At 43.8% G+C, this 144,179-nt stretch overlaps 1 protein-coding gene across 1 annotated transcript; it reads left to right on the forward strand.

Annotated features, from left to right (window-relative positions):
• Window positions 1–23,944: 23,944 nt before the first annotated feature.
• CFI (complement factor I) lies at window positions 23,945–103,634 on the forward strand. Its single transcript, XM_088456387.1, has 14 exons — window positions 23,945–23,971; window positions 39,543–39,789; window positions 41,649–41,811; window positions 50,401–50,573; window positions 54,524–54,634; window positions 62,491–62,598; window positions 67,875–67,898; window positions 70,633–70,674; window positions 81,686–81,721; window positions 85,790–85,899; window positions 87,458–87,561; window positions 94,112–94,395; window positions 98,523–98,624; window positions 103,371–103,634. Exons 1-14 carry the CDS (start codon window positions 23,945–23,947, stop codon window positions 103,586–103,588), a joined length of 1,749 nt encoding a protein of 582 aa, XP_088312513.1. The 3' UTR covers window positions 103,589–103,634.
• Window positions 103,635–144,179: the final 40,545 nt, after the last annotated feature.

A 144,179-nucleotide genomic window follows, 5' to 3' on the forward strand; every position in this document is an offset into this window, starting at 1 on the left:
CAGAAGTGCCCTCCTTCCAACAAATTCTGCATCACACAATACATGAGACTATACACCAGTTTAGCTTCCTACCAAAGTAAGAGGACTGACCTTGAACTGATTAACCCTGCCAGGACTACTCCACCACTCATCGTCTACATAAAAACCTACACACAGTATGTTGGGGTAAATCCGTCCAGCCTTCATAGTGCTTAGTAATGTGTAGGTAATCATTGTAACCAGTAGAAACAGACCGAGAGTCTCATTCAGTAGGGATCGTAATTGTGATCGCAGCTGCGCAAATAGGGATACGTTCTGTATCCCGGCACTTAGAATATCTGTTAGAATCCTGGCGCCCCGAAGGTAAGTAGAGAGGTTGGGGGGAGGGATAGGGGTTAGGCACTAGGGGAGGGTTAGGGTTAGGCACTAAGGGGAGGGTTAGGTTTAGGCACTTGGGGGGAGGTTATGTTCAGATATGAGGGGGGGTTAGTATACCAACCAACAGATGTCGGTATCCTAACCCTGTCGATAGGTATCCCCTACCCATCCCGCGAAAATACGCTAATGCCTGCCACAGCTCAGGTAGCATAAAGACGCCCACTACTGCTTTCTCATATCCATCCAGCCTCGCACTTCTGCGTAAACATCGGTACCATCTACGCACATAGGCATTTACAGCAGCCACAGACACTGCAAGTCTCATCGCACACAGTGAGTACTCAAGCTGCGTATGCAATCGCAGTGGCTAATTTATGCACACCCATGAAACGACAATGAAACGGACAGGCACACCTGCGTTTTTCTGACCACTCGCCCATCACCACCCACAAACGCTGACAGCCTGTCACTCACTCTGCAATGGATTTCGTTGAGCGTCCATAATCGTAATATGATCGCTGCGCACACGCAATGCGGCTTGTACGCATGTGCAATGGCAAACAATCGCTCTACTGCATTTCATATCGCTATTATGTATGCTGCTGAATCAGGCCCTGAGATGCATGGATCCTCTGACCATAGTCCTGACAGGATCACATAAATCTAATGATGGTAGTCTCCAACAGGTGGAATCATGGAGGCGTGTTGATGGTAACCTGTATTAGAGGAAATACAGGCATGTTACTGTGCAGGGGCGTAACTAGGTATTTGAAGACCCCATAGCAAAAATTTGTAAGGGACCCTATGTACCACCCAATGGTAAAAAATGTATATAACACATGTAACTTGGACAAGGAAGATGGGCCCCCCTCAGCTCTGGGTCCCATAGCAACTGCACTTCCTGCACCTATGGTAGTTATGCCCATGTTACTGTGATGTACATAAGTGGCAACAGAATTTATACTTAACTCTATTTACATGTAAATAGAGTAAATGGCCCAGAGGGCCCTAGGGGCCCCGCACCCTGCCATCCATTTATTTCCCCCAAGAAAAAAAAAAAATTCCTGTTCCCTAGCCGCGTTTTAAGGGGCATGCAATTCCCCCGATTGGAACACCGATGGAGGGGCTGCCGGCTGTCAGTACACTGACACGGCATCCCGATGGGTTGAATCCTGACAGGGGAACGGTGAGTACTGTACCCCTGTCCTATTTACTCCCTAACCTTCCTTTTTTGTACCCTCATACTATCCCTCCCTACCCCGCACTGTAACCTAAACCTAACCCTCCGCCCGGAATCGATATGAAATACCGCCGGCAGCGGCAGCCCGACAGATGAACAGATCCCGGCAGCGGCAGCCCGACAGCGCTGGAAATCCCGATCGTCCTCAGGTAAGTAATAACTAACCTAACCTTCCTTAGGGTTGCCTAACCCTAACCTCCCCCGCAAGTGCCTAATCCTAATCCCCCCTGTAAGTGCCTAACCCTGAGCCGGGGAGTGGGTGAGGAGGCTGACTGGCAGATTAGGGGAGAGGAGGATGCCGGCATGGGGGGATGATGCTAGAACAGAGACTGGCATAAGGAGGGGGTTAGTGTGTGAGGAGGCTGTGGAATAAGGTGTGAAGGATGCTGCAGTAATAAGGGAAGTGGGTGAGGAGGCTGAGGCTGGCATAGGGGAGTGGGTGTGGAGGCTGGCATATTTTGAGTGTCAGTAAGTGTAATGAGGTGAGGGGGGTGTAGCCTGAAGTTCTGCCTAGGGTGCACCGGCCTAGTGCCTAACCCCCCCCCTTAGTGCCTAACCTCTCCCCGGTGGTGCACAAACCTAACCACCCTGTCCAGAGCCTAACCCTGACCCATACTTGCCTACTCTCCCGATTCGGCCAGGAGCCTCCCGAAAATCGGGTGCCCGTCAGAAAGGCAGGCAAGCCTCCCGGCTGCAGCCAGCCCCTCCGCACCCCCTGCGGGTTTTAAGAGAAACCCCCGCAGCGTGGGAGGCCGATGACGCAATTCGGCATTGTGTAGCAGGGCGGGGCCAAAATTATGTGTTCACATGGCCATGCCCCTTTTTGTCCACAAACCTGTCTGACCACGCCCCTGCAGTGCCGATCTGGCTGCTCCCTCCTGGAAGGGGCAGCCAAAATATCGGCAACCCTGACGTCAACTGCCCCCTCCTGCAGTTCCTGGGGTGCCTAAATCCTAGCTCCCCCCCCATGGCTGATGCTTACCTTGCCCCAGTCTCGACCGTGATGCCAGCTGCCGGGATTCCGAAGTCGGCATCCCCAGTCATTTCGGGATTTCGCCGCCGGGGTCTTCTCGGTGAATAGGATTCCTCCAGTCGGCATCTCGATCGAAGGGATATTAACTACATTCCCCTCAATTATGGGAGATTAGCATTAGGAAAGAGGTAATGATGGGGGATACGACTTCCAGTAGCTCCTTCTTGCTGCAGTACACTGCAGTTGTTGAGGCACCCAGGATCAGTGGAGCATGTGCTGAACCCTGATTGTTGGAGCCCATATACTCCTCTGACCCAAGCAGGGGGCGGGGGCTACACCAGCTCGTGGCTGCAGCAGTCAGACAGTCAGAGGAGGAAGAACAGCTGCCATGGAGCAAGGTAGGAGGGAAACACATTGCTGTGTGCCACAGTCTGCCTGGCTGTGGGCTCCCCCTTGTGTACAGCCATGGCCAAAAGTTTTGAGAATGACACAAGTATTGGTTTCCACAAAGTTTGCTGCTTCAGTGTTTTTAGACCTTTTTGTCAGATGTTACTATGGTATACTGAAGTAAAATTACAAGCATTTCATAAGTGTCAAAGGGCTCTATTTATTAACATTAAAATAAAGTGAAAAAGGGTGTTTTCACACCCTTTTCACATTATTTTAGTTTCACCTGTAGTTATTACAGGGCAATTGGAGTAGAATTAGTAAAATTCTACTCCAACCCCCAGTATCACTTATTTTTAGTAAAGCAGATCGCATTTCCCATAATTGTAATGGGAAATGTGATCTGTGTGCAAGTTACTAAAAATAAATTGTAAAAAAATACCGGGGGAAGCCCTGTGATAATAACGCCACCTGGAGGTGGCGTTATCCAGGGTCTCCCCCGGTTACCGGGCTCCCACTCTGCTTTAACGGGGAGAGCAGAGGCGGGAGCCGGTACCAGTAATCAGCTATGTGGTCTAAGCAGACCGCAAGCTGATTGCTGTAAAAAAAAGAAAAAAAAATTAAACATTTTTTTTTTTACTTACCTGAATCCAGGGACCGGTGATCGAGCCTCCGGTGATGGCTCCTCTCCGGTCAGCTGGTCTCCCACAGTGCACTGGGGCCCGGTCATCAGGTGATCGGGCCCCAGTGCAGTATGGGAGATCACCTGATCGGGAAGCCCGGAGAAGACAACCGGAGGCCAGGAGGATGCAGGTAAGTGCAATGGCGGGGGGGTCCACGATCGTGGGGGCGGGGCTTAGCACCAGGGGGCGGGGCTTAGCATCAGTGGGGGGTAGTAGCGGTGGTCGGTCGGCGCATGCGCGGGCTCTTAGTCGCGTTTTTTTTTTCCGAAAATACCGCGACTAGAGTGCGGATGGGATCCACAGAGACAGAGCTTTATCGCAAGCTCTGTCCCTGCAAGGGATTTATAGTAAATCCCTGTGATATTGCCTGAATTCGCAATGCGAATTCACTCGGTAATATCACACTACAATCCGCATTCAATATGCGGATTGTAGTAAATAGAGCCCAAAGGCTTTTATTAACAATTACATTAAGTTTATGCAAAGAGTCAATATTTGCAGTGGTGACCCTTTCTTTTCAAGACCTCTGAAGTGACGATCCAGTTCCTGAAAAGAAACCGAGAGACGTTTGGGTGATTAGCCGGATCACTCTGTTTCATACTTGTTATACCTGCGGAGGTTCATACCGCAAGTCTTGGTACGCATGCTAATTTGGATTCATTATTTGGATTGCAATAAAACTTTTATTATTTGATGCACGATGTGGCGCCCCCTTTTTTTGCTCTAATTTCTAGATCTATTTTCCCCACTGGAGTCGGGTAACAGTGTGGGGAAGACGCCGGCTATTAACTTAATTTTGGCCCGTGTATTGGATGTTCCTGTCTGGAACCAAAGGACTTCTCTTTTGCATTTAATAGCAATCATCAAATAGGGGCATGTCTCCTGAGACTTTGGTAAAAATTCTGAATAGCTCACTGACTGTTTTTCCTTTTTTTTATATATATTTATATGTATATGTGAGATACACCCATTTTTAGTCATGCTGAGGGTGAGCCCAGCACATGGAAAATACAAGCCAGATCCACATAAAATACACTGAAACAAGCCAGATCCACATAAAATACACTGAAAAAGCCACTTCAACATATAATACACTGCAACAAGCCACTTCCACATAAAATACATTGAAAAAGCCAGAACCACATAAAATACATTGAAAAAGCAAGATTCACATAATACTTCATGTGAATCATGTCATTGCAGCCCCCCATGCCACTGCAGTGACCCCTCATGTGTCACTCCTGCCACCACCCCCTCCTGAGTTACTGTATCTCAACAGCCCCACTCTGCCATCATAAACATAAAAGCAGGCATCATCTCCCCAGCTCTCAGGCAATAGTGCCCATAATGCTGTGCCCCCTGTAGTTGTCCCCATATGATGTGGCCCCTGTATTTGTGCCCCTAATGCAGTGCCCCCTGTATTTGTGCCCCTTATGCAGTGCCCCTGTATTTGTGACACTTATGCAGTGCCCCCTGTAGTTTTGCCCCATATGCAATGCCCCCTAAAGTAGTGCCCCTTATTCAGTGCCCCCTATAGTTTTGCCCCATATTCAGTACCCCATAAAGTAGTGCCCCCTATGCGGGGCCCCCTTAAGTAGTGCCTCATATGCAGAGCCCCCTAAAGGAGTGCCCCCCTAAAGTAGTGCCCCTTATGCAGTGCCCCCTAAAGTAGTGCCCCTTATACAGTGCCCCACAGCCCAGTACTTACCTCACCACACTAGCTCTCGGTCCCACAGCGCCGCTGTCTCTGTCTGGATCTGTCTAGAATCAGCAGACTCACAGGGCAGGCTCTGCACATCGCTGGTGATGTCATGATGTCCCCCGAGCAGTGCATCACTGGGAACGCTGATCTCTGACGCGATCGGAGGCTTCTTTAGCTAATCAATTCCTGACTCTATTTAGATAATTTGGGTTCAATGAAACATATCACACATGGGATCGGCTGTGAGCCCTAATAACAATCGATTAATCAGCCAGTGGGTATTTAGATTTCATCCTATATGTCATGTGTGGGATTCATAGTAATTCCTGAAGGGATGATATGATATAATAAGCCTGATTGTCAATTCATTAATGACAACATATATGTGGGGCCTTAATTTATGATAATTTGAGTCCTAACATTATTTAGTGTTAATCCCTAAAGTGCTCTTGATGTACTTGCATGTAACAAATCATGTATATCAAATAAATTATTGAGCAACTCAAGTTATTGAGAATGATGCACTAAAATTGTGGCAGTGACCAGATATTAGACCCTACATTATAGGGTATACACCTACCTTTATTAAACATATATTGTTTGTCCTTGTTTTGCAGACACCTACCGGTTTCAGATATACAGGATACTCAAATGTTATGATATAACTATTATGTTGATATAACCGGACCCAGTTTTCAGATATATGGAACACATAATGTTTTGAGACAAGTATTATATTGATATAACCGGAGATCACATTGGTAGTAACACAAGACTTGATTTTACTAAAATAAATAAACACAAAACAAAAAGAGAAAAATAATATTTTGCTGTAATAAATAACTTTAATTTATTTTATTAACAGGAGACAATAAAAGTTATATTTTAATGATATTCATTGTGAATAATGGAACACTAATTAACCATTTAATTTTTGACATTTAGTGAGGTATCAACCTGAGTCCGTGAGTGCCCCAATATAGGAATACTTTTTCTTTTTTCTTTTCAAGTGAATCATACATATAACATGCAAGCTGGTTATTGGTCGAGTGTCAGACCACATGCAACAAAACTGTGATAAAACAGGAATATGTGGACGTACATATTCATTCAGCAACTCACAAATATATATGCATGCTTATGTTACTTTATTTTTCCTGCACTGCAATTTAGCGCATATAGAAATGATTGAGAATATATATATTAGTTGTGTGAGTTGCAGAAGGCCGCACTTGTTGAATGGCTTCAGGCCTAGAGAGGATAAGATCTTCCCTTTCTTCTCTAAAGTAAGCAAGTGTGTGTCTGATGCAGCAGCCATTTTGTTTCATATTTTAGCGAAAAGCATGTTAAATGATGTATTAAAAAGTGTGTAGAGATTAGTGTTTTATTTCACTGCAGGTCTGATTAGGTGCGGAGCTATGTTTAGGTTAAACTGCTATATACATTGTTTTAGCAATAATAATTATAGGTTTAAAATGTATAAATTTAATATGCACAGAACAGCTGACAGCAAGTCTCAGTTTTTATATAAACAAATGAGGTAACCGAGATAGCATTTGTCTGCCATAAGCAGAAATGAATGCTAAATGGTTGACCGACCATGTCAGATTTCTAAAAAAAAAAAAAAAAAGATAACACGGAATTATGTCATTATTATGTCTAAGGCATAGATAGCCAATGAAGACTTACTACAGTACATACAAATATTAATTGGATTAATTGGACTAATTGGATTGATTTGATGTAAAAACAAAAATAAGGTTTAAATATGAGCTGAGAAAGAGGGAGGGGGGAGCAGCCAGAGAACAGAGGAGAGAGCACAGAACGAGAGTCGGGGGTGCCATTACATATGTATGAGTTGACTGACTGCTATCCTGCTATTCTGTACTGGGTGTCACAAATTTATTTTAAAAGTGTTCCCTACTGCTGTTGGTATAACCTATGTTTTTTTGTTGTAAGTCTGCTTTGGCAAAATATATGTATGATTAAGCTGTCTTTAAGTTAAAGCATTGTCATTTATTTTAGAATCTGTATTTGTGTGAATTATTTCAGTACTTTTTATAACAAGTAAGCTTTGTAAGTAATCCAGAACTATCACGTTATCAATTATGGAGGCCCCAGCAAGATACAACGCAGTTGACGCCCATTCTGCATCGGTGATTGAGGGAGAGAGAGAGTTAGAGTCTGCACAGGTGGTAAGCTGTTTTACTTATCAATTTATTTTTTCTTAAGTGCAGTATTGTTTTTTTTTTTCCTCCTCTCTTCTCCCCCGGTATCTGATGGAGCGGTAAGTCAAACTTCGCTTTTATTAATTGAGTGTTCTGGTTTTGTTTCTCTTATTTGAAGTTTAGTAAGTTTTTCCCCTTATTTTAATAATGTGGTTATAATAAGTGTAGTTTTGCAGCTTGTGCTGTGAGCTGTGTGTGTTTTTTTTTTTCTTCTTCTCTCCCCCTTCTCAGTCTAGGCAGTGTGCTGGTAGATAAGAAAAGTTATTCTGTTATGTGTTGTTTTTATTCCCTCCTTCCACTGGAATATGTTAAGTGCAAAATATTGATATTCTTTAAATTTGCTAATTTAGTGAATGTCTTTGCATTATTCTTTTGCATATACATTGATTTCTGAATTTATTAATGGATGGTTATTTTGTGGTTGAGGGATTGCATTATCTGTCAGATATTGGACAGACTTTTATTGCTATAATAATTTCTTGTGAGTAGAGTGTCTTGAACTTGTAAGTATCAAAGAATTGCATTGATATCTTCTGTTTCTTTTTCTGCTCATTCTGAAAAATTGTGCAAACCAGTTTTTCGTTATGTGTGAGAGGTGTGTGCATGTTTGTGACTGACCTTCACGGCAGTAGCTTCTGGTAAGAATCCTACCCGAGTATTGCTTCTGGCTGCCACTCTGAGTTAGGATTAGAATAGGTCCTGGGTCACCAGACAAAATAAGGCCATAAGATAGCAGTGTATGTAGCACGGAAGAAAGGTGTGTACGTGTGTGCATATATATAACTGGCCTTCACGGCAGTAGCTTCTGGTAAGAATCCTACCCAAGTATTGCTTCTGGCTGCTGCTCAGAGTTGGGATTAGAATAGGTCCTCTGTCACAAGTAAAAAAAACCACACACTACAAGGCCATAGATAGCAGTGTATGTATCACATGTGATCCATCAAAATAAGGTTGCACATACTTATTCTCATTTTTTCTTCTCCCAACTTTCTCTCTGTTGGTAGAAACCCCTGATTGGGTGGTCAAGGTAGATGTGTTTTAATTGTTTGTATTTTTCGGTGTTAGATTTAGCAGACAGTTTGATTAACATAGATCAGTGTCTGCTGATATTTTATGATATATGTAAACTTGAGGTGTTTATTCCAGAATTTGAAATATTGTTTAAGATCTGTTTTGTGTCAGATAAATGTTTAGAGTTTTTTGTTGTTATTAAGTAATTATTTAGGGGTTGGAGTGATAGCCATTGTCTTTTATGAAAGGTGTGTATAGAGATATGAATCTGTTTATAGGAGTTGCAAGGGTAATATTATAGACAAAAACATGAAGTCCATGGCCATGGCTATATAGTGTGGAAAGAATTTGCAGATATCTGATAACGAGATAATATTGGTGTGAAGGTGTTGATCTGATAATGACAGACAGATAGCACAGGGAAGGTGTTGATCTGATAACGAAGACCAATAGCACAGGGTAGGTTTTTTGGGGGTTTTCATTTTGAAAGACGAGTCACAATTTTAAAGTGAAAAAAAAAGTTAATACCATTTGTTGTTTGAAAGGGCTACACTGTCTAAATATTTGTATGGAATTGAAGAGAGTTTATGTAAGTGATATAGATGGTATGAGCAAGTGATTTGAATGTGCTGAGGTAGCTGACTGTAGCCTGCAATAAAGCTACAGAGTACAGGGGCAGGGCGTGTGAAGCACCTGGATGGTAAGGGTTGTTTGAATGAAGGTGAAGACATTGGTTTGGTGAAACGGTAAATGATACACGGGTAGGGTACCACAAATTGTATAGTATCCCACTAACAAACTTATACTTAGAAAGAATGTTATGTTTCTCATTGCAAGTGTAAAACTTCTTTGAGACTGGAGAGAGTGTTCCCATTTCAAGGTCAGGAGCTTAGCTGTTTGGGAAAAAAAAAAAGGAGTTTTATTTTGCATTATAAAAAAGAAATTTCTTGTCTATGGCATCGAGTGAGTTGCCACGAGTTAGGGGGTTAACCAAGTCATTTAAATAAAATAAAAAAAGTTTAGAGCTTGGCAACAGAGAATGGGGAATGAGGTTAATGCAATGCGGAATCTAGGGATAATAAATAAATGCATATGTGATTATGAATGACAAGTATGTAGGCTATTATGAAAGACTTGTATGATGATGAGAGTGTAAAATTTGTTTCTAAATGGTGTGAATATCCAAATGGTCACCAGAACTTTCCCAATGTCTGGCACATTTAATCTGTCTGTTTTAAGAAGTTTATAAAGCAAAAATTATTTTATCCAAACTGGCCAAGAAGAGAGTCAAACAATTGTAATTTTTACAGTGTGGCAACAAGAAGCTACACACAATGGACACATACAGTGCAGGATGGTACTCAGCCAATGGCACCCCCTGCCCTCACAGCTCTTTCCTCCTTCTTCTATGACAGTGGTTCCCAAACTGTGCGCCGTGGCACCCTGGGGTGCCTCAGGACACTTGCAGGGTGCCTCAGGATGGTGGTCCAGCATCAAATCAAATTATTTATGGTCAAAGTAATGTAAATATGTGGACAAACAGAAGTGCAAACCAGTCCACCACCACATAACTGAACCTAAGGATGACAGGGAAGCACAATATACTTCACCTTACTAATTTACAAAATTTTTCTGAATTTCTCAATAACAAACTTTTGGCTTAGGGGTGCCGTGAAAACTATGCTGATACTCTAGGGCGCCATGATTCAAAAAGTTTGGGAACCAGTGTTCTATGAGAAGTACAAGCACTTCTTTACACTGGGCCTGATTCGGACCCATTCGCTATCTGCGTACGCTCGCTGGATGCATATGCAAATTTGTCAAAGTGACGCCACGGGAAGTGAACGCTCGCCAAGGCATAAGCACGCCCACCATGTCTTAGCGAGCAGCCACTTTGTGTATGCGTATGCCCAATCACACAGGCAGTGCCGCCCACTAGCAACATGTCATCTTCAGGAAGTGTATTAAACATTGGTACATCAAGCACCATCGGATGTGAACGCAGTGCTTGAGGTAGCTTTACCCTACCACAAGCATTGCGAGGAAATCAGTGTAAAAATAAGGCAAGTGACGTGTACTATGACGCTGTCCCAAGGTTATAAGTTTGGTTTAGGATTTGGTAACATAATAACATTTGGTACATGGGGAATAACTGCAAATCAAACAATGATACAGGAATGAAGAGAATTAATAAACAATATCACGGACATATATGACAGTACTTTTAGATTTGTGGTAAGAGAGCTTCAAGCAAGAAAACACTGAATTAATGCAGCACAGCCTAACAACTGAAACTTCAGGATATTGTGTTACTTTGCAAACAGTATATGGGTTAAGGTGTTGTACATACATCACAAATTCTTCTGATGCAAAAGAAATAATAAAATAAAGGTTGAATTAAGTTACTCGGGTTAAAAATGAATTTGCTGAACAAATAAACGTGATGGTGTGATTCCCAACAGCTGGTTCACCAGGTTGATCCCCAGTACCTGGTTCGCTAGGGTGGGAAATTGGTCAATCATTATTATGCACACATTGGGAAGTTTAATATTTTTTGTTATAATAATGTTATTGATTTTTTATATATTTGTGAAATACTTCAAGAAGGTTTTCCAATGCATTAAGAAGAAATCAAACGATGCAATTTATGAGAGATATGAACTTTCTTCGGAGTTATGAAGATGTAACTGATAAAACAGGAAAATGTGGATGTACATATTCATTCAGCTACTCACAAATATATGCATGCTTATGTTACTTTATTTTTCCTGCACTGCAATTTAGAGCATATAGAAATGATTGAGAATATATATATTACTTGTGCGAGTTGCAGAAGGCCACACTTGTCGAATGGCCTCAGGTCTAGAGAGGATAAGGCCTTCCCTTTCCTCTCTAAAGTAGGCAAGTGTGTGTCTGATGCAGCAGCCATTTTGTTTTATATTTTAGCTAAAAACATGTTAAATGATGTATTAACAAGCGTGTAGAGATGATTGTTTTATTTCTCGGCAGGTGTGATTAACTGCGAAGATATGTATAGGTTAAGCTGCAATATACATTGTTTTAGCAATAATAATTATAGGTTTACAATGTATAAGTTTTAATATACACAGAACAGCTGACAGCAAGTCTCAGTTTTTATATAAACAAATGAGGTAACTGAGATAGCATTTTTTGTGCAATAAGCAGAAATGAAGGCTAAATGGGCGACCATGTCAGATTTCTACATGGGAACAAAAAGATAACACAGAATTATGTCATTATTATGTCTAAGGCATAGATAGCCAATGAAGACTTACTACAGTACATACAAATATTAATTGGATTGATTTGATGTATAAATAAAAATAAGGTTTAAATATGAGCTGAGAAAGAGGGAGAGGGGAGCAGTTGGAGAACAAAGGAGAGAGCACAGAAACGAGGGTCGGGGGTGCCGTTACGTATATATGAGGTATTGACTGACTGCTATCCTGCTATTCTGTACTGGGTGTCACAAATTTATTTTAAAAGTATTCCCTACTGCTGTTGGTATAACCTATTTTTTTGTTGTTGTTAGTCTGCTTTGGCAAAATATATTTATGATTAAGCTGTCTTTAAGTAAAAGCATTGTCATTTATTTTAGAATTTGTATTTGTGTGAATTATTTCAGTACTTTTTATAACAAGTAAGCTTTGTAAGTAATCCAGAACTATCGCGTTATCAACAGACACTATCTATCAACAATATTCATGTGTTCCTCCAAGGTTAAATATGCTGGTAGCTTATAACAGCCGCAAGGATTTGAAAGAATATGGCAACAGAACTTGCTTCTTGAAGCATGTGTGGGATTGCCTCCAAATGTTTCCCAGTGGTATAGTGTATAATAAGCTTATAAAATATATTTGTATAGTATGATAAAAAAAAAAAAAAACAGTATAATATCCTAGAAGTGAGTTGTTACGCAGAAGATGCAAAAGCCCCCAATGTTTGGGCGGCGGTGTGGCAACTTAGGGCCTGATTCAGTATGGAACGCAAATGCAATAGTGAATACGCTCGCAGTCTCACTGAGAAAGTATGCTAATCCATTGCGATCGCTATGCCATCGCAACACTACACAGGGACGCCCACCTTACCTTAGTACAATCGCAGCCTAATGTACACTTGCACAAGCTCTGACCTTACTCAGGAATTGCTAACTTCATCGCACGCTCGGAGTACACAAGCTGCGTATGGCACCGCAGTGGATAATTTATGCACGCCCATGCAACGGCGTTCAAGCGCACTGGCACGCCTGCGTTTCTCCGACCACCCCCCCATCACCCCCGACAAACGGCACTTCCTGTCAATCACTCTGCAATGGGTCTGTGTAGTCTAGTCTCTGGTTTGCGCACTAGCTGGTTTGCGCATTGCGATGCATCCGCATGCATAGATTGCAACAATTGGCCGATTGCGTGCGTAATCGCAGTTGCAATCCTTGCTGAATCAAGCTGTTAGACACAAGGAAAAGGTTTAAATTTGGCCCAAAACACACAAGATCGGAGATTTCCAAGGAAATAGTTTTGCCTTGTTACCAAGTCTTGACCAAAATTTGGTCCTGTCAGATTCTACTGAATCCAAACTGCTGAACTCTAGCTAACAAGAACCTTCATCTAAAAAGAATGCTAATCTTTTTTTAATATGTGGAAAAGAGGGGAGAGGAGGGAGTGTGGATGAGGAACCCTGTGGACTGAGGGCCTGATTCAGCAGTGCACTGCTATACGCAGATTCACGATGTGCAGAACGGGTCTGCGAGTCTGCTTGCAAACTGGCAGCAGACTGTCAGTGATTGACAGTCTGCTGGCATTTGGGGGAGGGGAGGGGGCGGCAACAGCCTCCGTTACCCGAAAACGGAAGTGTGTCGCCGCCGTTGGGGGGGAGGGAAGAGGCCAGGATCTCCGTCGAGTGACGGAGATTTACTGGCCTCTTCTTGTAAATGCCGGCGGCCGGCTGCGATGGTACGCAGATTGACCGATGCTGCATTGAACAACGCAGCTCAGTTAAGTAATGCACAGGGAGCGTGATACCTCCTGTGCATTGCCATATCTGCAAAGGATCGCAATTGCAAAGCTGCCTGAGTGCAATTACGATCCTTACAGAATCAGGCCCTGAGTGTAGATCAGAAATCCAGTTAGAAAATGGTAGACATATGATAAAGTACGAAGCCCAAAGCTCTCAGATCTTAATGAAAGATTTGAAGTTGAAGTATGCTCCTAATATAGTCCATATTATAAGTGTGCCAAAGTCTGTTAAGGACAAGACCAATTTTTCTATCTCACTGCTTAGTTTATAGATTCCTGCCATGACAATTCTTACACTGCCTTTCCATAAAAAATCCAATTCTCACCTTCATTTAAAAATCCACAGCTTATTCTCCTCCTCCCTACATATCTGACCTTATCTCTCTCACTTCCCATCCTCCATGCTGCCAGTAATGAATGCCTCAACTCCTCACTGACAATCACATCACACCCCCACTGACAATCAGACTCTCCGCTTTCTCCTATTGTTTTAACTGATCCTTTAAAACCCAGAAACCAACCTTTTAATCAAAGCCTGCCAGTCTTCAACCTTCGTTCACCATTGGTGACCCAGCCCATCTGTCACTTCATGTCATGATCTGTTGCCTCTGCCTGCCCCCCCTTGAATATTAGATTGTAAATTCTTATGAAAAGGTCTATCTCTCATGCTCTTTTCTTGTCTCCACCTACCTTGTCCATCTGTGTGCCCTTGTATAATGCCTCCCACATGTTCTTCGCAACATTTGATATATACCTTGCCTATAATATTTTATGAACTGCTTTATGTTTTTTAAATGCCCAGTACCTTTCCTTTTGGCCTTAGCAATATAGTCTACTTCCCAACTGCTTGGCGCTGTAGATTTTTGTGGTGCTTTATAAACATTAATACCGTGTTTCCCCGATAATTAGACCTACCCCGAAAATAAGACCTATCCTTACTTTTGATGAATGGCCCAAAATAAGCCCTACCCCGAAAGTAAGACCTAATAAAATCAAAATTTTTCCGTAGTAATATTACATTGGATACATTATGGGGTCTGTTTATTAAACCCTAAAAAGCCCTAACTCTAGTAAAAATAGATGTTTTTGCAGGAATTAGTGCTTTTTGTTATGTATCAAGGGCCACTGCTGGTGGCAGGGGATACGTTCAGTATCCCAACAAAGGGGATGCCGGCACTTAGATTACTGGGGTCAGAATCCCGGCGTTGGCATCCGAAGGTAAGTAGCAGGGTTAGGGGGAGGGTTAGGATTAGCGGTTAGGTTTAGGCACTAGGCGGAGGGTTAGGGTTAGGCAGTAATGGGGAGGGTTAGGTTTAGTCACTGGGGAGGGGGAGGTTAGGTTTAGGCACTATGGGGAGGTTAGGTTTAGGCACCGGGGAGGGAGAGGGGGAGAGTTAGGATACCGACCGACAGGTATCGGTATCCTAACCCTGTTGGGATGCCTGCGCCGGGATTTTGACTGCCCATCTCGGTGGCAGGTACCCCCAAGTATCACTGGCTGTAGCCTTCTTCAGCAATAGCTTACCCATTCTTGGCATGGGGAATCTAGATATTGCAATTTAACCAGGGCAGTGATAGTACCGTCACTGTCCTCCTATCACTATTTATTTACTCTATTTTTTTTTATTATTCAAATCTACACTAGAAATTCAAGTTTAGGCTTCCAGTGCAATGCCAGGTCACACATGTGCAGAAGGGGTACTGAGCGAAGATGCGGTATTAGCTGCCGAGACGAGAGCTGAGCTTTGCAGATAGCAATGATAGAAAATCATTATTTTAGGGATGATTTGATAAATTGGCCTCTTTGAGTGGAATTTAGAGAGCTCAGCATAAGTGAATTTTTCATTTCATTTTGCCAGTGAAAAATAACTATCTTCAAATCTTTATTGTTAGAGGCAATAGATTTCTCACCACTACAGACAAGTATATATTTTCTTTTCCCGTCTATCTGGTGTAAAGAAGCAGTAATGTAAAGGGATATAAAACAAAATCTTTGGGGTTTTTTTTTAGTTAACAGAGAGCTAATAGTTTACATATTAGTTTATTCCATGTGAAGGTATTTTTGGCACACATTAAAAAAAATAAGCATCCTTTATTTTGTAACATTTACCTACAGATTGTGAAACCCTGAATAGCCACTCCTTGGTAACATTCATTGTGATAAGGAAATGGCTATAATCACTTCTCAAGTAGAAATGTAAATAATGATTGTCTTGGTTTTGTCCCTTTGTTTATTGGATTATCATATGGTTGACTGGATTTGTGATGTTCATGTAAAGGGTTCAGATTCCATTCAGACTCTGTGGACACTCAGTGTTTCTACAAACAAACCTTTTCCAACTTGTTAGAACAGTGGTTAAAGATTAAACATTACAGATTTCTGCTTAAATTCTCTGGAAATTGAAGCCCTTGGTCTAAAAGGACACCAAATCTAGAAGAAAACATCAGGATGAGGATGTCAAGCTTAATATGGTTTCTTTTATGTATATTCTCTGTGTGCGTATTAACGGTAAGAGATTATAAATTAACTTATTATTTTACCTTAGATGAAGTGTGATGAATGTTGGTTTCAGTTCAGTACACAATTCATACTGTAATAGTATTGAATGGTTCATGATTTCATTACTAATACTCTATTCACGTACGTTTTGTACACCGCTCTATAACTGGTTTCAGAATGTTGACCAATAAATCTTAAATGTACTTTAATAATGTTATTTGATATAAAACAAGGGGCAGCTCACTATTAAGACTGTGAGCAACTGCACTTTTTTAGCATTTTTTTGCATTTTCTTATTTTATTTTCTATTCTGTGCAACATGTCTTATATTTTTCATGTGCTTGTAAAGTTATTGCTTGTATAATAGAATTTTAGTGCAATCGTAACATATAATTTTATATACCTACAACATACTACACACAATAACATTTACAGATTCACAACACATACGCATATCTGCAAACATTATGATTTTGCTACTGGACTGCAATGTTGCTTACTTTAATAATTCTGTTTATTTTTACTATATCCTATAGAGATAGGGAAATGACACATAAAAAACAAGGAACCTTAAATGAATAATATTTGCTCAGTTAAAAAGAAGATTCACATTTGAAAGTTAGCTCAGATCCAGTCATTGTCACAGCACTGCTTGAACGTCCCGTTCTCCTGGCTGTCAATGAATGGACAAGAAGCTTTGCAGACCTAGGGGTAAATTTACTAAAGGTCGATTTTGCATTTTGAGTGATTTGAGGTGCGATTTTCATTTGATTTGTATTCCACAAGGGTCTCGTCGCAAGCCGCGATGGTCGAGACCATCGCGACCATAATCTGGCCGCTCGCAATAGCTGTGGGTGGTCACCCACAGCTATGCGAGCGTCCAGAAAACCTCACAAAAAAAAAAACGCCCTGATTCAGAGCGAGCGCTTTTTCAGAGCGTCCGGCTTTGAATCAGGCCGTGAGTACAGGGAGACCCTTTAATTTTTTCCCTGTACTTAGTCAACCAGACCTGGGTTTGAACAGTCCAGGGCTGGTTCTGTTTTTTTGGGGGGGGAACCTCACCTAATTTTTTTTAAGTTTTAACTCTTTATTTACTTTTTACAGTCATATACATGCAGGTATCTCACTGATGTCTGCATGTATCTGTGTGAGAACGAACTGCTCATGTTGAAAGTGAAAGCACGAAGCAGTTCTATGCTGTTGGGGATTTGTAGTTCGGTTTGAAGCGCGATTTGCCGTTCGATTTGTACATGAACATGTCAAATCGAACAACAAATCACTTTCACAAATCGACCTAAATTGAATTCGATTTGCAAATCCAACACCAAATCGAATAATAGTAAATCTGGCAAAATCTCTGGCTTTGCAACATTCGATTTGAGTTGGTTTGAGAAGAGCTAAATCACTCTTCAAATTGAACTGCAAATCAAGCTTTGATAAATTTAAACCCTAGTGTGGGTGATTTCTGTTGTTCCAAGTCATAGAGTATTTGGCATAGGAGCATCACAGTTTTACTGGTTAGAGCAATTTGTATGTTGAGTAAAAACTATTTCAGAAGGACCCTTCTTGAAAGGTTTTTGTTAAAACAGTTTGATTTGACCTTCTACAATTGTTTAAAAAATGTTCAAATAGAAACTGTACATGAAAACTCATCTTTATTGTTAAATGCAAAGGAATAGTCTGGCGTCAGGGCAGGGGCGTATTAAGATGGGAGGGGGCCCGTGTGCATTCCCAGTCTCGGGCCCTTCCTCTCTGTGGCATCCGCCACTGCGCTGACAGCAGCAGTGGACTACCGGACCATTTTCCCCGCGATTTCCCTACTGTGCATGCGCAAAACGCAGAGGAATGGCTGTTGCAGCCTTTTTCCAGGCGTTTTGTGTAGCGCTGCTCCAGCCGACGTGGGACTTTGGAGACGTAAGTCTTAAAAAGTATGGGTGTAGGGTGTGCGGTGTGGGCCGCCCTGGACCCAGGAATCCCTATGTGCACCGCACACTCTGCAAACATTATAGATACACCTCTGCATCAGAGCCAGATTATATTGAGGGCAGACAGGGTATTATAGGCCCACACACTTCCCAAACTTTGCCCCCTGGCTGTGTCGTAATGTTCTACATTATGCCTCCTGCCGAGAGCCGGTTCTCAGCACTGTCGGCAGCAATGTGGATATGATGTAATACGCTGTCATGCTGGTAAAGGATATATCAGTGGACTCATATGCACACTTGCACAAGCCCTGACCTTACTCAGAAATTGCTAACGTCCACGCACGCTATCAGTGCTATGGCTGCTTATGGCCACGCACTGGATAATTTATGCACGCCCCTGCAACAGCGTTGAAATGCACTGGCATGCCTGCGTTCGGCCGACCAGCCCCCCGTCACCACCCACAAACGTTACTTCCTGTCAATCACTCTGCTCTGGGTCTGCAAACGCAGTTCCCATCACAATTGCTAGTCCGCAGACACGCGCTGCGATGCATACGCATGTGCAGAACTCAACAATCAACCGATTGTGTGCGTATTAGCAACTGCATTCTTTGCTGAATCAGGCCCATAGTCTGCACATTTAGGAATTTGTACCAGAGGTAGTAGTAACTGGCAGTACCTTTAGGACTCTAACTGAGGTTACTAAGCCTTGGATGGTGTTAAAGTACCAGCCAATCAGCTCCTAACTAGCATGTCACAGGCTGTATTTGAAAAATGACAATTAGCAGCTGGTTGGCTGGAACGTTATCTCCATCCATTTTATCTCCAGCCAAGGCTTAGTAAATAGATTCCAGAGTCTCTAGATGCAGTTGCAGTTACTCTAGTAAATCCGGGATAGATGTTGTTTAACACCAAGGGGTTTATTTACTAAGTGTTGGGCTGTAAATCCCGACACTTCTGTTTGTGTTTATACCCGATATTTAAAGGGGCAATACTTTACCAGCCGTGTCTTGCTAGTAAAAGCACTGCCCTTTTAAGGATCGGGTATTATACACAAACATGAAGTGTAAATAACCATCAAGCTTCCTTGAAATCCCAGGTGATAAGTGTTTTGCAAATACGGCCTTAGTCAGGTTGAATCGCAGGGCTGCGTTCGTACGCAGCTGGTCGATGTTTGTGCTCTGCGCATGCGTATGCATCGCAGTGAGCATGCTCGAAACGGCCACTGCGATCGGGAAGCGATCGCAGTGAGCACTCAGTCCAATCGCACAGTGATTAACATGAAGTGACCGTTTGGGGGTGGTTGAAGGAACGCAGGCGAGCCTGTGCGTTTGAATGCCGTTATAGAGTCATGCATAATTAAGCCCCTGCGATAGTATACCCTGGCAGTGGTCTAGATGGCGACAGGAAGTTTAGCAGATTGTAAGGTAGGGTCAGGTCAACCACAACTTTGCGGATGGTCCTGATGTAAGTCGATGTTACCGATGCAGATGCATGTCATGGGAAGTGGGCGGCTTTATACAGTGATGGGCGTCTTGGCATAGTGCTGCGATTGCCGTACGATTGCATTCATTCGCATATTTTCGCAGCTAGCGGTTGCGTGCGAATGCAGCCATGTGATCCGTGCTGAATTAAGCCCTTAGAAACAAACACAGTAATAATAACATAAAACTGGTATTAAATTATGTGCTAAAATAGTTTGATATTTGAGGTTGAACATTCCTCCCAACTGTCACTATTTTGGAGTTTCACAAAAAAAAGTGGGATTTTTGGGGAGGATCTGGATGGGGTTAGGGGTTGGGACTTATTTTGTCCCAATTTTGGATGTCTGGGCGATTTGGATTAAATGCCACATATTGCATATAAATCTAACCAGATTTCCATGGAAAAAAAAATCTTAGTGGGGCTATAGGATCCAGTCACAGAACACTGTTGTCTTAGGGGTGAGATAGTTGTTTAACACAAAAAAAGTGAGCTCAGTGTGTGAATTAGATAGTGTAACCTGGGAGAGTTAAGAGGTTGTTTCAGGAATTTCATAAGCTTGCCTAAACATAGGTGATTTCAAGGATATGTTGAAGGTTTGTAGGCTAGCGAATTCCACATATTGGATGGAGACCAAAAGAGTAACCGGGAATGGTTGTATGTAATGAGTGGGGATGACAGGCACTGATAACGGCAGAGTGGAGGGGCCAATTTAAGAGATCATTTTATTTATTGAATGTTTTATTAATGGCTTAGGGGTATATTTAAAAAAAAACAAAAAAAAGTATTCCAAAAACACCTATTTTGGACGGCTACCCGAAAATATTAGGCATCCCCAGGAGATATCTGTTGTGGTCCCCCATTTTTAATGGCAAAAGCAGCCAACATAGTTTTCTATGGAGAATGCTAAATTATCAAATTTATTAAGTTCTGGAATGTGAATAATTCCAGATCTTGGCCCCAGTAGATGACATCATCATCAGATGGCAATAACCATGAGCTACATACATTATGCACAATTTTCCAGGAGAGGGATCCATCGGACACCCTAATTCTCTCTGCTACCACATGTGCACATGTGCATTCAAGAAACCTCGCCGCATGTGCAGTAGTAAGGTCAAGGGTCCAAACCGAGACATAAAGTAATCACATTAGCAATCACTTTACTTCTTATAAATCACAGGGATGGGCTCCTATCACTATAATTATTGAATAAGCGTGAATAAGAAATTATAAGTATTATGACAAATTGATAAATATGCCCCACAGTATGTTACTAGGATTATTTTATATGGGTATATCAGTTTATGAAATAAGTTCCTGATGGCCATAATGGGGCATAATTACTTAACCACTTGCCTGGCATGGTCGCATCAGATGCATGCCGTGCAGCCGATTACTGTAAATCAAGCATCCCTCAGCCCCCCCCACCACCCCCCCATCAATGTATACCCTGTGGATGGAAAGAGTAGCAGCCGCCAGGCAACTGTAGAGTAGCGATGTTCCAATATACCTATCACCGGTGTTTTAAAAATTTAGATTAATGTTGTTTTTCACAAAAAAATCTTTTTACTAAAATCTTGTTGGATAAGTTTTAAACAGATGTTTTTGACTTAGGGCCTGATTCAGAGCCGGACGCTGTTTGCAAACGGTCATTCAGAAAAAGGGGCCGGCTATTTAAATAGAGCGCTCGCTCTTTGCGGTGTGTTGACGCCTCTATGTCTGAGCGAGCGAACGAAACATGAGCTCGCAAATTTATAAAGACGCCCATTGGCCGTTCGCATCATACGTCATCTCCGCTATTTATTAGATTAATTGAGTACATCGAAAGGCGTCTGAACTGCTCGCAGTGCTTGTGGTAGGTTTTACTTACCGCAATCACTGCGAGCAGTTCAGGCTAAAAGACAACCAAGTGACGTGGTCGATGACACTGCTTTGTTAATTATGCACATCCATTAAACGCCCGTTTTGACCGTTTGTCACGCCTGCGTTCGGATCTCCACTCCCCGTTTTCAAGTACCTTCCCCTGTTACCACCCACAAACGCCTCATTCTGTCACTCAAATTAGCAGGCCCTCGCTGTTTTGCGAGCGCACGATTTCCAACCGCAATGACTGGTTGGCGCATGCGCATTACAACCCATACGCATGCGCAGTTGTGCGAACATCGCTCAGAGCGAACGAGCGGCCGCTTACGAGCGGCTCTGAATCAGGCCCTTAATTCAATGATAAAAAATTACAATTTCTGAGCGGTTTTTGGAAAAAAAATGAGTGGTTAAGAAAACTATTCTGCACAATGAATACTAAATAAACCTGCATAACTTTTGTTATGTTTTAGTATTAAGGGGTCTATTTACTAAGCAGTATTAGGAGACAGAGTGGAAAGTGATAAGGTGCCAGCCAATCAGCTCCTAACTGCCATCTTACAGGCTGTGTTTTCACTTTTCACTCTGGGCCTGATTCAGACCCACTCGCGAGCGCTGAGCACTCGCAAGCGGGTCGATGGTGTCCTAGTGCGCATGCGCACGATGGAGGGAGCTCCGTCGTGCGCATGCGCGAGACCCGAATAGCGATGGCCAAGCCGTCGCTATGGGTCTCGCACCAAAGGGGGCGTGCTGTCGATGGTGAGTGACAGCACGCTCCCTTTGGTGGGCGTGCCAGGGGCGTGGCTGCCCAGACGGAGGCGTTCCCATGGGAACGCCTACCGTCTGGGGCCGGCCCCACTGACATCACTAGTGATGTCAGTCGGAGTGCTTTTGGCTGTGATAGAGCCAAAAGCACTCCTGGGCTTGCGGCAGCGAGACCCTACCGCAGGGTCTTGTTGCAAGCCCGATGGACGCGATGGTCTTGACCATCGCGACCATCTTTTTGGCCGCTCGCATAAGCTGTGGGTGGTCACCCACAGCTATGCGAGCGGCCAGGAGGCCGCTCCAATATTAGGTAGGAGGGCCCTGATTCAGAACGAGCGCTCTTGTCAGAGTGTCCGGCTCTGAATCAGGCCCTCTGTCTCTTAACACTGCTTAGTAAATAGACCCCTATATATTTACAACTAAATATTTGTGTAGCTAAATACACAAGTATCAGGATTGTGACATATCTTACTGCAATCTCAGGTAAATAGATGAGAACCCTGTGTTTCTTGTAAATGACTGTAAACTACTGTAGGCTATCTGAGTTCATGTTTGCCAACTGTAATTATTTAACAGAATTCATGAGTCAACAAGACAGAAGTCAACAAAATGTTCATCAAGTATATTGTACTCCTAAAATTACCCAAAAACATATTTCATATCTCAAACAAAATATTGTTCAATTTAATGTATAAGCAAATTTGTGGTGTCAGATATTTTTGATGCAAGTACGACCCGTGCAAAGCTTGTAGGAGACGCTCAGAACCTGCCTTTTCTCCCTATAGAGCACAGCATGTCTAAGTAAGGTATCTGGCAATATATAACAATTCTAACAAATTACTGATAATCATCATATTTCACTCACTCTTCATTTATCTAGCTGTAAAAATATAAAATCTGAAAGTGAAAATTGTAGCACTTAAGTGACAAATCTTGTCAGATGATACAATGGGGGAATTCAAATAGTCACGTGATATGCCCTGCAAATAACTGATTGCACCGAACAGGGAAATGCCATTTAATTAAATATCATTTTGCCCGTGTGGTGAACTAGGGGTTAACGCGAGCTACCCCATTAATTTCACGTAAAATGCGGAATCAAAGGGTTGTAAACCCCAATTGGGGCCTTTTCTCACTGACTTTTCCTTGCAGTTCCTGAAACTGAGAGGAAAAGTGCACTTCTGTGGTTTAACACGCGGGCTAAATATCGCTGATTGTATTGTCCGGCGCAGCTAATCGTATTTCTCCCAGTGAGTTCAATTCCCTGTATAGACCCAGAAGAACTAGTATAATGAATGTCATATAAAATATAGTAGTGTTAAAACAATGTAATCCAGTTGTTGATCATTATATATTCACATTGAGGTATCCGCAGGGCCGGTTTAAGAGAGGAGAGGGCCCAGGGGATATATTTATAATGGCTGTAGGGTGTACAGCACCAATATTTAGTTATACTTACCTTTGCTGAAGAGCAGCAATAAACCACAGGGAAAATGGTGGCATGCGCAGAAAAGATGTCTCCGGGTGAAAGGCGTCCCAGAGACGCGCACATGCGCAGTAGATTCTGGCCAACAAAGAGTAAGGGGCCCAAATGGAGGCTGCACACGGGCCCCCTCCTCTCTTAAAACGCCCCTGTGAGGGCCTGTGTGCAGACTCCGTGTGGGCCCCCTACTCTCTGGCAGCACTTGACTTGGTACTAGATTCTACTGCACATGCACAGGTCTCCCTGGGAAAATGGCACCCACTCCTTATTCCCGTGGACATCTCTACTGCACATGCATAAATCTCCAGGAAAATGACCTCTGCACCACTGGCAGAGCAGGTAAGTATAACTATATATGGGTGCAGGGTATGTGTATGTGTCCCCCTGGACCCAGGGGCCCATGTGCACCGCACGACCTGCACCCATTATTGATACACCATAGTGTATCTGGTCACAATGTCAAAATTTAGAATTTCCACATGTAAAATGTCGACATACACCATTTCTTGACTGAGGTACTATAATGTTAGGGTGCCTCGAGGAACGAGTTTGGGAACCTCTGATCTAAGCCTTTTGCAGAACTATCATTAGCATTGGTTCTATGTTCAGTGTGTTAGGGGTTACAACATGTGAGTCCTCTGGACAAACACTATGGCCCGTATTCAATTTGGAGTGAAAAGCCATTTTCGAGTGTTTTTGGCGAAAACTTTTTGCCGATGACGTTATTTTCACCTGTTTTGCTTTTACCTTGTATTCAATTTGAAAGACTTTCCGCCTAGGCGGAAAGTCAATGCAATGTACCAGGCAAAAAAGTTTCGCCTATGAATAGCAGGTGGAAAAAAGTACAGAATTGGGGTTTTGGGGTGCAACGTTGCAGGAACCCCCCTGCAGCCTTCAGACAGTCCCCCAAAGGTAAAGTTGGGGGACAAAGTTAAAATCTAGCAAACTTGACTCGCCATAAAAAAAAGTATTCACATAAAACATTCATAAAGTTAGGCAAGGTTTACCTCCGTACTGTCATCTGCAGCCATAATATGGTTCAGGGGCACCCACAGCTATGCGAACCGCCAGGAGGCCGCACAAAAAAAAAAACGCCCAGATTCAGAGTGTCCGTCTCTGAATCAGGGCCACTGTGCCAGTCATAAGGTATTGTGATTGTCGATAGTGCGCTGATGGTGCAGTGTTTACAACCACCGGCTGAGTTGTACTGTCCACGAGCATTGACAGTGGATGTCTCAGAGCCTGAACAATCCATTGCACGGTAATACACAAGGGGTTGGTTGAAACTAGCATTTGCATATTACCGCAGTTGTGAATACGGAAAAATTAGCAGTCATGCACATTAGCATCCTCTTCCTGAATTGTAATTGATACAATTTTCAACTCACTCTCTGAGGGCCTGATTCAGTGGTGGACACTAATGTTTCCACCACTGTGACTTTATGCACAGTTGCAGTGGTGAAAATGTGCAAATACAAGTCTCAGCCTTCCTCTGGTGTACTAGTATGCGCCAAACTCTGCTAAAACACTGATTCTGCCCATTTATGGTGCAGCTCTGCTGGTGGTTCCAAACACTCAAACATCGTGTTCACCATAAACACTTGCACCAGTCTATAGCTGGCGCAGTGTCTCCTTCTGAAATTGCTCTGAACATGGCCTCTGCGGCTGCGGCTCTGTGTTTGCATTTAGGTTTTCATTACTTTTTGCACGTGTCGTAGCAAAAAAATTGCTCAACTGCGCAAACATCAGTATTGCATCCACCTCTGAATCAGTCCCTCGTTGTGTGGACTGGTCAGTGTGTGATAACAGAGAGCAAACTGAACCGCAGAGGTGGTGTGTGTGGCCTGGCCAAAAGAGTCAGAGGACTGGAGAGGGAGACTGACTGTGGTGTTACAGAAGCATTACTTCTGTAAGTTTAAGTGGCTGGGAGTAAGTTAGTTTCTTAGAAAATGTAACTATTTTGCAAACACGTTTAATTTTGGTTCGGGGTCATTGTGCACACAAAAAACACGAACACTGATCAGCCATAACATTAAAGTCACCTGCCTAATAGGTGCCATCGCGCTGCCAAAACAGCTTTGAACCATTGAGGTATGGACTCCACAAGACCTCTGAAGGCGCCCTGTGGATTCTGGCACCAAGTTGTCAGGAGCAGATCCTTTATGTCCTGGTTGCGTGGTGGAGCCCTCATGGCTCACACTTGTTTTTCCAGCACATCCCACAGATACTCAATCGAATTGAGATCTGGGGAATTTGGAGGCAATGTCAACACCTTGAACTACTTTTCATGTTCCTCAAGCAGGGGTGTAACTAGAGGTATGGGGGCCCCATAGCAAAATTTCCCCCATAGGTCTACCTATACAGTGCCCCTGTAGCTGTGCTCATTATGCAATACCCCCTGTAGTTGTGCCCCTTATGCAGTGCCCATTATACAATGCCCTCTGTAGTTGTGCCCATTATGCAGTACCTCCTGTAGTTGTGCCCATTATGCAGTACCTCCTGTAGTTGTGCCCATTATGCAATGTCCCCTGTAGTTTTGCTCATTATGCAATGCCCCTATATTATAGCCCCTTATGCAGTGCCCCCTGTATTAAATCCCCTAATGCACTGCCCCCAGTAGTGCCCATTATGCAGTGCCCCCAGTAGTGCCCATTATGCAGTGCCCCCAGTAAAGCCCCTAGTAGTGCCCCTAATGCTGTGCCCTCAGTGAAGCTCCTTATGCTGTGACTCCCCACCCCTGTGCAGTACTTACATCTCTTCACGCTCCATTCCACGCTGTCAACTCCCCGTGTAGATGCCGCTGGCTGGATCTGACAAGATCCAGCAGCAGGCGCAGGCTCCTCTCATCCGCACACTGCTGCATTACTGGGAACGCTGGCCTCTGAAGAGATCAAAGGAGTCTTTAGTCTCTGATCGCTTCAGATACCAGCATTCCCAGTTGCACTAGCAACTTGGCTGGGCCGTGCTACAGAGGATGTAGGGGAACACTTGCTGGGCTGGCAAGACCCCTAAACCACTGGGCCCCATAGCATTCTTTATAGTTAAGCCACTGTCCTCAAGCTATTCCTGAACAATGTTTGCAGTGTGGCAGGGCGCATTATCCTGCCGAAAGAGGCCACTGCCATCAGTGAATACTGTTAACATGAAGGGGTATGAGGGAGTATTCTTGATCTGCAACAATGTTTAGGTACAGATTTGTCCTCACACATCTTTGCAGAGCACCAGGTCCCCTGAGACTATGCTAGCGCCGGTAGTATTTATTGCGTCTTTTTTATTGAAAATGTATCTAAGTCGCAATGCGATGCAACTAGGATGCACCAGGAGACAGTGCTGATTCATTTGGTATGTGACACTTGTATATCTGTGTGCAACTCAGTCACACACAGACATACAAGTGTTGCATATTAAATTAATCAGCACTGTCTCCTTGTGTGTCCTAGTCATATTTTCTTTAAAAAAAAGCCCCAACGCTTGCACAGTTGCACAGGATCTGGCGGCTCACTCACACCACACATGTCGCGCTGCGTATTGAGGATAGATGTTAGAGGACACATCTGTAGAAATCTGTCAAATTAAGATCCATATGAATGCCAGGACTACAGGTTTCCCAGCAGAACATTGCCCAGATCATCTCACTGCCTTCTACAGCTTGCTCTCTTCCCGTAGTGCATTCTAGTGCCCCAGGTAAATGATGCACATGCAGATCAGTGTATATTTATGATAAAGTTAATATTCTGCATTTATTAATATTTAGCATTTATTATTTGCTGCTAACAGGAAAGTTTGTTTTAAATCATTGAATTGATCTGAATGATCTGGGCTTATACATACATGTGTGAGCGTATGAACACAATGGGCCTGATTCACATGAGAATGCAAATACATTCTCATGTGAATGAAAATGTATTTGCATGGATAAGCAATTACGAAAATATGCTAATTAGCCATTTGTCATCCATTGCTTAGAGACACCCAATGAAAGTATCTCATATCCGCCGCTCGTGCAGAAAACCGGAGATATCAAATGCAAATCAGGTATCCATCAGCCTTCTGACTAAGTTTAAGCTGTCACAGACATAGCCCATCTCCAGACACAGAGAGAGCTCTCCTGCTGCGAGCAAGAACACAGTGGCTAATTTATGGACACCCAGAAAACTGTGTAAACAGTCCTGGCATGCCCGCGTTTCTCTAACCACCCCCTGTTACCTCCCCCAGCGCTGACTACCTGTCACTCACTTTGCGAGCTAATTCTCTGTGCGAGCGTAATCGCAAATCATTCACTACACATGCGCAGTGTGGCTTACACATATGCACAATGGTTAAAAATCCCTCAATCTGCGGAAATATCGGCATTGCGTCCATATCTGTTCGGTGGTGGGATTGGCTGCAATTTAAGGTGTTCCAGCTAAAATCTCACCCATCTCTTTCTTGGAGAGCACCAGCTAATCTTGCCTATGGCATCACATTGGTCAAGGCCGGCCCTGAGTACGCAGCACTGTTCAAAGAATCTACAGTCAGGTCCATAAATATTGGGACATTGACAGAATTTTCATATTTTGTCCTCTATTCACCACCACAATGGCTTTGAAATGAAACAAACAAGATGTGATTTAACTGCAGACTTTCAGATTTCATTTGAGGGTAATTACATCCAAATCAGGTGAACGGTGTAGGAATTACAACGGTTTCTATATGTGCCTCCCACTTTTTAAGGGGCCAAAAGTAATGGGACAAACTAAACAATCCTAAATCTAACTTTCACTTTTTAATACTTTGTTGCAAATCCTTTGCAGGCAATTACAGCCTGAAGTCTGGAATGCATAGACATTACCAGACGCTGGGTTTCATCCCTGGTGATGCTCTGCCAGGCCTCTACTGCAAATGTCTTCAGTTCTTGCTTGTTCTTGGGGCATTTTCCCTTCAGTTTTGTCTTCATCAAGTGAAATGCATGCTCAATCGGATTCAAGTCAGAGGATTGACTTGGCCATTGCATAACATTACACTTTTTAGCCTTAAAAAACTCTTTGTTTGTTTTTGCAGTATGCTTCGGGTCATTGTCCATCTGCACTGTGAAGCGCTGTCCAATGAGTTCTGAAGAATTTGACTGAATATGAGCATATAATATTGTCCGAAACACTTCAGAATTCATTCTGCTGCTTTTGTCATAGTCACATCATCAATAAATACAAGGGAACCAGTTCCATTGGCAGCCATACATGCCCATGCCATGACACTACCCCCACCATGCTTCACTAATGAGGTGGTATGTTTTGGATCAGTTCCTTTCCTTCTCTTCTCTTCCCATCACTCTGGTACAAGTTGATATTTGTCTCATCTGTCAATAGGATGTTGTTCCAGAACTGTAATGGCTTTTTTAGATGTTGTTTGGCAAACTCTAATCTTGTCTTCCTGTTTTTGTGGCTCACCAATGGTTTACATCTTTAGGTGAACCCTCTATATTCACTCTTGTGAAGTCTTCTCTTGATTGTTGACTTTGACACGTATACATCTACCTCCTGGAGAGTGTTCTTGATTTGGCCAACTGTTGTGAAGGGGTTTTTCTTCACCAGGGAAATAATTCTTCTGTCATCCACACAGTTGTTTTCCGTGGTCTTCCGGGTCTTTTGGTGTTGCTGAGCTCTCCGGTGCGTTCTTTATTTTTAAGAATGTTCCAAGCAGTTGATTTGGCCACACCTAATGTTTTTGCTATCTCTCTGATGGGTTTGTTTTGATTTTTCAGCCTAATGATGGCTTGCTTCACTGATAGTGACAGCTCTTTGGATCTCATATTGATTCCAAATGCAAATGTCACACCTAGAATCAACTCCAGACCTTTTACCTGCTTAATTGATAATGAAATAACGAGGGAATAGCCCACACCTGTCCATGAAATAGCTTTTGAGTTGATAGTCCCATTACTTTTGGCCCCTTAAAAAGTGGGAGGCACATATTGAAACTGTTGTAATTCCTACACCGTTCACCCGATTTGGATGTAATTACCCTCAAATGAAATCTGAAAGTCTGCAGTTAAAGCACATCTTGTTTATTTCATTTCAAAACCATTGTGGTGGTGAATAGAGGCCAAAATATGAAAATTCTGTCAATGTCCCAATATTTATGGACCTGACTGTATACATATACATATTCACATCACTTTCTGCTCCACTAGAGCTTACAACAGGGAGGTTTTTACACAGGAGGACGTCCATGTGCAAATTTTGAAGTGCCACCTCCTTTGAACAAATGACACTGGCACATGCATAGAAGACTCTGGTGTTGAGAGCAGTGCGGAACTTAGCACTGCTGTGCTGCAAATTCACAGAGACTAGGTTGACACTCCCCCTGCTCCCCCCTGCTCTGCATTGCTTTCCGTGTGGCCACACCTCTTTTTCATTATTTACACTGGGCCTGACTCAGATGGATGCAATTCTGATGTTTATGCAAATGGTGGATGTATTTTATACTGTATATACTGTGCGTGTACCGCAATATTTTTGTGGTAGTGGTCATAGAAAGGTTTTATTCACAAAGTAATTGACAGGCAGGGACAGTTTGTGGGCGGCAATGGGGGGAGGCGACTCAAACGCAGGTATGTCGCAACCATTTTCAGTGTGATCCTGTATGCAGTTGTGAAATGTACGGCATCTCAGTTCCATCGACCATCCTGAGTAACCATAGAGTTGCTTAGAACCTCCACCATAATCAACTGATCTGCTCCCGATGCTGAGTCTTTGTATGCAAACGGTTGGTTTTGCGATGCTCCCGTGGGATTGTCAATACATATCTATGCGGCTGCAACATTTGCATATTCGCACACAGCGGCTGCATGCAAAGACGCAGTCTTGACATTATTTGCGTCCATCTCTGAATCAGACCCACTGTGAAGAGTGAGGGGTAACATCCATCTCCACACCTCCTCCACTAAGTTCAGTGCTGCCTGTGTGTGCGTTTGTGTGTGTGAGACAAGACACACACACTCACACTACATACTTACCTACTTCATGGTGCTGGTCGGTCGCCTTCTCCAGGTATCCATCCATTGGGCTTGGCAAGAAGAATCAAACCTCTTTCTTGATCCCACAAACATGCAAGCACTGTATACTGTATTTATGACACTCCTGTGTGGTTTCCTGCACCTTAGCGCTGAATGGCAGAAGAGTCAGCCAATCAGCAGGCGGTTGCTATGGCAGCACCTACTGATTGGCTTAGAGAGGTCTTAGTTTAGCCAGTCAGCGCTAAGGTGCAGGAATCCACATGGGGGAACTGTCAGCAAGCACTGTAAAGTACAATATATAGTGTGAGTGTATAATAAAGGGTTAAATCATTCGGTGTGTGAGTCTTGTCTTTTTTAAAATATTTTCTTCACAATGGAAGTACAGGTGCCAGCGGGCACTTACGGCGGAATTCAATTCTTTCCAGCCCCCTATCGCGCCCGACGGAGCTAAGCTATTCTTGCTCCTGTCGGGCGCGATCAGCTGCCAAGCGCTACATTTCAGCTCGCAGCCCCTGGGGGATGAGAGCTGAAATGTGCGAAAAGTGACATGTTTGGGCGCCCAAACATCACTTTTCGCGATCGCGCCCAGCACTTTGGTCGGGTTTAGCTGCTTTACGCGGCTAAACCTGACCTCTATGGGCGCGATCAGCGTGAAAAGCTTGCACAATTGCATAGCGGCCCACGATCTCCTGTCACTTTAGACGGGAGATGCAGGCCGCGAAATCAATAGAATTCCGCCCTTAGTGTCCAGGTATGGTGGCACTTGTGGTTCTCCAAGAACCGCCATGCGGGGCAAGCTTGCTGGGGCCTGTAATCCCACTGTAATGAACAATATTAATTACTATTTTACACAAATTAACCCTACACCTGCCTTCACCAGGTGTGCATGGAATAGCCCCGGGCTTCACCTCAGTCCTTAGGTATCCTCCGGACTGGGGACCCCTTTTTGGGAGCAGCCCCACTTTCCGAGATATCCCAGGGCTGGTGTGACCAGTTTGAGGATGGTTAATGCTTTGGCAAGGGGGACCCTGTGATGTGTGTCCACCTGCTATGGCATTACCACCTGACTGGTTGAGCCCGGTGCTGGTTAATGGAAATACGAGGGAACCCCATGCCATTTCTCCCCAAATTTTCCAGTACCAGAATGGGCTCAGAGGTCCAAGGCTGGTTATGCTTGGGAGGGAAGGGGGGGCACGCCGAATTTCTTAAACTTTTGAACCATTTATTTACACTGTACACCAGGGCCGGCCCTAGCCCAAATTTTTAGGTAAGCGAGTACATTTTTTGGCGCCCCCCCCTATGCAGTGCCCCTTTTACAGTGCCCCCGGTAGTGGTCCCCCCTGTGCAGTGCCCCTTGTGCCCCAGTAGTACTCACTCCCTATTAAGTGCCCCAAGTAGTGGTACCCCCTATGCAGTGCCCTTTATATAGTGCCCCCAGTAGTGGTGCCCCCCCTTGTAGTGCCCTTAGTAGTAGTCCCCCCTCTTGTAGTGCCCCCAGTAGTAATCCCCCCCTTGTAGTGCCCCCAATAGTGTTTCCCCCCCTGTAGTGCCCCCAGTAGTGCCCCAAGTAGTATTCCCTCCCTGTAGTGCCCCCAGTAGTATTCCCTCCCTGTAGTGCCCCCAGTAGTATTCCCTCCCTGTAGTCCCCCCAGTAGTATTCCCTCCCTGTAGTGCCCCCAGTAGTATTCCCACCCTGTAGTGCCCCCAGTAGTATTCCCCCTGTAGTTGCCACAGTAGTAATCCCCCCCTGTAGTATTCGCCCCCCTTTGTAGTGCCCCCACTAGTAGCCCCCCTGTAGTGCTCCCTGTAGTAGCCCCCCTTGTGGTGCCCCCAGTAGTAGTCCCCCCTTGTAGTGCCCCAAGTAGTAATCCACCTCCCCCCCACCACCCAGTAGAGACGTAATAAAAATAAAAAAAAACACTTACCTGAAACCCGCTCCTGGTCCCGCCGCCGATATCAGCTCCTCCGTCCGCCGCTTTGCATTATGGGAGTGACGTCACGTCATGACATCACTCCCATTACCCACTGTGGGAGCCGGAAGATGTCCGGCTCTGGCAGTGGGAGCAGCAGCCGATGAGAGTCTGTCAGACTCTCATCAACTGCTAAAGCAAACACACAGCTGCCGGCGCCGGTGGCTGTGTGTTTGTGCCATGTAGCGCTGACTGAACTTTGTCCGGTCAGCGCTACACACGCGGTGCAACTGTGTCACAGAGACACAGTCTGCACCGCGGCTCGCATGGTACGCAGCTGAGGCGCCCTTCACTATGTGGCGCCTTACTCAGCTGTGTACCATGCGTAACGGGAGAACCGGCCCTGCTGTACACACAAAAGCACTCTACAGAACTGACAGATCTGTGCAGTGCTTTGGCAGAGTCTATTGAGAAGGGGCCAATACGACAGAACTCGCACACGATATAACACAAGCAGTATTACCATCTAATCAAAATATACAGGAAAGTTGCTTAGCAAATCTGTGATTTTGGTCGCAAAAAAATCATGCGAATCCCAGTATTGCCCATGACCAGACAGAATTCTCTGCTGAAACTAGAAACATATGAATCTTTATAGTATTTATCCCTTGCAATAATGACAAGGGATGATCTGGATATTGTGGCTATTACGGAGTAATGGTGCAATGAAAATCATGACTGGGACATACTTTATTTAGGAAGGACAGAATTGGAAGAATAGGAAGAGGAGTAGCAATGTATGTCGAGGAAAGCATAAATACTAGCCTTTGGGAGACTATAGAAACAGGGAAGAAAGTGATTCTTCGTATTGGGGTGATCTACAGACCACCAGGTCAGGAAGAGGAATTGGACAATAAACTATCAGGACATCCTGAATTCATTGCAGGGAGCCTCCCTCCAGCAATTGGTGATGGAGCCCACTCGGAAAGACGCAATATTAGACTTAATACTTACAAATAGAGACAGAATATCTGATGTAAAAGTGGGTGAAAACCTGGGATCCAGTGATCATCAAGCAGTATGGTTCAGTATAAAAGCAGATACTGACTCACCCAGAGCCAGATTAAGGCCCACATGGGCCTGGAGCTGAAAATGTTCAAGGGCCTATACTGAGAAGGGGAAGAGCTGTGAACGATGCTGTGTGGCTGTGGTCAGAGTCACCTTGGAGTATACACCCCCTAAACTATGACCACAATGTCTCCCTAACTACATAGAAATAGAAAAATGGCATAATTTTGTTTTTTTGGAGGAAGGACTAGAAAAACTATTTAAATACTTAAAATTTATGGCCAGTTAGGCAGCTTGTAATCATTCTGTCATGTTGATGGGCCTATTCTTATTTTTAGGCCTGGAGCTGTAGCTCCATCTGCACCATTGTTAATCTGGCCCTGGACTCACCCCCTACAAAAACAAAGGTGTTAGATTTTAGGAAGGCCGAATTTGCAGGGATGGTAAGATGTGTAAGAGAATCTTTGGCAGAGTGGAGGAACTTGAAAGGAGTGCAGGAGAGGTGGGAAAATTTAAAAAGTGCGATATTAAAGGCAACAGACCTTTGTAACAAAAGGGTTAGGAAAACCACAAGGAAAAGGAAGCCAGTGTGGTTTGGGAAAGAGGTAGCAAGTATTGTGAAAGCAAAAAAGATGGCATTTAGGAAATACAAGCAGACGCAAAATAATGAGGACAAAGTGGAGTATCTTGTAAAACAGAATGAGGCTAAGAAAGTAATCAGATGTGCAAAGGCAAAAGCTGAGGAGAAAATGGCACAGTCAGTGGGTAAGGGGGGCAAAACTTTTTTTAAGTATATAAGCGAAAGGAGAAAAACAAAAGGTGGAATAAAAAGACTAAAGACAGAAAGAGGGAGTCTTGTTGAGGGAGACAATGAGATAGTTAATCATCTTAATAATTATTTTTGTTCAGTATTTACTACTGAAAGAAAGGGCAAGGGGCCACAGTTAAGTTGCAGGTGTAATCAGAAAAATGAGGTAGGAACAAACACATTTACAGAGGAGAAGATCCTAACAGAACTCTCAAAACTGAAAGTGGATAAATCAATGGGGCCAGATGGGATACATCCAAGGATACTAAAAGAGCTTAAAGAGGTGCTGGTAACACCATTAACAGAATTATTCAACCAGTCACTAGCTACTGGAGTAATTCCAGAGGACTGGAACAAACGTTGTCCCACTGCACAAAAGTGGAAGCAAGAAAGAGGCAAGCAACTACCGACCAGTGAGCCTTATATCAGTAGTAGGGAAATTGATGGAAGCACTCTTAAAAGAAAGAGTCACAGATTATCTCAAATCCAGCAATTTGCAGGATCCCAAACAGCATGGATTTACTGGGGGGAGATCATGTCAAACAAATCTTATTGACTTTTTTGACTTGGTGACTAAGGAAATAGATAAAGGGGGGGCCATAGATATAGCTTATCTAGACTTTAGTAAGGCTTTTGACACTGTTCCACATCGCAGACTGTTAAATAAACTGGAAAGCATGGGATTGGATACAAAGATAGTTGAATGGATAAGATCATGGCTGCAGGATAGGAAACAGAGAGTTGTAGTAAACGGAGTGCAGTCTCAAGAGGGAAATGTTACCAGTGGAGTACCTCAGGGATCTGTACTTGGACCAGTACTTTTTAATATCTTTATTTGTGACATTGAAAATGGTATTGAAGGGAAACTATGCCTTTTTGCAGATGACACAAAGTTATGCAACATGGTAGACACACCAGGAGGGGTAAAACAAATGATTGATGATCTAGGTTGACTAGTGGAATGGTCAAGAAAGTGGCAACTACAGTTTAATGCCAAAAAATGCAAGATCATGCACTTGGGTCTCAAAAATCCAAAGGCTAAATATAGTATCAGTGGCACTACACTGGAAACTACTGAAGAGGAAAGGGATCTAGGAGTCACTATTTCAGGTGACTTCAAGGCAGGTAAGCATTGTAACAAAGCAATGAGAAAGGCAAGTCAAATGCTTGGATGCATAGGGAAAGGAATCAGTAGCAGAAAGAAAGAAGTGATAATACCACTGTATAGGTCATTGGTACATCCTCATCTCAAATACTGGCCCTCATTCAGAGCCGTTCGCTATTTGCGTTCGTTCGTTCAAAAACAAGTGGTGGCTATGCAAATGATCCTTTCGCACATTGCAGTCTGTTCACACCTCTAAGTCTGAACGAGCGAGCAAAACATACGCTCTTTTATTTCTTAAATACGCCCCCTGGCCGCTCGCACCATACGTCATGTCCGCTATTTATTAGATTAATCGAGTACATCGAACAGGATAAGAACTGCTCGCTATTCTTGTGGTTGGTTTTTTCAACCGCTATTTTGCGAGCAGTTCTGAGTTTAAAAAAACCAAGTGACGTGGTCATTGACGCTGCTGTATTAATTATGCACACCCATAAAACGCCCGTTTTGACCTTTAAGCACGCCTGCGATCGGATCTCCACTCCCCGTTTTCAAGCACCTTCCCCTGTTACCACCCACATACGCCTCATTCTGTCACTCAAAATAGCAGGCATTCGCTATATTGCGTACAAATGATTTTCGGCCGCACTGACTGGTTCGCGCATGCGTACTAAAAACCGTACGCATGCGCAGATGTGCGAACATCGCTCGGAACGAGCGTACTGCCGATAGCGAGTGGCTCTGAATGAGGGCCACTGTGTTCAGTTCTGGAGGCCATATCTCCAGAAGGATATTAATACATTAGAGACTGTACAAAGAAGGGCAACTAAAACGGTTCAAGGTCTACACCACAAAACGTACCAGGAAAGACTAAAATATCTTAATATGTATAGTTTGGAGCAGAGAAGGGATAGGGGGGACATGATAGAAACGTTCAAATATATAAAGGGTTTTAACAAGGTAAAGTAAGGAAACATTCTTCAAAGAAACTGAAACTGGAGAGTGGTAGGTTCAGGGGAAACTTGAGGAAAAATGACTTCACAGAAAGGGTAGCGGACAAGTGGAATAGCCTCTCATCAGAGGTGGTAGAGGCTAGGACAGTAGAGCAATTTAAACATGCATGGGATAGACATAAAGATAACCTTCAGAAGAAGTAAGGATCAATAAGGGTTGAGGTAACAATATGTTTAAAAATGGGACAGACTAGATGGGCCAAGTGGTTCTTATCTGCCGTCAAATTCTATGTTTCTATATAACCGTGTATTGGAGCGGCAGCCCTAACATAAAATTTTACTGAAAAAATCTTTGCCTTCTATCCTTACTTATCCTTGGGATAACAGATATACTATAATGGTGTAAGTATCCTGAAACATATAATTTCATATTGCTACTATCTAAATAAATGCCACAAATACAGTAGACACAGGAACAAATTAATGGTTACTGTCAGTTAAATAGTGCAAAAGCTACAGTAGCACTATATTCAAATGGACAACAAGTCATCCAGGGAATGTTCCTAGGATGTGCAACCTAACCAGGACGAATCCAAACCTAGGTTTGCAACTACCAAGAGTGTTGGCCAGAATGGTTTAATTGGCCAAGTATGAACTGTTAAGGGGATATTAGTGTAGGTTTCAGGTTGTTATATGATGTAGGATCCATATACTATATGTGAAATGTAATTCTATTGTTAGATATAGTGTTTCACATTAAACTAAAGTGGTTAAGTGAGGAGCTATTGGATGTGTGATGCTGTTAAGGTTATTAATGTAATCTCTCTATCGATAATTGGATGTAGTTGAAGACAGCCTCACACATGCCTTCAAAATTATACTAGAAGTTGTATTAACGGTAATATAATTAATGATCTGAGGGATAAATTAACTTACCTTCGTGTTCAGTGGAAAAGAACTCGCATTGCTGGTGTATCCTGCATAATAAATATTGTATTTCTATGTCCACTTTTTGTTTTAAAAACAAAGTAATATTATTGGGGAACGCCATCCACTTTTAAATCTGATCTCCGGTATTTTCCTTCTTGTAAAGACATTAGAAGATATAGTGTAATTAGCTTTTTATCACATAAGCTTATACTTTAGGCTTGTCACAATTCTCAGGCAAACAATGGTGCTTGCCCATACTTGGTATTGGCAGAGACCCAATACAGAAGCACCAAGTACCTGAATCAGACCCGATCGCTAGGATGCGTTCGCTCATAGCCGGATGATTTTCGCTTTGTGGGCATGCGTATGCATCGCAGTGCGTGTGCGCGAACCAGTGCTAGAGATCGGGAAGCATTCGCTCGTTGCGCATAGACTTCCCAGCAGAGTGAATGACAGGAGAAGCCGTTTGTGGGTGGTGACAGGGGCAGGCCACTAGAAACGAGGGAGTGAAGGTGCGAACCAGGCGTGCCTGAGTGTATCAACGCCGTTTCAGAGGCGTGCATAATTAAAAGTAAGCATCTTTGTACACGTCACCTGGCTGTTTTTTACACTTAAGTGATGGCAGTGCTTGAGGTAGGGTATAGTCAACCTCATGCGCTGCGTTCGCTTCCGATGGTACCCAATGTACCGATGCTTGCATACACTTCCTGGAGATGACTTGCGCTGGTGGGCATCTTAAGACAGGCTGATGGGCATCTGCATATACAAAGTAATCGCACGCCAAGACATAGTGGGAGTGCTTATGCCTTGCCATGCGATCGCCTGCTGTGCCGTCACTTAGCTGAATTGCATATGCTGGGTGCGAAAGAACGCATCTAGCTAGCGAGTCTGAATGAGCTCCTGAGTCTAGTGTGCCGGAGGTTTTCACCAGGGACCCCCACAAGGAGGTATGGACTTAACTGCTCCCGGCACGCTGGATGTGGCCCTCTGTCTGGAGTCCTTCATCAGAGCCATAACTAGACTTTTTTGGCGCCATGGGCCAGAAAGAGCATTGGCCCCCCCTACCCCCCCATTTTTCATATAGGTACATAAGGTGCAAATATGGAAAAGTGGAGTGGCCTCATGGGGAAGGTGCATGACAAATCTGTCCCATACGATGATGAATGGGTACCAATCCCTCTGTACCACTGTTATCCAAGTGTCACTGCCAAATACAGTGTGAATCCAATGGCTGCAGTGATGATACACAATCATTTTGCAGAGGTGATGGGTTCAAGTCCTGGGTATGACAGTATTTTGAAATGTGTGTGTCTTAAATAAAGGAGGATGTGACTGAAGGTGCTTGGGGAGGTGGCCAGATGGAGTTGGAGTCTGCCAGAAAGGAGATAGGGGTGGCCAGGAGATGCCGGAATTAAAGAAGACGAAGCTACAAGTGAGAATGATTATAAACAGAAAATTGACAACATTGCCCCCTGCCCATGGCACATGTCGCACCACCCTAGTTATGGCCCTTCGTACAGGTGCTGGTATACACTTGTGTGTGGAAATAGCACTTAGGGATGAAGACGTAAAAGAGAGGTCGACCATCCGGGTCAATACCAGCCGAGCTGCTTAGTACCAGGAATGAGACAAAATCAGGTCAAGGAGAATAGCCGAGGTCAGAAACAGTGAACAGACTAGGAACACAGATCAAAAATGCCGGGGCAAGGTATGAGCCTATACTCTGGCACTGGATTGTGCTCAGAGACCCCCTAGTATAGGCTGGAAGTTCAAAATCAGCGCCAAAAGTGATGTCACATTTGGCGCGTCTACCCTTTTAAATTGTACATAGGATGGTACGCACATCCCTATGGATGCCGCAGCCATGTGTGTTCTGTGTCCCCGCTGTCGGCCAGGTCCCCAGTGATGCCAGATCCGGTAAGTGATGACCAATGTCCGGCATTCTGCAACAAGGCTTAATGGTTTCCCCAAGCAAGCCCCTGGCGGAAGGTATACAAGTGTGCATGCTTGGGTGGAGACATCTTTGCAGAATAGTCTAACATATTTCATGCAACCCATAATACAATAATACTAAAAATAAGTGTCAGTGGCACTGGGTTACACATATTAGATAGATTTTTTGACGTGCCATTTTGTCTATTACAGGGCACAGTTTCTAAGAACACATGTTGGGATGAAAAGTACGATTCTGATTCATGTTACAAAGTCTTCTGTAATCCCTGGCAGAGATGTTATAATGGAAAATGCATTTGTAAGCTGCCTTACCAATGTCCTAAAAATAAAACCTTTGAGGTTTGCTCAAACACAGGAAAAAGATTTTTGACCTACTGTCAATTAAAGATCGCTGAATGCAATGACCAGGGTACCAGATTTTCTTCAAATACATGTACAGGTAAGAACGTCATTGATTATTCTGTTGCTTTTTGACAAAATTTAGCTTTTTGACAATATAAAAAAATATTAATTTTGACATTATTTCTAAGGCTATATCTATATTTCTAAGGCTATATCTACATTGATACCCCCTTTAGGTTTTCCTGATACATCAATACAACTGATATATCAGATTTTTTGTATTAAAACAATATTTTGCCAAATATTTATATTCTTTATATCGATATTCGATGTCCTTCCCTATTGAAAATCTCTCTCTCGCTCATATCGGCAGCACTGTATATCTGGTGCTGGCAGGCAGACATGGAGCTCGTGGACCGGCAACCAATCAGCAGTGATGGCTCCTGAATGGCTGCCAGTCTTCGAGCTCCAATTGGCTCACGACCAGAGCCAGATTCAAACTGTACTGGCGCTGTCTGTCCATGTCTGCAGCTGCCTACCGTAATTAGCTGGTGGCTGGCATCAAATCCACACCTGCCTGCTGCTGATGGCACACAGGGGGAGGCGAGAGGCTGCTGGATGGAAACTGGGAGGTCAGTTGCTGGGAGGGGCGTAATATGTAAGGGGCACTACTATTGTGTGAAATAATGTGCTATATGGGGCACTACTACTATGTGGCATAATCTGTAAAGGGCATTACTGTGTTGTATAATGTGTAAGGGGCATTACTTTGTAGTGTAGGGGACATTACTGTGTGGCATAATGTGTATAAAGGGGCACTACTACTGTGTGGCATAATGTGTATAAGGGGTACTACTGTGTGGCATAACCTGAATGGACTCTGTGTGGCATAACATGAATGGGCTCTGTGTGGAGGCAAATGTATGTGTTTTTATACCTCAGCAGGGGTGGGGGGGACTTTTAAGATCTTGCTATGTAGCCCACAAAGTTTGTGTTATGCCCTTACATGCAAACACAGAGGGCTGACTAATAAATATGGTCACAAAAAGGACTAACTCTGGATTTAATATGAACTTGCATGAGTCATAAAGTTTAACACTTGCTCAGACTGTGAGGTTAAAAGGATACTTTTGGAGCTTTCACACAGGCAGGCGGCCATTTTCCACTTGAGTTAGCCCCATTTTCAGGAAATGTGTGACAGTGTGTGGCCGTGACAAAGTTCAAACCTAGGCAAAAACCTAATCCTGGTCAAACTACACCATCCTGCCAAATTTGGTGGATCTAGGTCCAAAACTCTGGTCATGCATATAGGACAAAAAGATAGACACTCTTTCTTGCTTATTAATTATAGAGATATACTGTATACTTATTTTGATTTTTAGTGATGACAGACTCTTAAATATTTGTAAGAAACTCATATGAATCATGAGTCATGTAATCATTTTTTAAACTATTGGAGGTTGAGTCTCTCATATCCAAAATGCTTGGGACCAGGGGAATTTTGGATATCGGAATATTCCGTATTTTGGAATATTTGCATACCATAATGAAATGTTTTGGGAATGGGACCCCAATATACACACAGAATGCATTTATGTTCTATATATACCTTATACATACAGCCTGCAGGTCAGTTTATACAATATTTTTAATAATTTTGTGTATCAAAAAAAGTTTATGTTCATACATGAAATTCATTTATGTTTCATATACACCTTATACACACAGTCTGAAGGTTATTTTATACTGTATTTTAATAATTTTGTGCTTTAAACAAAGTGTGTGTTCACTGAACCACCAGAAAGCAAAGGTTTCACTTTCTCAGTCATGCTAAAAATATTCCGTATTTCGGAAAATTCCGTATTTCAGAATATTTGTATATGGGAGACTCAACCTGTACAGCTATTCATTACCATTAGCATCAGAATTTAAAATCATATTTTCTCCACAATATAGGTAAATTTGAAATGTCTTTAAAAAATAAAGAAGGCGTGCCTAATAAAAAGAACGGTCTTGTGAAAATAAAGTTACCTAATCAACCACCTGAGTACTTTGCATGTGTTGAAACATGGACAATCGCAGAAGCCAATGTAGCCTGCAGGCAACATGGATTTCCCAAGTAAGTTCCATAATCAGCATTTGTTTGGCAATTGTATCTTACTGTATACCACATACCAAGTCACTGATCTGGCACCCTTCCTGCAGAACTGTACCGGGCGCTCAGCCAATGTAGTACATACACAAGTCCATAGGGAGGCATACCAGGATAAGCTGCTGGCACTGCACCTACTGACGTCAGACGCACGGCGGCGCCTATCACTGACATCAGCGATTGCCCACTCAACCCATGGCAACCACCATAGCAAAATCTCAGATGACAGCGCAGTGCTACACGGAGGCAGAGGCATACAGCGATGCCTGCTCGCGGGCCTCCCGGTGGGCTGCACTGCATGTAAAACATGAAATAAGAAAACTTGCAATACATTAACAACAAAAGGGTAGGAATAAGTACATACCTCTAAGGTCCATATTCAATTTGAAGCGTTAAGTCCGGATCCGCGTTAAGTTACCAGCGATGACGTCATTATCTCCTGTTTTGGTTTTACCCCGTATTCAATTTGAAAGACTTTCCGCCTAGGCGGAAAGTCAATGCAATGTAATAGGCGGTAAAGTATCGCCTATGAATGGCAGGCGGAAAAAAGTGCAGAATTGGGGTTTTGCGGTGCAACGTTGCGGGAACCCCCGTGCAGTTTTCAGACAGTCCCCCAAAGGTAATCTGTGTAACAAAAAATGTACTTTGAAAAAGGGGGCGAAAAAAAAATGTTGGGGTACAAACTTAAAAACTAGCAAAATTGACTCTGGGGGGGTCCCCAAGTATGCTCCAAGTGTTTTTTTTTCATTGCAGGTGCTTGCGGCAGGTGGATCTTTCACGATTTTTTCAACTTCACTTTTTCAACTTTAAATATGCTGACCCCCATTTTCAAGTACCCCAAATTTGCTGGGATAAGTTATTTTCTGGAAAATATACTCCTAAATACTATACTGCATCAGGTATAGAAAAACGCTATTTAGCAGCTATTGAGCCCATTTAAAAACACCAAATACCTTCAGCAAGCCAAATCGGGGGGTAGCATAGTGAACCCCCATGTCAGAGCATCATTTGGGGGGTGACAGGCTGATTTCCCCAAAAATGACAGTACTTTCCGCTTGTTACAGTATCGCCGGGTGCCGTTTACACGTACTTTGAAATTGTATACGGGGTAAAGCCAGGACGGCCGCGATACTTTAACGCCTACAAAACAGGCGAAGTCGGCGTTAAGTGGGCTGCGTTAACTTAACGCGGCTCGGCTCAAATTGAATACGGCTCTAGGTATGATACCACAGACTAGGATAACTGATCCATGTGGCTGGCTATGTGTCTTAATACTAAAGCACAGTCTTAGCAGGCTGCAGAGGACACAAAAGGTAAAGTCAGAATAAGTAATAATAATGCATAATGGACAGACTATGTCAATAAGTAACTCTGCCAAATATTAACTCACTATCTGGTGTGTATTAAGACTAATATTGGAAACATCCAAAGCAACCCGTGCTTCACAAGAAATGGCCAGGCAAGTGAGAAAAAATCTCACTCGTGTTTACAGATAGCAATTGAGGGGCAAGGTTTCATTTAACCCCCATGAGGTCACTGTATTAAGGGTATAGATCCATTTCGCTTTCAAGCGGAGGAGGGCTTTGGCTCTGTCGCCACCACGCTGTGACACAGGGACACAATCAATGATCTTGTATTTCAAAGAGGCTAGTCTGTGTTAAAATTCTTTAAAATGTCTTGCGACAGGCTGGTCCTGCTCCTTGCCCTCTAAAACTGCCCTGATGGCGGAACGGGGGAGCGCCATACGCTCTTTGAATTGTCTTGTGGTTTTACCGATGGAAAGCAAGCCACATGGGCATCTAATCACATAGACCACAAATCTACTGGTACAGCAGGTATGTGTCTAATTTGGTAGCGTCTACCAGAATGGGGATGGGAAACAAAAATCCCCTCCTCAAGATAACTGCAGGTCGTACAGTTAATGCACCAATAACCACCTGGCTTTCTTGCCAATTGTTGTTCTGGTTTAGGGAGTTTCAACTATGAGACATCTGTCTTCACCACCTAATCTCAGATATTCCTTTGGCGCTTATAGCATGGCATTAAGGAGGTACCTATCAATGCTGGTAAGGTCGGGTCATCAGCCACAATATGCCAGAGATCGTTTGCAGACTTGGTAATATGCGGACTTAAGGAATTTAACTGGTTCACCATGTTATCCATTTGGTATGTGGTTCTTTGAGTTTTTTCTTTAGGGTATCTTCCCTGGGGATAGCCAATACTCTCCTTTTGGTTTCTGCTAGCATAGAAGCCTTGTAACCTCTGGTCTTGAATTGTTCCACCATGGAATCCATTGCTTTAACAGCCACTCCTGGATCATCTGTAATTCTATGCACTCACAATAATTGCAAGAATGGCAGACCATGTTTAAGAGCGGACGGGTGATGACTTTCTGCTCTAAGAATAATGTTGCGATCTGTAGGTTTCTTAAAGATGGTAGTGTGTAACATAGTGTCTTCTTTAGACACCAACACATCTAAATAGTGGATTTTTGTATCATCAACGCTCCAAGTAAATTTAATATAGGGGTCTTGTTGGTTGATGGAATCCATGCTGCTCTCAAAATCCGCCCTGGATCCAGTCCAGATGTTAAAGAGATCATCTATGTAGCATGTATAAAAGTATACTTTACTGGCAACCTGTGAATTATTGAAAAACAGGTTTCTTTCAGTTTGAAACATAAAATGTTTGCAAACGATGGTGCGATGCACGAGCCTATCGTGCATCTTAGGAACTGTAAAAAGAAACAGTTATCAAAAAGAAAATAGTTTATTTTAAGTGTCAATTCCAGTAGTTGGATAAACAGACTAATATCAGGGCCTCTCTACTTATTGTTGTTGGTCAAGAACCTCCTTACTGCTTCCAAGCCTGCATCATGGGGGATGTTTGTGTACAGACTAGATACATCTAGTGTGTACAACAGACTATCAACAGGAAGTTGTGTCTTGCAAGAAGGATTCCTCAGCCTGTACCACTGGCTGTAAGAAATTTTCCAGGAATTGGAAAAACTTATAGTATAAGGAGCCTCTCGCCGAAATTATCGGCCTGCCTGGAAGTTTCTCCATGCTCTTGTGAATGTTGGGGATTGTGTAAAACATTGGCACTCTAGACCAATCCTCTTGCAAAGCTTTGGCTACTGTTACTGTATACCACAATATAAAGACTGAGGGCCTCATTCAGAGGCGGTCGGAGGATGCAAGCGGTCGCTCAGAAACTGGGCGGCCGCTTGCATCCGGACCGCCCGCCTCTGTTTCGGTCGTTAGGCTGTGGGTTAACACCCACAGCTCTAACGACCGCTCCGTTGATGGTCGCGATGGTCAGAGACCATCGTGACCATCGGGGCTTACGACGAGACCCTAGGGTAAGGTCTCACTTGTCATAAGCTCCGGAGAGCTTCTGGCTCTGTCAGAGCCTGAAGCTCTCCACTGACATCACTAGTGATGTCAGTGGGGCCTCCCCCAAATGGTAGGCGTTCCCATGGGAACGCCTCCATTTGGGCTGCCACCCCCCCGGCCCGCCTTCCAAATGGGGCGAGCTGTCAATCAACATCGACAGCTCGCCCCCTTTGGAAAGAGACCCGCTACGACCGGCGCTGTCGGTCGTAGCGGGTCTCACGCATGCGCACGAGGGAGCCGGCTCCCTCGTGGGCATGCGCACTGGCCAAGCATTGAGGCGGCCGTGCGGTCGTAGACCGTACGGCCGCCTCTGAATGAAGGCCTGAGTCTCAAAACACCCAGAGCTATCTACACTAATACTACTAAATGAAATCAATCGAAAAATATTGTATATGATATAGGGGTGAGCGGGTTCGGATTTCTGAAATCCGAACCCCCCCGAGCCCCCCCGATCCGAGGCCGATCCGAGTCAGGCTCGACTTTTCCCGCCTGACTCGGATCTGAAATCGAGGCAAAACGTCATCATCCCGCCTTCCGGGTCTCGTGGGTTTTGGATCCTATATAAGGTACCCGCGTCTGCGCCATTTTCTCACTCGGCTGTGGACAGTGAAGAGGGAGGGTGGGAGTTAGGGCTGGCTGGGCTGTGTAGTGTAGTGTAGTGTAGTGCAGTGTAGTGCAGTGTAGTGCAGTGTAGTGTTGTGCTGCGCTGTGCTGCTGTTGTCCATAGGGGCTGTGTCCACTCCTTCAAAGTCAATAGGGGCTGGCTGGACTGTGTTGTGCAGTCAGTTGTCCATAGGGGCTGTGTCCACTCCAAAGTCCTGTGCAGTGTCCCAGTCCTAAAGGGGTGCTGTAGTGTTGTCCAGGGGGTGCTCTGTCCATCAGGGGTGCTCCCCCCCAGTGCAAAAAAAAAAATATTTTTTCTGTGTTTGTGAATTGTGTGCACTGTGGCTGCATGTGCATCAACAAAGGAGCAGCGCCAAGCGTGCGCCTGTGCCCCATAAGTAAAAGGCCGGCTGGCTTGTCCGTTAAAGGGCACTCCAAACAAAATAAAAAATACATTTTTTTGTGTTTGTGAATTGTGTGCGCAGTAGCCGCATGTGCATCAACAAAGTAGTGCCAAGCGTGCGCCTGTGTCCCATATATAAAGGGCCGGCTGGATTGACCGCTAAAGGGTGCTGTAACCCCCAAAGGGCACTCCAAACAAAATAAAAAATGTTTTTCTGTGTTTGTGAATTGTGTGCACTGTGGCTGCACGTGCATCAACAAAGGAGCAGCGCCAAGCGTGCGCCTGTGTCCCATAAGTAAAGAGCTGGCTGGCTCATGTCTTAAAGGGTGGTGTAACCCACAAAGTCCACTACTCTCCAGCAAAAATAAAAAAATATTTTCTGTGTTTGTGTGCACTTTAGCCGCACGTATATATCAATATAACATAAATGGAGGACCAAACTTTCTCAGATAAAAATAAAATAGGGAAAGATCAAGAACCACTTCCTCCTAGTGCTGTTGCTGCTGCTGGGAGTTGTTCATCATCCCAGAGAGGAAGTAGGAACGCCACTACTTTTACTAAACAATTGACCCTCCAACAGTCTCTAGCGAGGAGGATGAAGTACGACAGCTGTCATTTTGAAGCAAAATGTGTAACTGAGGCCTTGACTGCTATGTTGGTGTTAGACGTGCGTCCGGTATCCGCCATTAGTGCAGTGGGATTTAGACAATTGATGGAGGTAGTTTGTCCCCGGTTCCAAATCCCGTCTATATTCCACCTGCATCCTCAAAGCAGCAGCGACAAGCGTGCGTCTGTCTGTTAAAGGGTGGTGTAACCCTCAAAGTGCGCTCCATAAACAATAAAAAAATTCTTCTTATTTTTCTGTCTTTGTGAATTGTGTGGCCTGTAGCCGCACCTGCTTCCTCAAAGCAGCAGCGACAAGCGTGCGTCTGTCTGTTAAAGGGTGGTGTAACCCTCAAAGTGCGCTCCACAAACAATAAAAAAATTCTTCTTTTTTTTCTGTCTTTGTGAATTGTGTGGGCTGTAGCCGCACCTGCATCCTCAAAGCAGCAGCGACAAGCATGCGTCTGTCTGTTAAAGGATTACATCGGTGACAACATCCAAGTAGGCATGTCAGACAGTCCGTACCTGTACTGGCAGGAAAAAGAGGCATTTTGGAGAATTTGGAGGCCCCTGTACAAACTGGCTCTATTTTACCTGACTTGCCCCCCTCCAGTGTGTACTCTAAAAGAGTGTTTAGTGCAGCCGGGAACCTTGTCAGCGAAAGGCGTAGGACGTTGCTTCCACAAAATGTGTAGAAGATGATGTTCATAAAAATAAATTATCAACTCTTCCAGGGAGACCAGCCTCCAGAACATACAGAGGGACCTGTGGTGGTGGATTCCAGCGGGGACGAATTAATACTCTGTGAGGATGAGGATGTACACAACACTGAAGAGAGTGAGGAATCGGTGGATGAGGAGGATGAGGACAACATCTTGCCTCCGTAGAGCCAGTTTGTGCAGGGACAGATTAATTGCCAGCTTGTTTTGTGGGGGCCCAAATGAACCAATAATTTCAGCCACAGTCGTGTGGCAGACCCTGGCGCTGAAATGATTGGTTTGTTAAAGTGTGCATGTCCTGTTTATACAACATAAGGGTGGGTGGGAGGGCCCAAGGACAATTCCATTCTTGCACCTCTTTTTTTTCTTTGCATTATGTACAGTTTGGGGCCTAGTTTTTCAAACTGCCATCCTGTCTGCCACTGCAGTGTCACTCCTAGATGGGCCACGTGTTTGTGCCGCCCACTCGTGTCGTTTAGCATAGTCATCCAGCTACCTCGGTGCAACCTTTTGGACATAAAAACACTATTGTGAGGTGTGAGGTGTTCAGAATAGACTGGAAATGAGTGGAAATTAAGGTTATTGAGGTTAATAATAGCATAGGAGCAGAAAAACCCACACATTCTGTGATTTTAGCTGTTTTTATGCTTTTAAAAAAAAAAAATACAGATCCAAAACACAAAACCCAGAACCCAAAACACGGAAGGGTGGTTTTGGCAAAACCAATCCAGATCCAAAACACGAAGAAAGATCCAGATCCAAAACCAAAACACAAAACACGAAAAGTGGCCGGTGTACACCCCTAATATGATATATTTATATGCAGAACATGCTACTGTGAGTTATGAGCTAGTTTTGCCATAGACTGCATTTCCAGAGTCACACATTACAGATACTTCTAGCCTCAATACACCATGTGGCGCGAGATGCCTTACAGAAGCGAGTCGCCAGGTCTTGTGTGATTCTGCCAGCTCTGAATGTCTTTTTCACCCGAAAATGCATCTTTTTTAACCCGAAAATGTATCTTATTTGCAATGCAATGTACTAGCATGCACCAGGAGACTGTACTGATTAATTTGATATGCATAACGGAACTTGGCGTGGAAAAATGCAGCACCAACTGCATCATGCCATTTTGTATACAAGTGTCACATGTCAAATTAATCAAATGAATCAGCAGAGTCTCCTGGTGCGTCCTAGTCGCATCACATTGCGAGTTGCGACAAAAAAAAATTGTTAATTTTGTGGTTTCTTTGTATTCGAATATAATACATTTAATATAACAAGGGACCTGGCTTAACAGCAATAGCATTATCTCTCTATGAATATTAGTTTTTTTTTAAAAGATAAACTATTCTAATATTGATAAAGAGCAGTAAGTAAAAAAAAAACAGCTCATTGTTAAATATCCAAAACCATACATTTTATATGGGAAAACATAAAGTGACTAGCGCTGTATAGTATAGGTTAATATTCAGTAAACATAATTAACTAAATATATAATATTTACAGTTTTATGTTAATTTGCTATTAATTTCAAATTTGGTTAGACCCCCCCCCCCCCAACTATCTAGTACCAAGGTCTGCAAAAAGGCTTGGCGATCTATGCTCCTATTAGTGTTTATTGTAATTTTGTGTACAGTATGTAGTTGGCATTGTAGGATGTTACATTTTTCACAGTTTGAAGGTATAAAAACACAAATGACTTGTAACTCTTATTCAATGGGGAGAATTTACAGAAGCCGCTGCTTCCCGGTGGGTTGCTGGTACATATTTAAAACGGCACCCGGAGTCAGTATAAAACACTCCAAGCTTTACACTGACTCCGGGTGCCATTTTAAATTATGTACCTGCAACCCATCGGGAAGCAGCGGCTTCTGCAAATTCTCCCCAATGCCGATAACTGTGGGTCTGATTTAGCAGGATCGCAATTGCAAAGCTTCACACAGAGAGCTTTGCAATTGCAATCCTTGCAGATATGTTAATGTAGAGGAGACTTCACGCACCCTGTGCATTACTTATCCGAGCTGTGTTATCCAAAGCAGCATCGGATAATCTGCGGAACTTAGGCCGGCTAAGGTGACCCATTGGGTCACGTAGCTGGCCCCTGCAGTTGAGAGGAAGAGGCCAAGAAATCTCCGTCAGCTGACAGAGATCCTGGTTTCTTCCCTCCCCCCAACGGCGGCGCCACTCCTCCATTTCAGGAAACGGAGACCATTGCCACCCCCTCCCTACCCACAAATGGCAGCAGACTGTCAATCACTGACCGTCTGCTGCCAGTCTGCAAGCAGGATCGCATACCCGTTCTGCACATGCACAGAGTGGGTCATGCGCCTGCGCAGATTCCTGAACGTCAGGAATCTGCGTTCAGCACTACACTAGTGTGCGCTGCTGAATAAGGCCCTGTGTCTGTACTCAGCTTAGACCACACTCATTGACAAAAAAATATATATTTTTTACTAAGGTGGGTATTTATCAAAGCTTGGAGAGAGATGATGTACTAACCAACCAGTTTAAATTTTACAGGCTGTGTTTGACAGGAGCTAACTGCTTGGTAATTTATCTCTCACAATCTTATCGCTCTCAAATCTTTAATTTGGACCCACACATTGAAATTATGAATCTGTTGTTTTTCTAGAATTGTGATATTGTGAAAATAAGGTGAAATTCTTTATTCAAAATGCAGATTAACACAGTAAAAGTAAGTTACTACGGGACTGCTTCATGTACCATATATGATCATACTGCATTATTTAAGTAGAAAAGATCTATTGTAATTTAAAATAAATGTCATTCAAATACTTCTTTTCTATCTATTTATTTATTTTTTTAGAGGGGCATCTAATGCGAAACTGAAAAACATATTCCAGGAGCAGAATGAAACACTTGACTGTCTTAAGGTGACATGCAGAGGTTCAGAGAGCACACTGGCTGAATGCACATTAAAGAAAAGCAAAAGCAGTGATAAAACACGGGCTTATGCCTCTTGTTATGATAACAGCACAGGTTTGTAATTCCTTTATCTGAATTACCAGAGAAAACTTTAGCTGCTATTCTAGACACAATTCCTTAAAAAGTATTGGCACTCATTTGATTAAGAATATTGTAATTGGAGACTTGCTAGGAAAAGGCTAGAAACATGTTGGTTTCTCCATAGAAAGTACAGCAGCTCTTGCAATATCTCTGTTAACAGTACATACATTTTAAAATGTATTCAACCAGGGCTGTGTCCCGGCTGCCGTCACTTGAGACTCCTGGAAGGAGTCAGGCCTACTGGGCACTATAAACTGAGGTGGCTTTAGGAATGACCTGTTAATGGAATCTCAGTAACACGGAATAAAAGTAAATAGAATTTATTCACAGGCAAATATATAGCAACCTTTCACATAAAATCTCATCAATACAGAAGTTCAGATATGCAGTAGTCAATATAGGAGTAAACCCCCATATGTAAATAAAGTCTCTGATACTGATGTGGTGGGGAACCCCGAGTCCAATATGAGGCTAAGACCTCAGGATGGTATAATGGACTTTACTAGGGTTGAGCCCTGTAGCGTGATGAAAATCCGGAACAGGGTTGAGCCCTGCAAAGTAGTGAAGATCCGGAACAGGGTTGAGCCCTGAGACGTGGTGAGAATCCGAGGCAGGGTTAAGCCCTGTGATGTGAAGCATGGTTGAGCCATGTGATGCAGTGAAGATCCGTGACATGGTTGAGCCCTGTGATGTAGTAAGGATCCGGGACAGGGTTGAGCTCTGCGATGCAGTAAAGGTCCAAAGCAGGGTTGAGCCCTGCAGCATGACGAGGATCCAAAGCGGGGTTGAGCCCCGCGATGTAGTAAGGGTCCGGAGCAGGGTTGAACCCTGTGGCATGACGGGGATCCGGAGCGGGGTTGAGCCCCGCGATGCATGAATTGTCCGGCGATGATAACTGTAACGGTGCAGTTGACAACTGTAGTAGAGGTGAGTTCAATGTCCATGGAAGTAGAAGACAACAGGCAGAGTAAATAATCCAGCAGGGGATGCAAGCAAAGCAATGGAGCAGGATAACGATACTTAGGCAGTGGCAATTCTGAGCTCTGTAGTGCAGCTGGTAACCAGTATCAGAAGTTTAATTGGAACACGGGTAGAGATATAGCAAAGTCCATAGCAAATCACAGGCACAGCTGGGATCTGGCAGGAGTCCAAGAAAGACTTGAAAGTAACGTTGCACAGACACTGAGACACAGTTAGTAACGGGCTTTATACTATGGGTCTGTGATCCATAGGAAGTTCAGAACATGTGACCCAAATGGAATCAGGTTTGAAATAATAAGCAATCAGAAATCTCACAACCTGACAACACCTTTGAGACAGATGATCAATTTAACTCTCTATCCCCTGTATGTAGGGAACGCCAGCAACCAGGATAGCTTCTCCAATGAGCACAATGGAACTTTGGCAAATATAGTTTATCTTTACGTACTGAGATAGTCACAGTCCTGACAGGCTGGATTTGAGTGCTATTTACATTGATACCTATAACAAACTGGAGTAAAGCAGTTTCGTCCAAGGGAGACGAGTGACGACACCAAAATGACGACTACTCCTCAGTGACAGGGAGCTGGGTGCTATACGCTAACATCACAGTGCGGCATCTGGCTCCCGGTCATTGAGGAGGAGCCTGCAGTGCAGGGAGGGTGTCTGGGAGCAGCCTAGCATCTCCAGGAGTGCTGGGCACGCTCCTAGAGTGATGAAACACATCCTTTCCAGTAGGTCACTCCCTTTTTTGGCTGGTTGTTTCCTTGCCACACTGGGTGTCACCCATCCCAGTACTGCCACTGGAGTCAAGAAGTGTATAAAATGTCAAAATCTATATTAACAAACACAAGAACTGATTATGGTGGGAACCTTTTTGGCCATAGAGATGTAATGGGTTAGAAAATAGGAGCAGTTTGGTGGTAGGAAAGTTTCTCGAGTACAACGCATATGTAGATGCAAAGTCTCTCAGGCATGAAGAATAAGTGCAAAAGTCTCTCAGGCATAAAACATAAGCACTAGTGAGGACCACAGTTTACTTAATCCATGAGTATACGATCCAGATACAAGAAATCCAGGTGCAGGCAGAGAATGCATACACAAGAGCAGGCTATGGGCCTGATTCCGCTTGGATCGCAGTTGCTAATATGCACGCAATCCGACGATTGTTGCGTACTGCGTATGCATCGCAGTGCTCGAACCGGCCACTGCGATCGGGACTGCCATCGCAAAGGCCACGCAGACCCATCGCAGTGTGATTGACAGGAAGTACCATTTGTGGGTGGTGACGGGAGGGTGGTCAGTGAAACGCAGGCGTCCCAGTGCGTTTCAACGCCGTTGCAGGGACGTGCATAAATTATCCACTGCTTGGCCCTACGCATCCTGAGGTCTCATAGCGTGCGCTGAAGTTAGCAATTTCTGAGTAAGGTCAGATCTTGTGCAAGTGTGCGTAAGGGTCCAATGGTACTCAATTACACTGATGGCTTTGCAATTCTGCTAAGTATTACGAATTTGTGTAAGGTAAAGTGGGTGTCCCTAGGTAGTGCTGCGAGGGCATAGAAATTGCAATGGATTAGCATACTTTTGCAGTGGAACTGCGTGCATAATCGTATTAGCAATTTCATTAGCAATTGTGATCCATAGTGAATCAGGCACTAAGATCATTTAGCAGATAGTATAGTGTGGTCTCAAGCAGGCCAGGTAAAAACATGGATGAGCAGTACACTAGATGATTGCTAGGTGCTGCAGCTATGGAGCAGCAGCATTGGCTCAGCACATCATCTGTCACTGACTGATGGTTGATCCTGGTTTTAAAAGCCAGAACAGATGCAGCTTCTTATTGCTTGGTATATGATCTTAACTATACCATTGCTGCAAAGGAAAAAGTCCAACACACATAAGCACATCTGGTGGGAGCATGGAACTGCACTAACATAATTCAAAGCACTCATAAGTCTGGATACTACTTGATTTTCCTACAACATATTAGTATTTAACACGAAATGTCCCTTGTTCCTGTATTTTTGCCAATATTAGCAAAGCAAACGGCTAATTTAAGCCATGGATTTCAAAACCAGCAATATTGGGCAGATGAATCAGTGGTGCGGGCCAGGTGCATGCAGAGGACTTTGGGGCCGATCCAGACCCGGACGCTAAGCCGCGATCGCTCGCTATGGGTGATTGTCGCCTGTCTGTGCATGCGTATGCATCGCAGTGTGCGTGCGCAAGCCAGTCACTGCGATCGGGAATCATGTGCTCGTTGTACCAGACTGAGCGCTACTTTGAGTGACAGACAGTGCCGTTTGATGGTGGTAACAGGGGAAGGTGCTTGTGAATGGGGGAGTGGTGGTGCGAAAGCAGGCGGGTCAGGGAATCAAAATGGCGTTTAATGGGCATCCATAATTAGCATAGAGGCGTTATTGTACACGTCACTTGGTTGTATATCAGCCTGCAGTGATCGCAGTGCTTGCGGCGTGGTAGGGTCTACCTCAAGCGCTGCGTGCAGCTCCGATGGCTCACGATGTTACTGATTAATCATACACTTCCTGGAGATGACGTGTGCTAAGAAAGAAAAGTGGGCGTCTTTACACCGGCATGCGCTCACTCTCCCGTCGCTTTCTAAGACATAGAGCGCGTCCTTACGCCAGACAGTGCGATTGCGGAATTTGCATACCCGGCCCCTTTTGGATACGAGCGATCGCGGCTTAGCGTCCAGGTCTGAATCGGCCCCTTTGTGTTTACTCTACCATAAATTAAGCCGTAAGGTTTAGTTGGTCAAAAGTGTGTGCGTGTGTTTGCTGTCATGCAATCATATTACACTTGTAATAATAATAAAAGATCACACAATAATTGAGAAAATATTTATCTATATAAATGTAATAAGCAAATACTGTATATTATTTTAATACAGAAATAAATACTGCTTAATTTTTTTATTTCAGAATGCCCAGAGGACAAGTTCACTTGTGTGAATGGGAAATGTATTGCTATGGATGCCACCTGTAATGGGGAAAATGATTGTGGAGATCTTAGTGATGAATTATGCTGTAAAGGTAATATGGCAGCAGAAATTGTATGCACAAAGTTATACAGTCATATCTAGTCTCCAATCACACAAAGAGCATGGTTTTTATTAGGGGTGAGCGGGTTCGGATTTCTAAAATCCGAACCCCCCGAGCCCCCCCGATCCAAGTCCGATCCGAGTCAGGCTCGACTTTTCCCGCCTGACTCGGATCTGAAATCGAGGCAAAACGTCATCATCCCGCCTTCCGAGTCTCGCGGGTTTTGGATCCTATATAAGGTACCCGCGTCGGCGCCATTTTCTCACTCGGCTGTGGACAGTGAAGAGGGAGGGTGGGAGTTAGGGCTGTGTAGTGTAGTGTAGTGTAGTGTAGTGCTGCTGTTGTCCACTACTTCAAAGTCCATAGGGGCTGGCTGTGTTGTGCTGTGCTGCTGTTGTTAATAGGGGCTGTGTCCACTACTTCAAAGTCCATAGGGGCTGGCTGGACTGTGTTGTGCAGTCAGTTCTCCATAGGGGCTGTGTCCACTCCAAAGTCCTGTGCAGTGTCCCAGTCCTAAAGGAGAGCTGTAGTGTTGTCCAGGGGGTGCTCTGTCCATCAGGGGCGCTCCCCCCAAGTGCTAAAAAAATAATATATTTTCTGTGTTTGTGAATTGTGTGCGCAGTAGCCACACGTGCATCAACAAAGTAGTGCCAAGCGTGCGCCTGTGTCATAAGTAAAGGGCCGGCTGGCTTGACCGTTAAAGGGTGCTGTAACCCCCGAAAGTACACTCCAGTCCAAACCAAAAAAAAATTATTTTCTGTGTTTGTGAATTGTGTGCGCAGTAGCCGCACGTGCATCAACAAAGTAGTGCCAAGCGTGCGCCTGTGTCATAAGTAAAGGGCCGGCTGGCTTGACCGTTAAGGGTGCTGTAACCCCCGAAAGTACACTCCAGTCCAAACCAAAAAAAAAATTATTTTCTGTGTTTGTGAATTGTGTGCGCAGTAGCCGCACGTGCATCAACAAAGTAGTGCCAAGCGTGCGCCTGTGTCATAAGTAAAGGGCCGGCTGGCTTGACCGTTAAGGGTGCTGTAACCCCCGAAAGTACACTCCAGTCCAAACCAAAAAAAAAATTATTTTCTGTGTTTGTGAATTGTGTGCGCAGTAGCCGCACGTGCATCAACAAAGTAGTGCCAAGCGTGCGCCTGTGTCATAAGTAAAGGGCCGGCTGGCTTGACCGTTAAGGGTGCTGTAACCCCCGAAAGTACACTCCAGTCCAAACCAAAAAAAAAATTATTTTCTGTGTTTGTGAATTGTGTGCGCAGTAGCCGCACGTGCATCAACAAAGTAGTGCCAAGCGTGCGCCTGTGTCATAAGTAAAGGGCCGGCTGGCTTGACCGTTAAGGGTGCTGTAACCCCCGAAAGTACACTCCAGTCCAAACCAAAAAAAAAATTATTTTCTGTGTTTGTGAATTGTGTGCGCAGTAGCCGCACGTGCATCAACAAAGTAGTGCCAAGCGTGCACCTGTGTCATAAGTAAAGGGCCGGCTGGCTTGACCGTTAAGGGTGCTGTAACCCCCGAAAGTACACTCCAGTCCAAACCAAAAAAAAAATTATTTTCTGTGTTTGTGAATTGTGTGCGCAGTAGCCGCACGTGCATCAACAAAGTAGAGCCAAGCGTGCGCCTGTGTCATAAGTAAAGGGCCGGATGGCTTGACCGTTAAAGGGTGCTGTAACCCCCGAAAGTACACTCCAGTCCAAACCAAAAAAAAATTATTTTCTGTGTTTGTGAATTGTGTGCGCAGTAGCCGCACGTGCATCAACAAAGTAGTGCCAAGAGTGCGCCTGTGTCATAAGTAAAGGGCCGGCTGGCTTGACCGTTAAAGGGTGCTGTAACCCACAAAGTACACTCCAGTCCAAACCAAAAAAAAAATTATTTTCTGTGTTTAGCCGCACGTATATATCAAATCGATATAACATAAATGGAGGACCAAACTTTCTCCGATAAAAATAAAATAGAGAAAGATCAAGAACCACTTCCTCCTAGTGCTGAAGCTGCTGCCACTAGTCATGACATAGACGATAACATGCCATCAACGTCGTCTGCCAAGGCCGATGCCCAATGTCATAGTAGAGGGCACATACAATCCCAAATGGCAAAGTTCAGGAAAATGACCTTGAAAAAGACATTTAAATCAGCTGAAGAGAAACGTAAACTTGCCAATATGCCATTTACGACACGGAGTGGCAAGGAACGGCTAAGGTCGATCCCTAGTATGTTCATGACTAGTGGTTCAGCTTCACATGACGATGGAAGCCCTCCTCCCACTAAAAAAATCAAAAGAGTTAAGCTGGCAAAAGCACAGCGAAGAACTGTGCTTTCTAAGAAGATATCACAAATCCCCAAGGAGAGTCCAAGTGTGGTGGTGGTTGCGATGCCTGACCTTCCCAGCACTGGACGTGAAGAGGTGGCTCTTTCCACCATTTGCACGCCCCCTGCAAGTGCTGAAAGGAGCACCCACAGTCCACTTGCTGATATGCAAATTGAAGATGTCACTGTTGAAGTACAACAGGATGAGGATACTGGTGTAGCTGGCGCTGAGGAGGAAGTTGGCGAGGAGGATTCTGATGGTGATGTGGTTTGTTTAAATCAGGCTCCGGGGGAGACAGTTGTTGTCCGTGGGATGAAAAAGCCCATCACGGTCATGCCTGGGCAGAAGACCAAACATTCCACCTCTTTGGTCTGGCAATATTTCTATCCAAATCCGGACAACAACTGTCTTGCCATATGTACCATATGTAAAGGTGAAATAAGTAGGGGTAGGGACGTCAACCACCTAGGAACATCCTCCCTTATACGGCACCTGCAGCGCGTTCATAAAAAGTTACTGTCAAGTTCAGAAACTTTGGCTAAGACCGTAAGCAGTCCAGGGACACCTAAATCCCGTTGTCCTGTTGTATCCAAGCGCCTGCAAACCACACCGTCAACTCCCTCCTCGTCAATTTCCTCCTTAGTCAGGATCGGAAGTAGTCCTGCAGGCCATGTCACTGGCATGACTGACTCTCCTATCCGGGATTCCTCTGGAGGATCCTGCATTGCTACGCCTACTGCTGCCGCTGCTGCTGTTGCTGCTGCTGGGAGTCGTTCATCATCCCAGAGAGGAAGTAGGAACACCACTACTTTTACTAAACAATTGACCCTCCAACAGTCCTTAGCGAGGAGGATGAAGTACGACAGCAGTCATCCTGAAGCAAAACGTATAACTGAGGCCTTGACTGCTATGTTGGTGTTAGACGTGCGTCCGGTATCCGCCATTAGTGCAGTGGGATTTAGACAATTGATGGAGGTAGTGTGTCCCCGGTTCCAAATCCCGTCTAGATTCCACTTCACTAGGCAGGCGATACCGAGACTGTACAGAAACGTCAGAAAAAGTGTCCTCAGTGTCCTGAAAAATGCTGTTGTACACAATGTCCACTTAACCACGGACATGTGGACAAGTGCAACAGGGCAGACTAAGGACTATATGACTGTGACAGCCCACTGGGTAGATGTATCACCTTACGCAGCAACAGCAGCAGCGTCACCAGTAGCAGCATCTCAGAAACGCCAGCTCGTTACAAGGCAGGCTACGCTGTGTATCACCGGTTTCAGTAAGAGGCACACCGCCGACAACCTCTTAGAGAAACTGAGGGAAATCATCGCCCAGTGGCTTACCCCACTTAGACTCTCCTGGGGATTTGTGATATCTGACAACGCCACCAATATTGTGCGGGCATTACATCTGGGCAAATTCCAGCACGTCCCATGTTTTGCTCACACAATAAACTTGGTGGTGCAGAATTTTCTGAAAAGCGACAGGGGCGTGCAGGAGACGCTTTGGGTGGCCCGAAAAATTTCTGGCCACTTTCGCCATTCAGCGACTGCGTGCCGAAGACTGGAGCTCCAGCAAACACTCTTGAACCTGCCCCGCCATCACCTGAAGCAAGAGGTTGTGACGCGGTGGAACTCAACCCTCTATATGCTTCAGAGGAGCAGCAAAAGGCCATACAAGCCTATACATCCACCTATGACATAGGCAAAGGAGGGGGTATGTACCTGACTCAAGCGCAGTGGAGAATGATTTCCGTGTTGTGCAAGGTTCTCCAGCCCTTCGAACTTGCCACACGTGAAGTCAGTTCAGACACTGCCAGCTTGAGTCAGGTCATTCCCCTCATCAGGCTTTTGCAGAAGCAGCTGGAGAAAGTGAAGGAGGAGCTAAGATGGAGCGATTCCGCTCGGCATGTGGGACTTGTGGATGAAGCCCTTCATTCGCTTTGCCAGGATTCCAGGGTGGTCAATCTGTTGAAATCAGACCACTACATTTTGGCCACCGTGCTCGATCCTAGGTTTAAAGCCTATGTGGTGTCTCTCTTTCCAGCCGACACAAGCCTGCAGAGGTGCAAAGACCTGCTGGTGAACACACTGTCAGCTGAAGCGGAACGTGACACGTCAACGGCTCCTTCTTCATTTTCTCCCGCAACTGGGGCTGCCAGGAAAAAACTTAGGTATCCTAAGCAACCCGCTGGCGGTGATGCAGGGCAGGCAGGACCAAGTTTGGACATCTGGTCCGGACTGAAGGACCTGGCAACAATTTCTGACATGTCTACTGTCACTGCATATGATACTGTCACCATTGACAGAATGGTGGAGGATTACATCGGTGACAGCATCCAAGTAGGCATGTCAGACAGTCCATACCTGTACTGGCAGGAAAAAGAGGCAATTTGGAGGCCCCTGTACAAACTGGCTCTATTTTACCTGAGTTGCCCCCCCTCCAGTGTGTACTCCGAAAGAGTGTTTAGTGCAGCCAGGAACCTTGTCAGCGAAAGGTGTAGGAGGTTGCTTCCACAGAATGTGGAGAAGATGATGTTCATCAAAATGAATTATCAGCTCTTCCAGGGAGACCAGCCTCCAGAAGGTACAGAGGGACCTGTGGTGGTGGATTCAAGTGGGGACGAGTTAATACTTTGTGAGGATGAGGATGTACACACTGAAGAGGGTGAGGAATCGGTGGATGAGGAGGATGAGGATGACATCTTGCCTCCATAGAACCAGTTTGTGCAGGGACACATTAATTGCCAGCTTGTTTTGTGGGGGCCCAAACGAACCAATCATTTCAGCCACAGTTGTGTGGCAGACCCTGGCGCTGAAATGATTGGTTTGTTAAAGTGTGCATGTCCTGTTTATACAACATAAGGGTGGGTGGGAGGGCCCAAGGACAATTCCATCTTGCACCTCTTTTTTTTCTTTGCATTATGTACAGTTTGGGGCCTAGTTTTTCAAACTGCCATCCTGTCTGCCACTGCAGTGTCACTCCTAGATGGGTCACGTGTTTGTGCCGCTCACTCTTGTCGCTTAGCATAGTCATCCAGCTACCTCGGTGCAACCTTTTGGACATAAAAACACTATTGTGAGGTGTGAGGTGTTCAGAATAGACTGGAAATGAGTGGAAATTAAGGTTATTGAGGTTAATAATAGCATAGGAGCAGAAAAACCTACAAATTCTGTGATTTTAGCTGTTTTTATGCTTTTTTTCAAAAAAATACAGATCCAAAACACAAAACCCAGAACCCAAAACACGGAAGGGTGGTTTTGGCAAAACCAATCCAGATCCAAAACACGAAGAAAGATCCAGATCCAAAACCAAAACACAAAACACGAAAAGTGGCCGGTGCACACCCCTAGTTTTTATATATGAAATAGAAAGGGTAATTTTAAAAGCTGTATAGGGTAAATACCTTGTATCAACTTATATCTGTAGCATAAATTATATCATTCCACCAAGTGGTCATAGAGTCACTGGGAACTAATTGTGTATAATTAAACTGAATAAATTGATACTTTAAACTTTACAGCAGGGGTGGGGAACCTTTTTTCTGCCGAGGGCCATTTTGATATATATAACATTATTCGAGGGCCCGATGCAGGCCACGGTCCCTCCATGTGACGTCACATGGGGTGGTGGCACAATTGCCGGTGATTACAGCAATGCCCGGAGCATCCTGAGGATGTTCCGGGGAGCTGTAAGGGCAACGATGTGACAGTCTGAAGCGTCCTAAGGACACTCCAGGCGGCACTGCTGCATAGATTCTGGCTGCAGTGTACCATTCTAGGCACCCTGCTAGCCAGATGAGGCTAGCTGAAAAAAGCTCAGAGGGCCAGACCAAATGACTCCGCAGACCTTATACGGCTCCCGGGCCTAAGGTTCCCCTCTTTGCTTTAAAGAATTGTCAACTATGTAATTTAGCTGCATATTTGTTGCTCGTTATCCTGTAATAATGGTGCTGTGATGGTGCTGTACTAAATATATTTAACAGCAGAGATCACGATTCTACAACAAGTCTTTAAAGCAATTAAATCACTTTTGCCTACAAGAGTTCCTCGGTCACTTACTAAGGCAAAGTGCCGTCTGCAAGGCTCTTTCAGGAGCTATGTTTATATGCGAGCAGCAACTATTAAACTCACTCCTGTTTCAGAGACTTTCAGTGCTGGCAGATCTTCCCAGGTGAGCCCTGCAGCCCGCCCCCAACTGACTGTTCCATGTATCTCCAACAGCGCATTTTGTAAAAAAAAAAAAAAAAAACCTAGGTCGCCCGGTGGGTTATGTGACTATTGTCCTATTCATGGCTGGCCACACTGCTGCTGTGTAGCTGTTTCTCCTCCATTCCCTCACACGGGTCTCCACCCCTTTCTTCTCCTCTGTGAGTTCCCGGCTTTTTCTCTCCTATACACTATTCCTGCACTTCTCCACTAGTCCCCTCCAGTAGGGCCTGATTCAGAGATAGACACAGATGTGGCTGTGTGTGCGTCTTTTGCCGCAGTTGCATCAGCGTGTTTATGCTAATGCTGACTCCTATTTGCAAAGAACTGAGACACCCACTTGCTGCGTCAACGTGTAAGCCTCGGCTTTGCCACCCCTCTGTTACCCCCCAGGAAAGCCCACTAAAATTCTCAGACCATGCGGATGTTATGCGCTGTGTCTCTGTGCGCAGACATTTCAGACGCGTGCGCGCATTGGCCGTTTGCATGTGCAATTGACAAAGCATTCATCTCCGAATCAGGCCCCTAGTATCTACTAGTACCCCTTCCTCTCCTCACTCCTGTCAGCCAGTCTGTGTCTGTGAGTCTCTCCCCCTCTACAGCTCTGCAGTCAGTGTAATCAGACCAGCCCGCCTTCCTCACGGTGAGATAAGGCCACTTTCGCTGCTGATAAGTAATGGTGAAAGTTACATTATAGAGGCAGTGCTAATGCGCATGCGGGAACTGAGTTGATGTTGTACAGTAAGTACCATTAATATTTAAGCTGCATACACACACAACGATTGAGTTAATGAACGATTTTAGTAAACGATTTTCTACCTTGAAAAAATGAACTAAAATCGTTTACTAAAGTTGTTCATTTACTATGTTCATTTAATTGTAATGAACGATTTTTATGAACTACAAACGATTTTTGCATATTAACTTAATGAAAATCGTTGAGTTGACAAGTCTGACTGAACTACAAACTACAAACTACAAACGTGAACGCGAATGAACAATAATTGTTCATCGTTTGACTCAGAGAGTGAACGATTTTTTCAAACGATTATCGTTAAACGATATTGTTTAACGATAATCGTTCAAAAAATCGTTGTGTGTGTCTGCACCTTTACCAATAACATTTTGCATTGATTTAATCATCTTAGAACTTATTTTACATTTTGACTTTTACTTAATTTAGGTAAACTATGGAATTTACACTATGATGAAACAATAGGCATACTAGTACTTGCAGTTCCACAATAACTTTATCTCTACACTTTCCTTTTATCTAGTCTGTATTTTTGCAGTTATTCACAAACCTTTTTATTGTGTTATGTCATTCCAGATTGTCAGAAAGGTTTTCACTGTAAGTCAGACACATGCATTCCATCGAGTCATAGGTGCAATGGCATAACGGATTGTCTCAGTGGAGAAGATGAATTCAATTGCACAGGTAAAGAAACATGTAGTTACATTGTATTTTAAAGACCATGAAAAAGTAAGATGTATGCTAAAGTCAATTTATCAAATGTGTACTTAATGGACACGTGGGAACAGCTTCTGACCAGCGTAGGTGTTGGCACATATGCCATAGAACAGTGGAGTTGCATTCAGAGGGTGGACTGGCATTGCACTCATCTCTGGGCTTTATAGCAGCCTCAGCAGTGATGCCACTGCCAATATCAATCTTTCTTCAGAACAATTTACAAAGACATTGGGAAGCAACTGGTACAAAAGTGACTAAAAAGCATACTATAAATCGTAACAGCCCTGTGACATACTTAGGGGGGTTCCCAGTACCTGGAAAGCTCTTTTCTCCAGAGAACAACTCTGCAGCCTACCTTTTCCTGAAACCCAGAAACAATACTTTTGGCCACAGTTGTCCTGTAACAGGGCTGCTCAACTTTACCATTTCAGCACAGAATTACACATGGGTATGACTATAGTGGGTGCAAGGGGTGCCATTGCTATGGGGCCCAGAGGCTTAGGGGGGTCCAGACTCAGGTCATAAGATTGTCTACCGCATTCCCCTAATTGCCTGCTAAGGAATTCCATATTGCCCAACCTGAAAAGTGGGACTTGTCAGCACTCATGTAGGTGGCGGTCTATGTTTTTCCCTATCAGCAAAACTCTACACTTTAGTGTGGCATATTTTGAACTGGGGAAAATGCAATGTTGCTCAATATGAACTGGAGGGCAATGTAATGTGGCATAATATAAGCTGGAGGGACTATAGTGTGACAATATGAACAGGGTCCACTGTAATGTTGCACCGTATGAACTGGGAGAATTAGTGTGGCATATTATGAACTGGGCACTACATTATGTGGCATAATATTAATTAGAGGCACTTCAATGTGGCTTAATTTGACCTGGCGACACTATTATGTGTGACATGATGTGAACTAGGGCACTGTGTGGCATAATGTGTACTGGCAGCACTACAATGTGGCATACTGTGAACTGGGGCACTACAATGTGGGTCTAGGCTGCCACAAGGCCGAGTGGACTTCCTGCTCTAATAGAGCAGGAAGTCCACTACTGACATCAGTAGTGATGTCAGTCAGTAAGACCTCCCAACAAATGCAGGTTTGTCCAGCCACCCCCCCTACCCACCCACAAAATAGGGCGAGCTGTCACTCACCATCGACAGCCGCCCCGTCTTGTTGCGAGCCCCGTAGCAACTGAACTTCAGTCACTCAGCGGGGCACCCGGACGCGGCGCATGCACAGTGCAGAAACATGGGACCGCTTGCGAGCGTACGGCTATGAATCAGGGCCAAAGATCACAGCATACCGCATACCCCATACAATGCACACAGAACGTCGCAGCTGTGCAATTTAACAAGCTTATTGGAGCCCATGTCCTGGCGACATGGCGACATGTTCTATATAAAATTCCCTGCAAATATGTTCCTTAGTTCCATGAATGACGATGAGCAACGTTCACTTCCGGGGTCAGACTGCATTTTGTAAGTAAATAAGCCTCCATATGAGTTCACAATCTACCCTCTTTTCCCCTGCCTTGTACTTGTATAATAGGCACTGTATATTAATAGGTTTCTAAGTTGCAGACAGGACAATAATACATTTTGATGATTAATGTACGTATTATACCTAAATATAGGCAAAGACATACAGGGCCTGATTCAGAGGTACACGCTAATGCAGCCGTGACTGCGTCTTTTTCCGTAGTGTGACTACGTCTTTCTGCTATTACCACAGTCGATGGGATTCGTACAGAGAAACCCACTGGCTGCGGCGATAATCCGCCACATCGAATAGTGCACCAGCCCTATGGAGGAGCAGAACATGGCAGCCAAAATCAGTGCGACTGCGGTTTTTGCGACACGCCCGCATCTGGCTAGCCACTCCGCTGTCCCCACCCAGGAGTGACCACTGAAATTGCCTCCTTCTGCAGCTTTCAGTGGTAACCATCTGCACACATGCGCAGTAACTGGGCTGCATGCTCAGACTGAAAACATTGTTTGCTTACGTCTGATACTGCATCCACCTGTGAATCAGGTCCATAGTCTTATAGCAGGGATTCCCAACCACAGTCCTCAAGGCACACAAACAGTCCAGGTTTTAGGGATAGCCACACTTGAGCGCAAGTGACTTACTGTAATTAGTACCTCAGTTATTTTGATATATCCATCTGTGCTCAATCATTGATATAACTAGAACCAGGATTGTTAGTGTGCCTTGAGGACCGAGGTTGGGAATCACTGCCTTATAGTAATCAAATTAAAATCCACTAGATTTTTTTTTCACTGTTATGTTTAGACAACAATAGAACAGCCTACCCTGTCCTAAAATTGGTACAGTAGAAAGCTTGTATGCAAGTCAACAGCTGTCCATTCATGACATTATGCAACAGGACTTTTTCATACTTTAGCACCTTACTGATACTTCCCAACCACCCCATTTTTTGCGTGCCAGTCCAGATTACAGCACAACAGTTCAGATCAGGACATATGTCCCAATTCCCATTGGAGGGGGAGAGGGGTGATTGGTTGGAAGGTGTTACAGTGTCGCATGGTATGGAGGCTGGTTGTACTTTTAAAATTGTGATTTTTGGTTTTGAAAAGATTATCCATCTAACTATTAACTTTAGAGTATGCTGCTGTGTTGCTATGGACATTTCTTTCTTATAAATGCTAGTGAACTGCGCTAATTTTACCTAATACTTACTGATTGTCATATTGGTTCTGGAGAAAATTCAGATTTGCTAAATGATGAATGTAATAAAACTTAATTGCATATTACAGAAACACAAGGAATCACTAAAGAGGCGGTGGTAAATGAATCAAATTTAGTGTAAATTATATATGAAAAAAATTATGTAAAGGCCAAATATAAGCAATAGACCAGATAACAATGAGTAAACTAATTATGCTTTTATAAGACACGTCTTGCTAGTAAAATCATTGCCCTTTTTGTATTGTGTATAAACACGATCAGAAGCGCCGGATTTTACAAAACGACACTTTGTAAATAAACCCCTAAGTCTCAAGCATATTAGTATAAAATCTGCAACACTGAATGTTATTGCCATGTAAACTATAGACACAGAGTTGGTATGCACTATTGCAGACCTTTGCAGCTCCGCAGCAGTGAACTAAAAGCTGGGAGCTAAATCATCAGCTGCTGGGGGATGTGTGCAGCTACTTTATGCCGGTCTCAGATGTCTATTTGTATTTATTTTTTTTATTATTATTGTTGAATTCCATATTTTATTATATTGTTTCTAACAGTATATATTTTTTCTATATATTTTAGGGGTTTCATCAAAACCTGAATGTAACCTTGCCATGCTTTTTCCAATTTATACTGCAGAGATTATAGCTGCTATTAGCGGGTAACCTGCAAAGCAAAGAAAAAAATGGAACAGTATTACATTCAATAATCTACATGAAAAATAATGCTGTAGCCATGCTGAATAGGTGTTAGGTTATGAGATCAACAATCATTGGTGAGATAAGTTACTCAGCAATAACTGTTGATTGTCCAGGCTTGCACTTTCATAGAGGTTTCTATGATATTGGAAACATTTCATATCTTTTTATTGTATTTTTTTGTGACAGTGACAGTCTTTTTGTTGGGTACTTATTGGATCTAACCACGAATAATTTATACCAATTGGTAGCATCACATCTACAGTGGGATTACAAAATGTTATATTTAACTAGTGACTGTCCTTAAACGAACTTTCAATTGTAGTACAAGTATTTATATTTTTTTTAAATACATTTTTTATATTTACAATTAATATTTATTTATATTATTGTATATATATTTATTTTAATTAAATATTGTTATATAGTTTTTAGCACGGGTACAGCATTATTTTTCATGTAGATTATTGAATGCAGCACTATTCCATATTTTCTTTTTCAGATTTAGATGGTTGGCAGCCGTTGAAAAGCTGCTTGGTTTATTCACATTCTTCAGTATTAATTTGTCTATTTATTGTGTCCAATCCATCACCTTGGGTGTATTTCATCACTCTACTGAGGCTCAGAAAAGTAGAACTGGGGCTTAGGACAATGAATGAGTATGGCGGGACCCTACCCCAAATTTGTTATGGAGCCGGTAAAACTGTTCTGTCCATTCCAGCAGCACCTATGACTCATTGCCTACTATCCTACCCCTGTGGTCTACATACTGGGGGAGAGTCAGGCAGTGAAGATTGTGAGCTTACATGGATGATTTCACAAACATGACAGGCTATTAGCTGTGAAATTACATTTGTCCTTCCGACACAAACAGAGTGGTGGAGGGAAAAAGTTTAATGTTATGGAGGAGGCAATTAAATACAAGTATTTTATATTTTTGTTACCTGATCTTTTAAATGTGCACCATTATTCTAATTATGTGTGATTATTTATACCTTGACTAAACTGTCTATATATATATATATATATATATATATATATATATATATATATTATTATTATTATTATTACTATAGTCAACATTGTGAGATAAATGTAAAGTGGAAATGGATATTTAGTTACATAGTTCAAGCACTGCAACAAGCATTTCCTGGACCTTATTCTTAGAGAATAGTTGGGTGCTGTTCTAATGGACATTTCTTATAAATGCTGGTAATGGGTACACAACGACTAACATGACAGTGCCCTATGGAGCAATGTTGCCAAGAGCCAGTCTACAGGTCCCATTGGTGAACTGTGCTATATTTACATAGTAATACTTTAAGTACTGGGGGCCTGATTCAGAGTTGGGAATAGAGAGAGTTATCTCTCTCAACTGATCATCTTAGTGAAACCATGCTGCACTGCAGGTGGGGCAGATTTAAAATGTGCAGAGAGATTTAGATTTGGGAGGAGTGTTTCCAAACTGACATCTAAATCGTAGAGTAATAATAAAGCTGTGCAGTATTTATGGCCTACATACAAAAGCAGCCAGTATTTATTTGCATTGCAAGATGGTTTGTTCAGGTTCACAGTTTAGAGAGACATCTCACTCTATTCCCAAGTCTGAATCAGGCCCTGGGTGTCCTATTGGTTCTGGAGAACAGAACAAGTTACAGTATAGATATATATATATATATATATATATATATATATATATATATATATCTAGATGATGTCGTTATTAAGATCTTTTTATGTAGAAGTATTGATTTGCTAATTTATGACTGTAATGATACTGAATTCCAAATGATATTATAATATTGTTTCTAATGGTACTTTTAATATTTTAGGTGATGATTCGTCCAAACCTAAAGGTAACTTTGCTTTATTTTTTTTAAATTCACATTGCAGAGAGTTCAGCCACTATGGGCACAGAGGTGATGGGAGCCCGACAATACCACTCCACCCTCCTGATGTGTCCAGTTTTGCTTTGTCCCTTCCAGCAGTGTCATTACTTGGGGGTGCCACCGAAATGCTGGCTCCTCCTCAGTGACCGTGAGCTGGGCACTGCACTGGCACGTTATTGTGCAGCACCCAGCTTCCGGTCACTGAGGAGGAGCTGGCAGTGCAGGGAGTGCTGGGTATGCACCCAGAGTAATGAAAATTCTGACATATCACAAGGCCACACTCCCTTTCTTGTGAGGCCCTTGTCCCCTTTTTGGTGCTTGTGGAGTCTAGTTGGTGCACTAGGTGACAGCGACCCAGTGATGGCACAACCTTCCTGAAACACCTATAATTCATTACCAGGGTGGAATCGCCAATGGGCTCAATGGGAAATTTGCCAGTGGGTTGCTGGTCTGATGGGGCTACCTAGAGGTCAGGCGTTGGAATTTGGTAAATCTTGGATGGAGTGGCAGAGCTTGGTGCAGTGGTGAGGGGGCAGAGATTGTTGTCACAGCGAGGGTGTGGCTTGGTGCAGCCAATAGTTAGGATAGAGGCTGTTAAATAAAAATATTTTAAATTTATGTTACCTGATCTTTAGATGTGCACCATGAGGTGATTATGTATGATTTCATCTAAATTGCCTGTAAATGTATGTTATATTTTCTCTATTATAAATACTATTATTGTTATGAACATTTAATAACCATTTACAAAACCAAAAGAAGAAAAAAAATTAGAAGGAATTTAAATCAAAGCATTAAATTGTTCAATGATCTAACTAATCACAATTTGAGTTTCAATTGTTTACAAAGTAACTCTGACAAAATAAATAAATCTTCCTTCCCCCAATGGGCTCTGACCTTACCCATAATGGAAATTATTTATCTGTACCTATCTTCCAGTGCTTTTCAAGTGGCGCAGGGACCTCGCCAAGAAAAACTTGCTATACTTTATTAAAGTGTTAGATTCCAGTACAGTGTGTTACTATATAGCACATTACATCAAACCCTGTTTCTGTCAAATTGTTTACATGCATGCTGGAATCAGAAGCTGTAGACAAACTGCAAACTGACAAGAAGGCACATAGAGATGAATTATACAGTCATATTTAAATGGACTAGAGTAGTGGAGCAAAATCTGTACATTTTGGGTTGCTCAAGAAGCTCTGTTAATCAAATGTTAAAACAAAGAGCCTTATTCAGAGTTAGACGTAAAGACGATTTGAATTTATTTGTGTGAGTGAATGTGCCTCTTTTTCAGACTTGCTACTATGTACGACTAGGGAACCTGCACTGGGGCTCAAATGGGCCTGTAGATGCAGACAATGGGCCTGCAGACGTGGCCAAAGTACAGTAAGAGTGTGTAGTCCCAAATTGTGACTAAAATGGCCACAGGACAGACCCAATTATGGGTGCTAAAGCCCTGGTGTAAGTTGCACACAGATGATGATGATGATGATGGGCGCGGCCTGCGCCTGATTAAATGAAAATGCCTCAAGAACACCCATTTATTCAAATACATTAAACCTTCTGCAACACTGTTTAAAAAGTTAAAATAGAAAACACTGACTGAACACTTATTTTACACACATAAAATATGCTACATACTCTGTTGGGGAAGAAGAAGGCTCCACATATGTTTATAAAGGGGCCTATTTATTAAATATCTGGTCCACTCGATCACTTCACTTCTTCTTTGGGTGCTGGGCGCACCATTGCACATATGCAGTCTGCTGTCCTACGGATCCCTCTCCTAGTAACTTTTGCGGCTAACACCACCTGGAGATGGCCTTTGCTAATATATATATATATATATATATATATATATATATACTGTACTAGATACCAAGGGGCTACTCTGCTATCAAACTGCGAAAGCCCATCTGCCAAGACAAGGTAAACTCTTTCAGATAGCTACCTAAGCTAACAATTTATCATTTTAACGTGGGGCTTACCATATAGTATACTTTATACCTATGAAATGCAAGTTATGTTGCTAGGTTCCATTCTACTATGATTAAAAACACCTATGTTTGAATGGGTGTAGTGTAGGGCTAAAAAAAAGTCAGTCACCATCTTTATATACAAAAAGGGTTTGCATACTATAATTTCCAAATACATTACAAGGTGATTTACTGATGTGATAAAGAACAACAGACAATACAAAATGCAAATGCAGGTGCACAATTTGAACACTAATACAGTGTTAAATATCTGTTAAATTCTGCAATAATGTAGACTTTATAAACATACTTCTACAGTAGAATAAACATGAGGTTTTAGTGCAAATTTTGATCAAACTGTGTCTTAAACATATAAAAACTTAATAACAACATTTTCAAGTGGACAGCATAATGTAGGTCTCACACATTTTTGGTCGTCCAACCAATTATGTGGACCAATATTTTACTTCTATATGTGCCTTTACACCTGTGAAGTGAGTAAGTATGTAAGTGCAGTAAAAAATTTTCTAGATTTATATTTACTATCTGAAAAAACATAAAAGTAATAGTACCACTTAATGCTAAATATTTTATTAAACTGATAATATAGCATGCATGCCTAATTTTATCAAATATTAACTAATTTTGGGAAATATTACCACTTTTAACCATGTATGTTGAGGCACATAATAACATACTATGTTTTTTTCACAATATTTTAGTTCCTACGAGAAGTGAAGATTCTGAAAACAATGATAAGAATGGTAATTACAGTACTGTATATTTGATTTCAGTGTAAAAATGTTAAAATTGTGGCACACAATATTGACCTCGGTTTTGCCTTATCCACATTTTATTTCTTACAAATGGATTTAGGCCTATTGAAAATTGATTCAGTAATTCTCTGATCAACATAAACAAATTTAAAAATAAAAAAACAATAAAATGTGAAAAAAAAGCTATTTCTTAATTCACTACAAATTAAAAAATCTATTACATAAATATTCACAATTTTTCCTAAAATTTGAACTAAAGAAAGTCTGGTGTTAGTGATTGTGTTCCGTCACAATTTATTGGAGTAATTCTGTTAATAAGTAATATATTTAAAAAGCAGTACATTTGTATGTGAGAGGTCCCACAATTGGACATTTAATAACAAGAGCTTTTTCATGAAGATTACAGAAAATTCAAAAGCAAATCTCTAAAAATGTTTTTGAAAATCATCAATCAAGGAAAAGCTATGACTTAGTGTATAATGTGCACACTGGGAACTAAGTGGAGGCATCACCTGTAAATAGGGATTCAATGACTAGTGGATGAACGAGGAATGGAGTGTATCCTGAGGGAGCTTGACTGTTCGATAAGATTTTGAATCACTCCTATGAGGAGTATAGACACTGAGAGAATGGAGATCTTTGTAGTTAGATTGAAGCCTGCATTCAGTTATCTTAACTACCAATCATCAATTGACATCAGGACCGACAAGACCTGTTTAAATTTGGTACCCAGGCCCCCCAAAGCCCCCCCACATAAACACACAGTTTTGTATAGTTTTCAAGAGTGTATATGCACCTCTGTCCCAGTCTGCATCTGTAGGCAATTGCACAAGCATGCACTTGCTGTACTCAGCCTAACTAAATATGCCCTTTCCCTCACCCATCCCACTTTTCCAGACGTGCCAGAATAACTCAAATCTGTGTAGGTGCATATGCTCACAGATTACGTTATGTAAACTGGCATCAGTCCTCGCTCTGCATAAGTTCCATAGAGTGTTGCAAAACGGGTTGCGTAATGGTGCTCCAGCCAATCGGCTCCCAACTGTCTTTTTTTTTTTTTAATAAATCTTTTTATTTGAATTTTCAAAGATATAAAACATACAGTGTGAAGAAAATAACATATTAAGATTGTTGTGGTATTCGTACAACCGATTAAGACAGTGTAAAAAAAGATGTGGTACAATATCAAAGTACTGGAAAACACCCTTCCAGGGTGAGCATCAGTATACAAGGAACATGATGAGAATGCAAAAAGTTGTAAAGAGAGACATTTAAATTTTTCCATCAGCATAAGACATAATTCACTCATAGATGTAGAAAAGCAGTCAGTGATTAACAAAGTTTTTAAATAATACCTTAAAGAAACCAAAATGGTGTGAGAAAAACATAAACGAATACAGGAAGCAGAGGGAAAGAACATGAATGGAAGGGAGGGGATGAGGGAGTATGTTGGCAAGAATTGCTTGACATATGACCCAATAAATTTCTAAATAATGACTGAGATATGAAAAACACCTACTGTACATATAAAACTTTGTTGAAACTTCAGGGGGCTAGCAATATTTGTCGGTGAAGATACCATTTTGTTGTCTCAAAAATTTGGAAATCTGGTTTTGGGTGGGCTGATCCAAGCTGTCAATATATATGCCCCATTTCCTATAAAAGGTTACTACCCCTTTTTCTATATGCGGTGGGTGGACTTTCTGCCAAAATATAGAAACTGAAGTAGTTTTACTTTAACTTCCGCGAGAGAAGGGGAAGATCTGGAAATCCAATGAGTCAATATAATTTTTTTCGATATTGTTACTTTAATGGTAATAACAAGGATGTTACAAGTCCAGTCCAGGACTTGTACATGGCTCAAGATTCTCCTGCTCCTGTTCCCACTGGACCTGCCCCCAGGAGATCCAGACGTCTGAGACCTGGGCTGGGTTCCTCCCATGTCACCTGATGAGTCCTTCCTCTATTTAAACTCACTGAACTTTTGCTGCCTCGCCGGCTATAGTGTTTAGTTCAGCGCTCGGCTCTGCTGCATGGTCAGCATTACTTACTTGCTACAAGTCCTCCGTGTCTCCTCCGACTGTTCGGCCGCTCCAGGACACACTTCCTCTCGGCCGTCCTCGTGCTGCCTCCAGCTCTCCTAGCTGCAGCACCAGCTGTTGTCTGCTGTCAGCTGACACTAAGGGTGTACTCAGCTTCTTGACCGACTCCCCCACAACTCCTGCAGCGCTGCCATTCCAGCCTCTGTCTGTACCCAGTTCCATCATCGGCACTCAGCCGCCGCAGTACCAGCAGCGCCTCCAGGACATCGGCTATCATCACAGCTCCTGCATCATCGGCTTCTCAAGCTGCAGCACCCATCGCTTTCCAGTACCATAAGCTGTACCATCGGTCCAGTGGCAGTTATCATCAGCTTATTAGCCGCATCATCGGCCCAATGGCCGCAACATCGACCGACTGGTCACAACATCGGCTCACCCGCCGCAACTTAGGCCCGTTGGCCATCATCATTGGCTTGTTAGCCACATCATCGGCCCATTGGCCGCAACATTGACCGATTGGTCACAACATCGGCTCACCCGCCGCAACTTAGGCCCATTGGCCATCATCATTGGCTTGTTAGCCACATCATCGGCCCATTGGCCGCAACATTGACCGATTGGTCACAACATCGGCTCACCCGCCGCAACTTAGGCCCATTGGCCATCATCATTGGCTTGTTAGCAACATCATCGGCCCATTGGCCGCAACATCGACCCGCTGGTCACAACATCGGCTCACCAGCCGCAACTTAGGCCTGTTGGCCTTCATCATCAGCTTATTAGCCGCCTCATCGGCCCATTGGCCGCAACATCGACCCACTGGTCACAACATCGGCTCACCAGCCGCAACTTAGGCCCATTGGCCTTTATCATCGGCTTATTAGCCGCATCATCGGCCCATTGGCCGCAACATCGACCTACTGGTCAAACCATCGTCTCAACAGCCACAACATCGGCCCATTGGCCACTTTCATCGGCTCATTAGCCACACCATCGGCCCAGTGGCTGAACCATTGGCATTAGCTGCAGTATCGGTTCTTAAAGACTGCAACAACCAGATTCTCATCTCTTCCCGCATCATTTTGTTCCACCACCGGCCTTCTTAGGAACTCCAGTTCTGACTTCTACTTCCTGTCTATCTGGACTCTAACGGCTACCTTAAAGGTATAGCTAGAGACCATAACAAGGGATAGCAGAAGTGGTGGAGGTGGTAAGGTCCCAGTTAGAGAAATTTGCACTTAGACAAGCCAGAGGATAAAACATGTGTTGACAATAATTCATTAATAAAGGCTACAACTTTATTCCAGAAACGTTTAATTTTCCGGCATGTCCAAAAACAGTGGAAGAAAGACGCAGACACACAGCAGCATTTAAGGCATTACCCAGTTAAGTTTGCAGAAAAATGAGCACGTTGTGCAGGCGAAGTATAAACCCTTTGTATAGTGCGCAGAAGGACTTCTTGTAAATTAGAACAACTAAGGGTTTTCATTGTGGAATCATAGTGATCAAATAATTTATCTGGAGACATTAAACATGGAAGATCTTTCTGCCACTGTGTGACTACCCTGCCCCCACTGGGCTTGGAAAAAGTTTCTACTAGAGGGATGTAAATACATTTTAGACGATAATTAACTCTTTCACAAAGATTTATAATTGACTGTAAAAGATCAGAATTAGAGGAGGATATGGATTTGGTGCAACGTAGTGCAAAAAGATAAAGTCTCACCCATAGATACATGTAAAAATGTGACTGAGGCAGGCCATATCTCTCTCTAATATCTGAGAATTGATAGATTTTCCCTCCAGGGTCAAATACTAGTTTGTTAAGCCCTTCTCCCTCCAGAGTAGAACATTTTTATTAGTCAGAGATGGGGGAAAGGTTGGGTTGCCCCAGAGAGGAACATAAGAGGAAAAGGATGGATTCCTTCCTCTTAAATCTCCTGTTCAGAGAAAGCCATGCATAATAAATGTCATGAAATAACTAATTTTGGAGAATATTTGGGGGGATGTCAGAGGATTTTGAATGAAGTAGGGCACCTGGGGAGAATCGGGAGAAGAGAGCACCATCCAACTTAATGTCAGTAAATGTCTTTTTGCCCAGAATCCAATCTATTGCATATATAAATAATACAGAAAGCGATTACGAAGCAAAATCTGGATATGGAATTTTTCTAGGTGTTATAAGTTTGATCATGGCAATTTTCGTTTTTTTTTCGCACTCCAGATGAAGTTGATCATAGCCTTGCGCAAGCAGGTAAAATCAAAGATATCGGTAACATCTGCATCAGGTAAAAGATTTTTGAAAATAATGCTCTTGAGCACCGCCACCCTGCCTAAGGATAGAGAGAGGAAGTAATTTCCAATTATCTAATAAAGTCAAAATCCTGGAAATCATGGGAGAAAAATTTTCCTTCTAAAGTTTAGTGAAATTGGCTGTAATTTGAACCCCTAAGTAAGTAATTTTATTAGGAGCCATTTTAAATGGAGATAAAGGGGAATGAGAAGAAGACGGAGTGTCAGGTTTGTTGATAATAACAATAACTCAGATTTGGTGATATTGATGCGGTATCCAGCAATTCTGCCAAAAGAATCTATCAACTTCAATGATTTCTGGTATGGAGGAAGTAGGGTTTGAGATGAAGAGAAGCATGTCATCTGCAAACAGGGACACTTTCAGATCAACATTTCAAACTTTAATATCTTGGAAGAGAGGTGAAGCTCGTAGGGCTATCACCAAGGGCTCTAGAGCCACAGCAAACAGGAAAGGGGAAATGGGAATCCCTGCCTTGTCCCTTTCTAGATAGAAATAGAGGAAGAAGTAAAACCATTGCAGGAAATTTGTGTTTGAGGCCTATAATATAGGTTTCTCAAAATTTTTATGAAGGGATAAGGAAATTCAAAGCGGGAGAGTGTCTTAAATAAGTGTTTTCCATTCAATTAGGTTGAATGCCTTTTTGGCGTCTAATGATAAAATTACATTTGTCTGTGCTGTTTGAGCATTGTTGTTGGATGTTGTGAGAGAACCTTGATTAGTTTTGAGTGGATGAACTACCGTAGGGGAACGGGATCCTTTAAGTAGATTAGTAAAGAGTTTCCCTGTTTTGTTGCCGAATTTGTAGAAATGGTGGTTAACAGAGAAAAGATATCTTTCCTCCAATCCCTCCATAAATTCGTCAAATTGTGTCTTAGCCAAGACATAAAGTTGTTTAGTGTGAGGGGACGGGTTGGTTTTGTATTGTTGAAACGCTGTTGTAAGAGCTAACTGGAAATTCAAATATTGCGTGGAATATTTTGCGTTTGTGGCTGAGACGTAAGAGATTATTGCACCTCTGATAACATCTTTAGCCATCATCCAAAACAGAAGTGGGGTTTTCTCGAGATGCAAGATATTGTCATTTTTTTATTTCTCACAAATAGTTTCCAGTCTCTGTCTGAACCTAGTGGATTTGGCAAAATAAGATGGAAATTTCCAAGATTTTGAGGATCCAAAAAGTTCAGGAATATGCAGAGTGGCAGTGATCAAAGCATGGTCAGAAACTGAGATAGCTTCCATTTGGGAATCTATGCTGTTGGGGAATATTGTTTGTGATACCAAAATGTAATCTATTCTGGAGAGAGTATGGTGGGCAGCAGATAAGCAAGAATAATCTCTGTAAATCGGGTGTAGGGCTCTCCAAACATCTATGGATTGAAGATGTTGGGTTGTAGAAGGGATTCCCAGCTTAGGTAAAAAAAGGGGGACGACGAAGGTGTTGGGATTTGTCCAAAATTTTGGAATAAATTAGGTTAAAATACCCACATAAAATCAAAGGAGTCTGATATAGTGGAGTTCGATGAGCTAGTAACTTCTGAAAAAATACTTTATTTGGGCATAAATATTGGAGTAGATATGCGCAGCCTTTAATTTTAAGAGATAGTGTCACAAATCTACCATGTGGCTAAATGTGAGATTGTAAAATTTCTACTGGGATATGGCGTTTAATTAATATGGCAACCCCACAGGCTTTAGAATTAAAGAAACTGGATCCTAGGACCCGCCAATTGAGTATGTTTAGTTTCATGATTTCCTAAGGGACCAAATGAGTCTCCTGTAAAAACACCAAATATATGTTTTGTTTATTTAAATAAAGGAGAATTTTCCTGTTTTGCCAGGGTTTTGAAGCCACCCACAACTATAGTGCCTATTTTCAGTCATGGTATAACAGAAAAAGAATATACTGTATGTCATAGACCAATCAGAACATAAAGTCAGAGTAGCAAACCTATAGAGGGGAAAGGGGGAGGAAAGAAAGGGAAGGAGAGGAGGAGGGGGTGACAAGACAAGGGGGACAAAAACATACGTAAAACCATATACAATAATGAAAACGAAATTTGCATGGATACACGGTAGTTACCCCGTACTTCCAGGAAACTAATCTGGAAAAATGCAAGTAACAACCTACAAATACGGCAATAGTTACCAGTAGGCGTGAGGGCGAGTTCTGACATAACCACTGGGACTTTGAACAAAATGGTAAGCATATAGCACCAAGCCGTGCTCGGATATGAAATAATGAGCCGTAAATGTAACTAAGGGAATCAACACATTAGTGGAGTGATCAGGAAGCAAATATTTAAACACAAAATATTCAGATATGTGTTATCATAAATTATAAGCAATAATAAATCTAGACATTAGTATTGTGAAAGGAGGCACGCGAAATACAATACTACAACAAGTAATAGACTAAGGATGTAAACATCAGTGCACGAGGAATCTATCAGGCATTTGGTGTAATGTGACTTAGCCAGTAGGAGAGTCGCTGATATCAGCATCCGCAGCTTGAGTCAGTTCCTCCAAGTATGCTGAGGCGTCAGCTGGCGTAGTGAAGTCGATGTGAGAAGATCCATCGTAGACGCGGAGGCGAGCTGGATACAATAAACTGAATTTACGGCCTTCTGAGATTAACTTCGAACATGTAGGTGAGAACGCTTTCCTGGCTTGGTTAATTCCACGGAATAGTTTGTGACCTTCCCATGTCAGATCTTTGATATGAAGCTGACCAAAACGCAACCTTGTGGAGGTAGTTGAGGCATTTGAAGAGGGTGACTCTGGGTCCTGGTTTATTTGGGGAAGGGGGGGGTCCAACCCTATGAACTCTTTCAATGACTTAGCCACTGCACTCCCGAACAATCCCCAACAGGGAGGGTAATGTGTTGCATACAAAGTGCACCAAAGAGGCTCCTTTAACAGATTCAGGTAATCCCACTAGTCTTATATTATTCCTGCGGGAACGGTTTTCCATATCGTCCAATTTATTATGCATTTGTTGATTTTATGAAGTGAGCTTTTTCACGACTTGGTTGAGATTCTCAACATCATGCACAGCAGCGCCTATCTGATTCTCTGTGTGTGAGACCCTTTGTGTAAGGTGCTGTAACTGCTGTAATATATCATGCACAGCCTGAGTTAATAGTGGGGCCATGGCAGCTTATATAGCCTCCACCACATCCCCATAGGTAACAGGGGAAACAGGTGGATGGCTTACCTGGGTCACAATAGAGATGTCCGTCTCCGCAACAGCTTTTTTGAGTTGGAGGCAGGATCAGGGCCAGTAGCCGGTGACATATTGCCAGACGTGCGCCGTTTCTCTTGGCGAGTCTGCTGCTGCGGCGTCTGCAGAGCAAAGTAGACGAAGCGGTCCATGCTGTGCAAGGGGAGTCAGGGAGCAGAGCGGGTGGCAAATGGAGGCAAGTGAATGCCTTGAAAAGGTATATCCCGGCGATCGGAGTCGAAGCCGGAGCCAGCGGCTTCCTCACTCCATCAGACCAGAACTGAAAGTCCAACTGTAATTTTTTAAACAGGTGACAATTAGGAGCTGATTGGCTGGAGCACCGTTATCATACGCAACAAGTTTGATCACTCATTGCGTATGATAAAACTCGTTGATAAATGAGGCCCTAAAAGTCTATTTTTCTGCAGTTTTCACATATTTGGTTTGTGACCCCCAGATACAGAATATTGTCAGGCAAAATGTGAAACAGACTAGCTAAAAATTGCTTGATTTTAAATGCCACACAACCTTTCAGCGTTGTCAGGTATGTGCTAAGGTAATAGACTGTTAATAGGGCCCCATTTAACAAGTTAGAAGCCTTTTAAGCCTACGTAGAGTGTCTCTGCTCGGCACTTTATGTAGCTGCGAAGCTAGAGTATCTGTCGGTCCGGCCCTGATTGAGATTCAAGAAGTTAGTAGTAAGTAAAGAGTGTTGAAGTTTTAGCTTCGGTATAGCTGTGTCCTTGTTGGGTAGGGGATCAGAGGTGTTTACTGAACGACCAATGATCCTGTAAATATAGTCCTGAAAGATTAAACAAGATATTAGAGAAGATTGGGTTTGATGAAGAGTTAAACAGATGCCTATTTATGGAGCGTATCTTGTGTGTTTTTGCACTGCTCATGCTCTGGAACCAAGAGTATGTACTGTAAGTATGGGTAATGAAGAGTCGTATGTATTTCAAGTTCATCTACACTTGCAACTCAATAGGCACAACTGGGGGTTCTTATATAGGCAGAAATCAGTAAGGAAATGTTGATGTAACTGTGGTCTATGCAGAAGCGTACTAAATATGCCAGTTTCCAGGTGTCCTTTGCACCACGTATAGGCTGCAAACCAAGCACAAGTATAGGGGCAGCAAAGATGCATAAAAATGATATAAAATGCATTTGAACGTCCACTAATTGAAAACTATCACTATTAAAATTTTCTTGTTGTACAAAACTTTTAAAGATTTATTTATGCATTGTTTAGTAATTGTTCTGGATTCCCAGTTAAAACATTACAAATATGATAAGACTAGCATCTAGGAAAAAACGTTTCCATGCAAACTGAACGTTTAAAAATGAAGCCAATCGCATAAATACCCACCACAATCTGCCCAATTTACCTACTGTACTTTCCACTTAAGAGCGTTGCTTATCAGTGAGGCTCAACCCTCTCCAATAGAAGCTGGTCATGAGACTGTTGGGAGGTATGCTATTATACTAGGGCCTCCAGGGTGTCCTAATCATGTTAATTAGTCTTAATCCCACACAACGCAGAGGGTCAGAGAGAGCAGTGGATCCAATTGAGGATTTGGAGGAATCACTGTCCGTTGTCTGGGCCTGATTCATTACGGATCACTATTGCGATCGCAGCTCTGTAATCGCGCACAGGTCTGCAGCGAAAATATGCTAATGAATGCTATCGCCAGCATAGAGACACCCACTGCCTCCAACTATCGCTGTATCACATCTGTAATACTTTGCAGTCCTGCATATACATCGGAAACATCGAGCGCCACCGGTGGCCCCTTACGCACAACTATAGCAGCCCTGACCTTACTTAGAAATTGCTAGCCTCGTTGCACGCAGTAAGTACTCAAGCTGTGTATGCAGTAGCAGTGGCTAATTTAGGCACGCCCATGTAACGGCATTCAAATGGACAGGCACACCTGTGTTTCTCCAACCACTCTCCACCACCACCAAACGCTGACTATGTGTCACTCACTCTACGATGACATACTGTGCTCTGTGTAATCACAGTGTAGCCTACACGCACTGCGATGCATGCACAGTATGCAACAATTGCCCATCTGCGTACGCTTTAGCAGTTGCAATCCATGCTGAATGTATTAGAAGTGTTTTGTTGCATTAAACAGGACAAGATCTAGTGTCCACCGGCTGTGAGCTGGTGCAAAATTCAAGTCCTTTTGCAGAATGCAAACTATGGTTATCTCCTCCACACAGCAAATAGCCCCACTGGAAATAGATACCCTCTTCTAGGTCATTACAGTAATTTTGTTGTTTCTGCAGTACAATTCTTCTGGAATTCAGTAGGAATGCCTTCATTTCACCCAACTCCTCCTCCCTGGCTATACAAACTTACCCATCCACACTCCAACATATCTGATCTATCTGTAACTTATTTACTCTCCTATCTCCCACTTTGAATTAATTTCTCTACTTATATGAATATGTATCTATTCATTATCTGGTGACTGCCATGTTTGATACTGGTCCCATTAGTTTCAAACTAATCAATGTACCCCCTGATAGCTAGTACCAAAAATAACATTCTGTGGTTGGCATCAGTAACTGGTAACTCTGTGATGCTCTACATGGTATACTGTTTACTAGATTGTTATTAGGTGTATTCCTGCACAATGGAACCAATGAGAAAATTCTTGGATTTGGCAATATCACTGAACTTAACCATGTTTTAGTAAACCTCCATAAAATATATCACACAGAAGTGAAGTTACAGTCTGTCACTAGATCGGGAAGCAGTCGGGAAGCCAATGGACGGAATCCCGATAGCCAGCTTCCCGACTGTTTAATCCCGGCAAGGGTTAAATTCCTATGCCGGGAGCCCAATACCCGGCTAACCGATCGAAGGTAAGTCGGGCACCATTTGCGGACAGCCGCAGGGGGGACGGTTAGATTAGGGGCTCCCGGGGGAACTTTGGGTTAGGCACCCCCCTGGGAGGATTAGGTTTAAGCTAGGGGAAGGGGGGGTTGGGTTAGGCACCCCCATGAGGAGGTTAGGGTTAGGCACCCCCACGGGAGACTTAGGTTTAGGCAGCGGGGAAGGGGGGGTTAGGTTTAGGCACTTAGAGGGGGGTTAGGGTTAGGCACACCTAAGGGAGGGTTAGGTTAGTTCATACTTACCTTCAGCGCAGTCGGGATCTTCACCTCTGCCGGGCAGTAAATCATACCGATCCAGCTAGATCTGACCATTTATAGACAGACTTGTTTTGACAGTAGGTCCTCTCTTATCTTATATTTACGTTAATCTGTTTTATTGATAACGTAGTCAGGAACATAACAATGTCTGGTCTAGGCTTGTGAGTTTACACAGTGTGCATAATTAATGCAATCAATGCCACCATTCACCAGTGTTCTGCTCTTAGTATCCAATAACTAATCTCTTTTTCTATGCAGAGGAAAGTAATGCAGTAAACTACGACGTTGAGGCAGGTAAGTTCAAAACACACCCAAGTCCTCCATATATATGTTTGTAGGTAATGTACTACTTGCTTAAAATTATTGGGTTATAAACAGCCTCTCAGGAGCTTGGTGACCATAGAAAGCAGCGTTGTCCAAATCCTTCAGTATGGAGGGCGACATTTGTTTGGTTATACATGGTGGTGGGCCACATACACTACATAATAGCACACTAAAAATGCTAATACAGAAAGTAGCATGAACTGTGGTGATACAGGATATTCTTGGTAAACTGGGCCTGATTCAGAGCCGCTCATAAGCGGCCGCTCGTTCGCTCCGAGCGATGTTTGCACATCTGCGCATGCGTATGGGTTGTAATGCGCATGCGCCAACCAGTCAGTGCGGTCGGAAATCGTGTGCTCGCAAAGTAGCGAATGCCTGCTAATTTGAGTGACAGAATGAGGCGTTTGTGGGTGGTAACAGGGGAAGGTGCTTGAAAATGGGGACTGGAGATCCGAACGCAGGCGTGCCAAATGGTCAAAACGGGCGTTTAATGGGTGTGCATAATTAACAAAGCAGCGTCATCGACCACGTCACTTGGTTGTCTTTTAGCCTGAACTAATCGCATGATTGCGGTAGGAAAATGCTACCACAAGAATAGCGAGCAGTTCATACGCCTTTCGATGTACTCGATTAATCTAATAAATAGCGGAGATGACGTGTGATGCAGGCGGCCAAGGGGCGTATTTACAAAATGGCAAGCGCATGTTTCGTTCGCTCGCTCAGACATAGAGGCGTCAACACACCGCAAAGAGCGAGCGCTCAATTTAAATATCTGGCCCCTTTTTTAGAAGGACCGTCTGCAAATAGTGTCCGGCTCTGAATCAGGCCCACTGTACAATGAAAAAAAAAAAGTGAGAATACTTCATGCCACATGGATGCCCCAGTATTCAGCTCTTGAAAAAATAAGTGGACTACTTTATAGAATAATTTAAATAAAACATAAAATATAAAAAAACAATGTATACAATAATCACATAAACAAATCTATATATATATACACCCTTACTACCAGTTTTTATATCTTTCTTACCTATATGTTCATTTGGATGATTGCTTCCTTGCTTCCTTTATTCACTGGGGACATGATTAATCGCTGTGCGGCGATTATCCCCGTTATATGTGTGTGGGACATTGTTGAATCACCTAGCAGGGCATTATACATGTAATACTGCACGGTAGGATAGACTTCTGACACTTGCTACAGCCTTTTTTCTGACATCGTTTTCCCACTCATACCATTAGCCCATGGCATGGGTACTCTAACATATAGAATTGATTTATATACCATATGTACTATCAGTCCAGGATTGTTATTTCTGTCATTACATAAGACATGCCCCTTGTGGTAAATATCATGCATTCACTGATAGATTGACTTACAGAGGATGACGAAACAGTAGGTTTATATTAATCTGCTAATTCTTTCTATCTTTTCTATTAGCTGATGACTATCTCATTTATAGTAACTCTCTCATTGGGGGTCCAATGCTATATGTAAGACCCTCAAAAGCAGAAGCAAAATTTTGAGTAACGTTACGGTTACACTGTTGTTTCTAGGGGTTTACTACTGCCCCTGGATGATCCCTCACTCCTCATTGATGGCTAATAGCTAAGTGAGGAGAAGTAGAATTATAGGTGGCAGTACTTTTCCCAACCGTCCTGATATTTCATTCTTATGAGGAGTTAAATCATACAAACTGGTATCTATTTAACTGTGCCAATATAGCAATGTATGGTTTACTACTGCTTTACATTTTCGCCGCTTGTGTAAACATTTTATTTTAACTATGCCTACATAGGTCACATGTGGAGGTGACTAATCTTCTTGCCTACCCTGATGGGATACATATATATAGTACTCTTTATATGGGTCATTGCACTCAACTACCTATGATTGTGTAGATTGTAATGAATATACCCGTCAGATTTTTCCCATCTGGGTTGTCTTATGTTATATGTTATATGTTTTGTCTTTTGTCTTTTTTATAGAGAGACTTGTATTTTATCTTGACTAGATTAAAAGTTATGTTTTAAGATATTTCATCTTTATAACGAGTGCTCACAAAATAGAGTTTTTCTTTTTTCTTTTCTTTCTTCTTCAATACGACTATTAGAAAAGAGCTGATCAGGCCCTTAATTAAAGACAAAAGAGTGTAAAAAGAACGTTGGTCAGGTATTATGTAGCAAGAGTTCCATGTACATCTATACTTTAATGGTTTGGCTGCTAGCAGGTGTACAGGCTTATTGAGACTGGTTACATAAGTTTTTATCTATACAGCGAAAAACAAAGGGCGGACATATTGCTACATGAGGGCCTGATTCAGCTTGGATCGCACGGCTGCTTTCACATGCATCAGCTAGCTGCGAAAATATGCTAATGAGTGCAATTGTATGCCAACCGCAGCACTATAACAATACGCCCATCACTGTATTAATCCGCCCACTTCCCATCAGCAAGTCAGAGAAACATCGTGAACTTTGAGTAAAATTGGAACCATTCGCACAGATGTGGTTGACCTGACACTACCTCACAAACTGCTAAACTTCCTGTTGCCACCTAGACCTCTGCCAGCGTATGCAATTGCAAGGGCTTCATTATGCACGCCCCTGTAACAGCGTTCAAACGCACTGGCACGCCTGCCTTCCTTTGACCACCCCCCTCTCCACCCTCAAACGGTCACTTCATGTCAATCACTGTGCGATTGGACTGAGTGCTCACTGCAATCGCTTCCCGATCACAGCGGCCACTTCGCGCATGTGCACTGTGATTCATGTGCAGAACACAAACATTGACCGGCTGCATACGAACACGTGCGATCCAAGCTCAATCAGGCCCTGAGTTTTTTAGATACAATTTGCAACATTTTCAGTCACATGTACAAAATAAAGTTAAAGCCTGGATTGCAGGTCACTGGCTACGATAGCGTATATAGGAGCTGATTCAAACCCGGGCGCTAAGCTGCGCTCTCAGGCAGCCAAAAGGGGCCGGGTATGCAAATGCCGCGATCGCACTGTGTGGTGGAAGGGCGCCCTCTATGCCTTAGAGAGCGATGGCAGAGCAAACGCACACCAGTATAAGACTCCCACCTTTCTTTCTTAGCACTCGTCATCTCCAGAAAGTGTGTGATTAATCTGTGACATCGAGAGCCATCGGAGCTGCACGCAGTGCTTGAGGTAGACCCTACCCCACCACAAGCACTGCGATCACTGCTGGATAAAATACAACTAAGTGATATGTACAATGACGCTTCTTTGCTAATTATTCACACCCGTAAAACGCCACTTAGAAGCCCAGACACGCCTGCATTCACACATCGACTCCCCTATTCACAAGCACCTTCCCGTTACCACGCACAAACGGCACTATCTGTCACTCAAATTGGCGTCCAGTCTGTGTACTATGAGCACACAATTTCCGAGCGCAGTGAGTGACTCGTGCGTGCGCATATTGACGTATACGCATGCGCAAACATGCGATTATCGGCCATAGCATGCGTTCGCGGCTTAGCGACCGGGTCTGAATCAGGCCCATAATTCCTACTGAACTCTTGCTATATAATACCTGACCAACGTTCTTTTTACACTCTTTTGTTTTTAATTAAGGGCCTGATCAGCTCTGTTCTAATAATAGTGCAATATTAAATAAGTTGGTCTGCAAGTGGAAGCATACTGTGCATTTGAATATTCACTTCTGAATCTGAATATACTTAAAAAAAAACCCTGCCTTTTAATGGTATGAAAAGATAGATTTGTTTATTTGATCATTGTATAAATATTTTTTTTATGTTTTATTTTTTATGTTTTATAAATTTTTTGTTTTTTATTTTGTTTTTTTATTAATTGATTAATATTACATACAAAATGTAATATCCCAACAAAGGTACATTAGTGCAGTACAATTGTTTCTTATTCTAATTGAGTGAGGTTTGTTATACTGCTGCAGTATTGCTTGTTCCTCCTAAGTGATTTGCGCTGGGTGGTTTCTCTTTTTCTTAAAATAATTGAAATGACTAATGGTTGCCTTGTCTTTCCAAAAAGAAATAAAGTTAATAAAGGACTCTCTCCCAATCCTAAACTGTGGAGTTGCTCAAGAAATCAATGGACCAAAGAGAGTGAAGAGAATCATTGGAGGACAAAAAGCAGAAAAGGTACACCTTGTGTAACTCCCTAACACAAACACATCTGCACTTACAATTGCACTTACAATCGGCAGGGCCGGCGCTTCCACTAGGCAAGCTTAGGCAGCTTCCTAGGGATGCCAACCACTACAGGGCGCCCGTCCCTCCGGCCTAGCGATTGCACCCCCCATTTGTCGGCCGCCCGACTCCTTCTCTCCTCCCCCTGGCCCCAGCAGCAGCCGGAGAACGGAGCTCACTCCTGAGCTCCGGCTTCCGGGTCACGACGTCACTCCCATAGTTCTGAGGAGCGAGTGCCAGGGACGGACGGCAGCAGGCACTGGAGCGGGGTTTAAGGTAAGTATTGTTTTTTTTTTTGTGTGTGTGCAGGGGGGGGGGCTTACTACTGGGGGCACTACAGGAAGCATTGCAGGGGCCTTACTACTGAGGGCACTACGGTGGCCTCACTATTGGGGGCACTACAGGGGGCCTTACTATTGGGGGCACTACTGGGGACACTACAGGGGCTTTACTACTGGTGGCATCATATGGGGTACTACAGGGGTCTTACTACTGGGGGCACTACAGGGGCCTTACTACTGGGGCATTACAGGGGCCTTACTACTGGGGGCACTACTGGGGGCACTACAGGGGCCTACTACTGGGGGCACTATTGGGAGCACTACAACTGGGGGCACTACGAGGGCCCTTACTACTAGGGGCACTTCAAGGGGCATTACTACTGGGGCACTGCAGGGAGCATTACTACTGGGGGCACTACAAGGGCATTACAACTGGGGGCACTACAGGGGCCCTTACTACTGGGGGCACTGCAGGGGGCATTTCCACTGGGGGCACTACTACAGTGGGCATTACTTTTAGGGGAATTACTACAGGTGGCATTATTACCTCTGGGGGCACTGTGTAAGGGGCACCATTACAGTGGGCATTGCATAAGGGGCACCATTACAGTGGGCATTTAGTGTTTTAGAGGAACTACTACTGTGGGCATTGTGTAAGACCTAAGTTAGGGGGGGGGGCCATTAAAAATTTTGCTATGGGGCCCAAAAAGGTCTAGTTATGATACTGTGTTTGTATATATATCAATATATATATATATATATATATATATACTGTGTATATATACATACTTCTGCCTGCACCCCCCTCTTCGTTCTCATTTAGCCCCTCAGGTGAAAATGACTTGGCACAGGTGAAGTGGCGGATAAGTCTATATTTATATATATATAAATATTTTTTTTTAACACAAAACTTATCTGCCACTCCACCTGTGCAAAGTCATTTTCACTTGAGGGGCTAAATGAGTGTAGGGGGGGGGCCTTGGTGGGTGCGCATGTAGAAGTTTTGCCTAGGGTGTCTAGAAGTCTAGCACTGGCCCTGACAATCGGTACTGAATCAGGCCAAGTGATCGGATGTTAACACGCATCATGCAAGTGGGCAGAATATTCATCTATGAAGTCGAGACATTGATTATAATTGTTTGTTACTTGCACCATTATTATTTCCATGAGCAGAGTAGGTAAGACTGTAATACTTTCTTGAATAATGTGTGATTTTTTTTTTATTTTAGAATCAGTTTCCATGGCAAGTGGCGATCAAAGATAGCGGCAAAGTTAACTGTGGCGGGATTTACATTGGTGGCTGCTGGGTTCTGACAGCCGCTCACTGTGTAAGGTACATGATTGTCCAAAAGTACTGCTGTAATAGCGTTACTAGATGCCGGGATGCAGGTGTGGGACCTATTCGGAGTTGGACAGATCTATGTGCATGGACGCATTGGCGAGTGTTTGCCTATTTATGGATCTTTACGTATGTCCATCCTATTCCGAGTTGGACGAAACTTGGCTGGATATGCCTTTCTGTTAAATTGGGTGATAACAATACGATCACATTGAACCGCCCTGACCTGTGGGATTATTATTGGCATGTATCAAATGCTCCATGCAATTCTGAGATGTGCATATGGGGAAGGGAAGCCTGTTTCTCAAGTATAAGCGAGGATGGGGCTGGTGCTAGTGCCGATACTAATGATGACGGTTCGGCTGCCGGCATAAAAGGAATGGGCAGTCAGGGCCGGCTCCGGGGCTAATAGCGCCCTGTGCTGGCCGAATGCTCTGCGCTCCTTATGCGTGCAACATTGGGGCATGGCCTAATTACCATAGGCCACGCCTCCTTACGTGACGTTATTTGAGGGGCGTGCCCGCATGGCACACCTCCAAATAATGTCAGGCTGGGGAAGAGCCTCACTAGCTGGGCTTCCCCCAGCCCTGTCACGGCACTGAATGGATGCCGCGCACATGCGCGCAGCATCCATTCAAATTCCAGGGTCCCAACCCCCCGATTTGACCACCTGCGGGCCACTTCGGCTCATGCTGAAATCGGGATGCTGGGGAAGGGTGCGCCCTCTATGAGTGGCACCCCTGTTCGACCACTCAGGTCGAACACCCCTAGAGACGGCCCTGTGGGCAGTAGATCTTTGTAATAAGCACAATAATATTTTCTTAAGATAATAGGGCCTGATTCAGAGCCGTTCGCTATTTGCGGTCGTTCGTTCAAAAACAAGGGGTGGCTATTCAAATGATCCGTTCGCAAATTGCAGTCTGTTCACACCTCTAAGTCTGAACGAGCGAGCAAAACATACGCTCGTTTATTTGTTAAAAACGCCCCCTGGCCGCTCGCACCATACGTCATGTCCGCTATTTATTAGATTAATCGAGTACATCGACCAGCGTATGAACTGCTCGCTATTCTTGTGGTTGGTTTTTGCTACCACAATCTTGCGAGCAGTTCTGGCTATAAAATAACCCAGTGACGTGGTCAATGACGCTGCTGTATTAATTATGCACACCCATAAAACGCCCGTTTTGACCTTTAAGCACGCCTGCGTTCTGATCTCCACTCCCCGTTTTCAAGCACCTTCCCCTGTTACCACCCACATACGCCTCATTCTGTCACTCAAAATAGCAGGCATTCGCTATATTGCGAGCACATGAATTTCGGCCGCACTGACTGGTTCGCGCATGCGTATAACGATCCGTACACATGCGCAGATGTGCGAACATCGCTCGGAACGAGCGTACTGCCGCTAGCGAGTGGCTCTGAATGAGGGCCATAGTCTTTAAAAAAATATTGTTATTAGAGTTATACAGGAGTGAACATTGTACCTGAAAATAATGCTACAAAATCCAGCAATCTGCTGTGAGTTCCTATTACCTTCCATCTCTTCAACCGGCTTTGTACACTGCCTGGATGCTTCCTATATAACTGGGTGCTACCATTGCTTCCTAAAACTGCTCATTGATAATGTTCTAACCTTTGTTTTTGATGTTTATGTGACCTCACATTCATTATCGCTCCTTACATTGTACTTCCTTTTCCAAGTGCAAACTTTCTGTTATTCAACCTAATTTACTAAAAAGCTTTGCACTTTCTAGTGATTATGTACAGTATGCTCCTTATTTACAGTTGTGCCCTTAATTGCTCTGTACTGTCTTATTCAGCTTCCCCTATACATTCCCTCTAATCTCTTCCCTCTCTTACCACATATCTTATAAGTCACCCATTTGTTTTATTATTCCCTTTTGTTAACTTAACTTAAGCCTAAACCTAGAAATAAACACTCTGACACATGTATATGGAATTAAAAGAGGTCACAGCCAGAATTTATTGATCAAATTGAAATTTTAGGATAGGTGGCAAGAAGAAAGCAGTGCTCCGAGGCCACAGCCTAGATACTAATACTAAATAATAGGGGCGGATTCCCACCCTGCGCAGACTGATCTGAGGCAGTATCATCCTCCCTTAATTGGCACAGTCTTGGCCCCTCCCTTGGAACGGAGGCCAGGTCCCCCCTTTAGGCGGTGACCAACTTGCCGCTATCAAAGGAAAGATGCTACCACAGGCACTCCTGCGCTAATAATAGGCCACCCAGGAGCACTGCTTCCCGCCAAAGCCTGGTTCGCAGAACCAGGCCCACCACCAAACTGTGAACCTTTTGAAAATAAAGAAAACTGCAGGGGTCGCTGATGAACAGCTCTAGCCCCGCGCCTGTGAGGTGTACCCCATCGGGCCTATAAATGCTCTCCTCCCCATAACGTAAACTTCGGTGTTGTATGACGTGTCAGCCAACGCTACTGACAGACGTGCAATGGCCATATCGGCTCAATCCCCACGCACGTGCCCAAATCATTGCCTCCCAAGTAAATGACCACCTAGCCAGGGGCCCCAAACTTCTCCTCTGCTGCCCATAGGGCATCTAGCAGGCGCTTCTAGCGCATTTCTTGGAATACCAACCAACGTACTTTAATTGCTCACAACAAAAGCTGGGCCTGTAATGCCAATTGGTGCTAGCTAGCCCAATAAATATATAGGAATGCCCCATAAACCACACCCGACAGTTATCACTCCCGGACAACCATGTCCGAATGTTCACCTAGTCAGAAATTGGCAATTATATAACAACAAGCTAGCCCCAAGGAAAGGCAAACAATAGTTGGATGACCCAAATGAAGTTGAATAACAAAAAACCTCTTTGAAGGCAAAACTGAAAAGCCCTTCAACCTCCAAAGTGGCAGCAGGCATAAGGCCGCTGGGTTTCCCAACAAACTTGCAAGGAGCGCAACTACTTAATGCAACTGATCCCCCTTTAAATATGACTTCCACCACCCTAACTGTTTTTAATGAGTCAACTCAAGCACCTGCAATCGCTGCACGAGTTGCTGCCCCTATCCTAAAAGAATGAGTCCCGCAAAGCGCTGTAGACAAACCTAAAGCAATAAGACAATTGTGAAACACCCTCGTAAACCGCTACCAGGACAAAGGGGTTAGATTAGCATAGATACACCACTGCCCGCCACCTGGAGGGCGAATATTATTAAAGCACCCTGAAAGAGCAACTGGACAAATCACGGGATCTGCATGCGCCTGATGAATAGAAATCCATCACCCCCTGACCAGTGAATCTGTCTTAGACCTATGTATTTAGCATAAGATCAATACCGGCTTAATAACCACATTATTTAACATTAAACCTGATAGCGCAGAAGTCTTATTAGCAGCAACTAGCTCGCCCATTCTAAAAGCCGTAAAGTAAGCTAATGAAAAGGCTAAACTAAAAAGGGACCGCTTAGTACTCGTCCAAAGCAACCCCCTTTACCGTCCCAATCAAATCCTGTAATAGGGCCGGATTGATGGGGCCTGTGTTAGAGCGCTCCCTTGCACACCCTTTTAATGCCTTGGTTAGTATAAATGATTTGTCAGGATCCGCCAAACCGTGCAACTTGGATAATTAGAGATACCGGATAATGCTGCAGACATAACCTTACAACGACCCCCTTCATGGCAGCTCCAGACAATCTCTGCCATACAATCATCAACCATCTTACCTCCCCCGCTCTTGGAAGCTAAAAAACCCTGCCAATCGTACCAAACCGCCATGTAGGTCTTTAAGGTGCTAGGTGCCAATGACTTCAGAGTGAGGCCCTTGATGCCGGTGCGATGATTCGCCAGGCATGGAAGGGGCAGGTTAAACCATGTAAACTAGCAGGAGACGCAGGCGAATGAAACCTCTCCCACCGAAAACAATGTAAGGCGTCCGCTATCTTGTTTGCAACATCCGAAACATGCCGTGCCCTAAACTCAATATTCATTTGCACACATAGCAATATCAAATGCCTAAACAACCGTAAGGCCGGATCTAAGTCCATCCCTGATTAGTGCCAGCCTGTACCATGCCTAAGTTATCACCAAAACAAGATTTGCCTATTGCAAAGTGTCACGATCATGGCTGACAGGCTGCCAAGATCGCGGTCCTTACCGCTCCGGGCGCTCTGGCGCGGCATCTCCGGCAGGGGTGCAGGGTCCTGGAGAGCAGTGCTGGGTACTGTGAGCCTCCGCAGACTAAGGGCTTCCATCTGGAGGCAGGTGAGAGGGAATGAGACTGACAGCGCTTCCGCACGGTGACCACTAGGCGTGGCCATCTTGGATTTGGGCCACATGTTGATTTGGGCCAATCAGGTAACAGCCTGGGCTAGGGAGGCTAGCAGCCAATCCTGCACTACCTGAGGGTACTAATAGGTTTGTCAAGAGGCTCCTTAGTTGCCAGTGCAACGTCTATCACAGCGTATGCTGTGAGCTAGTTCTCTGTGCTCCCTTGCTCCTTAAAGTGCCATCGCTCCAGTGTGTTCCTGCAGTTTCACCGTCTACCCCTATTTGCCCAGCCTACCCTGGTTCTCTGAGTACCGCCAGCATCTCCCAGCTTTGTCTCACCCTTTCGTGTATACCATTCCTTCATGAGTCATACCCCCCTAAGACCGACTGCTTTCAAGTACCCGCAAACGAACCCTCACTCGCCATCCGACTCCACTCCGGGTCAGGGCGCACACCAAGCCGTGACACAAAGCTTGTTAGTCCACAGCTCAACCGCCACTACAATTGGGAAAATCTCTAAAAGCAGGATGTTCTTGGTTAGGCCCTGAACCCCACAAGAATCCGGAAAAGGCTCCGTGCACCACTCCCCTTCAAAAATGCACCAAAACTTAAGGTACCGAACGCATCTATAAACAGTTGAAGTTGGAATTGGCTACAGGTGCCAGGAGATTCGCGCATAAAAACCATCCAAATGTGCAGATCATCACTCAGCTCCAGAGTGATGCAGATGAGGTGATGAGGATTCCTAACCCCAGCTGTGGCTCTCTCTAGCCGTCTACAGAAAACCCGAGCCCTAGGTATGACTCTAAATGCGAGACCCAACAGCGACTATAACTGCATTAGCAAAACCTTTTTTGCCAAAATGAATGCTTCTTGAAACTCCCCCAAATGCCACATCTTCTCCATAGGCAAGCGGCATAACCCTATCATGGTATTGATTTCTATACCCAAATAAGATATGCGCATAACTGGACCCTCTGTCTTGTCATGAGCCACCGGGGCTCCCATAACGACAAACAAGGCCTGCAAGGAAAAGAGTAAATCCTTGCAAACGCTGGTATCTACTGGCCCCCCCTAGCAGAAAATCATCCAGGTAGTGGGACACACAAGTATGTCCTATACCCGCCTGGATGCACCACTGCAAAAAGTAACTAAAACACTCGAAGAAAGTACACAAAATGGAACAGCCCATCGGCAGACATCTGTCTATGTAATTGAGCTCCGCAACTTCAAAGCCCATATATTTAAAGGACTTGCGGTGAATGGGCAGCAGCCGGAAAAGCGGATTCGATATCCGCTAGTAGAGCCCTCCCCCCGAAACGTTGTACTATTTCCAGGGCATGTTTGAAAGATTGGTAAACGACGCAGCAATCTGACGGATCTAATGTGTGGTTGACCGATCCCTCAATCTGGGTAAGAGAGATGCTGTATCAAGACAAAATTTACCCGGTTTCTTCTACGGCACTCCCTTAAAGGCGGTGCACATAAATCCTTCAAAAGGGGGGAAGCAAAAGGGGCCACACATGCGCCCCAACCTGGCTTCCGCCTCCACTTTACACCTAACGACTTTTGGATGGTCACGCGCCGATTTTAGATTTCTCTTAGAAACCTCGGATATCTCCCGTGTCAAAGATAAATGAAAACCAATGCCAAAACCTTGCCACGAAAAAGGCTGCTTTCTCCCCAAGGGGATAACGACCCGACCAGCTCCTCAAAAACCCCAAATGAATCAGCGACAGTGTTTTACTGAACACCTCTGTGCTGCATGTTGCATTATTCTTCTCAACCTGTCCCTGCGCCGCAGACCTGCCTGCACTCCTTGGCTGGGTGACCGCTCCTGCAGAGCATGCAGATATGCCTATATCCACAGCCTACCCCTTATGACACTGCACGTTATTAAATGCGTAGGACTACCCGCTACTGATGCCCGCAGATCCGGGGCGGGTCAGAAAGGGCTGCTTCCGACCAGCCGAGGAATCCACAGGCATGCTAGGCAGTTGATCGAGTGGGAGCCAAACCTCGACGTACTTGAAACCTAATTGAAACACTGCCTACTCCTCCTGCTGTGTCAAAGTTCTACCCAGTGTACACCAACGGGTGATCTGACAGGGACCATAACCCCCCTAAAACCTCGCCAGGATCCAATTGTACCACCTAGTGTTAGTTTCATCCCAAATGGTTCACGGGTGTCTAAATGCATAACCAGATAGTCGAGCAGACCAATTAGTTTTATATGTAAGATATATATATTATTTTAAATGTATTATCTTTATATAGACAATTTATTTTTTTACAGGGAAAACCAGCCCCAGAGGTATCGAATAATTGTTGAGCTGTTGGATCGTCTGGCTTATGACCAAGATGTAGATTCTTTCCCAGTGAAAACTGTAAAAGTCCACGAAGGATACAACCCTAGCACATATGAAAATGATATAGCTCTTCTGGAGGTCACCAATATATACAAAGACCCAAAATGTATGCAAGTTAACAATAACCTTGTAACTGCTTGTGTTCCCTGGTCACCACATCAGTTCAAGGTGGGAGAAATTTGTACAGTTTCTGGATGGGGACGTGCAGAAGGTATGATTTATATATTTCTTGTTAGTAATCAAAGTGTTTTCTGTTAATTAATCCATTCATGGCAATGATTTCCCCACTCTGCATTGATGCTGTCATTATAATGATCTGGCAATATTGTTGCAATAATGCTACAGTTCATTTTGAAAATGCTTTTTTCATAAATGAAAAATTGTAATCACTGTTAATGGTACATTATGAGAATTGCTAAAAACATAAAACATCAAGTTCATCATCTGTAACACAGTTTTATTGATTTGGAATTGCTATGTTTCTGTACACTTAGCAGGCTCATATAGAGTTGCACATAATAGCATCCAAAACATATCTATATAATCTATATAATAAGCAAGAAAGCATGTCTGTCTGTCTATTTGTTTGTCCTTTATGTAAACCCAGAGTTTTGGACCTAGCTCCACCAAATTTGTTCAGGGTGGTATAGTTTGACCAGAATTAGGTTTTTGTCTAGGTTTGAACTTCGTCAGGGCCACACACTGTCACACAATCCCATAAAACTGGGACACTCTTACATTACACAGGTTTCGGGGCTGGCTACAGTGGAAATTGTCAGTCTGCACAAAAACATGTGTGAAAGCTACAAAATTATTTTAACCTCACAGACAGTCTGTGCAAGTGTCAAACTTTATGACCCATGCAAGTTCTTATTAAATCCAGAATTTGTCCTTTTTAAAGTGACCATATATATTAGTCAGCCCTCTGTGTTTGCATGCAAGGGTGTAACTAGAACTTTATGGGCCACATAGCAAGATTTTAAAAGTCCATCCCCAGAGGCAAAAATAAAACATACATTTACCACCACACAGAGCCCATTCATGTTATGCCTCACAGAGCCCATTCAGGTTATGCCACGCAGTAATAGTGCCCCTTATACATTATGCCACACAGTAATGCCCTTTACACTTTATACCACACAGTAATGCCCTTTACAGATTATGCCACATAGTAGTTGTGCCCCCATAAACACATTCCACACAATAGTAGTGCCCCTTACACATTATGCCACACAGTATTGCCCCTTACACATTATGCCCCGTCCAGCAACTCAGCTCCCTATGTTCCTTCAGCAGCCTCTTGCCTCCCCCTGTGCACCATCAGCAGCCAGCAGGTGTGGATTCAGTGCCGGGCCACCAGCTACTTAAAGCTGGTGTACTGGCAGGCAGCGGCAGACATGGACAGATTGCGTCAGCACAATTTTAATCTGGCATCGGTCGCCAATCAGAGCTCACGGACCAGCAGCCAATCAGGAGACACCACTGCTGATTGCCTGCTGGTCTGTGATCTCTGAATGCCTCGCAAAAATTGGCGCTGTCTCTCCATGTCTGCCTGCCTTTGCGCCAGCTGTAATCAGGTGGCGGGCCGGCACCAAATCAAAACAGTTTTCACCTGGGCCCCCCCTCAGCAGCCATAACTGGACCGGCACACCTTGTGTGCGTGACTGGGTGCAGGGGGAGCGGCAGGCCTCAGAGACAGCTCGGACATCATAGCAGCCGCACCCCTTGGACCCACAGTAGTTACGCCACTGTTTGCATGCATGTTAGCAAACAGTGGAATCCTTTTCAGGATCAATGGAATGGGGTTATAGGCAAGGACAATGTAAACAAATAAAATGCTGCAGGTGCACTTCAGGGCCCAGTCTTCAATCCAGGCAATGCTGGGTATCCTAGCTAGTATGTAAACTGCGTAGTTAAAAATGTACATGCTTATCTGAGTTGTACAAGATATTTGCACATTAAAAAAAAGTAAAAAGTTATATATATATATATATATATATTCTTTGTCTTTTTACACTGCAAAGGTCTTTGATCCAGGGTTCGATTAGCCACATCAGGCAAACCTTTCTGCAGATATGCTCGCATCTATTATTATTATTATCATTTATTTATATGGCACCACAAATGTACCGCAGCGCCTTACAAAGCACATAAACAAGTTGTAGACAAGCGACTTACAGAACAATACAATACAGGACCAGGACATGGATAATATATATTGCTACATTAGTGACCATAACACCCAGATAAGCATCAGAGCATAAGCAACCAAGTGTTAGGTGCCCTAGTGGTGAGTAAGAAGTAGATGAAACTAAAGTAGGGAGAAGTACAAGAGGTTAGAGGGCCCTGCTTATAAGAGCTTACATTCTAAAAGGGGAGGGGAAGACAAACAGGGGTGACACAGATGGGGAGGAAGGTGTATGTATCAGGGAGTTAGAATGACAGCTGGAAGGCTTTGATGAAAAAATGGGTCTTGAGAGCCCGTTTGAAGGATTGCAAAGAGGTGGAGAGTCTGATGGGGAGTGGGAGAGAGTTCCAGAGGTGGGGAGCAGTGCAGGCAAAATCTTGGAGGCGGGAGTGGGAGGAAGTAATCAGCTGGCATGAAAGGCGGCATGCATTAGTTGAACGAAGAGAGTGGAGAGGAGAGTGAAGGGAGATGAGATCAGAGATGTATATGGGGGAAGATTGGGTGAGGGCTTTGTAAGCGAATGTGAGAACCTTAAATTGGGTTCTAAAAGGGAAGGGGAGCCAGTGGAGGGCTTGTAATAGAGGGGAGGCAGATGTAGAGCGTTTGGAGAGGAAGATAAGCTGTGCAGCAGAATTAAGGATTGACTGGAGAGGAGAGAGATGGGATTTGGGGAGGCCAGATAGGAGGAGGTTACAGTAGTCCAATCTGGAGATGACCAGTGAGTGTATGAGGGTTTTTGTAGCATCCTGGGTGAGATAGGGTCTGATCTTAGAAATATTTTTGAGATGGAAACGACAGGACCGTGAAAGGTTCTGGATATGTGGTTTGAAGGAGAGGGATGAGTCCAGGATAACTCCAAGACAGCGCACTTTGGGGCTAGATGAGATAGTTATACCATCAATTGATAAAGAAATAGTGGGAAGTGAGGTTATGTAGGAGAGTGGGAAGACGATCAGCTCTGTCTTAGACATATTAAGTTTAAGAAATCGCTGGGACATCCAGGAAGAGATGGCAGAGAGACAGTTGGAGATACGAGTCAGAAGAGAGGGGGAGAGATCAGGGGAGGAAATGTAGATTTGAGTATCATCAGCATAGAGATGATAATGGAGGTCAAAAGAGCAGATGAGTTCACCTAGAGAGGAAGTATAGAGGGAGAATAGAAGAGGTCCAAAAACAGAACCTTGGGGAACACCTACTGTAAGAGGCTGTGGGGGGGAAGAGGAGTCATGAGAGGAAACTGAGAAAGATCGGTCAGAGAGGTAGGATGACAGCCAGGAGAGGGCAGTGTCACGTAGACCAAGGGAGTGAAGGATATGCAGCAGGAGAGGGTGATCCACAGTGTCAAAAGCAGCAGAGAGATCAAGGAGAATGAGAAGAGAGTAGTGGCCCCTGGATTTGGCAGCAAGGAGGTCATTACTGACTTTCGTGAGGGCAGTTTCAGTGGAGTGGAGAGAATGGAAGCCAGACTGAAAAGGGTCAAAGAGGGAGTAGGATGAAAGAAAAGTGGTGAGGCGGTTGTAGACAATCCGCTCAAGGAGTTTGGAGGCAAAAGGGAGGAGAGAGATGGGTCGGTAGTTAGAATGAAGGTTAGGATCAAGGGTAGGTTTTTTAAGAATGGGGGAGACAAGGGCATGCTTGAATGCAGAAGATACAGTGCCTGATGAGAGGGAGAGGTTAATGAGGTGGGCAAGATGGGAGCAGGCACAAATATTGTCATATTAGCAGAAGACACCTTTTCTGCAGTCAGACTGCACTTGACTATACATGTTCTGTCTCTCCAGCCATAAGGAGATGCAAGTGTACGCATTTTGGGTGCGCATTGTCAGTGTGGAAATGTGCATCCTAAGCAAAATTGTACATGTTTAAATGAGCCCTATAGGATGTGTAATATATATATGTATATATATATATATATATATATATATATATATATATTTATTTATTTTATTTTTTTTAATTATTATTATTTATTTATTTTTGTAAATGATACCAATCGCCCGATGAACTGCATGATGAACTATTTCCATTACTAATACCTTACGATAAACTCTATATATTGTAAAAATTATGATATGAAACATGTTGACATGAAAAATATATTTAGTAATATCTTAACAGTCTATGTTTATTTGTCATGTCTTTCTTTTTAGGGTTTTCCAAGGTGTTTCATCTAAAGTGGGGTCATATTAGTCTGATGGATAATTGTTCTATTGTTTACAAGGAACGTTTCCTTGATAAGATGGAATGTGCAGGTAAGACTTGTATCTGTTGGGCACTTTTTGAAAGCAGGTGCACAGAAAAATGTGCTGTTCTCCTTACAACCATGCTGATTCTGTTATTTTTCCTGTGTCATTTAAACAATAATGTAAAGATTGGTTGCTATAGGTTACATTATCAATAGAGTACTATTGATAGCAAAGCATATTAGTATTATTAATTTCTGTACACACTTTGGGTCTCATTTATGTAGAGCAGAACAGGCTAAGGGGTCTATTCATCATCACTTAATTGTCACAAAAGCAGGTGAAAAAGCAAATTTTCACCTGCAATTGTGACAATTAAGTATTCGGGCCATTCATTAAGAAGGTGAAGCAGGAGATATCACAGATATCTCCTACTTACCTTCTGTTTGCAGAATGGCCCTCTGTCCCCATACACTAGTATGGGGACAGAATTCATCAAGCTCCGAAAATAATATATATTCGGAGCTTGACTGCGGGGGCATTCGCCATTTTCAGATGGCGAATACCCCCGCTTGGGGTTTGCAACACCCTATGGAAAGTAGGTCCGGGTTGCGAGAAGGGATCCTTTCAGATCCCTCCGCCCGTGTCCGTCTCCTTCCGCTGGACATCGGGGCTCTTGTGCGCATGCGTGACCTGTAGATCGCGCATGCGCACCGCCGTCATTGCTCCGACAGGAGCAGTGAAAAGATTGACTGCTCCAAAAAGGATTTCACATCAGCTGCCACCACGCTGGAGCAATGCTGAATTGCTCCAGTGGCCGCGGCGAATTAGAATGTTAATTATCGGGGTCCGTTCGGACCCTGATAATTAACATCATGAATAGGCCCCTAAGTGCCTGATTCTTAGTTGAATGCAACTGCATCTACCGCCAGATCAACAGGCGGATGGAGCTACAGCTCCAGACCTCCACATGACAGCATAATGATGACCAGCCGCCGTCATGCGGATGGCCAGCCTATCAACTGTTTGTCCACCCGTAGCCATAACAATCATCATTAGTATGGTCACTTACACCCACCCCATGCTAAGCGCAAAAGATCCATCAGAAACAGGCGTTGTACCTGCAACTACACACTCCAAAAGAACGCGGATGTCTGTTTACACGCCCACAACATTCCCATGACATTTCCACCAGACATATCAGCTCCATGAGATTTCATGATCAGGCCCTATATGTAGTAGAAAGTAATTGTTAATGAGGATGTACTGTAGATAGCGGCATTTGCTGAATAGCAGATGTTTGCACCAGTGACTCTGTGTTGGGTGAGTGTCAGCGTGCTCTTTGCTAGGTTCTGAGTAGGGACCATGCTGTGCACCTAGTTTTGCAAAATAGAACAAGAAATAGATTATTGATATAAAATTAAAGCCATGATTATTGAAATGAGATAAAGGGGTGCAGAGGACATAATTTTAGGGAGCACACATCACAAAAGGACTTATTGCAGTAGCTCATAGTGTAGCTGGCAGAGATCACATTTCATTGTTTATTTTTAATGTTACTCATTTTGCGCCTTTTAGTTGCACTTCAGTAGAGAAGCGCATGACTAAGCACATTTTACCCAACTATTGTATTGGTGCTGCTGTCCCACATACTAATAGTCCAATTCACTTTTACCATTCCAGAGTGACGAGTGGCTGAATAGTCTCCTCTGTAGTAGCTATGGAAGTAGGCTTGGATAACGATGGGACCTATTTACCAATTAATATTTGTAGGATATCCCCCGAAAAACACACATGTTTTTGGTGTATACACAAATATTTAGGATCCCACAGGTACCAAAGAGGGATCGCAGCATGGGAGCTGCAATGCAATCGGATTTCCCAAGCTCCGGAATGCGATGGCCGCATATGCGCAGTACGCACAGAAGACCTGAACAAGGGAGCAGAGTGATAGCGGTATGCTCTCACTCTGCTTCCAGCTCTTCACCAGGATGGGCTCTTATCCAAGCAAGATCTTCTTACTAAGTTTCCGTCAAAATTCTAATATCCACATTGCAAATATAGACGTGATATATTCATCACATCCACATTTAAAGTGCAGATTGTGATCAATATGCCCTAACAGTGGTTCGCGACCAAGGAGATTGTGTTTCTGCTTTTCAAGCAACTAGTTCCACAGTATGGGTAGTAAGTTTAAACGTATGTCATAATCTTGCACAGATTTGGGAGATGATTTATTCAAAAAAGGCACACCATCACTTAGTGATCAATAGAGACACATGGCTGGCATTAGAGCCACATAGACATGCCGGAAGCCTTAAGGATCAAAACCTTTTATGCCCTCAATCCGGACTATGAAATATCCATACCCCTTTTATGCATTGCACATGCCCTTAGTCCTACCAGTCCTCTGCCAACAGACATCTTTTATTTAAATTAGGATCATATCACCCACTGATTTTAAATACCTTTCTTTTAGCCACTTACACTTGTGCCCCTGTACTAAACAATTATTGCTCTGTGCTACAAAGTCTCTCTCACAGCCAACTACTGTACAATATAAAATGCTGTTAGATGATATGTATAAATAAAAAAAAGCTTAGCTCAGCTCATACTATGGATAATATTATTGTGCAAAATATTGTTCCTACAATTGGTAGACACATAATTAGTGTGTACTGTTGTAATGCTATGAAATTACACTAAATGATGAAATGATCACATCACCCAGAGCTGTACAGGAATTCCTCTTATTACAAAGTAATCATATTTCTCCATATTATGCATGCAAGCTGGGCTGATGTTGCCATTAGGTGGAACCAGGCAATCACTTAGGGCTTCATGGTTTAGGGGAGACACTCTGGCAGAGAACTAAAAGAGCGCGGCAAGTTCCGTATATGTAATGTAGATTGCAATGGTTAATCTATGCTTCTTTATGTGCTTGCACTGTAAGAATAACGTAGATTGTATAGGTTATACATCTGGAGGTGCTGATGAGAGTGATTGCTGGAAGACTTTTTTGAAAGCTCTGTTTGTAGAACAATGGCTGTCATGAACATTCTTTTTATTTTGTTCAGTCTTTGCCATGTTGGTGCGGCATGAGGATGTCCAATGGGCCCACCCTGTATAGAAGGTCACATGTAGGCACATATATTGAATGCATTGTGTTAAATCTGGCTTTAGTTGGCATAAAAAAATGGGAACTCAAGATTACCATAGCCATGGAAAGTATAGGGCAGTCACAATAATCAAAGGGCAGGCACAGTGAATGGAGGCACAAGGCTGGCAGATTGAATGGGGTCATTATGCGGATACAACCGATGTAGACAGAATGGGCTGAGTCAGAGTTGCACGCAAGTCCATTTTGCGGATGAGCATATGCAACATTCAGCAATAACCGGTGATTCCGCTGCATCTACACTTGGCTGAGTGGGTGTAACTGGGTGGCAACGGGGAATTCGCAGGTGGGCTAAGTGTTACATAGGCGTGTAGGTGGAATTGCAGGCTATTCAGAGTTAAGCATATGCAGAGATCTGTCTGATCTCTTGCACCAGGTAGAGAACTGTCCACATGTAAGCTGATCGTGATGACGGCTACTTCCACAAGCGCATAGATGTGGGCACGTCTGAATACAAGTGAAGATCTGCATTTATTCCAAGCGTGCAATGCAATTTGACCTGTGATCAAGCCCAGAGTATGTAACTTGTTGAACACTGCTGTATATACTATGTGAATGGTTTGGTGAGAATGATAAATAGGACCTCTGCATTTTAATTATTCATATAATATTGATAGAAATACTGTCCCACTAATACTATCCAGCAATTCCTACTTATTTGTAATACTCCTGAAATCATTTTATAAAAATAAATAAATATTGTAATTTTTTGTTCGTGATTTCCTAATATTAATTTAATGGGGATAGGGGAGGGTCTGGAACGCACACCCTAATTTTATACATAATAAGAGGTGCTACCATGCTGAGATTTGTAGTGCCATGCACGAAAAAGAAGGTGCTGGTGCACAAGTAAGCACTACGGGCCTGATTCAGCAAGGATCGCAACTGCGATTACGCACACCATCAGACAATTGTTGCGATCTGTGCATGCGTATGTATCGCAGTGCACGTGCACTTACTAGCCCCTGCGATTGGGACTGTGATCTGACTATGCAGACCCATTGCAGAGTGATTGAAGTGCCGTTTGTGGGAGGTGACGGGGTGGTCGGTAAAACGCAGAAGTGCCAGTGCATTTGAACGCCGTTGCAGGGGCGTGCATAAATTAGCCACTGCAATGCCGTATGCAGCTTGTGTTCTCACAGCGTCCAACGAGGTTAGCAATTTCTGAGTAAGGTCAGAGCTTGTGCAAGTGTGCGTGAGGTTGCGATTGTACTCAATGTTACCGATCTTTTCGCAGTCTTGCTAAACATTACGGATATGTATAAGGTAAGGTGGGCATCCCTGTGTGGTGCTGTGATGGCATAGCGATCGAAATGGATTAACATTCTGTCGCAGTGAGACTGTATACGTAATTGCTATTGCATTCGCAGTTTCGATTCATAATGAATCAGGACCTAAGAACACTGATAGTCAAAACACATACAATAGAATGCAAATAATATGGGGCATTTTTGAGGTTCTTAGTGCATATTTGGCTAAACACATGAGTCCTTCCACCACGCAAAGGTGAATTTATGAAGTATTTATCATACTTAACATAATAGTGCCTCCTGTGTTATAATGTAATGCAAATAACTTATCTTGAAATATTTAAAATAAATATGTTACAAAAATGTATGTTTTATGTTTTGTTTCAGGTACCTATGATGGATCTATAGATGCCTGCAAAGGTGACTCAGGGGGACCACTAGTGTGCTATGATGCCAATAATGTGGCCTATGTTTGGGGAGTAGTAAGCTGGGGTGAGAATTGTGGCGAAGCTGGATTCCCTGGAGTGTACACAAAGGTTGCGAACTATTATGAATGGATAATTAGACAGGTGGGAAGAGCGCTCATATCTAAATATAACATATAATATCCAAACCTCACAATCTGCAAAAAGGTTGTTTACAAGATATCTGTGTGTCAAAAATGAAAAAACACCTGCTCATGTAGTTTATGTCTGTGTGCAGCAGCAATAAAGAAATATAATGTTTCTTGCATTTATCCTCAGTGTTTTTTCCATATAACATATTTTTATTGAATATATGCAAAAATTATGGGAATACAGAAAAAAGAAAGGTGGAAAACAACGGGGATGGAAAAACCAAAAGTGAAGTAGGAGGACAGGTCATCTACAGACATAATGCTAATAAAAAAACCACCCAAAGTGATAGTGTTAATATAGCAAACATCTGGTTCCGCCATTGGAGACTCATGTAGATTGAAAGGGGAGTAGGAGCTCCATGAACTAGAGTTTGCAGGGGTGGGGGAGAGGGGCACCCTTACTCTTACCCTCTGTGAAATATATGTGCCATGAAAACCACTTCATGATAGGGGAAGAGTAGAGTATGGAACCTCTTTAGATTACATTTCAAAATGAAATTGAGTTTTGAGACAACTTTAGCAAATGGAGGGGGGGGGGAGGAGAAATCCAATGTTGAGCTTTAGTAGCTCTAGCAGAAATTAAACTGTGACCAAGGACAAAACGAGCAGATTAAACTAAGGCCTAAAACATGTTGTATGAGAGCGTATACCACAATCCAGAAGGGATGTAAAACAGGGCAGTCCCAAAAAGTATGAAACATTGTACCATCTGAATGGAAGAGATGCCAGCAGAGATTAGACGTAATAATTTGTAATATAGAGGTAGTCAGGTATAGCGTATTTTAGTGTGATTAGTGCACTTAGAGAGCGAAAAGGAGGAAAGATTGATAGATTCCCACTGTTTAAGGGTGAAGGTACGTTGGAGGTCAGTTTCCCATTTTAGCTGAACAAAAGTCTTATCTGTCAAGTCTGGGGGCGACAGAAAGCAGTACCAAAAGCATATGGCACTACAGGAGGAAGTTTTCGAAGTCTATTGAAAACTCGATTCGGGGGTATCTGAAAAGTAGTGGGGCCAGTATTCATGTGGGAAACCCAATGTTTAAGTTGAAGAAAATAGAACCAGGCTAGGGACCTAAATTGAGTTTGGCACAAAGGTCTGCAAAAGGGAGAATAGAACATGGAGAAAAGAAATCAGCTAGATATTCCACACCCAGACACATCCAATATGGAGATGATGTAATGATCTCTCTAAACTCTAAAAGAGTTACAGTCCTGGCAGTAAGAGTAAAATCATGAGTTGGAAGCTTAATATCCCAAACATTTAAGGTATCCAAAACAGCTTTAGGGAATGTCTGGAGTTTTGGGTGAAACTGATGGGGTAACCAAAGGAGGTCAGTTAGAGGGAAACCATGAAGGAAGGCCCACTCCAGATCTACTGTATCCTCAGTGTTTTTAAGCATTTTATTATCATTAAAAAAATTTGTACCACTAAGTTTATAATATTTATAGTGGACAAATAGCCTACACAGTGAATATTATTTAATAATTACAGAAACATTTTGTACCAGTACACCTTAAAGGACAAACACATTGCACTTCAAGATATATTCCTACCCTCAGGAGATACTTCCACAACCTAGAAGTGCACCTCTGTTACAGAGTGCAACTCTTTCAAATTCACAACAAAGTCCAACCTCCCATCATGGGTGCCTAGAATGAGAGGGAGAAGGGAGAATTACATAAGCTCTAGCCGCTCTTGGGGCCCTGGAATGCAGGGGGGGGGGGGAGATGCTCACCATTGTGAGCACCACATCATGGAAATGTACACCTTGGACAAGACGTAGCCTCGGCCCATCTGGTGGTCAAGCCCCCTAGACTCTGGCCTGCCCAATTTCTTGGCAGCCCTCCAACTGATCACTTTATGTTGAAGTTAAACATGGGTCCCATTGAAGGCATAGAATGAAACTCAAAGGCCACCAGTTCTGGTCTGGGGCACAACTGAAGTCCTTTACTGAAATGGAAATGGCAGTGTGTTCCTTTATTTTCTTACAAAAATGTCACTCCACAAAACGAGCCAAACTGTTGCACCTTTTTCTTTTTAAATCTTTATTTATAAGGTTTTGAAGAATAGCAACCACAATAAACACAATGAGCAAAATAAACAAGGGACATGGCAAACGTACACATACAAATAAAAAAGCAATTTAAAGAAAAGTAGATTTGTCACTGAAGGTTACAACATATACAATAAACCAGACAAGAACATGGTACAACAAACATAGGGCCCGATTCAGAGATGGAAGCATAAGTGATCGCAGCTGTGTTTTCGTACGCATCACAGCTGCGAAAATATGCTAATGGTTGCAAAGCTTATCCGAGTATAAGGACGCCCACTGCTGCCTTCTCATATGCGTACCATGTCGCTTATGTGTGCAAATATCAGTAACATTGATGCACATCAAGCAGCCATCTTGCCCTTGTGGAAGATCTGTGAGCTCTCCTGACTCGCAGAGCTGCGTAGAAGATCGCATGGGCTAATTTATGTACGCCCATGCAACAGCGTTCAAATGGATAGACACGCATGCGTTTTTCAGACCATCACCCATCACCACCCACAAACGCTGACAGTCTGTCACTCACTCTGTGATGGATTCCTCTGTGCTTATACGATCTGCATCTGTAATTCACATTGCGTCCAGCTCTGAATCAGGCCTCTAGAACAGAAAAAAAGGTACAACAAACCCAGGGGGTCATTCAGACCCGCTCGTGAGCGAAGGTCGCTCGCTAGCAGGTCGATGTTGGGCGAATGCGCATGCGCACGATGGAGGGAGCTCGGGGTCTCGCACCAAAGGGGGCGTGATGTCGATGGTGAGTGACAGCACGCCCCCTTTGGTGGGCGTTCCGGGGGCATGGCTGCCAGACGGAGGCGTTCCCATGGGAACGCCTACCGTCTGAGTCCGGCCCCACTGACATCACTAGTGATGTCAGTGGGAGTGATTTTGGCTCTGATAGAGCCAAAATCACTACTGGGCTTGCGGAAGCGAGACCCTACCGCAGGGTCTCGTCGCAAGCCCGATGGTCGCGATGGTCTTGACCATCGCGACCATCATCATGGACGCTCGCATAAGCTGTGGGTGGTAACCCACAGCTATGCGAGCGTCCAAAAGGCCGCTCCACATTTAAATAGGACGGCTCTGAATCAGGCCCACAGTACAGAAGATCAGCGTCTCAGTCAAATCCAGAGGCCCCTAAGTTAGTAAACTGACACTATAGCAAGTAGCACTAAAGGGCAATAATAACTCAGTGGACTAAAAGACACACAGACAAATGTGGGCAGGTAGTAAATATTATTGCACATACAATCTAAATATATGGAAACCCATATGGCACAATAAAGGTGAAACGGGAACCCAAAGGCACCATTCCGGCCCCCAAACCACAGTATCAGAACAATATTACATCATAATAATAGAAGCCCAGCCCACAATAGAAAACACTGTATAAATAGCTGAAATAGGGAGATATCTCAACACTGAGAAATAAACCACATAAACCTGCTTCTTTAGGGCTGGCTCATAGATGCCAAAACAGCAGGGGGTATATTTACGAAAGTGTGGGGTTTTAGAAGTTGTCCAACCAATCAGATTCTAGCTGTTATCTTCTAGAAGGTGCTAGATAAATAGTAAGTAGAATCTGATTGGCTGTTGTTGGCAACAACTCCACTGCTATAAACTAGCACTTAAATATACCAAGTGAAAGTAAAAATTAACAAAGTACACATCAATCAATAACCCCAAATATGTACAATGGCATAGAACAACAAACAAACTCTCCACATTACCCCCACCCTATATACCACACCCCCAACCATAGCATATCTGGGTCCCTAATCAAACCTGCCTCCCCCCAACCACACTACATTAATTAACAACCCTCCCACCCCTCAACAAAATATTATAGGATAATCTAACTGGAGCTTGACTAAAAATTACCATAGAACAAGGAGCCGTCCAGCTACATAGTATCTCGGTAAAGACTAAGTGCCTCGGTAAATGATTAATGCCTAAGTTCCTGGGAGGCTGATAGAAATATAAAAAACATTATAATAAATCACACATGAGAAGAGTGCACCTCACATGGCAATACAGCGAAGTAGTAAGTTATAAGGTACATTAGTGAGCACAGCACAACAAATGACTACGAAATAGGAGGGAATAACCACCAGTCATCTCCAATGTTTTGCAAGGCTATACTAGTCCACACAAAATGTAGTAGTTCCAAGGATCTGGCAATAGAAAAGGTTCAACCACAAATACAGACCAGGAGAGTTCTGGAGATAAGGAAACTGAGAGGTGTCCAAGTACCTTCAGACTGAAGCTGGGTACGTAGGGACCCACCACACAAATAGGAGAACAGGAGACTGAAAAGCATGAGGACTCGATAAGTCAGGTGAAATTGCAGAGTAGGTAAGTTTCAGGTCAGCATCTGCAACTCCAGGAAAAAATAGGTGAAACAGGAGACTGTGACAAGGCCAATCCGCTTGGTAACCATCCTGAAATATGTTCAAGGCAAAGGAATCACACAATAGGAAAGTCCCCAACTGGGAGTCCTCCAGAGACTGTCACAAGCCGCCGCACTGCGAATGTAGGGCAAGACGAACACCGGGCGAGCATTCGCTGAAACTCCTCCTACCTCCTATCCATCATTCCGGGAGTGATCCAGATTGGCTCCTACATCTATTTCCTCCTGGTGCGAATGCTGCTCCGATGCCGGTGATAGAGTTTTTGTGTTTCCGGTTCTGTCCTTGTCCCCTGTTTTCCAGTCGAGTTCCTGTTCACCTGCCTATATTGTTATATTGCCGTTTGTGTCATCCAGGCGGCACTGTTCGCATACCATCTACCTGCCGTTTGTGTCATCTAGGCGGCACGGTCCGCATATCTGTCTTTTGCCGTTCGTGTCATCCAGGTGGCATGGACAGTACTCTGTTTCCAGAGTACGCACTCCAGCATCAGCTGCTTGTGTCAACCCGGCAGCCCAGGCCGCTCTCCAGCATCAGCTGCTTGTGTCAACCTGGCGGCACAGGCCATACTCCAGCGCCAGCTGCTTGTGTCAACCTGGCGGCACAGTGCACACTCCAGCATCAACTGCTTGTGTCATCCCAGCGGCACAAGCCACACTCCAGCGTCAGCTGCTTGTGTCAACCCGGTGGCACAGGCCGCACCCCAGCGTCCAAAGAATGCAATCCTGCGTACCAACGCCTGTGTCTCCCCAGTGGTTATCTTCATCTGCCACATCTAGCCAAGTTATACCAGCCCACAAGGCTTCTACATGGCCCAACGGCCGCATCTTGTTCTACGGCCCTCAGGCCACAACTAGCCAAGTTACCAGCCCACAAGGCTGCTACATTGCCCAAGGGCTGCATCTTTTTCTACGGCCCACAGGCCACAGCAAGCCAAGGCATACAAGCCCTCAATGCTGTTGCACGGCCCAAAGGCGGCATCATATCTTATGGCCCACAGGCCCATCAAGCCAAGGCATATCAGCTCTCAAAGCTGCTTCATGGCCACATCTAGCCAAGATCTACCAGCCCTCAAGGCTGTTGCAGGACATTACCCTCAAGACTCACACCTGTGGCTTAACAGAGATAGCCCGAAGAATTGGACATTACTATGAGTGGTGATATATGGTGCTGGTGACACAATAGATATTGGAGAAATGAGGGCACTGCGTGAAGATGGGACAGAGGAACAAACATTTTCAATAGTAAACAGAATGAGCTCAGCCCTCACTCCATGCCACTCCACCATTTGCCGATCACATGGGTGAAGCACCTAATTAATCATCAGCTCGTGAAGGTTGGCAAGTGTTCATTAGTATAATTATGCAGGGCCAGTAAAGTTAAGCCAAGGAGGTGTAAGCAGGGCAGCACCACTCCAACCCACAAAATCAGGAAGCCGCCAAGTCCTCAAAACACAGCGAGCAGCAGACTACAGGAGGAAACCACAGGCACCAGCATCTCCAGGCCGAAGAATCCTCCAATGGTCATGGAACACCACAGAGGGGTCACAGGACCCAACCAATCCAGTGAGGTAAGGGGAAATATTGCCTTAACCAGCTCCTGAAATAAACCCACAAAATAGAGACTGGATGTAAAATAAGGATGATTGAGCCGAAAAAACAAATGGAGACACGCCTTACACCCTGCCTGTCCTGGCCACGCCCGGCAGAAAGGACTTTCTTGTACAAATTTAGGTACAACGTACAGAGCCGTAACTAGACTTTTTGGTGCCCTTTACCAGAAAGAGTATTGGCGCCCCCTCATTTTTTAAAGAGACATAATGCACCCACAAAAGGGCCATGGCTTCATGGGGAAGGGCCAGGGAAGAGATAGGGAGGCCAGGAGATGCTGGGGATGACATAAGAGGAAGCTACAAACAAGAATGATAATAAACAGAAATTTGACAGGCCCAAACAGCGCCCCCTGACCTGTGGTGCGCTGTTCGATGGCACCGGCCGCACAACCCTAGCTACGGCCCTGACAACGTATGACCAAAGCTGGTTTTGCACTGTGCAGCAGATAGATTGTGCTTTGTAAATTACCTCCAGTGTTGGCTGCACTAATATTCATGAGCATACAGTACAGTCTATCCACTGACACCCCAATTACATTTTATTCTGTTGTGTTTATCCTGCAAAAGTAGAACACTAACTATTATAGAATCTCTATTTGTAAAAAAGAAAAAGAAAATCATATCTGGGCTCTGGCTGTCCTAATCATTCTTTTTATTGTGTTAGTCTTGGCAAACTAAGCTAAGGCAAATATTTATTAATACAAAGACCTATTAATTCAACGTGCCATGAACAACAAGAGGAACGTTCTGTAAGCTTCTTAGGAAATGACAGTACTATATGTTCTTTTTTCCTATTGTGTAATGCAAGTCTGGCTTTGAATTTCTGTACAGCTGGTCTGCATATTTTTAATAAAATAAACTTCGCTGTGGATAATTTGATTTGAAGGAAGAAAACAATGTGCTATCTTAGTAGTTATTGTCTAGTGATCACAAAGCCGAAAATGAGAAGAAAACACTACAAGATTGTCTCTGAATTTTTAGGATTTTATTTGGACCACACATTGGGGTATGTTTTACTAAAAAGCTGGTTTGTAGAAGTGAAGTTGTTACCCATAGCAACCAATCAGATTCTACTTCTCAATTATCTAGCACCTTCTAGAATATAATAGCTAGAATCTGATTGGTTGCTATAGGCAACAACTCAACTAATAAAAACCCGCACTTTAGTAAATATACCCCATTGTGTTGTGCGATGGCACCGTACGAGGCGACAGGGGATCCGTCGTCCGACATATCGGGCGGTCTGCACAAACAGTGCGATCGGGTGGCCGACTGCCCGATATGCCGGCTCCCCCCTGTCTCACCTGCATAGCAATGAATGGGATCGCATATCACATCCCCTGATCTTATGGTCCTGCAGAGAAATCAGGGGTTGCAATGTACGACCAAGCGGGAGCACGCTCGGCCCGATGTCAGGGCCATACACAGTGCACCAATCAGTCGGATCGCTTGCTTTATCGCCCCGCGTATGGGCACCTTAAATGAAGGCCTGATTCAGCTTTGGAAATAGAGTGAGATATAGCACTTTATTTACCCTACATGCAAAAAAATTATGTATTTACATCCATTGCATTGCAACATGGTTTGTCCAGGTTCACAGTTAGGTGCTAATTCTCATTCTATTCCCAACTCTATGCTGCGTTCGCTCGTAGCTGGCCGATTTTCACTTTCTGCGCATGCGTATGCATAACCTTCCGGCTCCTGCTTCACTTTCATCTGAATCACATCCCTCGCACGTGTCTATTGTTTGCATTGGAGGGGAGATCCATAAAGTAGGTACGTGTGCCCTAGATACTAGGGGCTGATTGGCTGGCACCTTATCACTTTCTTATCACTTTTTACTCTGTCTCCTAACACTGCTTAGTAAATAGGCCCCTTAACCTGATAAGTGACATGATACTTTTGTGAAAGTATACAAAAAATGTCAAGAAACATGTATTACAGGTTAAAAAAAAAACTTTCAGTGTTCACTGGGAATAGGGCAATACACACGGTACGATGTAGGCAATGATCCAATCTCATTAAAGATTACCCTTGAAACCTCCCTGGCAGCTCCAGGACACAATGTGCAGCAAAAGCTGCACAATGTATACAAGAACTATCGTGCACGATGTAATGATTTGCATATTCATTCGATCGTGTGCGATAGCAGACAGATGAATGGACGGATCAGGAAGATCCATGATGCATGCATCTGTGTGTAAAAAAATAAAGAGACACAGATGCACGGACGGGTCAGTGAGATCCGCCCGTGCATCTATTTAAAAAAAATGTATACAAGTGTAAAAATAAAAGAATAAACGGCGTGCTACCCCCACCCAAAGCACAACCAGCCTCGGGCTTTTTTGAGACCAGAGGGTAAATTTACTAATCTCGATTGACATCAAATGCGGCAAAATCGGCCGTTAAATGCATATTCTTAATTTACTAAACGCTAAAATCGTCCGACTTTGCTCCATTCGATGTCTAAAACTCGGTCGAGAACACCTGGAAATTTAACGATAACATGTTTTCAAACAAATAGACCATCGATTCAACCCGGCAGCCTTTTGCCATAGACATCAATAGGACATTAAAATTTACTAAGGATTCGTATTTGTTTTAACGGCCGATAAAAGTGCAAATCTGCCGCAAAGACTCCACATAGAACACCTATTTCAATTTGAGTTTCACATCTCAGCCATCACTGACTACTCGATTCTGTGTCTAATAAAAGGGGATTAAGCACATGAAGGATGTGCTGGCCGACACAGATGCATGGATGGAGCAGGGAGATTTGCCTGTGCTTCTGTGTTTGAAAAAATTAAAACCTGTATAAAAATATATTTTTTAAAATGCTATTCCCCCCCAAAAGATCAACCAGCACCGGCCTTTGGAGACCCAGTACTGCTTGTGCTTAATAAAGAGGACAAATGACATAGGTATCCCCTGTATTAAGCACAACCAGCACCAGGCTATCCCCGGCACCCCCCACCGATCTGACTAGCCCGGTGCTGGTTGCGCTTAAGTACAGGAGACCCCTACGTTGTTTGTCCCCCGTATTTTGCACAACCAGCCCTGAGTCAATAAAGCCCAGGGCTGGTTGCTCTTTTGGGGGAAGGGCCACGCTGTTTGGTTTTTTTGCACAGGTTTTAGTTTTTTAAACACAGCAGCACGGACAGGTCTCACTGATCCCTTCCATGCAAGCATCTGTCTGCTATCCTGCATGATCTAAAGATCGGCAAATCCTTAGATTGTGCACGATAGATCTAGTGACACATCCTGCAGCTTTAGCTGCACATCATGTCCTGGAGTGCCGGAGAGCATGTCATCCGTACGCTCAGTATCATAACCATCATCATTATCAGTGCAAAATTGCACCAGCCCCTTACCTAGTGCAAAAGATCCATCTGAATCCAGGTGTATTGTCATTTAGGTATATTTGCGTATGCCCTCATTAAACACATCCTTCATGTGAAAGCCTTGTTATCACCAAGTTATGATCCTTTAGGCACAAGTAGAGATGTGACAGTGCTACTTACGATTCTGCATCACAAGTAGTGCAAGAAGGCTGTACAGGCTGGTATGGTGTACCATTAAGTACACTGTACAGCCCAACAGGGGTGTAAGTTCATTCCAGGAGCCTGGAGGCGAGATAATTGTTGGTTCCCCCCTCTGTTCGCATGCACTACCAACATTCTAGTCCCAGAAGCACTCACACGTACTTCCCTAATCCCACATTCACTACCAACACCCCTGAAGCATTCAGTCACACACTCTCCTCCTCCTGTATTCACTTCCAACACCCCAGCAGCACCCAGTAACACACTGTCCTCAACAGCATTCACTTTCAACACCCCAGCAGCACCAAGTAACAGACTCTCCTCCTACTGAGTTCACACCAGCAGCATCCAGACACACACCCTCCCCCACTGCATTCACTACTAACACCTCCTGCTTGTATGAGGAGGAAGAACCAAGAAAGGAGGGGCCATGAACTCCAGCCTTTGCCATGCCCTTTTATGTACATTGGTGTGGTTCCTTGCTGGAGATCCATCCCTAGAGACAGAACTCCAGGATGGGGGCCCTGATAGAGGGAGGACCGTGGCACTTGCCACCAGGGTTCCCTACTTATTCCTATGCATGAAGCATAACCTGGAGCAACAGAGCAGGTCAGTATGCGCCCTAAGGGGCTGGCGCCCGGAGGCGACCACCTTCCATTGCCTTCTGTATATAAGCCCCTGCTGCCTGACAACCTTACCGCTGCCATTAGCTGCAGGCAAATGTTGCTGAGTGAGTCACAGCGCTCAGCAGTAAGATGGACCCCGACGCCTGGGTCAGCCCGTGAGAGACCGTGGGCAGCCCAGCAGCTCCCATTGTGCTGGGCATGCCCCAGAACGCCAAGAAATGGGAGCGTGTCACATGACCATGTACCTCATGGCACGTGGCCATGCCGACATAGTACCGATAAGTAAATAAATTTCCTTGCACCACTGTGTATCGTCCAAAGTTGCAAAGGCTCGGCTCCACAGCCAAAAAAACAAAAAACTGTAGGATAAACGCACTGAAACTATTCGTGCACTTCATAATAATCGTCCCACACACAGTATATGAAGTGATCACTGCAGGAAAGTTAGGCAGACAACAAGAAGACCCATTTGCCATATGTTTTTCCATCACAAACAATTACAATTATACAATATACGACATGGCCACTATAGCTAATAAGGTAAATGGCAATCATATTGATCTGCCATACTATTGGCTAGCACGGTCAATTTGCTATTGTGTTATCAGTTATTACATGAGAGTGTACCTGTTTCAATCTTATTATTAGTAATTTATTACTATATCACTACATATTGCAGCAGTACTTCAGTCTCCTTGTACTCATATGTTATTCTCCAGAAGAATGTAAATTACTTTTAATACCTTTGGAATAACCTTCAGATTAACATTTTAAACTTTAACCAGTGCAGTGCATACAAAATGTATTTGTAGTATTTTAGGCTTGCCATTGCCAATCACCAGGTTGCTAGATTCTCTCTCTCCCCTCCCTTTCTCTGTTTATTTCACTCCCTCTTTCTCTCACTTAAAAACTCCTCTCTTTCCCCCTTCACCACCCCATATTACAGTATGTATGAAATGAGGATATATGCACAGACACGTTTTACTATATATACACACACTGATTGCCATACCTGTATAAATCACTGCCACCTTCATGCTACCCGCAGTCATCCTTTATGTTTAGAGGTATGTTTGCTTAATTATAGTAGACAGTGACTGGGCTCCTGTACAACAGGATGTTACACAGTCTCCATCCGTGAGCTGCAGCCCAGAGTGATTTTACAAGTTGATATTGGATGGGTGGGTTACTGGCTAATTATCTAGTGGATGGATGGGGGTCCCTGGTGTAGTAAGTCGTCTATGCTAATGAGATCGAGGGGCGCACAACTTTCCCCGGCCCTCATTGCACATGCGGTAGACAGGCATTCATGGAGATTATATTATAGATCACTTTTGGTTATCCTCACATCCAAATGTCATCAATTAGACATCTTATTTTTGCCTTATTATAGGTGTTAATTAAGTCATGTTTTATCTAAAATTTACGCTATTTTTTTTTTTCTCTAATTGTATAATAAGTAATGCAAACATTGTACTGCTCCACAAACACCTACACTTTGTTTTCTAACAGAATGCCCATATGTTCAAAGTCAGGATACTCCGCAGTTAAGTCCTGTGTAGATACATGAAGAAATGTTTAGTTTTGATTTATACACCATAACCATCTCCAGAACAAGAACATGAGCCTACATCTGATCAATTCAATAGGTGACATGCAGCACACCCAAATAGTTTAATGGGAATACAAACAAGCTAAAACAATATTTTGTACAGATAAGGAAGTAGCAGTGTCAGACTGAGCCACGGAGGGCCCATCGGGAAAATGCAGTGGCAGGGGCCCATGCTTAAGAGGTGTGGTCATCCACCAGAGAGGGTGTGGCCAGCCACCACAGACACTTGACTAACCATTAATCAAATCTTGGTGTACAGTAGTTTCTATAGAAGGGAACCAAGCCCCCATGTTGATCTGTGGTTCTGCTCCCCCAGGCAACTGACCGTCTAATAGAGTAACAATCTATAATTTGAGTTCTGGAACCAGACACCTAGAAGAAGAGGATTGGCCCACAGGCAGTGGGGCCCACGGGGGATTTCCCCTGTACCTCTGTCCAACGCTGGGAGGTAGCAATGCATGTATTCTATTACAAATAAGAGCCCTTTGCTATTGAGGTCCGAACCCCTACTTGCCGACTTTATAAATCTCCTCCCTGGGAGAAGCCAGATGTGAGGTTCTGAATTTGTTGTGGACCCAGGGTGGTGATAGAAGCAGACAGGAGCAGACTTATGTGAAAAAGTGGGGTTTTTAATAAGTGACTGAGAAGGCATGGGAATGGCAAACAAAAAGTCCAGGTATAGCACTAAAGTGCACTTGATAACTGTAGTGAGGGTTAATGAACAAATGTCCAGATAGTGACAGGCAGGACCAGTCCAGTATAAGTATGGTGAGCTAAAACAGAATGCAGGTATGATGAGCTGTAAGTGAATGCAGGTTTGGTGAGCTGTAACTGATGCAGACAGAGGTAGTGAAGTCCAGCTTGGAGTGAAATGAAGCAAGGTGCAGGGAAACAGCAGGTTCAGGTACTCAGACAGGTAAGAAGGTATATGGAGGGTGCAGGGTAAGTCCAGCAGGTTGGAGCAGGCAATGTTGAGGCTAGTAGCGTAACCAACAGGCAGGCAGATAAGGTACAGGTACTCTCTCTCAGCTGCAGCTGAGAAACACGTTGCACTGGCAAAGGAAGGAAGGCTCTGGACCTTCCTAAATTCTCAGTGCCGCGCAGTGACTGGCTGGAATGAGCACATGACCTTCCAGGATTGGACAGCTGGGATCACATGGCCGCAGGCAAGATGACGGCGCCCATGCCAACGGAACAGAAACACTGCCAGACCTCACCATGCCTAGTGACAATGTGCCCGCACAGGACAATGCGCAGCCAATGCCCCTCGCCAAACTGCTGCCAGAGACCCCCCGCCACAACGACCTCACAGGTAATACCCGGCGGGTACCATGCCGAGAAACCCTGGCTGTGACACCAGAGAAGGAGATTCTGTTGACATCTTTGGGGGATGTGGTCCGACTGTATACATCATTAGGCCCCGCCCCACCACAGGTAAAGGCCACAGTTAATTAGCTCCACTGCCTCCTCAAAGTGGGCGGGATGCAGGAGAATAGCGTACTCTTCCGGGTGTGCGGGGGGCTGCTCGAAAAATCGTGAGCCTCCCACAACTTTCAGGAGAGTAGGCATGTACAAATGACAATGCTATCTTGCCAAGAAGAGCACACTAATGTTATTAGTGAGCTCAATAATAATTCAGTGCCTTTAGTAGCAGAAATAATTGTAGGCCTTCCTAACACTAGGGGGCCTATTCATCATTACATAATTTTCATTAGAGATGAGCGGGTCTGGTTCCAAAATGAGTCAAAAAGTCATCATCCCGCTGTGTCACTGTTGTCCTGTCAATCAAGGGGCTGCTGTACATAAAGGGCTGCTGCTGTGTTGTCCGTAAAGGGCCTGGGGCTAGGACTGAATTACATAAAGGGGTGCTGTGTCGTCCAAGGGTGCTTTTTCCCAGTGTAAAAAAACTAATTATCATTCCACAAAAAATAAAAAGCTCTTTTTTGTGTGTGTTAGCTACACTATTATTGTTCTGTGACTATGCTGGCCATCATCCACGTATTTGTGACTCTGCAGGTGGTCCGTCCACACTCCGCAGGGATGCTTTGTTGTCCATAAAGGGGTGCTGTGTTGTCCATAAAGGGGTGCTGTGTTGTTCATCAAGGGGCTGCTGCCTCATCCAGGGGTGCTCTTCCCCAGTGTAAAACAAATTATTGTTCACTGACACTGCCAGCCAGACCACAGTTTATCATCCACATATTGTTATTCTTATTCATAAAAAACACTTGTGACACTTTAAGTGGTAGCACAGTCTATTATTTATTCTTATTCATAAAAAATATAGTGACATTGTCAGTGGTAGCGAAGTGTGTTATTCTTTTCTTATTCATAAAAAATATTGTGACACTGTCAGTGGTAGCGAAGTGTGTTATTCTTTTCTTATTCATAAAAAATATTGTGACACTGTAGGTCATTGATACTGCAGTGTAATATTTAAAATTGGTACAATTGACGTGTGTGCTGTACCCCACTTCATTCGTGTTTGTTGATATGGAGCACAATCAGTTGAGAGGAGAGTGAGAACCACATACTAGGGCTGTAGTTGCTGCCAGTGCCACCAGTCATGATGATACTAGTGCGTCTACGTCATCTACTAAAGCTGATGCCAAAGGGCATACAGGGCTTAAGTCAGGGCATCTAAAATCAAAGAACCAATATTTTACATTGGTAAAGAAAAACATGAAATGGAAAGTTAGCTGCATAAAGACATAAAATGCCTTTCACCACAAGAAGTGGCAAGGAAAGGCTAAGGTCTTGGCCTTTATAATGACTGGTGGTTCTGCCTCTTAGGATGATGTAAGCACAAGTGAACATTCTGACATAGAAATAGAGGATGCTTCTGTGGAAGTGCACCAGGATGAGCAGGAAATTTGTGTAGCTGACGCTAATAAGGATGTTTATGATTATGTTGATGATAAGGATGTTGATGATGTTGTTGATGAGGATGTTGTTTGTGTAAATCAGGCACCAGTGGAAGAAAAAGTTATTGCCCATGATAAGGAAAAGCCCATTGTCATGCCTGAGCGCAAGACAAAAAAAATCAATTTCTTATGTGTGGAGTTATTTTTACCCAAATCCAGACAACATTTGTCAAGCCATCTGTACCCTTTATAAATCCAGATTAAGTAGAGATACTGTAAGAACCTTAACCATCTTGGAACCTCCTCCCTGTTTTTTAAAAATTCAGAAACTTTGGCTAAAAAAGTACTAACAAGCATTGAAACGTCAGCTAACTTCCTTCTTTATACTAGATCCAAGCACCTGCCATCTTCACCTCCAACACCTTCATCAACAATATTAAACTTGAAGCAGTTGGTTTGTTTGGGCCCCCACAAAACAAGTTACTAATGGGCAGCGGACATTGCTGGCAGTGATCTCTACGTGCACAACTGGCTTTACAGAGGCAAGAAGTTGTCGCCATCATCACCCTATTCCTCACCCTCATCAGTGTGTACATAATATTCACACAATATTAATAAGTCCCCGTTGGAATCCACCATTACAGGTGCATCTGTAATTTTTGGATGTAAATGGCAGTAAAGGTCTTCATGAAATTTGTAGTTCATTTTGATGAACATCATCTTTTCCACATTTTGAGGAAGTGGCCTCCTACACCGATCGCTGACAAGGTTCCTGTCTGTGCTGAAAACTTTTTCAGAGTACACACTGGAGGGAGGGCAGCTCAAGTAAAGCCAAGCTGGTTTGTGCAAGGGCCTCCAAATTGCCTTTTTTCCTGCTAGTAGTCAAACAGACTATCTGACATGCCTATTTGGATGCTATCATTAAATATAGTCTTCAACCATTCTTTGAATGGTGACCATATCAGATGGAGTCACGGTAGAGGTCTCATTAATTTAATTGTAGGCAATCCTTTTAGACCCGACCAGATGTCAAAATTTGGTTGTGTTAACTCATCTGCATCACCAGTGGGTTTTTATGGAAAGTTTAGTTTTTCCTTGCCGTACTTGCTGGAGAAACTGAAGGAGGAGCCATTGCTGCATCACGTGCCACTTGAGCTGACAATTTGCTTACCAACAGGTCTTTGCAGCTCTTCAGATCTGTGTCCGTTGGGAAGAAAGACATGACGTATTACTTAAACCTAGGATCGAGCACGGTCGCCAAAATCTATTGATCCGATTGGAAGATCCTGACAATCCTTGGTTCCTGGTGAAGCAAAAAAAGGACTTGATCTACAAGTCCAACGTACTTTGTTTCAGCTCCTCCTTCAGTTTCTCAAGTTGCATTTCCAACAGTCTAATTAGGGGAATTACCTGACTCAAGCTGGCAGTATCTCAACTTACTTCACAGGTGACTACTTCAAATGGTTTCAGCACTTTGCACAACACAGAAAGTATTTTCCAATAAACATTCCCCCTCCTCTTCCTCTGTCCTAGTTCGCTGTGTAGCTTTGGATGGCTAGAGAGAGCATCTCCTGCATGGCCCTGTCATTTTATTTTAAAAAAAATTGCACCACCAAGTTGATTACATGAGAAAGACATAGGACATGTTAGAATTCACCCAGCTGTAATGCTCTCATATTATTGGTGGTGTTGTCAAAAATCACAATTCCTGACGATAGTCCTAGCGGGGTAAGCCATTTTGCAATGACTTCCCTGAGTTTTTCTAAAAGGTTGTCAGCTGTATGCCTCTTAGTGAAGCTGGTGATACACAGAGTAGCCTGCCTTTGAATGAGCTGCTGTTTCTTAGTTGCTGCTGTTGGTGCCGCTGAAGGCAATACACCCACCCAGTGGACTGTTACATTCATGTAATCTTGACTTTGCTCTGTTCTGCTTGTCCACATATCTGTGGTTAAGTGGACAGTGGGTACAACGGAATTTTGGAGGACACTGATTCATTTTTTTCAATGTTCCTGTACAGGCTGGTAATTGCTTTTCTAGTGAAGAGGAATTTAGATAGGATTTGGTAGCAGGGACATAGGACCTCAATTAACTGTCTAAAATGAAAACTCACTGCATTATTGGTGGATACTGGACACACATCTAATACCAGCATAGATGTTATGGCTCCAGTGATCTGCTGTGCAATGTGTGACTGCTGTCACACTTGCTCCCCCTTGCAAAAGAGTGTTTTTATTAAACTACTACTGGTAGTCTTCCTGGTCCCCTTCTGGTATGAAGATCCAATCCCAGCAGGAGCAGGCGTAGCGCTCAAGGATTCTTCTGGGGCAAGGACTGATGTAAATGATTTAAATACTTTTTTATTTTTTTGTAAATGACTCCCCTCCCCTCATCCCTCATAAATTTGCTTTAGAATAAAAAAAATAAATTAAATTTGCTACTAATCAAACCTTCATTTTCCTGCCTTCAACTACATACATACTCCAACTCCCAATAGGCCTCTTGAATAATAAAAATATTTGTTTCCTGATGTGCCATGTTGGAAGTTGAACTGCCACAGCTGCTACAATCTTTGATATGCAGCTGCTGAATGCTGAAAATGTCCAGAAATTTTTATGACCACAGACAGCATCCCCTGCATGCCCCTTTAATTTTAAAAAAATATTCTGAACCACCAAGTTGATTTTGTGGGCAAAACAAGGGACATTGGCCCTGATTCAGAGCCGGATGCTCTGACCAGAGCGCTCGCTCTGAATCAGGGCCCACCTCCATAATTATGGAGCGTCCCCCTGGACGCTCGTATAGCTGTGGGTCACCACCCACAGCATATACGAGCATGCAGGATGATGGTCGCGATGGTCTTGACCATCGCGACCATCGCCACTGCGAGCTGAAGCCTGCGGTTGAGTTTCTCAACCGCAAGGCCGGAGTGATTTTGGCTCTATCAGAGCCAAAATCACTCCCACTGACATCACTAGTGAAGTCAGTGGGGCCTTGGGAACGCCCCCATCTGGGAGGCACGCCCACCAATGGGGGCGTGCTGTCAATCAACATCGACAGCACGCCCCCTTTGATCAGACACAACGAGCGAAGGAAAGTCCTTCGCTCGTCGCGTCTCGCGCATGCGCACCATCGACCCACTTGCGAGCGGACAGCCGCTCGCGAGTGGGTCTGAATCAGGCCCATATTGTTCACCCATGCTCTCCCCTCTTCCATCATTTATTTGCTTCGGAATAAAAAATTTTATTAAATTTACTACAAAACAACCTTTCCTTCCCCTGCCTTCAACTACATACATACATACTCCATCTCCTTCAGGCCTCTTGATTAAGGAAAACATATGTTTCATAATGTTCCATGTTGGGCATTGAACTGCCATGTGTTTGTGCTGCCCACTGCTGTCGCTTAGCTTAGTCAGTCAGGTAGCTTGGTGCAACCTTTGGGCCCAAAACTAGATGAAATCTATATTGTGAGCTGTAAGGTGGTCAAAATTGACTGGAAAGAAGTGGAAATTAATGTTATTGAGGTTAATAACACCGTAGGAACAAAAAAATGCCAAATTATGTGTTTTTAGCAGTTTTTATAAATTTTTTAAAGAAAATACAGTTCCACAACCAAATCACGCAAAGTCGGTTTTGGCAAAACCAAATCCAGATCCAAAACACGAAGGAGATGCAGAACCAAAACCAAAACACGGGGGACGGCGCACATCTCTAATTATCATTAATGATAATAATGTTTTGAACTCGCTGTGAGTTCAAAGAATCGTCCGGAGGCATTCATCATGCCTCCTTGCCTAAAGTATTACTTCCAAAAAGCTGGTCTTTTTGCGGAGTCAGCTTTTCGGAATTGTGATACATTTCTCCTTTATTTAAGCCCTTTCTGCTCCCAGCCCACAGCCTCTGTCTGTCTCCAAGCTCCCTGCCCGCAGCCACTGCTCCCTGTATCCCCTCTTCCTGCCTGCAGCCCCTTCTCTGTGTCTCCCACCCATCAGTGTCTGTCCACGCCATCGCCTTTGTGTGTAAGCAATTCCCCCCTCCTCGCCCCACATCCCAGAGCCACCACTGCCGCTGCATGTAAACTTCCCCTGCGGCTGCCACTGTCCCAGACAACCCGCTGCGGCCACCAAGTTATGCAGTGTTTCTGGGCTTCATGCAAAAGCAGCCAATATTTACCCTACATGCAAAAAAACAATGGCCCTCATTCAGAGCCACTCGCTAGCGGCAGTACGCTCGTTCCGAGCAATGTTCGCACATCTGCGCATGCGTACGGATCGTTATACGCATGCGCGAACCAGTCAGTGCGGCCGAAATTCATGTGCTCGCAATATAGCGAATGCCTGCTATTTTGAGTGACAGAATGAGGCGTATGTGGGTGGTAACAGGGGAAGGTGCTTGAAAATGGGGAGTGGAGATCTGAACGCAGGCGTGCTTAAAGGTCAAAACGGGCGTTTTATGGGTGTGCATAATTAATACAGCAGCGTCATTGACCACGTCACTGGGTTATTTTATAGCCAGAACTGCTCGCAAGATTGTGGTAGCAAAACCAACCACAAGAATAGCGAGCAGTTCATACGCTGGTCGATGTACTCGATTAATCTAATAAATAGCGGACATGACGTATGGTGCGAGCGGCCAGGGGGCGTTTTTAACAAATAAACGAGCGTATGTTTTGCTCGCTCGTTCAGACTTAGAGGTGTGAACAGACTGCAATTTGCGAACAGATCATTTGAATAGCCACCCCTTGTTTTTGAACGAACGACCGCAAATAGCGAACGGCTCTGAATCAGGCCCAATGTGTGTATTTGCATCCCTTGCATTGCAACATGGTTTGTCCAGGTTCACAGTTACTTGCTATATCTTACTCTATTCCCAAAGCTGAATCAGGCCCATTATGCCTTCTTCTTCAGCAAGCAACACCCCACCAAGTTTTTCCACGCCAACTCCTTCTAGGTGTGGTGTACAGACTCGAGGTGGCCATCCCTGAGGTTGCCCTGAAAACATGTCACATGCTTTCCTTCCTAAAAGAAAAAAAAACATTGTCAAACATTGTGTTACAACTTTCAACCAATGTGTTCCCTCCTCACATGTGTATCAGCACCTTGTACAACACAGAAGTCATTCTCCACTGTGCTTGAGTAAGGTACATTCTCCATATGGGCTCTATTTACTACAATCTGCATATTGAATGCAGATTGTAGTGTGATATTAACGACTAAATTCGCATTGCGAATTCAGGCAATATCACAGGGATTTACTACAAATCCCTTGCAGGGACAGAGCTTGCGATAAAGCTCTGTCCCTGCGAATCCCCTTTGGAGCCTTATCACGGTATTTTCGCAAAAAATACAGTGATTAAGTGCCCGCGCATGCACCGACCGGTCGCCGCTGCTCCCCCCCTCGACGCTAAGCCCCGCCCCCCAGCGCTAAGCCCCATCCCCACGATCGCAGACCCCTCACGAACCCCCCTCCCCCCCGTGACCCACCCCTCTTCCTTAATTACACTTACCTGCATGCTCTGGGACTCCGGTGATGTTCTCCATTCCTCCGGTCAGGTGATCTCCTATACTGCACTGGGGCCCGATCACCTGATGACCAGGCAGCAGTGCACTATGGGAGACCAGCTGACCGGAGGGGAGTTATCTCCGGAGGCCTGATCACCGGTCCCTGGAGTCAGGTAAGTACATTTTTTTTTTTACTATTTTTTTTTTCTTTTTTACAGTAATCAGCTTGCGGTTTGTTTAGACCACACAGCTGATTACAGGGACCGACTCCCAGCTCTGCTGTACCGATGGCAAAACACACACCCAGTGGGTTGTTACAGTCAAATAATCGTTAGTTTGCCCTGTTGTGCATGTCGATATATCTGTGGTTAAGTGGACAGTGGGTACAATGGCATTTTGTGGCCATTAATTCAATTTTTTTTAAACGTCCATGTACAGGCTGGGATTTGCTTTTCTAGTGAAGTGGAAACAAGATGGGATTTGGTCCCAGAGACACAGGACCTCAATTAACTGTCTAAAACCCACTGCATTAATTGCAGATATTGGACAAAGATCTAATACCAGCATAGCTGTTATGGCATCAGTGATGCGCTGTGCAACTGGGTGACAGCTGTCATACTTACTTCCTCTATCAAAGGATTGTTTTACAGTCAATTTTTCTTTAAACTACTACTAGTAGAAGGTTTCTTGGTCCCCTTCTGGGATGAAGATCCACCCCAAGCAGCAGCACCAGGCCTAGCACTCAAGGGGTCTTCTCAGGAATGCTGGATGGGGAGGACTCACTTAGCCTTATCAAATTGAATGCAGGACTACTTTTGATAATAATTGTGGATATTGATAATATAGGTGTTGGTTGTGGAACTTGCAGGTGCTTTGATTTAGCAGAGAGAAGGGAGCTAACTGACACTGGACTCCTTGTTACTTTTTTAGCAAAAGTTTCTGAATTTGCCAAAAACTTTTTATGCATGCACTGCAAATGAAACAACTGGGAGGAGGCTCCTAGATGGTAAAGTCCCTACCTCTACTTACTATGGCTTTACAAACTTTACAGATGGCAAGACAATTGTTGTATGGATTTGGGTCAAAATAATTCCACGCATAAGAGATGGATTTTGTGTCTTATGCCCAGGCATGACAATGGTCTTTTTTTAATCACAGAGAAAAACTGCTTCCACTGGTGCCTGACTTTTACAAACAACATCTTCATGATCAACATCCTCATTAACGGCATCAGTTACACAAATATCCCCTTCATCCTATTGCACCTCCTCAGTAGCATCCTCAATTTCTATGTCAACATTTTTACTTTTGCTACTCACCCCCACATTTGCAGAGGGTGCGGAAATGGGGGAAGGAGGCTTCTCTATGTGTCCTGTATCAGAAAGATCAGGCTCACACATAGCACTTGTGGACATTCTTAGACTCTACTCAGGAATTTGTTACATTGCTGAGCACACAGTTTGTTCTTCTGCCAAAGTGCTTTTTTTAGCACAGTTTTTTCAGTTTTAATTTTTTTGATACCTTTTTAGACTCTGGGTGAGAAGGTCTTGCATTGTCATGTGAGGCAAAAGAAGATGCCTGACTGACAGCAATTGCAGAACCACCACTCACAAATAAAAGCCAAGGCCTAAGCCTTTCCTTGACACTATGTGTGGTGTATTCCATGTTGGTAATTTTCTGTTTTTCGGCAGGAAACTTTCCCATTATTAGAGGTAATGTTTTTTTACTTTAGTAATATAATATATTGTTTTGATTTCAGATGCCCTGACTTAAACCCTCTATGCCCTTAAGTACTGGCTTTAGTAGAAGATGTTAACGGACTACTGTAGTATCGTCAGTGCTTGGTTGCTGCTCCTGCTGTTTTATCGATTGATCATCGTGATCCATATTGACTCACAGCATTGATATTATTAACAATGGCTCTGGACCTACTGACCATTAGTGTTGTTAAACACTGTATCATTGCCTGCCTGAAGTTCACTGAACACACACAAATTTAAGCACATGCACACAAACTGCGATGCACTGTTTGAAGCAAACAACTAGTAGGAATGAATACACATGCAAAAAATATTTTTTATCTATTATAAAACAAGTGCCCAGTGCCCACCAACTACGACTCACTGCGCAGATATTAATGCAGTGGCCCACTGACCATTATTCGCTGAACACACAAGTTTCAAAAAAAATATTTTTTTTTTACTTTTTAGTTTTTTTTAACAAATGCAACTATAACTCATTGCCCAGATATTAAGGTGGTGGCCCTGGACCTTCTGACCGGTAGTGTTCCTATTACCCACTTAACTGACAAATTTTGTACGTCAAAACCGCACAGAAATTGAAGTTTTTTCTATTTTTTATTTAATTAAGTTTAAAAAAAATACCTATAATGTTTTGCATGGGATGTAGTTAATTTACCGACGTTAGAATCCCGACCCAGGACTAAAGATAGGCGTCGAAATAGCGGGATAAGGTACTTACTTGTCCTGTCGGGATCTTCTCCCTTCAGCCGCTGGGACAAATTCCGTTTTGCATTCCCCCAACTCCCCTGTCCAAAGGACCCCATTGTAAAGATCAAAAGAACCCCAGCATTAACAACTCCCACTCTCCTAGGTATAATAGATAACTGTGGCATAGACCCCACCCTCACCCCAAGGACAATGTTTAGCTAATTCAGCCCCCCCCATGTGTCACTATATAGATATGTTAAAAAAAAAGCTAAACCCACTCTCCCAGCCAAATAAATATTTTACTGGCCTGCATAACCCCCCCCTCTCCCATTGGCCAAAAGATGCCACCCACCCTGTAGTTACCCCCCTGATCTACCCACACTCCCTCACATTTGCAGATAGAAAAATATTAAATATGTTCCCCTCCTCACACTATTACTATCAGCACATTTGCCCCAGAGCACCGTTCACATGGCATTCTGGGGCGTGATTCTGGCAGTGATGTCGGCAGTCATAGACCGCCGCATCACTGCAGGGGGGTCCAGGGAGACAGAGGAGAGCCATATATACACATTAATACATGTATATATACATGGAAGTGATGGACGGGAAAGCATGCCGCCGAAAGGCAGAAGTGACGCCCAAAAGAGAAAAGAAAGATGGGATTTTGTACTTTTCTGAACTAATAACATTAGTTAATAATAGTGATTCTACCCAAGGACATAAGCTCATAGTCAGGTTTTAAAGACTTTTTTTTGTGTAATGTCATAATGAGGGCTAATGAGCTCCAGTCTGTCCCTATTAGTGGGGTTTATAAGCTGGAACACCACACCAGAGCCACATCCCTTTGATGAAGTCCTGAAGCAGATGAAATATGTTGGGAGGCTCTATCCACTTACCTTCATGAACTTTTGAACATCCTTTTCAATTAAGCACTTTGATCCTCATCCTCATCCCATGTCCCCAATTTTTTATCCATTAGCTTATATTTTTTCTATAGTAGTTTTGCTTTTTTATCAAATTAATTGTTTTTATGTATTGTCTTTTATCAAATTAAATATATATTTTTTTTGGATACACATTGTATATGTTATTCAGAAATTTAATGATTTTCTAAACTTTATGTAGGTATTGCCACTTCTGTGTACTTTTTGCACTTTCGCACTTAGTTGGAATTGTATAATAAGCACACGTAGCACTTTGGCCTCAATAGGTATTAAGTTTACATAGGCATAATGCACTTTTTTCCATTATATACAGTATACCTCATTTTTATTGAAAGTGTTGCACAAATTTGAAATGACTTTATATTTGACAACACATATGTATACTTTTTTATTTATTTTACTTACAAATAAGATTATCTTTTAAGCACAGAAGGCGCTCATTGTCAACCCTATATATTGTCTTATATATATATATATATATATATATATATTTCTTCATATTTATAGTATTCTGGCCATTATAAAAACACTGCCCCATCACTGTGGGTAGCAGTGATGGGGAGTTTGGGACATTTGGGGAGGCGGAGCTGGCGGGGGAAGGCGATAGACTGCCTGGGTACATATCAGAAGCCGCGGCTATAATGAGCAGCAGCTACTGCTTCTTCTATCAAAGTGATCACTTCTGTCCCTGTCGACCTTCAGACCCTGTCAACCTATTGCCTATCTAACTTCCATTGTCTACCCAAACATTGTCTACCTTTTTATTGTAGACCTAATGACTGGATACCTATTTTCACACAGCAGCTGTATAGGGGATCGCAGCGGTGATGGCATTAGTGCACATCTCTGATCAGGCCTTTACACTCATGCACAGGTGAATAATATCTGCATTACGTGTGACTCAGAATCAGGCCCAATATAACACTGAGGCTTCCCACAGGTATTCAATTACATAAACAGGCACACACATTGTAGAGATTCTATATCTTACACAGAGCCGTAATTAGACTTTTTGGTGCCCTGTGCCAGAGAGAGCATTGGCGCCCCACCCCCCCACCATTTTTCAAATAGGGAAATAAGATAGTGCACCTGAAAAAGGGCAAAGGCCTCATGGGGAAAACCCAGGGAAGAGATAGGGGAAGCCAGGAGATGCTGGGGATAAAAGAAGAGGAAGTTACAAGTGAGAATAATAGTAACAGGAAAATTGCCAGGCCCAAACAGTGCAACCTGCCCTGCAGTGCCCTGTGCCAAGGCACTGGTCGTACTACCCTAGTTACGGCCCTGATCTTACATATTAAGGATACTGAATTTGAACCTCTATATGCTCCTACCTATACCTTCTAAAACCTGCCTATAAACCTCTAAAATTTACGCTATTTGCGTACGCAGTCATACAGTAAAATAAAGACTTTAGACCTTGAACATGTGTTGAAAAGCACAAAGTATTATTCAAGTAAAATACAGATAGTTACACGCTGTGATCTAAGTACAATTTAGCGCAAAGAAATTATACAGACCCAAGATACAGTTATACTTATGCACGCGCTCTGGACCAGATACCGGCATCAGAAAGAAACCTCTGTCAATCAGCAATCAGCAAGAAGACTCCAGACTGGGGTCACAACACACACATTTATACCCTTACAGAAACAGACAACACAATAGAGAGGTTTGTTGCTGATCCCATTGGTTCCCCATCACAATGCGTTTGTTACAGGGCATTTAACAGGTTGATTCAAATGGACACAGGTCAGCCTCCGACAGCCTATTGTCTCCTCTATTCCCTTTGCATGCAAATCTAGGCTGTTGGTTTCACAAAATACATTTTGGTGCTTTATATCTCTACGGTCCATAAGTTGAGGATGCATGTTGCGATCTTCACATCGATGATACCGGAAAGCTGTTGAGAAAGTGCAGATCAGTATAATACCAAACACGGCTTACTTATCAGGTATTAAACCTTAGATACCAAAATAGCCTTTATTTCACAGCATTTGTAATAAATGGATAAAACTTGAATCTTATACTTTAAAGCTATGGAACCTTTTATGTGGGTGTGCATTGTGTAAGTATTTGGAGTTTGGGAAAATACGCTAGTTAGATTTATCTGATTTGGGGCAGATGTGCACGCATGTAGCTAATAAACAGCGTTCGCATGCAGGATATTGTGCATTCGCTAATATGCGTCATGTTAACAGTGCAACTGTGCGTAATGTGCGGTGTTTATGCATGTGATTCTATTTATGATGGATTTAATATATATATATATATATACACCTATATATATATATATATATCAATCATTTTTAAACTGCAATGCAATGTTTTATTAGTAATGAGATTCACTCTCAAACAGGGTGGAGACCCCCAACAGTGCTGGTGCCAGCCTGCCTGAAAGTGAGTTTAAAAGAGCAGATTTCTTACCATTGTTCATTCAGTCAAATTCAAGTGTCTGGGCCATATTACAATTGCCACAGCTACACCTGTCCACATGTGGGATCTCTCCCTTTACATGCAAAAACACCCACAGTTCCTGGTGTATTGTCTTTTTCTATTTACTTTTCTCAGGAGGCTGTTTATCTAGTTGTTTTGGTACTTCTCTATGCAAGGTTGTCCCCAGTACCAAAAACATTGCCATCTGTACTTAGCTCGTGAGATGTAACTTAAAATGGCGTCGTGTAGATTCTTATTTTTAAGATGGAGTCTGGTTTCCATTCGCAAGATGGCGTCACTCCAAGGTAATTTTACACTGATTCTGTCTCAGCCACTAAACCAGCTTCGACAATATGTATATACAAACTCCAATGTCAGTGACACAGGTATTAAATCCAAGGAAAGAAAATGACGTATCAATGGTTTTTCTTCAGGGTTATACTGTATATATACCACATACCCCTAATATACATACAGGATTCCTGGCCAATTTTTCATGTAATAAGTGACATATATCACAATACAAAACATTCACTTACCTTGATTTCTTTTGTACTCCTTTTCTCTACTTTTCTCTCTCTTATCTTTTCACTTTAACTGGGCTATTCTACTTACCTTACTTCTGTCCCTGCTGGTTTTTCTAGGGATGGCCATTACTCATCGATGTTTAACAAACATCAATGTTTAACCACAGATGATTAATGATTTTGACATTGATGGTGGAGATGCTATTGTTCTCTGCCATCAATGGTACAGAGCAACTTCATTTTTTTTCTCATGAGCCGGGACATGGAGCATAGTTTTGCCCCCAACATGAGCCAGAAGCCCCGCCCCCACTCCCTGATTGGCCCATTGTACGGCAATTATGAAAGCAGGGACCACCATCGGTGGATGAAACCATCAATGTTTTCCAGTCGATGGTTTCATACCATCGATGTCAACAACCGATGGTTCCATCCCTAGGATTTTCTAATCTATTTATTTCAGAGTGCAGCCAGGAGCAGACTTTCAATGGCTCTGCTTATATGAGATTCTCCTACTGGCAGAGGCTCCCATCTAGGGTCATAGGGTGGAATTCAACTGATTTAGCGCACCCAATCTCCTGTCTAAAGTAACAGGTGTTTGTGGGGCACTATTCAATTGAAGGCGATTATCGCGCTGATCACGCCCATAGAGGTCGGGTTTAGCCACATAAAACGGCTACCCCTGACCAAAGTGCTGGGCACAATTGTGAAAAGTGCCGCTTGGGCACCCAAACGGATCACTTTTTTCACACGGGGAGGTGCGAGCTGAAATGGTGCACCGGCAGCTGATCACTCCCGACAGGAGCAACAATTTGTGGGGGGGGCATTGGGAGCACTTGGAAGGCTCTGCGGGGGGGTCGATACTGATGCTAGGTACAATGCATTCGTGTCACTAATATATCCCCAGTCTATGGCCGTGCTTGGCTGTTTCTTCAGCCAGCTGTCAGCTGTGCGTGCCTGTGACTCACTTGGCAGTTCTCAGTCCCAAAGCAGCAGAGACAGCAACAGGGACATGCGGTGAGGTCAATGGCTGGGGAGGCACTGGCTAGTATCAGAGCGTTGTTATGCTGGGTACACATCATGTAGTGTGTACCCTGCTTTACACAGAAGGTATCAGTCCCTGCATAGTGACGAGGTGCCAGCTATTGGTGTCTGCAGGGAAACAACCTACCTTGTTACACAGTGATTTACAAGCCCCTGTTGTCCATAGCAGACCCTCCTCACCTTTTTCTCCTCTGTGTATTTTCTCTATCTGCATATTCCAATTTATTTCCATCCTCAGTGCTGCTGTTGCTGAGCTCTGAACCCTGAGTACTGGTCATCTGATCATCAGTGGTGTCCATCAGCTCAAGGCACTCCCCCTCAGAGTGAAGCATGCCTCCATTAGCTCTTTTGCTCTGTTTTATTGGCTGCTTGGTGGCCCAGCCCCCAGCTCCAGGATGTATCTGAGCTATCAGAGCTGAGGCTGATCTCCTATTGCCTCATCTCTTGTCTCTCCCTGTATTTCCAGGGAGTGCTGCAATTTTGGTCAGTTTTGCCTATAAAAATTATCAGAATAATACAAAGAAGATAATTATAAGTTATATATATCTTCTTTGTATTATTCTAATCATACTCTGCAGTCTCACAGGGAGTATGACAGGGGAGGCTCTGCTCCCCTGCCTACCCTGACTGCAGGTCCTTGGACAGCAGTGTTGACACGGGCGCGTGTGGCAGTTGTATCACATCCTTTGCTTCTTTTAATACGTTTGGTCCTACAGGGTCTTCTGTAGCTCTACAGGACACAAACACAAATGGTGTTTGCCAATACAGATGAGACGGCTAGTGCTGCCGAGTGCGACTGTGTCAATCACTGGACCGCCAGGTTAGGTCAAAGGTATTTAAGATTGTTATGGCGACTCTAACCACCGCTCCCTGATGAAGTAGAAAATTTTAAAACTAGTTGTGCATGGCTTGGAGAGTGGCATAGGTGTCAGTCCTCTGACAAAAACATGTATACATTCCTCTAACGCTGTGTTGGCACTGTCACCGATGTGGAGGGACTGAGCCTGGATTAACGAATAAGTGTATTAATGCTTCAAAGATTTTTTCTGATGTGTGTGTGCTTTAGCCTAACAATTATTTAGAAAAAAACATACTTCACGATTATGAGCCCCATACTTCTTATTTTTTACAGAGAATGGTGTATGCCCCTTTGAGTAAGGGGTTAATAAAAGGGAGCTGCGCTTTCAGCAAAGTGACTGAAGTGTTGCAATACATGGACTGCTGCTGCTAATTTTGGAACTAACAGAAAGTAGGAATTGTGCTGTACTTGGTAATTAGCTTCCCCAAGCAAAATCCAGTGAATATTAACACTAATGGCGGCAGTGGCGTAACTTCATCCCAGGTGCCACCCCCCCAGCACCTATGCCAGCCCCAGCTGCCGCCACCCCCGTATGCAGTTCCTTTTATACAGTGCCCCCAGTAGTGGTCCCCCTATGCAGTGCCCCCAGTAGTGTCCCAGTAGTGGTCCATCTATGCAGTGCTCCCAGTAGGGGTTCCACTATGCAGTGCCCCCAGTAGTGGTCCCCCTATGCAGTTCCTCCAGTAGTGCCCCTTATACAGTGCCCCCAGTAGTGGTCCCCCTATCCAGTGCCCCATATACAGTGCCTTCAGTAGTGGTCCCCCTATGCCGTGCCCTCAGTAGTGCCCCTTATACAGTGACCCCAGTAGTGGTCCCCCTATGCAGTGCCCCCAGTAGGAATAATGCCCCTTGTAGTAATGCCCCTGGTAATAATGCCCCTATGCAGTGCCCCCAGTAGTGGTCCCCTATGCAGTGCCTCAAGTAGTGCCCCATATACAGTGCCCCCAGTAGTGGTCCCCCTATGCAGTGCCTCCAGTAGTGCCCCATATACAGTGCCCCCAGTAGTGGTCCCCCTATGCAGTGCCCCATATACAGTTCCCTCTGTAGTGGTCCCCCTATGCCATGCCCTCAGTAGTGCCCCTTATACAGTGCCCCCAGTAGTGGTCCCCCTATGCAGTGCCCCCAGTGGGAATAATGCCTCTTGTAGTAATGCCCCTGGTAATAATGCCCTAAAAGTAATGCCCCCTGTAGTAGTGTCTCCAGTAGTAATGCTCCCTGCAGTGCCCCCAGTAGTAATGGCCCCTGTAGTGCCCCCAGTTGTAATGCCCTTGTAGTGCCCCCAGTAGTAATGCTCCCTGCAGTGACCCAGTAGTAATGCCCCTTGAAGTGCCCCGAGTAGTAAGGGCCCCTGTAGTGCCCCCAGTTGTAGTGCTCCCAATAGTGCCCCCAGTAGTAAGGCCCCTGTAGTGCCCCCATATGATGCCCCCAGTAGTAAGGCTGCTGTAGTGCCCCCATATGCTGCCCCCAGTAGTAAGGCCCCTGTAATGCCCCCTGTAATGCCCCCAGTAGTAAGCCCCCCCTGCACGCACGCACGCACACACACAACACATTACCTTAAACCTCATTCCATTGCCTGCTGCCGACCGTCCCAGGCGCCCGCTCCTCGGAACTATGGGAGTGACATTATGACGTCACTCCCATAGTGCACTGCGGGACCCGGAAGCCGGAGCTCAGGAGTGAGCTCCGTCCTCCGGCTGCCGCTGGCGCCGGGGGAGGGGGAGCAGAGAGAAGGAGCTGGGCGCCCGCTGATAACACACTCTAAGCGGGTGCCCGGCAAATGGAGGGTGCAGGGGGCGCGATCGCTGAGCCCCTTAAGCCGCCGGGGCCCATATCAACCGCACTTCCTGCACTCTCCGTAGTTACGCCACTGGAGGTGAGCGCCGATCAGCGGCGCTCCTTCTTCATGCAGCTCCTCTTCAGCAGTGCCTGGAACGGCCAGGTGACAATGGAGCCAGGTGCCCCTTCAGGGGTGGCGCTCGACGCCAAATAACTCCATTGTCTCCGGGAGTTCCGCCACTGATGTGGAGGTGTGATGAAGTTATGTAATAATATATTGCAATAATATGAGTTTCAATTGACAGCATAAATAGGGAGAATTCCTTTTTCCTGTATGGATAATTCCTCTTCTTTGTGCTTTTTGTAACGTGGTGAGCCCTATCTAAATTATGGTAACATAGGGATATGGTTGCTAGATGTCCCGGAATTGGTGTCTGTGTCCCATCGTCTTGAAAATAGTTTTCGGGAAGTACAAATATCCCGTTTTCATGGGGTCAGATTGTTAGAGGCGCTATGTGCTACTTCTGAGTCTGTGTTGGAAGCAGTGGCTTTCCGGAGGCGCGACCTTCGACATCTGTTACTCCGCCAGGTCTATGTTTTATGACACACAAGCCAGTATTTACAAAGGTTTCAAATTGACAATAATGGCTGTACAAAGGACAAGTACTGCTGATGCTAGAGAATACAAGCCATTTGTCTTTAGCTTGTACCTGCAAAGGCATAGGGGTAAATTTACTAAAGTGAGAGCTTTTACAAGTGGAGATGTTGCCCATAGCAACCAACCAGATTCTACTTAACATTTAACTATTACCTTCTAAAAGATAATAGCTAGAATCTGATTGGTTGCTATAGACAACATCTCCACTTCTAAAAACTCACAGTTTAGTAAATATACCCCGTAGACTTTTTGGATCAGTAACAGTGATGTGTAACTAGCAGTTAGTAGACATCATTCATAGTGGTAAGATGAACAAAATCGCTGAGACATTTTGCATGGATCAATGTTCAAGGTATTCAGGTTTTTTTTTCAAACCTCCCTGCCATCAGTTGTCATTGCCAGTGGTCTGACATTAATGTCCATATTAAATCAAAGAAACACAAACTTGCTTCTCAGGCTTCTTTGACTTCCAGGAACGTGACCAGTTTTTTTTTACACCTGTCAAAGCGCATAAAGAGTTTCCTGCTCTCAAACCAACAGGAAAGCGAGTGAACATCATCATCTACATCATTCATAATGTGAGGGGTTTTTAGATATTTCTTTATTTGTTCAGTAGACAATTTTTTTGGAAATGCATATAGTCAGGATAAATAGTGAACATTAAATGTGCTTTAAATGTCCAAACACCACTAAATACTATGTAAAGCATGTATTTGCCTTTACGGCAATATAATGCCCATATTATAGGGTTTATGTAATATGGTGCAGTGCGGGTTGACTGCACAGGCGGGATCCAAGCAAATGTGTCCCAGATATTTATAATTTAAATCTAGAAACCGTACATGGGGGCATGTCTATGTGTAAAGATACTGATGCATTTGAGTTCCTTAATACAAGGGAAATGTCCAGTGATACGATCCAGCACTTCTATACGTGGGATGCGGTCACAGTCCCGACCGTGGGGATTCCGGTGTTCAGCATGCCGACACTAGAATCTCGACACTTGTCAGAATACCGGTGCCAACATCCTGACAACTAGGGTCCCGAAGGTAAGAAATGAGGTTAGGGTTAGTAACTAAGGGGGGAGGGTTAGGTTTAGGGTGCGGGGAGGGGGAGATTAGGTTTAGGCACCAGGTAGGGAGGGTTAGGGAGAGGGGTATGGTTAGGATACCGACTGACAGGTGTCGTATACTAACCCTGTCAGGATGCCGGTGTCAGGATTCTGTCCGCTGGGATCACGAGCGCCGGCATCCCGTACCTAACCTGTACACTTAGTAGTGTTACATACACCAAGAAGTGACCACCGGCATTGTAAAGCTGTGTAAATGTTAGGCGTGATCTGTGCGCTAACGAGGCACATGTAGCATATACAGTTTTATAGGCAACAGCAAAGACATGTGAACCTGTTTGCACTAGGGGTGAGCGGGTTCGGATTTCTGAAATCCGAACCCCCCCGAGCCCCCCCGATCCGAGTCCGATCCGAATCAGGCTCGACTTTTCCCGCCTGACTCGGATCTGAAATCGAGGCAAAACGTCATCATCCCGCCTTCCGAGTCTCGCGGGTTTTGGATCCTATATAAGGTACCCGCGTCGGCGCCATTTTCTCACTCGGCTGTGGACAGTGAAGAGGGAGGGTGGGAGTTAGGGCTGTGTAGTGTAGTGTAGAGTAGTGCTGCTGTTGTCCACTACTTCAAAGTCCATAGGGGCTGGCTGTGTTGTGCTGTGCTGCTGTTGTTAATAGGGGCTGTGTCCACTACTTCAAAGTCCATAGGGGCTGGCTGGACTGTGTTGTGCAGTCAGTTCTCCATAGGGGCTGTGTCCACTCCAAAGTCCTGTGCAGTGTCCCAGTCCTAAAGGGGTGCTGTAGTGTTGTCCAGGGGGTGCTCTGTCCATCAGGGGTGCTCCCCCCAAGTGCTAAAAAAATAATATATTTTCTGTGTTTGTGAATTGTGTGCGCAGTAGTCGCACGTGCATCAACAAAGTAGTGCCAAGCGTGCGCCTGTGTCATAAGTAAAGGGCCGGCTGGCTTGACAGTTAAAGGGTGCTGTAACCCCCGAAAGTACACTCCAGTCCAAACCAAAAAAAAAATTATTTTCTGTGTTTGTGAATTGTGTGCGCAGTAGCCGCACGTGCATCAACAAAGTAGTGCCAAGCGTGCGCCTGTGTCATAAGTAAAGGGCCGGCTGGCTTGACCGTTAAGGGTGCTGTAACCCCCGAAAGTACACTCCAGTCCAAACCAAAAAAAAAATTATTTTCTGTGTTTGTGAATTGTGTGCGCAGTAGCCGCACGTGCATCAACAAAGTAGTGCCAAGCGTGCGCCTGTGTCATAAGTAAAGGGCCGGCTGGCTTGACCGTTAAGGGTGCTGTAACCCCCGAAAGTACACTCCAGTCCAAACCAAAAAAAAAATTATTTTCTGTGTTTGTGAATTGTGTGCGCAGTAGCCGCACGTGCATCAACAAAGTAGTGCCAAGCGTGCGCCTGTGTCATAAGTAAAGGGCCGGCTGGCTTGACCGTTAAAGGGTGCTGTAACCCCCAAAGTACACTCCAGTCCAAACCAAAAAAAATATTATTTTCTGTGTTTGTGAATTGTGTGCGCAGTAGCCGCACGTGCATCAACAAAGTAGTGCCAAGCGTGCACCTGTGTCATAAGTAAAGGGCCGGCTGGCTTGACCATTAAGGGTGCTGTAACCCCCGAAAGTACACTCCAGTCCAAACCAAAAAAAAAATGATTTTCTGTGTTTGTGAATTGTGTGCGCAGTAGCCGCACGTGCATCAACAAAGTAGTGCCAAGCGTGCGCCTGTGTCATAAGTAAAGGGCCGGCTGGCTTGACCATTAAGGGTGCTGTAACCCCCGAAAGTACACTCCAGTCCAAACCAAAAAAAAAATGATTTTCTGTGTTTGTGAATTGTGTGCGCAGTAGCCGCACGTGCATCAACAAAGTAGTGCCAAGCGTGCGCCTGTGTCATAAGTAAAGGGCCGGCTGGCTTGACCGTGAAAGGGTGCTGTAACCCCCAAAGTACACTCCAGTCCAAACCAAAAAAAAAATAATTTTCTGTGTTTGTGAATTGTGTGCGCAGTAGCCGCACGTGCATCAACAAAGTAGTGCCAAGTGTGCGCCTGTGTCATAAGTAAAGGGCCGGCTGGCTTGACCGTTAAAGGGTGCTGTAACCCCCGAAAGTACAGTCCAGTCCAAACCAAAAAAAAAATTATTTTCTGTGTTTGTGAATTGTGTGCGCAGTAGCCGCACATGCATCAACAAAGTAGTGCCAAGCGTGCGCCTGTGTCATAAGTAAAGGGCCGGCTGGCTTGACCATTAAAGGGTGCTGTAACCCCCAAAGTACACTCCAGTCCAAACCAAAAAAAAAGTTATTTTCTGTGTTTGTGAATTGTGTGCGCAGTAGCCGCACGTGCATCAACAAAGTAGTGCCAAGCGTGCGCCTGTGTCATAAGTAAAGGGCCGGCTGGCTAGACCGTTAAAGGGTGCTGTAACCCCCGAAAGTACACTCCAGTCCAAACAAAAAAAAAATTATTTTCTGTGTTTGTGAATTGTGTGCGCAGTAGCCGTACGTGCATCAACAAAGTATTGCCAAGCGTGCGCCTGTGTCATAAGTAAAGGGCCGGCTGGCTTGACCGTTAAAGGGTTCTGTAACCCCCAAAGTACACTCCAAACCAAAAAAATATATATTTTCTGTGTTTGTGACTTGTGTGCACTGTGGCTGCACGTGCATCAACAAAGGAGCAGCGCCAAGCGTGCGCCTGTGTCCCATAAGTAAAGAGCCAGCTGGCTCATTTCTTAAAGGGTGGTGTAACCCACAAAGTGCACTACTCTCCAGCAAAAATAAAAAAATATTTTCTGTGTTTGTGTGCGCTTTAGCCGCACGTATATATATATCAATATAACATAAATGGAGGACCAAACTTTCTCCGATAAAAATAAAATAGGGAAAGATCAAGAACCACTTCCTCCTAGTGCTGTTGCTGCTGCTGGGAGTTGTTCATCATCCCAGAGAGGAAGTAGGAACATCACTACTTTTACTAAACAATTGACCCTCCAACAGTCCCTAGCGATGAGGATGAAGTACGACAGCAGTCATCCTGAAGCAAAACGTATAACTGAGGCCTTGACTGCTATGTTGGTGTTAGACGTGCGTCCGGTATCCGACATTAGTGCAGTGGGATTTAGACAATTGATGGAGGTAGTGTGTCCTCGGTTCCAAATCCCGTCTAGATTCCACCTGCATCCTCAAAGCAGCAGCGACAAGCGTGCGTCTGTCTGTTAAAGGGTGGTGACACCCTCAAAGTGTGCTACACAAACAATTAAAATATTGTTCTTTTTTTTTCTGTCTTTGTGAATTGTGTGGGCTGTAGCCACACTTGCATCCTCAAAGCAGCAGCGACAAGCGTGCGTCTGTCTGTTAAAGGGTGTTGTAACTCTCAAAGTGCTCCAAAAAATCAAAAAAAATTTTTTAATGTGTTTGTGACTTGTGTGCGATGTAGCCACACTTGCATCCTCAAAGCAGCAGCGACAAGCGTGTGTCTGTCTGTTAAAGGGTGGTGACACCCTCAAAGTGTGCTACACAAACAATAAAAATATTCTTCTTCTTTTTTCTGTCTTTGTGAATTGTGTGGGCTGTAGCCGCACCTGCATCCTTAAAGCAGCAGCGACAAGCGTGCGTCTGTCTGTTAAAGGGTGGTGACACCCTCAAAGTGTGCTCCACAAACAATAAAAATATTCTTCTTCTTTTTTCTGTCTATGTGAATTGTGTGGGCTGTAGCCGCACCTGCATCCTTAAAGCAGCAGCGACAAGCGTGCGTCTGTCTGTTAAAGGGTGGTGACACCCTCAAAGTGTGCTACACAAACAATTAAAATATTGTTCTTTTTTTTCCGGTCTTTGTGAAATGTGTGGGCTGTAGCCGCACCTGCATCCTTAAAGCAGCAGCGACAAGCGTGCGTCTGTCTGTTAAAGGGTGGTGTAACTCTCAAAGTGCTCCAAAAAATAAAAAACTATTTTTTTAATGTGTTTGTGACTTGTGTGCGATGTAGCCGCACTTGCATCCTCAAAGCAGCAGCGACAAGCGTGCGTCTGTCTGTTAAAGGGTGGTGACACCCTCAAAGTGTGCTACACAAACAATTAAAATATTCTTCTTTTTTCTGTCTTTGTGAATTGTGTGGGCTGTAGCCGCACCTGCATCCTTAAAGCAGCAGCGACAAGCATGCATCTGTCTGTTAAAGGGTGGTGACACCTTCAAAGTGTGCTACACAAACAATTAAAATATTGTTCTTTTTTTCGGTCTTTGTGAAATGTGTGGGCTGTAGCCGCACCTGCATCCTTAAAGCAGCAGCGACAAGCGTGCGTCTGTCTGTTAAAGGGTGGTGACACCCTCAAAGTGTGCTACACAAACAATAAAAATATTCTTCTTCTTTTTTCTGTCTTTGTGAATTGTGTGGGCTGTAGCCGCACTTGCATCCTCAAAGCAGCAGCGACAAGCGTGCGTCTGTCTGTTAAAGGGTGGTGTAACCCTCAAAGTGTGCTCCACAAACAATAAAAATATTCTTTTTTTTTTTCTGTCTTTGTGAATTGTGTGGGCTGTAGCCGCTCTTGAATCCTCAAAGCAGCAGCGACAAGCGTGCGTCTGTCTGTTAAAGGGTGGTGACACCCTCAAAGTGTGCTACACAAACAATTAAAATATTGTTCTTTTTTTTTCGGTCTTTGTGAAATGTGTGGGCTGTAGCCGCACCTGCATCCTTAAAGCAGCAGCGACAAGCATGCGTCTGTCTGTTAAAGGGTGGTGACACCCTCAAAGTGTGCTCCACAAACAATAAAAATATTATTTTTTTTTTTCTGTCTTTGTGAATTGTGTGGGCTGTAGCCGCACTTGCATCCTCAAAGCAGCAGCGACAAGCGTGCGTTTGTCTGTTAAAGGGTGGTGTAACCCTCAAAGTGTGCTCCACAAACAATAAAAATATTCTTTTTTTTTTTCTGTCTTTGTGAATTGTGTGGGCTGTAGCCGCTCTTGAATCCTCAAAGCAGCAGCGACAAGCGTGCGTCTGTCTGTTAAAGGATTACATCGGTGACAGCATCCAAGTAGGCATGTCAGATAGTCTGTACCTGTACTGGCAGGAAAAAGAAGCAATTTGGAGGTCCCTGTACAAACTGGTTCTATTTTACCTGAGTTGCCCCCCGTCCAGTGTGTACTCCGAAAGAGTGTTTAGTGCAGCCGGGAACCTTGTCAGCGAAAGGTGTAGGAGGTTGCTTCCACAAAATGTGGAGAAGATGATGTTCATAAAATGAATTATCAACTCTTCCAGGGAGACCAGCCTCCAGAACGTACAGAGGGACCTGTGGTTCCAGCAGGGACGAATTAATACTCTGTGAGGATGAGGATGTACACACTGAAGAGGGTGAGGAATCGGTGGATGAGGAGGATGAGGATGACATCTTGCCTCCGTAGAGCCAGTTTGTGCAGGGACAGATTAATTGCCAGCTTGTTTTGTGGGGGCCCAAATGAACCAATCATTTCAGCCACAGTTGTGTGGCAGACCCTGGCGCTGAAATGATTGGTTTGTTAAAGTGTGCATGTCCTGTTTATACAACATAAGGGTGGGTGGGAGGGCCCAAGGACAATTCCATCTTGCACCTCTTTTTTTTCTTTGCATTATGTACAGTTTGGGGCCTAGTTTTTCAATGCCATCCTGTCTGCCACTGCAGTTTCACGCCTAGATGGGTCACGTGTTTGTGCCGCCCACTCGTGTCGCTTAGCATAGTCATCCAGCTACCTCGGTGCAACCTTTTGGACATAAAAACACTATTGTGAGGTGTGAGGTATTCAGAATAGACTGGAAATGAGTGGAAATTAAGGTTATTGAGGTTAATAATAGCATAGGAGCAGAAAAACCTACAAATTCTGTGATTTTAGCTGTTTTTATGCTTTTTTTCAAAAAATACAGATCCAAAACACAAAACCCAGAACCCAAAACACGGAAGGGTGGTTTTGGCAAAACCAATCCAGATCCAAAACACGAAGAAAGATCCAGATCCAAAACCAAAACACAAAACACGAAAAGTGGCCGGTGCACACCCCTAGTTTGCACCATCCTGAGCATAACCCATGTACAGTGTAAGTGGACAGATTAGGGCCTCTGTTTTCATTCATCTTATTGTCTCTCCTTTCTCCTATATATTTTCTTAGCATAGTGGTTTTGTTAAGTTATTTTTCTAACTATAATTTTAATGGAAACAGTTATATAAGTGCATAAGAACACTCTCATTATAAGTAGTCACATAATAAAATAAGATATAAGAGAGGAACATATGGATATTTTAATTACTTTAAACTGCCCACCCCAATTTATCCCCTATATTCAGTAAAATATAAAAAAAGAACAAATCCCACCCCAACTTATACTCCGTATACCAGAGGTTCCCAAACGCAGTCCTCAAGGCTCCCCAACAGTTCAGGTTTTAGAGATATCCATGGTTGAGCTCAGGTTATTTAATTAGTACCTCAGTCAATTTGATTTAACCACCTGTGCTCAGCCATGGATATCTCTAAAACCTGCACTGTTGGGGAGCCTTGAGAACCGCGTTTGGGAACCTCAGACATATACAATATATAAAAACATTCTAACAAAGAGCATATCTTCAAAGTTGAAGGTTTTCACTTCATCCTGGAATAAAAGATAGAAATATTGTTTGGTTAAAATAAACTCAGATGTCAAAACAATATGTAACAAGTGTGAGCTGACATGAACTATGCAGTTATCTATGTAACACTGTGCAGAGCATTGTCACCACATCTACTGAGCAATGTGATATTATTGCTCCCTATGTAGAACATACACACAGTGCTGCACAGTTACTAGTGCGGTGCAGCTTCCTACCCCCATGACAGCCTACGGCCTCCAGCTTCTCTTCCTGTCTGTCTGCAAACAGAGCAAACACTTGCATTGTATAAAAAAGAACATGATCTTGTTTGTCCTGTTTATTCAGAAGTTGGACGTTGCAAATTTATGCCAAAGAACATTTCATGCACTTTCCCAAGTAATTACACTTCCTAATAAAATACCTCCTCTCTCTATTTGCATGTCACAATCGTAAGGATACACTGCACAAAATATTCCCTTTATCATATTATTAATAATTTATTTCACAGAAATCACAATACCCCCTGTTTGGAAGACCAGGACCATATAAGTGCCACATGGGCCAGGGCTGAATACAATGAGGGGCCAGTTGTGAAAACAGTGGAGGTCTGTTCAGTGTTGTGTGGGGATGTAGTTATGTGACCAATTCCGACAGCAGAATGCCGGCTAGGGATTGATGATAGGAGGTGGATTTCAGAGGCAGCAGTACCATTACCTGGAGAAAAGGAGGAATAGCATAGTAGGGGGAGCTCATATAAATGACCCCTATGTGCTTTTAACTGTACCTTTTCTGAAAAAGGACATATATAGTACTCAGCCACTTTATGTGTGTTTTTTTAAATTGAAATAAATTGTTTGATGGTTTTACTCTATGAATGTGTTTTTACCCTCTGTGTTATATATCTACATGAGGAAACACATATTAGCATTGGATCCATGGTGCTGAAAACTTATACATGTTGAAGGAATCAGGATTGGGCTGACTTTTATTTTTATCTGGACTGTCGAAGCTGGATTATTGGCTGAGACAAGATCAGTTTAAAATTGAATCGCAGCGACGCCATCTTGTGACTGGCCGCAAGACGCCAACTTGGAAATTAAATCGCAAGACGCCATTTTGCGAATGGTCGCCCAAGCGCCATTTTAGATAAACTCACACTTTAGTACATGTGGCGATATTACTATTAGCATCAAGCGATTGCATCTTACACCATTTCTCATACACACATTAATACGCACAATTGCGCTGTTAACTAGTCGCATATTAGCGAATGCATAAGATCCTGTATGAAAATGCTGAATATTAGCTTCATGCACATGCATCTGCCCCAAGTTAACTAGCGTCTTTACATCAAACCCCACATATTCACACATTACATATCCACATACAAGGTTCCATAAGCTTTAAGGTATAAGATTCAAGTATGCACATTTACTATAATTGCTATGAAATAAAGATTATTTTGTAACTAAGGTTTTATACGTGATAAATAAGCCATGTTTGGTATTGTTCTGATGCGTACTCTCTCAACAGTATTCCGGTAACATCGATGTAGAGAACGCAACATGCATTCTCAACTTATGGACCGCAGAGACTTCAAGCAACAAAATGTACATTATATGACCAACTGTTAGGATTTGCATGAGGTGGGAAACCAGAGACCACCATTTGTTAGAGGCTGGACTGTGTCTATTTGAACCAACCTGTTATATGCCTTGTAACATATGCCCTCTCCTTTAGGACCAATGGTATTAGCAACAAACTTCTCTATTGTGTTGTCTATTTCTGGGGGGGTATAAATATGTGTGCTCTGACCCTGGGTTTCTAGTCTTCGTGCTGAATGCTGATTGACGAGGGGTTTCTTGCTGATGCCTACATCTGGTCCAGAGCGCTGCGTATGTATAACTGTACTTGGGTCTGTATAATTCCTTTGCGCTAAATTGTACTTATAACTAGCGTGTAACTGACTGTACTTTTACTTGAATAATACTTTGTGCTTTGGAACCACAGGTTCTAGGTCTGGAGTCT

This window comes from Taudactylus pleione, unplaced genomic scaffold (genome assembly GCF_031769625.1).
Source record: "Taudactylus pleione unplaced genomic scaffold, aTauple2 ptg000703l, whole genome shotgun sequence".
In the NCBI taxonomy this organism is placed as follows: Eukaryota; Metazoa; Chordata; class Amphibia; order Anura; family Myobatrachidae; genus Taudactylus; species Taudactylus pleione.

What these genes read in the sequence shown, in the direction of transcription:
- CFI (XM_088456387.1), top strand. Translation starts at nt 23,945, where the DNA reads ATGACCTCTGCACCACTGGCAGAGCAG. An exon ending in AGGCAACATGGATTTCCCAA is followed by an intron (nt 41,812 to 50,400) that starts GTAAGTTCCATA and finishes TTATTTTTTTAG; the next exon opens with AGGGGCATCTAATGCGAAAC. An exon ending in TGATTCGTCCAAACCTAAAG is followed by an intron (nt 67,899 to 70,632) that starts GTAACTTTGCTT and finishes ACAATATTTTAG; the next exon opens with TTCCTACGAGAAGTGAAGAT.